This window comes from Salminus brasiliensis, chromosome 6, assembly GCF_030463535.1.
Source record: "Salminus brasiliensis chromosome 6, fSalBra1.hap2, whole genome shotgun sequence".
In the NCBI taxonomy this organism is placed as follows: domain Eukaryota; kingdom Metazoa; phylum Chordata; class Actinopteri; order Characiformes; family Bryconidae; genus Salminus; species Salminus brasiliensis.
The window spans coordinates 14,045,745-14,147,167 of NC_132883.1; the positions used below are offsets into that span (position 1 = coordinate 14,045,745).

Consider the following 101,423-nt stretch of genomic DNA (forward strand, 5'->3'; position numbering starts at 1 on the left):
TCGGTTAGCTGTGCTGTCTGGTCTTATAAATCGGATTACTTTATCAAAAATAATAAGCAGGATACTTAATTACCAATAAAATGGATGGTGAGGGTTCTACAAAGACGGGCTACACGGTAGGTCATTTATTGGACACCTGTTTTACTCAGTTTAGCACTGATTGCTAACATGATTTTAATATTTTAAATTCTATCTCAGAATAATAATACTGCTAATAATAATCCCCCACCCAGACAGCTCAGACGCGCATAAAGCACATTCACATTCAGCCAAGAGCACGAAGTTACTGCTCTCACCCCCCCCTCCTTTCTCAGAGCCCACTCCCCCCTTACTTTCCCTCTGCTGCAGCCTCCTCCGCCCCCTCCTCCTTCTCCTACTCCTCCTCCTCCTCCTCCTCTCTGCTCAGTCCAGTTGAGGAGGCGCAGAGGTAAAAGCTCGTTTGCCCCCACTGCAGATTTCACCCCCCACCGTTTCCATTTCTATTGGCTTCCAACAGCGCACGAGCCCCACACTTCGAGTCATGCCTGCCCCTCACCGCGCCCTGTCCCACACCCACAGCCGGTCTCAAGCCCAGCCGCAGTCATGGTGAAGGAATCGGCTAACGGCGAGGTCTACCCGCCTCCCGCGGGGGAACGGAAGCTGAAGGTGGGCTTCGTGGGGCTGGAGCCGGGCGCTGCGGACACTGGGCGGGACGGGACGCTGCTGATCGGCGCGGCGGAGAGCTCGAAGCGCGTCGGGATCCTGAGCAGAAAGCGCTCGGTCGGCGGCGGCAGTAGAGCGCACAAGAGGAACGCCGGTTACCGGAGACTGCAGAATTTCCTCTATAACGCACTCGAGAGGCCGCGCGGCTGGGCGTTCGTGTACCATGCTTACGTGTGAGTATTCCGGGGGGCTATATTCACTGCACGAGACTTTTACCCAGCATAGGAAAGAGAGATACGGTCTGTTTTACCAGTGAAACTTTAAAAGTGGTGTGTGTGTGTGTGTGTGTGTGGAGAGGCGCTCTATTCAGCAGGTTGTAGCAGTATTACCAACAAACGTGTTTTATCAGGAAATGAATGATATCTATTGGGAAACATAACTGTCTGCCTCTCCACCTATCTGTCTATCTATCTATCTGTCTATCTATCTATCTGTCTATCTATCTATCTATCTATCTATCTATCTATCTATCTATCTATCTATCTATCCATCTATCTATCTATCTATCTATCAATCTATCTATCTATCTATCCATCTGTCTATCTATCTATCTATCTATCTATCTATCTATCTATCTATCTATCTATCCATTTATCTATCTATCTATCTATCTATCTATCCATCTGTCTATCTATCTATCTATCTATCTATCCATCTGTCTATCTATCTATCTATCTATCTATCTATCTATCTATCTATCTGTCTATCTGTCTATCTATCTATCTATCTATCCATCTGTCTATCTATCTATCTATCTGTCTATCTATCTATCTATCTATCTATCTATCCATCTATCTATCTATCTATCTATCTGTCTATCTATCTATCTATCTATCTATCTATCTATCTATCTATCTATCTATCTATCCATCTGTCTATCTATCTATCTATCTATCTATCTATCTGTCTATCTATCTATCTATCTATCCATCTGTCTATCTATCTATCTATCCATCTGTCTATCTATCTGTCTATCTATCTATCTATCCATCTGTCTATCTGTTTATCTATCTGTCTGTCTATCTATCTATCTATCCATCTGTCTATCTATCTATCTGTCTATCTATCTATCTGTCTATCTATCTATCTGTCTATCTATCTATCTATCCATCTGTCTATCTATCTGTCTGTCTATCTATCTATCCATCTGTCTATCTGTCTATCTATCTGTATATCTATCTATCTATCTGTATGTCTATCTATCTATCTGTCTGTCTATCTGTATATCTATCTGTATGTCTATCTGTCTGTCTATCTATCTATCTATCTATCTGTATGTCTATCTATTTCTCTCTCTCTGTCTATCTATCTATATGTCTGTCTATCTATCTGTATGTCTATCTATCTATCTATCTATCTGTATGTCTATCTATCTCTCTGTCTATCTATCTATCTGTATGTCTATCTATATATCTATCTATCTGTCTATATATCTATCTATCTGTATGTCTATCTATCTATCTATTTGTATATCTATCTATCTGTCTATCTATTTCTCTCTCTGTCTATCTATCTATCTATTTCTCTGTCTGTCTATCTATTGGTCTGTCTATCTATCTATCTCTATCTATCTATCTATCTCTCTGTCTATCTGTCTGTCTTGTACAGTTTCGGTTTTAGGCTTGTTCTAGCACCTGTAGTCTAGTTAGGGTCCAGTGTGGGATAGAAGTTGATGCTTTGGGAGGTGTCCAGGTGTCTTCGTGCTTGACTGTCGTTAGCAACTAAGGCACGTCAAGGAAACGCAGCGTAGAAAGAGCAGGTCGATGACACAGCTTCTCTTTTGCAAACAAATGCAGAACGCATTGTCAGCATCTGTTCAGACCCATTTCTACCAGTGTGCGCGCGGCGTGTGTGTGTGTGTGTGTGTGTGTGTGTGTGTGTGTATGTGTGTGTGTATGTGTGTGTGTATGGTCTGACCGAGCATCGCGACACTGCGTTTCGCTCTCTTTTGCGTCCCCTCGTCTCTGTACGTCTGTGTGGGGAAGGTGTGTTTCAGCACGCTGGACAGCTCTCGCGCTGCGGCACTCCGCCCGCCTTCACTTCCAAACACACCGAAATCAGACGGATCTCTCTCAATCGCCTCTCCAACACTGCAGATGCCTGGTCTGCCTCGCTTCCCAAACACACCTGATCCACTGCATGTAATGAGGTAGTTTTGCTAGACTGCCATGGGCTGCATGGTGTTTGAGTCACGATACAGGTTGTGCCTCAGAAACATTTAAGACATTTAAGCTGTGTCTAAAAGTGGTCATAAAGTTTTGTCCTCTGAGGTACAACTATCTGTTTTGTTTCCAATAAAAATAATGTCTAATATAGACTACCCAATTCATTGTTTGAGATGGGTCAGTGGGTCTTAAATGGCTCCAGACTCTGTATAGACTCGCTATAAACACTCACAGAGCCTTATCTTTCTGTATGTAGCTGGATACAGAAATGGAAATGTGGTCATCCGCTTTGGTAGCTTATCTTCTTTAAGGTGCATTCTGTTCACTACACAAGATGTAGAGCTAATTGATAGAAAACATGCATATTAAAAATCACATTTTTGTGTCAGTATTTTGTGACCCATTTGGTGTTTAGACAATGTGTACACACATCCAATAAACAAGCTTAATGTAATCGTGAACGGCGGTTTCACACAACTGAATTGTGTTTTTCCAACATGAAAATATCTTTGTGAAACTATTCAAACCTCTCCTGTGACAAAAACACGAGTACATTTGGCCAATCCAACTCAATGTAGGAATGTTTGCCTAAACTAGTTAAATTACAGTGAATTACAGTAACATAGAAATTGGGCTCTCTTGGCATTTTTATATTGACCTTGGTTTATGGACTCAACTAATTGCAAATAAACTAACCCAGTTAATCACAGACATTAAATAATTATCACTTTAACAACTACTATCCTCACAAATAGCAACAGCAGTTGCTATAATATTTAATCAACCTACACCCACATTCAGCAGCAAGGAAACTTATAACTTACTTTTAAGACCTTGAACACTGAAGATGGGCAACCAACCATAATGTGAAGCTACATACCTAAGAAAAGATAGCCTTAGGGGGAATGACTACACACTGATGGTGAGTGAGAGGGGAAAGACACGCCCAGTATGCAAATACATGGCACCATGAGCAAATAGGAAAGGTGAGGGTTTTACTAATCAAGGTTGCACTGGCCATAAGGCACAAAAACTCATCACCAAGCCGAAACATGCACTCTCAAGCCCGAAACTCTCAGTGTGAGGTGTTCCTGTTCTACTTTAAAAAGCAAAAGCAAGGCAGCCAGGAGTTACTGGTGGTACAAATCTTTTTTTTTTTTTTTTGTTGAAGACGACCAGGAATAACTCTCAAACCAATCAAAACGGAAAGCTTTATCCTTTACCTCAGATACATTTCTGTTTGTTTATCAGCTTTAGTACAGCCTGGACAGCTGTCAAAAGAGAACGGTCAAAGCAGCTCTAAAGACAGGTAGTACGGTCATATGAAAACCTTTGTCTGAACAATATTAAGAGATGGAGGTGACATAACTAAATACATAAAACTGAAGAAATGTCTTTTAAAATGAAATTAGTACAAATGTAGTTTTCTGGTGAAAACAGCCAACAGCTGGTATTTTCCCCCTTGGCTGAAATAATGTCAGTTAGACATTTCTTATAATGATCTACCTGTTTCTGACACCAACTGGGATTTCTTTCAGCTGTGTGACATATCAGTTCTAGTTTTTGGACTGATGGTCTCACATTTTCTCCTCAGGCACCCTCTGAATTTCTAGTGGATTCTAAAAGCAGCCACAAACCATGGCATTCTCACCTTCAAACGCTGTGTCTGGTTTATGCCGAACATGTCCTTTGTTGCTGTGTCCAAATAATTCCACATTGTATTCATTTGTCCAGAGCACATTGTTCCAGATGTCCTGGTCTTGGTCTATGTGTTCTCTGGAAAACTACAGTCTTGCTCTGATGTAACAGGGCTTCCTCCTTGCACACCTCTAATGACAATACTATGTTTGTGGTAGATCTACCTGTAACTCCCATGATGGCATTTTAGGATTGTTGGAGACTTCTTTATGCACTTGATGGTCTGCTGTTGGACTGAACTTGCTGACCACATGGGCAGTTGTTGCACTTGTAAACTATTTTACAGACAGTGAAACCAACCATTCTGAAATGTCTGCTTAAAACAAAAGGACTGTTCTTTTCCAACCAGTGACCTGCCTCATGTAACCAAGTTTATGCCTGTACCCCAAAACTGTACTGCAGTTTTCATCACACTTACCCACAAGCAAAGCAACAATTTGCTCTTACAGGCAACACTACTACAGCCAGGCAGTCAAATCAGATATTTAATGCAAGCAACTACCCAAAAGAAGGTAGCCTGGGGGGACGATTACATACTGATGGTGTCTGGGGGGAGGACACCCCCAATCTGCAAACTAATAATGCCAGGAGGCAATTGGAAGGAGTTTTCTTAAAGAATTTGAACTGCACAAAAGAGACCATTGTATTGTAGTGTTATTGAAAGACTACACCTGACCTAGACGGACCTGTTGAGAAACATCTGTATAAAAGAAACGATTAAATCCAACATCAGTACATTTTGCTTTTCTAAGCTAAACTCAATTACTAAACTCGATTATTATTCAACTCAACAATGTACAGAGATGAGTAATTAGCTTTTACATAACATTTTGTGATTACTTAAAAAAGATACATGCAAATTGTTACATAATTATTGTATGTAAATGGTACCTACCCCATAAAACATTACAGTGTGAAACAGATAAGGAAGATGCACTGTAAACCTGGATATCTTACAAATGAATAACTTAAAAATGCAAATATATTAAGTGACACTTTGTTAAACAAATGAGAAAAACAAATCAAGTGAATGTAATTAAAACACTGGACATTGATTGACAGAATAACTCAAACAGATGTGGTTTGAGCAACTGATATTTGACTTACTCTGCTTTTAAGTTAACTTACCCCAAAACCTCAACTAAAAGCAAATAACCCTTCCTCATAATCATTCAGGAAACTATATAAACAATGCTTCAATACCTGACTATTCACAACCAGTAATGTCAACTGACCCTAACATAAATTCACAAGTGACTAGTTACAAGAAGAAAGCTTGGGGGGAATGACTGCACAATGATGGTGAGAAAGACACACCCAGTATGCAAATAGATGGTGCCAGGAGACAATTTTTCTCAAATAGGCTGTATTACACACAAACCCACTGTACATTATTGAACCAGCAAAGCTGACTCAGTTACTGGACTTGTAGAGAAACATCGATATGAGAGAAATGATTAAGTCATCACAATCAGTATGATCAAGTCATCAGTTTCAGTAACATCAATGCAGTGTGTTCTGTGTGTGTGCCGTTTTTAAGCTTGAGGGGGTAATTATCTAATTGCTAATGGCAAATAACTAAACTCAATTATTATAAGGTGGTTCAATTTAAAGATCTGGGAATTAGAACTAGAATTGGGATTGGAGTGTCAAGGTTATGTTAAAAATGTTGGCATATTCCTTTAAACGATGTAAGCATGTCAAAAATTAAAACAGATAACATTGTAAAAAAAAAAAGATCTAAAGAAATGAGAGCTAAGAAAAATGAGAGATAGTATTACATTTTATATCAATATCCTCATCTTCTATAATATTAGAAGTATGAGAGATGGATCCCTCCATATGGAGAGCTCCATAAATAAAGCATAGTCTCCTCCAAGCATGCAGAGCCCTTATAAAACCATGGGAAAAAGGTGAAAGGTACAGGAAGATGCCATCTAGAGCTTTCCATTAGCTCCAGTCTCCATTAGCTCTGCTGTGAGGAGACACTCAAGCAGCCTGAAATGATAGAACAGCATGGACCTCATCAAAACTGAAATGTAAGACCTTTTATTAGGTCTGGACCAGTTCCAGACTGCTCTCAGAGTATTTCTCCACCCCGGTCTTCATGTTCTGAACATACTGTCTGTCGACTTCCTGTGTGTGTATTTGTGTGCGTGTGCGTGTGTGTGTGTGTGTGTGTGAGTGTGCTGGATGTATTATTTATACGTTTGCCAAGCTTCGCTTAATCTCTTTAGGGCCTCGCTCCCTTCCATTCAGTGAAGTATGCTGACTTTGGCCTCTCACTTTTCTGAGTGTTTTATGTTTTTTGACCTCACTCTTAAACACCCAATGCTGTGAAAGCACTCTGCATACACCACTGTTGCGTGTAAGTTTACAATAAAAGAAAATGCTGGCTAAAGAGAGAGCTGTTTTGGTGCAGTAAGCTCTAGTTTCTTTGATAAGCTATTTCACATAGACAGTTTTGTGTGTGAGCTAATATCTCAGAACACAAATGCAGTGACTAAGGGAAATACAGATGATCCACAACACATAACACTATTCTACACTTAAAGTAAGCCAACCTATTACATAGCAGTTTCTGAGTTGCTCAGCTCAAGGACACTAGAGTTCAACCCAACTCCAACTTGAGTTTAGTCAAAACGTCCATTACTAACAATTCTTATTACCATGTCTCAGTTCTGTTGGCAATATTTAGCAGGATTTTCACTTAACATCTCAACTAGGTATGAAAAGTTCTATTACACTAAGCATTTCTTTATCCTAGGCCGGCTGGTTATGGCATCACACTATAAAAAAAAGAAACTGTTGAGAAAACATAAGTAAGGGAAGTGTTTAGTATGTTAGTGAACATATTTGTTTTAATCACAACCCTAAAACGTACTACACTAGGTTAAAACAACATATAATCTTAATAGCTAACCTTTTGAAACATATTTTCTAATAAAAGGCTTATAGACACCAGGAGCCAATGGGACAAGAGTTTTACTAAACAAAATACTGAACCAGCACAGTTGAATTAGGTACTAGACTTGCTAAACAACACTGATATGAGAAATTATTATAGCACTTTCTGTTTTTGTGCATGGCAATTATCATAAATTATCCCATAAGTATCCCAGTTGAATCTGACAACTGACAACTGATTACAGTGTAGCGTTAGCTAGCAAGCTAACTCTCAATCAAACACAAAGACAGCCTGTAAAGTAACACTAGTAACCATAGTTTTTTTATGGAATACAAGCATTGTCCTTAAAAGACTTTTACATTCTTACCTATGAAGATAGTCTGAAGTCTGAATGAGTTCTTGTCTAGTGATGTAACAGGTGTTACATGGTGTTTCACTTTTTTTCAGTGCACGAAAGTGGCTGAAAATGTCAGATTCAGTGTGTTTTCTGTCGTTCCCACTGCCACACAGATAACACAGCTGTGTCACATATGACGAAAAAGGTCAGATCAGGCCACTTTAACCTGCTATGTGAGCATAGCCTTAAAGGTAAAGGTGCATGTATTTGTCACTGTACAGTGAACACTGTACAGCGAAATGTGTCCTTAGTCTATTGCGCACAGTGTGGAGCAAACAGTGACCAAGTACAGAAAAATGAGTTGAACCCCATCTTAACCCAAACCTGTGCTATTTGTTTTTGGGAAATGTTCCAACCTAGAGCTGGAGATTTGGTTGGTTAGGCCACCAAATCTGCCTGTTGCTTCACCTCCAGCTGTAATGGAGCTGTTGACAGGTCAGGCAGATAAGTCTAAATGATGTTTAACCCCTAGATGATGGAGATTATTGATTGGTTAGGCCACTGGGTTGGCTGTCTTAAAGAGGTGACAAGTTGAAGTAACATTTTAAGTTTTAGGAATGTTCCTGAGAGCACCAAAAGCGGTTCCTCTATGGCATCACTAGGAACTCATTTTATGGCAGCTTTATTTTTAAGGGTAGAGTTTAGATTAGAACGTAGGGAGTGTTTTAAGTGTTGTCATGATGAAAGCTGCACAATACATGGTGTTGTAGGGCACCTAAACAAAGCGTTTAGTCACAAATAGTTCCAGCTCTTTAGGTCATCTGTCTGTGTTTAGACCTAATTCAGACAGCTCTTGCTGACTGGGTTGGACAAGGCAAATCAATTAGTTGTTATTTGCTGCTGAGTCACGAACATGTCTATGCCGTCGCTCTGCTTGACAGACTCCTTTTTTTTCCGCTTTACAATTTCCAGATTGGTTTGTGTCCCCTGCCAACATCAAAGGCGGCCAATAAGCCAAAAATGAAAAGAGTCAAATGCAAAAGATACTTGCCTTATAGAGGCTTATATAATTGAGCCAATTTTTGATTTAGGTCTCTTTTCAGCTAGGTTTAAAAAAACACTATTTGAAGTGTACTGACAACTGCCAATGCACTCAGAAAATACATTGCATTAACTTCATTTATTTAATTATGTCACTCATTTCTATTAAGTGAAGTAGAGTGAACAGATACACACTTTGCTATCTTGACATAAAATGCCACTGTAATTAATGTTAATGCACACATTAAAGAACACAATTGTATAAAGATTTCCATACATTTGTAGGCATAGGGAAAATAGTGGTAAAAGAAGTGAGTCAGCATCTGATTGTGGATGTGTTAAAACCCAAAACTGACTGGGTTCTTTTGACTAACTATTTCTGGTTCTGCCCCCTACTGCCCCAAGGCAGCACTGTGCTACTGATGACCTCATGCTGCAAGACTGTGGGCATAGTTAGGCCTCAAAGTGACCCGTTCCCCTAAAATAGAACATTTCAACACTACTTTAACTAATTTCTTTAAGCTGATGGTTAAGCTGAGTGTTCAGAAGTTACAAGTAATCATATTTAATTTGTATGGTGAAACTACAGACTACATATTTGCTTGCATATAGCATACACATGAGCATTCTAACTGCGGGCAGGCAGGCAAAACCTTGTCTGCAATGACTATATAGCCATGCCATATGTTGACTCAAATAACCTGTGAGTTTCACATGTAACTTAAAAAATGTAACTGTGGGGAATATTTTGCCTTACTACACCCTGCATGTACCTCCTTACAATTAATACATGAAAAGGGTCATTATCTTTAAGCCTAAAACAACACTTTAGGCATCATAGCATTAAACACTTCAAGTGTCTGGTTTCTTCCAGCACTGCTGTGAGCAAGTCTAATGCAGTCAGGCTTCTTCAAAAACTCCACCCCCCCTGATCTTTGTGGCCATAAAAACCTTTGCAAATGTTGGACAATCTAATGCTATGATATAATGTTAGAGAGAGCAACATCATGACAAGTAATTGGCTTTAGCTAGATTAGCATTAGCTAGGTTGTGGCTTAGCAAACTGTTGCTACAATTGCTGCTGCTAAGTAAACCAGTTGTCCATCACAAACATTTGCAAACATGACAAAACTACACACCAATTTCTGTGAAACAGCAAATGTAAATCATGCAACCTACCTATCGAGCAGGACTAGGGCTGCATCCTCATCCATTTTCATGTCTTTCAACTTTTCTGAGGTCTCTCCATTGTACGGACACTTCTTGTCCAACTTTTGTTCGACAGATCTTTTCTTATCTCTCCTTGACTTCCTCCGTGTGTGTTATTCAACACATAGCTAGCAAGTGACAGATACACAGTCTCTCCACTTTCCCCATCCTGTGATCCCCCATCATGAAGGCCCCCTATTGCTCACTGGCTAAAATAGTGTAGTGTTTTTTGATCCAAGACACTTTGTTTCCTGTTTAGTCAGCTTACTTTTTCCAGTGCACAAACAGACTGGAGAGCTAGTGAACCCTGAGGAAATATTTACTTAATATTTATTTAAAGAGTGCATTGGATTAAAATCACATGCAGTGCCTTTAACCTTATTAATTTTCAAAAACTGCAATGACTGTTATCAGCCAACAATTATCATGCTTTATTTCACAACAGTGCTGCACTTCTTATCACTTGCAACGTACAAAGAATATTAGATAGTAGTACAGGCTGACCTGGTCAGAAGGTCATGTTGGCTAGCAGGCTAACAGACTTAGATTTGAAATTTTTACTTTGTGCTAAAAAAAAAGTTAATTCCTCACTGCCTCTGAAAGGCATTTGAAAGGTAATCAGGGAGTCTCTTGAGGATAACATCTTATGGTCTGTGTGTTTTCTGCCCACTTACTCCACTTGAGAAACCTAAAGAAGTCTCATTAGACTTTGGCTCCATCCTCCTCATGGCTGAGAGCTCACAGGTCACTGAGTGCCAGCTCTTTCTCTCTTGGGCCGATGCTTGAGAGCTGGTCCCTGGTCAGTTCTGGATATTATTCTGTGGGCAGGAGATGTTTTTAAATAGCCAGGCTAGTTTTACTTGGATTCTATAAGAATGGACACTGCATAGCTAAAATAGTAGTATATATGTAACAAAAGACATAAATGTGACAAAAGACATGCAGTTTGCACAATGCTAACTGATGTACTCAGATTATATGTCCAAATGTTTGTGGACATCCCTTTTAATAAATCCATTAAGCTCGTTTCAGTTGCACCCATTGCTGACACAGCTTGTCTAGTCCCTGTAGAGCCGTACTGCATAGAGAATAGGACTCTCCAGAGCAGTTATACATGAACCTTTTGGCACCATGCCTAATGCCAGATGTGGGCTAAAGGAGTTATAATCCCTCAGCATTGAGCTGTGGAGCAGTGCAACTGCGTTCTCTGGAATGATGGTGCTCCATCCAAATACTTTTGGGATGACTTGGGGAGTTGGGGATGACCTCACAAATGCTTTTTCCACTCAGTGCAATCAAATTCTCACAGCAGTGCTTCAGAATCTGCCTTCCTTGGGCAGTAGAGACAGACCTTTTTTAATACCCTTGATTTTAGATGTATTGCCTGATCGACTACATGCAGGGTAAGGGGGGGCGTATAGTTCTTTTTTCTGCAGGGCTACTGTTTTTAGTTGAACTCAGCTAAACTTGCTAGAGAAAGACAGCAAACCCCAGGTGTGTACTTGCCTCTCATACAATCATAAATCATTTGCCAGTGCAGAGTTGGTCCAGTTAGTGAGTTTTTTAAGTACGTAGTGATATTATAGGTCTTCACTGTCGTGTGTGGTGGTTTAAAGATGTTGTAGATGCTCTCCCTCTCTCTCAGCCACCCCACACCTCTTTCTGAGAAATGAAGTATCAGCCCTCATGAAGTGCTGCCAAGTTCCTGTACGCTATGAGTACTTCATCACATCAGCCTCCCGCTCTCTGGTTTCTCAAAGCCACGGAACACACACACACACACACACACACACACACACACACACACACACCAAAAATATTGTGTCTTACATACAGTGTGGTATGTCTGCACCTACATCAGCCAGAATTATGTAGAAATTGTCCCCTAAAGAAAAGAATTGCCCCCTAAGGTTAATAACAGAGGCGGACTTGCTCTTGTACTTCATATCTATATTATCTATATGTACTAATATATCCACTGAACCCCTGTTTACACCTGACCACTTAATGTGACTAGTACCTGGATTGTATCCTGATAAGACTTCAGCCATATGCATTTAAACTCATTAGTCAAATGAGTCTTAGGTCAGTCAGACTTGCTTTGCTCATTGTGTGGCAATTATTACTGGTGTTTCGTTTGTGCTGAGAGTGGTTTTGGCTGTCGAATGCATCTTGTAGGGACGGATGCGTTTACACTGCTCTAACATGTGGCTCAAATCTGTCTCAGACCACCTCCTGAAGTGGTTTGAGTGATTGAATTTGTGTGTGGTTTACGCTTGCATATCTTGCTTATCCAGATATGTCCTGATACCCAAGATGCATTAATTGACTCAGTGTAGACCGGATCTAAAGGTACTTACCCACAAGTAACTATTAGGGATGACAATTCACATAATTCATAGTGCAGTTTAATATGATACGGTCTTGATATGTTTTATTTCTCAATACATCCAAAGTAAAGAGTGTTATTATGTTAATGCTTCCAGTTTTGAATTATGAGATAATTCAACATCATAAAAGTAATAGTTGATAGTAGTGCACAAACCACAGGCTAATATAACAATCTGAGCTAATTATAAGGAGTGTGCTTTTCATCCCTTTTCCTAATGTTTTTTTTCCAAGAAGAGCTAAGAGGAGCTATGTCTGTCCTCACTGTGGGCCTACCTACTTTTATTATACTTTAGTTTTGTGTCTGTCAGTATTTAAGATCAGTATTTCCTCTAGCCTGTTCAATATATAGTTTGATATAGGTAATTATATAACATTGAACAATACAATAAAATACATTGCGTGATTGCACTCCCTGACACTGTAAATAACCCTATGTCCTAAACAGCCAACGCCAAGCATACCTTTGTAAGCACAAAGAATGGTTTTACTTTTAAAAATGAACTATGTAGATTTTGTGAAATGCACTTCACTGCAAAAAATAATCTTTTTTTTCCAAAGTCAAGATATTTGTACAGATTTGTGCAAATGTTCTGAAAATGTACAAAAACAAACAGACTCAAACACACACACACACACACACACACACACACACACTGAGGGCAGCTCATTCAGTGAAGATTTGATTACTTGGGCTATATGAACATCACAATCAGTTTTTATCACTCGCCCCTAGTCACCCGCCACAACTCATTCCAGCAGCCTTTCTGCCTCACACGGCATATTCCATTTCTCAAAGGTTAATTTCATTTGTGACAGCAGATATGAATACTCGGGACAGCTGAGGACTAAGAAACGCAAAGTGTACCTCGCGGGGGTTTGTACTATCATCCTGACAACTCCTCAATAATTGAACAGCAATCCTCACCAAGGATTAGCTGTTATGAGAAGGGAGATTTTAGAGGTCTATAGTAGTACAATAGTCTCAGAAGTATTATACAGCAGAGGTGCACATTCACGTTTGCTGGAACGTTCTCAAGCTTTCCTTTGCGAGAATAAATTCTGCAGGGGACAGATGGAGGATAGACTTAGATTTATGAGACGGATGCAGCACAGTGCTTTGGCCAGAAACTGCAGATTTGCACAAACGCAAGGCTGGAGACTGTCTAATCAATACAATAGATTGTAGTCTTGCACAAAGAACCATGGCAGTGGAAGAATGTTACACATGTGTGAAAGCCCAGGTTTGGCAATAAAGTGAAAGTCAATGGGGTGAAATACATGCTTGAAATGATAAATCCTGTACAAGAAATGCCACTAGTGGTATATTATCCTGTGCTTCCTGTAAGGTTTGATTATATATGAAAGTTATACATTCACCAGGTGAGAAAATGGTGAGAGCAAGCACTGTGGTAATGCACAAGTTAAGCTTAATCTTTTTTTAAATAAAATAATACAAGTATAGTTAACACAAAAGTGTACTGTTCACACTCAAATACACACTTCTGTACCTAGACCATATTTTGACATTGACGGTAAAGTTAATCCATCAGTCATTGCGTGTATCGTTTGGATAAACAGAAAACATGTCACAAACCTGTTATATGTCCATAAAAGCACTTTTATTCTCATATAACATACACAATATGGTACATGGCTGCTGTTTATCAGTTTGCTAGTTCCTTTAGGAAGCAAAGGAGCAGTCACAAATTGCTGTCAACGCGCCATGCTGTCTTTTACGTTTTGACGTTGCAGGGCATTCCGAATTCAGGGGTTTAACCGACAGATGTTTCCGTGGCCAACAACCCGGGAATTGTGTGTACACTCAAAATAAATGTGAAAAAACATGAAAATATCTTTTTGTAACTACACAATACCCTTGTGTGATGAAAACTATGACAACTAAACACAAACTCAATCTAACTCAAAGTAGCAATGTTTGCATAAATCAATGAAATTACATTAAATAACAAAGTAATATGAATTGCGCTCCATGAACGTATACATATTAACCTTGCTGACTTAGATATAACCAGATAATAACAGGCTCTTAATAACTGGTGAAAAATACTACCTTCACAAATACAGACAGCACATTACAGCACTTTCTGCTTACTAATGTTTTAGTCAACATACAATCACACTCAGCAGTGAAAGTAGTAATTTGCTGTTATAGCTATCTACACTGAGAGCAGATAGTAAAACATTGTAAAAATGTAGCCTGTGTTAAATGACTACACATTGACAGTGCGTGAGGAGGAAAGGCACAGTATGCAAATAGATGTCTCAGGAGCCAATGTGGAAGTTGTGATTTTGACTAATCAAGGTTGCATTGCTCGAACATAAAGGCACGGAAATTCATCACTAAGCTGGAAATCATTCTCCAGCCTCAAACTTTCAGTGGATTCCTGCATTCATGTTTGGATGCACATTGTCATTTACATGTGTCATAAGAGCATATTTTCTTTATGTTAAACCAACAGCCAATCAGAACTGTTTTTTTTTTTGCATGTAGACATACAAGGGCACTGCTTGAAGCCTGAAGCGCATCCCAGACCATCAATTTCAGGAGGACCAGTGATTGGTTCTCTGCGCCACTCCCAGGCTTAAAAACAGCCTTTACACTTGACCAAATACACCAAATTCTCAGGGCAAGCGTTCCTGGGCCTGGAAAAAACTCTAGTGTAAAAACGCACAGTGTGACAATGTACAGAACTGACACATGACTGCCATTTACTTTTTCTTTAATGTGTGAACCTTGGTGCTTTTTTCTGAGAATTTCATCCATCCAAGTAATATAATTAATACCAGTGATACAGTCCCATTGGCAGCCATGCTTTGAATAACTTGACTATACAAGTCCTAAAACATGAGCGTTTGGTTTGAAAACGTGTGAAACCTGATGCTAAGCACTGAGAAGGTTCAACCAGCACAGCTCTATAGCTGCAATTTAGCCTTGGAACACTGTGAGCTGTTACTGAGCACAGGCTCACTTAGAATCACATAGATTTGGTGTCTGATTTGGTCTCTGTGCACTCCAGGCACTGTGTAGAGCTTTAATGCTCCCATATCACAGAAAAAAAACTTACTTTTTTAAAAAGCAAGAGTTTGGTGTAGTATAAAAACATTATTTCAAAACACACATTTAACTTGCCAGTGTATGTGTGTATAAATATATAGATTTAATAACAGGCCAAGAAGAGAAGAAGTACAAGTGGGGAAAACCCCTGTGATATGGACACCCACACAAGGGAAGCACCTATATTAATAAGACAGCTATAACTTGCTCTTACAACTTTGGACATTACAGCTCTGCAATCAAACATTCCACAACACACAACCACTTATCTAAGAGAGGGTACCCAGGCAGGAATGTTTACATGCTGATGGTGATGGAGGACAGGCCACTCCCAATATGCAAATAGATGATACCAGGAGCCAATTGGAAAAGTGTTACTAAACAAATACTGATGTTGACTCAGCTGACTCAGTTACTGGACGTGTTGAGAAACATCAATATAAGAGAAATGAGTCATTCCAACATCAGCAGATTCTATTTTTGTATTTTTAATTATTGCTTGTACATTTTCTTTAAGGTAAATGTTATTTACTTAAAAAAAAAAAAAACAAGTTTGCACTGGAAATCATGTTTTTCAATTAGATCAATACAAAAATACACTTTTAAGGAATTACATGGACGTTTCACTTTTTTCAGTGCAGAACAAGCTGGAAACTTATGTTACAGAAACAAATACTACAAACTATCCATAAGGATTTTATCAGCGATTTAAAATATGTTTTTGAATCTTTAGTTTCCAGTTTTTTTGTCTATCCCCACTTAGAGAAATAGGAGCAAATGTTACTGGCTAAAAAAAGTACAAGAAAGATGTAGGATATGAGCCTATAAATGTAAATATTGTAAATACTGGGCTCTGCCCAAGCAGACAAACCATTTCCTTAAATATCTATAACAATTTTGCACAGTACTTCATGCAAAACTGTGTGTGCTGGGTTGCTATGGTCAAGTGAAATAAATACTGTATTGATAATACAGCAGCAAATAATAGTAGAACAAAATATCCAGTAGAAATTCAAACCTCAGCATGATTACTGCAGTAACAAACACCACATTTCTACTAGATAGAATGCTGAACAGCATTATTATATGGAACACTGTTCACTCCAGCTGTCCTATCTGAAAAAACGGTTTAGGGCCCTGGTAGGTCACTGTGCTCTTAATGCAAATCAGCCATTCAACCGCCTCCCAACTGCTCCTTCAGCACACACTTCACTACAGTCTCTCACTCTTTCTGTCTCCCTCCATCCCCCTCTTAAGACTTGGCTCTTTTTTTCCACTGAAGATTCTAGTTGGATCTCTCTATAGTATGATTTCTTTCAACCTGACTGCCTCTTTACTGCACAGTGCCAAGCATGTCCTTTTAGAACACCTGTCCAGAGTTCAATAATGGGTCTAAAAGCAGCACAGCTCATTACATCCCCCACACTGCAACATTACATTATGCACAGTGGGGTATCAATGACTGTGCCGATTGTGCCGGGATAAATGCATATATACAGTATTGTGCAAAAGTGAACACTTATATATAAGACTTTAGTAAGTTAAACCAGATATGCTGATGGTTAAAATGTAAGCAGTGGCTGGGAGGCATGAGGAGTTTCTGGTTTAAGTTTTAAATTTTATTTGTTTCTGTATTTTTACTCTGTTAGATTGCTTATGATAGAGAGGTGTCTCTAAGAGAAATCTGGGCTGACACCGATATCAGCTGTGTTTTATGTACATATGCTGTCTATGTACTTGACATGCTCGATATGAAGTCACACATTTTAATACATATGAAATATTTTATACCCACAGACAAAAATATCATTTATCAGAATATCAGAAAGAAAATGATTTATAAAAAATCTAAATTATTGATATTCTTCTCAGATTAATGTGCTGATTCAAAAACACTACTAAAGGTCTGTGAACAAAGGGCATACTATAATACTCAAGAAGCATGTAGTCTCACTCAGCAAAACAAAGACAAATAACTTGCTCTGACTGTATTTACCACTGAGACCAGACATCATAAGTACCAGTCTTAATCTAAAAGAAAGGTACCCTGGGGGAAATGATTACACGCTGGTTGTGACAAGCCACTCCCAATATGTAAATAGATAATACCAGGAGCCAATTGGAAAACTGTGATTTTTACTCAACAAAATACTGAACCAGCACAGCTGACTTAATTACTGGACGTGTTGAGAAACATCATTATAAGAAATAAATAAATCCAACACCAGTGCAGATTCTATTTTTATGTGTTTTGTATGTAAGTGTGTGTGTGTGGGGGGGGGAGGGTGGTGCAGGGTGCGATCCTTCTCCCAAAATTCAGTTATGTCATAACTTCACTAAGATGTAAAAAAGCCAGAATGTTTCGGTACAAAACTTCAGGCGAATTCAAACATCTGTCTGACACGGCTTAAAGAGCAACTACATGACGCTGTATCCTATATCATCATGCATCCATCTTCTAATCAGTGTAGTCTTATTCTGAGCCGCATTAGCGCATGTCAGCCCACCATAGCTTACTCCTCAACTACTCTGAGCATCTTCTGGTTAACAGAACTCCTTAACCTATTGCTGAAGGTATGGATGTAGATCAGCTAATAAATCCCAAGCTTTACTTTATGGCTCAGCTCTGTGTTCATCACTGGTATTGGGACTGCATCAATATAGCATCATGTATCCCTAATTTATATTAAAAGTAGACTAACTGCCTAGATTTTCATACTAAGCCTGCACTGCTTATAGGACAGAATGGTGCATATAAAAAAAGTTAAATACTAAACATTGAGGGAAAAAAGCAAAAACCTGTCAAAAAAAGATCAAAGAGGAAAGCACACTCAGAACATTAAACTGAGTTTCTCAAAAGTGCCTTAGGTTCATAAATACTGATAAAATTCATTAGTCTGTCAAGAATAATCATTGCAACACTCAACAACAAAAGAAACAACAATTCAGCCTTTACAACCTCCAACACAAAGAAAATACAAAGAACTACACGGTGGAAGGTAGTTTGGGGCCAGTGACTTCACACTGATGGTGAGTGAAGGGGGCGGGGAGACACTCCCACTATGCAAATAAGTGGTGCCAGGAGCCAATGGGAAAGCTGTGTGTTTTACTTACATAGGTTTTATTCTACACACAAATCCTACTGTATATTACTGTCCCAGCACAGCTGACTCTGGACTGAACTCTAAACAGTTGAGTAATATGTGGAAAATATCCAGTAAATGAACAGACCTTCTTTATTTGGGTAGAAATAACGTTTTGGATGTTACAGTATATTAACATAATTTTATGTGACATTTAAAGTTGTGCTTTAAGTCAGTTACAGAAGTAGTTGTTTTAAAAAGCTACAAAAGTCTATTTGAAAACAAGTATTTAGGAAATACATTCAATTAAAATGATATATTCAAACAGAATAAATAGAAAAAGTCTATACTATAATACTGTGATCAAAGTTTACTTGCAAATAATTGAGGAAAATTAATAATTTATAATATTAATGTTTTATTTGTTAGTATATATATTTGCTAGCATATTTACAACAACTCATGTTTTAAATAGAACTACGGGCACTTTTATCCACTGGGGTGGACAGCTTTTCGCTGGACTGGTTTTTTTATATGCAATGTTTTTGATGAACGAGCTTTTTGTAACATCAGAGTGTAACAGTTACCCAATTTTGCCATCCAACGTCGAATAGACTGAAAGGAAACTCGCATTTCTGATGCAATGGAGACCGCAGGAGAGCAGCACCTTAATCTGCATTATTTTTGAGTTTATCCCAAATCCAGTAGAGACAGGCCATTCCTGGCTATGCGGAGCTAGTGCACCCCTGCACTGCTTCTGTTGCCGTTGCCCGCGCGCACAGTGACTCAATTCAAATTCAAAACTTAACGGAAACTCTCCGGTGATCAACGGTAATAAGCCCGACCCCGCGCCCTCTTCAGCTAGATGAGGAAGAACTTATTATTGGTTGACTTATCTATATAATTACATATTTAATGTGGCCACGTATCGTATTGTAATTAGCTAAGTAATGTTCATTAACAGTTTCAGGTCATGTCAATTTCTCGCGGTCTGTTTGGGATAATTTAGCTAGCTAGCTAGTGCTAGCTTGGTTAATGTAACCAGCTACCCTAGCATAGTTTTGTCGTGAGGCAGGGTAATGTTGACAGTAGTGCTGGCTAGCTAACTCATAGCGCTAGCATTTGTCTTTAGGTGTTTGAGACACAGAGGCATGATAGCCAGCGTGTGGATTTTAGATAATGAGTGGTAAGTTCTGGTTAATAACAGCTAGCTAGTGCTAGCTAGCTAAATTCTGATGAAACCCAGTTTCAGACTACAAACTTTATCTACTGAGATACAAAGGGATTTGTGGCCTGTAGTGCTGCCTAGCCATGTTAGCTAGCTAGCTAGCTAGTTATCTTTTTCCATAGGTCATTACACTAATGTTTCAAACATTGTACCCAGTGACGTGAGGTCAAATAGCTTTTTAATGGAACCTTCAGGACATAACTGATATGGGTAGCACTAAGTACATGAAAGTAAGTCCATTCAGATCCATCTGACAGAGCAGGTAAAAATGTGTGTGGATAATATTTCTGAGAGGAAACCACTGTAGGTTCAGTCCCACACAAAAGCCATCAAATTGTAACTCTAAACATCTTAGAAGAGTTGTGTAAGAGTTCACCTGTGAAGTGAATGCAAATACAATGCATGAAAGTATTCATTGTAATGTAAATTACATGCTAATCATCCTGTACACACTAGAGTATATACTTGCACTGCATTTTTTTTTGTTTATCAGTTCACCAGTTATAGCCATACCTAATAAGAGTTAATCAGTAAAAGATAATTGGGTTTGTATTTTCTGTAATGAGTAAAGCTTTGTGTGCTGTAGGTGACCTGCTTTTGCAGTAGTGGACCATGAGTTAAATATGGAGTCTCTTGGACATAGGGTCAGCTCAGCTCTTTACTTACAGTGTAGTCCATGTTTGTTCACTTACTCAAATAATCTAGTAGTTGTACACACAGCTGTACACGGTACTGTGTATACAAATGTATATGCAACAATATTGTCATTGGAAACCTCTTTATCACTGATTACACAGCATTTCATTCCATTGCTCTTTTCAGAAGGCAGTGGACATGTTTGGGTGACATTTTTGTTTATGTCTATTAGTTAGGTATACTAGAAAATTGAAAAAACAATGTGTAAAACTGAGCTGAGTCAGCAGCACATTTTGCCTTTGAGATTTATTGGAGATCTTTTATATATTAATAAACTTAGACGTGGACCAGGCAACCCATCAGGACCTTGTCTATATGCGACTAATATACACTGTAATAAAAATGACTTGTTTTTTGTTTCAGCTTTCTGCTGGTGTTCTCCTGCCTTGTTCTCTCCGTGTTTGCTACAATAAAAGAATTCAAAAAAAGCTCAGAGAGTGCCTTGTACATTCTGGTAAGTATCTAAAAATAGGCCTTATGATGTGTTTTCTTTTCTGATGGGGCCGTGAAGTATTAAATTGTAGTAGAGCTTGTACTTTCACATATTGAATACGTGATTATAATTTTACACCCATTGATTGGAAGCAGATACATTGTAACAAGTGGTGACAGCTAGGATATTGCATTCTAGCTGGTGTTAAATGCTGTGAACATGACACGGTATGGATCCGTTTGGGTCTCTGCTGGCATTACTGTCCGTCATAGACTTACACTCTAAACCACTTCACAGAGCTTTTGTCAGTGTACAAAAGAATATTACAGAAGAAAATACATTTAGAAAAATGTTGTTTATTCCGCAACATTGAATTGGAATGGGTGGAAAAGAAGAAATAGATGATGATAATGATGATACTTAGAGTTGTGAACTACTAGTAGTCTAAACTGTAATGCACATATTACCTTTGGGGACACCTGCACACCATTGGCTGGCCAATGAGCACAACCTACATCATATGTCCACTATATAGGTGTACAGAAACTGACATTAGCCTGTCTGTTGACATGTACAAATGGTAAGCCATCCTGTACACATTCCTCAGTGCTCAGATTCTGATTGCTGTGGACCCAATATTGTGTAAGCAGTAGACACATTGCAACATAGCAATGACACAAGGATGGCAGTGTGTGTGTCACTGAATGTATGAATATATGAGGCATGAAGATATGAGGCACTGCCTATGCTGAAGCTTTAACAGACTGGGCTTTCATTCCCTACCTGGGCAAGTACACCATGCTATAATAAAAATGCTTGATCGTTTCTGCCTTTATGTTCATGTACTTTTCTTTACTTCTTGTGTACTTCTTATATAGCTGACACTAAAAGGACCACAGTGTTTTTCATAATCATGTATTCCTTCTTTTTCCTCAGGAAATAGTCACCATTGTGGTGTTTGGAGTGGAGTATATAGTACGAATCTGGGCTGCTGGTTGTTGCTGTCGCTATAGAGGATGGAGAGGGAGGCTGAAATTCGCTCGCAAGCCCTTCTGTGTTATAGGTAAGGCCAACTGCTGCTGTGTTCCTTTGTGATATTGTTGTTCTAACAGCTTCTCTCTTATGACCCATCTCTGTCTTCTTGCTCTACGTCCCCCTCATGCTCCTCCTCTTTTCTCCTATGCTTTTCCCTCCTGAGAGAAGAGAAATGTGCATTGTCTGCATTTTTTGGTGTAATAAATGAGCTAAGTGGTTTGGCATGCTCCAAATTGAGACACTTGAGCTGTCAATTCTGTAAAAAGCGCAGCAGAATCAGGCATGTCGTTTGTCATCTATCTCTAAGCGGTTATATTCTGCACTCTGAATAACTGCAGTGGCTATCATACAGGTCTCAATCACAAGCTGATTTCTGTTCTTCACTCACTGGCATGAATGCACTCTATCTTTCATGAAATTAAAAAATATTATGTAAAGACACTGTAAATTGCTCACACACTAAATATTTATGGTACTTTTTTATTAGTATGCTTTCTGACCTACAGTTACTGCTAATGCACATTTGTATTTACTGTATATGCACCTTTTCATTGTTATCTGTTTCTATTTCATCTGTATAAATATTTGTGCAATCCTGTATTGGCATTAATTTAATAAAATTGACTTTAATTGAATGCAAATTAGGAAGTATACAAATTAGACCAAGGAATTGAGGAACCTTAAAGTGTTTTAAAGAGGGATCTTATTGCCAAATGTTCTTTAACACTGCCATTGCAAAATGGAATGTAAACAAACAAACAAAGATAAACAAAGTATTGATTAAGTCAATGATAAACTACATAAGGAGAATGGAAAAGCAGGAGTATCTTAATAGAATGCATGCAGAGCCATTAGGTTCTTCAGCTCTTTCTAGCAGGAACAGGGGGACTGTCTCTTAGTTAGAAATATAGCCATGTAGTTCATTTTGTGAATTTTAAATGTAAGTATGTAGTTCACTGGCTAAATTAGCCCTGATCATTTTGCAGATTAGGTAGTTACAAGTAAATACATGTGTATGTATGTGCTAGGTGTGTAAGAAAATCTTGATATATAAAATGCAATATTGTGTTTTTTTTGTAGTCTCAAAAACACATTATTATAATAGTTTACATGCAAAGACTTGTATTAGACAGTGATTCATTTTATGTTGTGTTTAAACCCCGAACACTAGATACTCTGTCTATAGATCCTACTGTTCTGATTGTATAAATATATTTTTCTTAGTATGATAGCTATCATAGGTGTGTTTTCTTACACTATGACAGTTTTCCTGTCATAGTATTGCAATACATGGCAATGTAACTCGTGTCATGATATGTATCGTAATGCCAGGTTCTTGCCCAAGCACTGGTCAATTGTCTAATCATAACATATATGATTTGCTGGCTATATTAATTTGCCTGATGTACTTTGCATATCAAGTCACTTCATTTACTTTCTACTGTAATTGCATCCCTTTACACATTCATCATTTACACATTCCTGTATTCTGCATCAACGTGTGTCATATTTATAGGTCCTTGTAGATTTTTGTGTTTTATAACAGGTAACATATATTTAACTACTGTTGTAACATTCTAGTGGCTGCCAAAATTTCTTTTGGGATCAATAAAGTATGTATGTATAATAATACTGTAATAATAAGCGAAAGAGAATGTTTTCTCATATCATCTGTGAGGTGTGGTTTATATGTGATAGATGCTGGTCATGCAACCCCTCTCCTGCTATAGTAATTGACCCCTTCTCCTTTTTTGCAGATATCATGGTGCTTGTTGCTTCTGTGTCCGTGTTGGCGGCTGGCTCACAGGGCAACGTGTTTGCCACCTCAGCCATACGCAGCTTGAGGTTTCTCCAGATCCTGCGTATGCTGCGTATGGATCGCCGCGCAGGAACATGGAAATTACTGGGATCTGTGGTGTATGCACATAGCAAGGTGTGTGTGTGTATGTGTGAGAGATAGTCTAAACAGAAAATGTGCTTCTAACCAGTAGAAGCAGAAAATGTGTCTGTACAGCTTATTTACTAAATATGCACATTTTCTGATTATAGTAAAAAGGGGGATATGGTAATATTTTAACAGTAAAGTGGTATGAGTGAAGGTTTTACAGGCTCCTCCTCACAGGACCAACCTCATAAGAATAGCTTTGGTAAGACAGTTATTACATAATCATTTGAAATGTTTATTTAAAAAAGTGTACTAAATGCCCAATTGATATGATACAGATTCATTTACAGTTAGGTTGTAAACACTGTGAGTTTCCTTTGTGTGTAAGCATCATTTTAATCATCTGATTCATTATCCATTTTTAGAATGGTTCTAAACTGTATCTGTATCTTTCTATTCCAAAACATAGGAGCTCATTACCGCATGGTACATTGGTTTCCTCTGTCTCATCCTGGCCTCTTTTTTGGTGTACTCAGTGGAAAAGGATGATAATGCTGAGATGTTTGAGACCTATGCTGATGCTCTTTGGTGGGGGCTGGTGAGTAATGTGGTCAGAAACATCAGATCTTTCTCAGGGCTGCTGCTCTAGCCTCTAGCACTAGACAACTACTGCAGACTAATAATATAACAGACTCTCATGTAGAGGCTTCATCGTAAAATATATTTTACAGAAGTGGCTAAATTTCCTTTTGACATGAAAATAGGTAAATATTCGAGTTAAAATGCGAATCTCTGATCCTTAGATCACTTTGACCACCATCGGCTATGGGGACAAATTTCCTATCACATGGAATGGACGTCTGATTGCTGCAACCTTCAGTTTGATTGGAGTGGCCTTCTTTGCACTTCCAGCAGTAAGTTTACAACATAGGACTGCAAGAGTAGGTTTATGTTCTCTGGGACTGTATTGTTATTTTAACCTTAAGGTTCTTTGTGTGTATATGTTGTGTCATTGTCTGTTCAGTAATAAAACAAAATAATTAAATTAAGATTAAGTTGATGAGTGCCTGTGGTGGACCTGGCAGTGGGTCAGTGAATGTTAGAGGGTTAAAAAGTGTCCCTGCTCTCTCTCTCTCTCTTTCTCTCTCTCTCTCTCTCTCTCTCTCTCTCTCTCTCTCTCTCTCTCTCTCTATGTCTCTCTGTCTCTCTCTCTCTTAGGGTATCCTGGGTTCAGGCTTTGCTCTGAAGGTCCAAGAGCAACACAGACAGAAGCACTTTGAAAAGCGACGGAATCCTGCAGCATCATTTATTCAGGTCACTAACATCACACTGCAAACAGGAAATGAGGGCTGAGCAAATGGAAGCTGTTAAGGTTTTCTAGGTTGTCAACTGTACTGCTGCATTTCACTGCTGTACAGTGAAATGCGTAATAAAGATACATTTATCAATTATATGCAAATGTATGTTTGTAATTAAGATGAAGTTGTTAATGTTTAGGCATATAACCATTAGGGCTGTGTATTGGAAAGAATGTAGTGATAAAATATGTATCACATTACAGGGGTTAATAGATGATAGATATTGCGATTTTATGACAAATTACATTTGTTACTATCACTAAAAATAGTGGGCTCTGAAGGCAGGGTGCAACACTGCTATGCAACACTACTACGGTTGGGGTTCAAACACAACACAAAATGAACCACTGTCTGCCAACAATCTTTGCATGTAAACAATTCATAAAAATCTATGCTGTTTTTGAGAATCATTGCAATATTGCAAAACATACTATAGTGATACTTATATATATATATATATATATATATATATATACATATATATATATATATATATATATATATATTCTTACACCCCTAATAAACATTTGAGTATACCTTATATTAAAGTATAATATAATGTAATTATGACACATTTAGTAACCACATGATAATGTCACTTAATGACTGTAGGGTTGAGGGGCCGTGCAGTATTGTAAAGTGTTGCTCACATTTGAGACTAAAAACAAGGAAACACCCAAACACCAGCTTATCTGCTAATTAACAAATCCACTGATGAGTTGATGTTCGGGATGGTTAGAGCAGTGTAGTGTGTAGTCCAGGGTTATAGCTCCATGGCCTTGAAAATTATTATTTTTAATGAATCAAGATATGTATGTGCTTCATCTTTAGTGTTCCTGGAGGTTTTATGCGACAAACCTCACACGAACCGACCTGCTGGCAACTTGGGACTTTTATGAACAAACTGTGTCAGTCCCAATGTACAGGTACAGTGCAGCTCTGGTTATTCCTTTTTACAGTGTGCCGCATCTCAGTCTTCAATGTGTGCCACATTTAGTAGTTCAACTACCCGCAGAGATCTCTTAACTCATTGCTGGAATTTTATATTATGCCACAATTTAGAACTAACCTCTCAAGCCCTTAAAAGCATCTGTTTCTTTCAAATTAAGAAAAGTATTTATTTATTGGTGCCATCCTACTGCATCTCAGTCGAGATATGACACATAACCATTACCCCCCACCACCACCACTGTATATGAACAGTGAGAAACACTTTATTAAAGCAACCCCATGTAGCTTAAAACAGCCAAGAAATGTCACATTCTGGCAAATTCTTAGTGCTATTCTTCCCCACTCAAAATCATAAACTCAAAAGATCAAAAGTCAGTTTGAGTGGATATCATTATGCAGTTTGTACAGTTAGTCTGAATAAATAAAAAAAATCTTTTGTGAAATCTCTAAAATATTAATAATATTATATTATAAAAATAACTGTTTTGATTGTTATTTGTTCTGTATTGAGTGTATATTCTATGTACATTTTTTCTCAGGCTGATTCCTCCTCTGAATCAGCTGGACCTCTTGCGCAGTCTGAAGGGAAAATCTGGATTCAGGTTAATTTGTTATATTCAAATTGGAACTGGTTTGGCTCAATTTGTACAGCAGTAGTCAGTGTACTAGAGTCATATCTGTTAATCTGACAGCGTTTTTTTTAATCATGTTGGATTTGATATGGATGCGGTTCTTGATAATGTAATGTTTTAATTGTTTAATAATGTCAATTGTCTCACAGCAAAGGTGTCTGTGTCCCTCTCTTTTCCTCTTTTCTGGAACTAAAGAAAGGACTCCCAGCCTGAAACTTCTCTCAGGTTGGTTAAATCACTCGTTTTTGCATATGTTCATGGACCACAGCACTCGGCAGCCCAGCATTTCAAAAGTTCATTCATGTGGTCACAGATTTTGTGCAGTTTGCAATTTGAGTTGCTCCAAATGCAGACGAAGTCTGTAATTTTTTTGTACTTTTTATACAGGCTGTTTGGTAGCACTTATTATTACAGTACTGTTTCCAGTAAAATCAGTAAAAAAAACAGTAAAATCAGTTTTTTTTATCTCACCATATATATATATATCTCACAAAACTACTGGTGACCAAGTGATACCAAACAGTTAAGGCATGTTACACTCAAATTTTCTTCGATTGACAAGAGAGTACCCTGTAAAATACATAGTGTTCTCTGTACTTTAATATCAAATTAATTATTAATTACACCTAATTAATTATGAATTCTCAGTTTTCATCAATTTCTAGAGCCCTTTGTATCAAAGTATATATTTTACCTTTTAAAGGCCTTCTCCATTTTGACTATTCCTCTTATAATCTTTTGTCTCTCTCAACACCCACCCATCCACACTTGCAGTAGTGAGATTTCACACAAAGACACTCTCTGTTGGTGTTGTCCAAGAAGCCATAGGTACCGTTGCTCACAGATACTAACATCTGCACGTCCACATTTCTCTCCAGCATTTGGATCTATGCCTTTCCCCTATCTATTATTTCTCATTTGTGACTCTGTTTCTGAATATGTTTATTCAAATTTCCTTTAAACAGTGTATCAGTGTCAAGTGCTACTGTTTTTAGCTAAATTTAGAAGACTAGTTTGACTCACTTCATTGATTGTGTTCTTGTCAATCATGTCTGAGTGTATATACACTGTGAAGACTAGACATCTGTTTAAGAATGAGAGATAATGATTGTAGTTTTTATCCATTAGGACAGATAAAGGTAAAGGTGCACGTATTTGTCACTGTACAGTGTACAGCGAAATGTGTCCTCCGCATTTAACCCATCTGGTAGTGAACACACACACACACACACACACACACACACACACACACACACATGTGTTAGGGGCAGTGAGTACACACCCAGAGCGGTGGGCAGCCAACTCCAGCGCCCGGGGAGCAGAGAGGGTAAAGGGCCTTGCTCAAGGGCCCAACAGTGGCAGCTTGCCGAGCCCGGGAATCGAACCCACAACCCTGTTATCGACAGCCCGGAGCTCTAACCGCTGAGCCACCACTGCCCCAGATTGTAGTTGTCTTAGTTTTACATTTACAGTTAAACATTCAACAGAGTCTTTTCAGTTAAAAACACCTTCGGTACAAAAGCCTTTTCCTGTGCTCTCTTGTCCATTTGAAAATTCCCAAAGCTGTAGAAGAACTACGTAGTATGTTTGCAGGCGTTAGTTACACACCTGATTAATAAGCAGCGCCTCAAAAAATTTAAATTGGAGCATTAAAAGTGGGAAATCCCTAATCTCATGCACATTAACTACAATATATATATATATATATATATATATATATATATATATATATATATATATATACACTGCTCAAAAAATAATGGGAACACTCAAATAACACATGCTAGATCTGAATGAATGAATACTTGAATCTCATTGAATACTTTGTTCTGTACAAAGTTGAATGTGCTGACAACAAAAATCATCAATGGAAATCAAATTTATTAACCAATGGAGGCCTGGATTTGGAGTCACACACAAAATTAAAGTGGAAAAACACACTACAGGCTGATCCAACTTTGATGTAATGTCCTTAAAACAAGTCAAAATGAGGCTCAGTATTGTGTGTGGCTGTGCGGCCCTCCAAAGAAATGCCACCCCACACCATTACTGACCCACTGCCAAACCGGTCATGCTAAAAGATGTTGCAGGCAGCAGATCGCTCTCCACGGCGTCTCCAGACTCTGTCACGTCTGTCACATGTGCTCAATGTGAACCTGCTTTCATCTGTGAAGAGCACAGGGCACCAGTGGCGAATTTGCCAATCCTGGTGTTCTCTGGCAAAAGTCGGTCACTAACCATTTGTGCAGACACATGCACATTTGTGGTCTGCTGGAGATCATTTTTCAGTGCTCTGGCAGTGCTCCTCCTGTTCCTCCTTGCACAAAGGCAGAGGTAGCGGACCTGCTGCTGGGTTGTTGCCCTCCTACGGCCTCCTCCACATCTCCTGGTGTACTGGCCTGTCTCCTGGTAGTGCCTCCAGCCTCTGGACAGTACGCTGATAGACACAGCAAACCTTCTTGCCACAGCTCGCATTGATGTGCCATCCTGGTTGAGCTGCACTACCTGAGCCACTTGTGTGGGTTGTAGAGTCAGTCTCATGCTACCACGAGTGTGAAAGCACCACCAAAATTCAGAAGTGATCAAAACATCAGCCAGAAAGCATAGGTACTGAGAAGTGGTCTGTGGTCCCCACCTGCAAAACCACTTCTTTATTGAGTGTGTCTTGCTAATTGCCAATAATTTTCACCTGTTGTCTATTCCATTTGCACAACAGCATGTGAAATTGATTGTCAATCAGTGTTGCTTCCTAAGTGGACAGTTTGATTTCACAGAAGTTTGATTAACTTTGAGTTATATTGTGTTGTTCAAGTGTTCCCTTTATTTTTTTAAACAGTGTATATAATTTCTGTAACTGCATATTTGTATGTTAACTTATTACTATACATACACACATTATACACACTATACATACTCTCTATTTACAATATTGCACTGGTTTAAAACAGTTAAATTGTACAGGTTTGATGTAATCTGAATGTTTTTATATTATTTACAAAAGACACTGGATGGATGTGAATTTAGGTGTAGTGTGGGTGGGGAAAAGTCTTTGTGGGTGCTGTGCGACTGTGTATAGGGGTTCTAGTAGTAAGTGCAGGGTGCAGAGTGTATTTGTAGGGGGAGGTGATGATACAGATGAGGTCCACAGTCCACAAGCTATTGTTCATTCAGCAGCCTAATTTCTTGAGAATAGAGGCTGTCTCTGAAACGACTGGTTCTGGTCTTCAAGCTTCTGCACCTCCTACCACTGGGCAGCTGTGAGAACAGGCAGTTGCTTGGGTGGGAGGGGTCCTTAATAATCCTCCTTGACTTCCACTAACAACAGCTTGTGTATAAATTGAGAAAGCTTGGAAGCTGAACCCTGATAATGCGCTGGGCTGTGTGCACCACTCTCTGCAGAAAGGTTGTTTTTCTGGCACCAGTTTGACAGGAAGCTAACCTCTCTGTAGGCTGTCTCATCATAGTTGGAGATCAGGCTCACGATTGTTGTGACATCAGCAAATTTAATGATGACATTGGAGTCATCAGAAGTGTTACATAGGACACTTTAAGATTTTGTACTGTTGTCAACTATTCAACTTGTTTATACTATTTATACTATAAAACTATTGTTTTATTCACTATTCAACTATTCAATGTTTATATAAATGAAAGATATTCAATCATTAAAAAGGTTCACTTTTCCCATACCATATGCAAAACTATAAGAACCTTGCAGCAAACCTTCCATTGCGGAAAAAGGAGGTTCTTCTTCAAGGAAGCACTTGCAATACCTGATTATGAATAAAGGAATTTAGAATTTGCACCAAGATCATACTTATTCACATTATAAATGCTGACTGGAACGATCTGTAAGCTTAATTTGTAAATCGGACAAATCTAATGACATTGGCAGATCAGAACTTGTTTCTGTGTCAGCATCTGTGCTTGTAGGCTCTGCACAAACCTTTTTTTCCTTTTTTCACACTTAGTGTAGGGACTCAGCACATATGTTTTCACAGGGTGTTGCTTTTCACTTGCAAGAATTCAACACATCCTGCCTGTGAAAGCTTTCAGTCATTCAGACCATCAAGTCTAGATGTAGTAAATCAACATTTAAAGTCGGCGGTTAAATGCCAGGATATGTTTCTACCACTCATTTGAACTAATAAAATGTCTTCAATATTACAATACAATTCATCTTGACTTGCTACTGGGATAATTTCACATAAACTCAGTTAGGGCCTGCCAGGTAACATAATTGATTTCTGGAACACAATTGAAGAAAAGCTTTTGTGTAATTTGTGTAGCTAGGGAACACTTTGTAACATAAGACAAGTACATGGTAACAAGGTATGTTAATTGTTTACATTTTACTGCTTAATACATTAATACAGGGTGTATCAACTACCTCAGGGAGACAATACAACACTAGGTGAAACAAACAGGACCTGTTAGAAATAGCATCTCTTGCAGAGTCACTCACCAAAAATGCATTTTTTCTGTTGTATAAATCTCTTATAAACAATTTAAAAAATGCATACAGTTATTGTGAAATGTGATCTTACATTTCAGAGTGAGACTTATTTCAGGCCCTACTGCTAGTTAACAGATTATTTAGACCAGCTTGACAGTCTTGCACCTTATCATATCAGTATTGTTTTAAAAGCTGTCTCTCATATGTTATGATACAAATTGATTGTACAATGTGCATTTCCTTTTTTAAAGATCAAATTAAAATCTGTGTTCCGTTTGTACACTTAGCATGCTGTACAACATGCATGCATTCTGTAGCTCTGTTGTTCATGTGCATCTTTCATGGCTTTGATAGCATGAACTTCTACTGTTTCATCAAGGGATTGTGGATTGCATGGCATGATTGTTGCGGAGCATCATTATACACTTCTCTTTCCTTTGTAAGTTTGTGTAGTCTTTCATTTGAAACTGGAAAATAGGATTTAGGATAGAAACAACTACAAAAAGCATGCAAATAATAAAAGTAGGTATAAATTTGAGATACATTTTAATCAGACTTCCTTTCCACATGTTGAAATTGTGTCTCAATCAAATGACTTGAAATGTAACATACAATTGGGAAAATAGGGAAAAAAGGGCTAAGTAGTCCAGCGGACTCAGGTGCTGGCTCTATGATCTGAGGATCGCTGATGATTCTTGGTCATTCTGCTTGCCATCAGCAGTCAGAAATAGCACAATTGGCCTTGCTCTCTCAGGGGCGGGTTGATGACACTTCCTCACCAAATCACTCGTATTGTGATGTTTGTTAGCACAGGCATCTGTTAGCTGTGTACCATGTTACCTGGCAGGCCCTAGCTGGGGAGCCATGGTTTCCTTAGAGCGTTTGAAAAAAGGCGGTGGCTGGCTTCACATGTGTCAGAGGAGACATGTGCTAGTCTTCACCCTCCTAGTGTTGGGGACATTGCTAGAGATAAGGGAAGATCTCATGAACAGGGATTGAGTAGGGAAGTGGGTAGAAAATGGGCAAAAATTTGAAATGCTTGTGTGCTTCTTTTTTTAATGGAAAAAAAAAGGTATTGTTTCATAGTTTGTGGAAGTGGGTGAAAATGACACATGGCCGTATTCTGCGTGGGTATATTTTAAATACAATGACACCTGTGTGTATCAAAGAAGCATAGACTGAAACTCTACGCCTAACTGAACAGAGTACTGGCCTTTTGTTATTTTTACCCACTAAGTAACGAAAAACAAGTTCTATACAAATATATCTGTACACTGAAAAAACAAGTTCATGATTTACTTGTGTAGAGTGTTAGCACACAAAATCTACTACACCAGAACAGTATTTTGAAGGTATTTTTAAGTTGTCAATTCCGGCAAGGATTGATGCTTGTACTGATGTGCAGATGTTTATTCACTTGCAACCACTTGACACGTTTTAATCATGTAAATTCAAAGCAAAGTCGTTAACAGTGTACAGAATGTTACATACTCTCATGTACTCATGTAGCAGTCTTTCAGGAAACGCCATCGACTGTCTGTTCCACTGTAAGGTACCAGCATGTAATGCTTTTATTATGCCTTTGCTTCTGCTTGCTTTGTGTACCCCCAACCGGTTTCCACACAGTCGAAAGGCAAGCCTAAAAGAGAAGATATTCCCCAGTCCATCTAAGAGTGCAGCGGGAAAGGAGACTGGACCAGAAGAAGAAGCAGAGGAGAGTCCTAGTAAACTGCAAAAAAGCTGGAGCTTTACTGAACGAAACAGATACAAACACAACAACAAGATAAAAGAAGGAACTCGGAACACCACAGAAGGTCAGAAAATATTACTGTTTTACTGAATACACATACTATTTTGTAACATACATATAAAATGCAACCATGCATAAATACCCCATGTAAACTGTTGTGTCAAAAAAAACAAGGCAAGGACCATTGTTTTCTCCTGACATTGTAGGTTACTCAGTCTCTGAAAATGTGTAAAACACACACACACACATTTGAACCCCAGCATGATCACATTAAATACAGCAGCCCACAGTAAGACACTCATACAGAAAACCAGACAAATTGCATGCCCACCATCTTGTACTTTTTACTTCTGTTTCAGAGTTTTGGCCTTTAATCAGGGGTTGTGCATTTAACAAGTACAAGTTACATTCACAGTCACAGTGGAGTTCAGAAGAGGGTACTTATTGTGCACTCCACTCAGTAGTCTTCAAAATGTACATGTTTTTTTGTTTTTTTTTACTGTACTGGGTGACATTCATAGATATAGCCTTTTTAACTGATATTCATGGTTAAGTGCACATGGGTGGCCATAAATCAAACTAGCTACCCCTACTGGTTAGAGCTTTGCATTGTCATGCCATGCTGTGATCAGCTTAAAAGATATCTTTCATTTCTCCCTGCTCACTCCCATCGCTTCCTTACTCATTCCTCTTGACGGAAAAAAGTGCTGATTGAGATGCAGGATGAAGACACCGGATTGAAGAGGTCTCCAGGTTAGGCTGTAATCCAGAAATATGATCCCAGAAGCATGGGAATGACACTGCAGTTTCCCGTAAAATATTAATAATCAGTACCTATAATCTTTTTGTAAAAGCTACCTATGCCTATAGTGCAAATTTAGATTTTACTCAAGGCAATACATTTGCTCGTTTATAGCAAAACACCATTATATATATAATGGCAGCATATATATTTATATATTTATATATATATATATATCATGGCACCATTTGATCATGAAATGCTAGAATATTTGTCATAAAGAACAATTAGATCCAGTATTGTCAACAACTAGTGAGTGACATAGTCTGCATTGTTCTTTAAACCATTTTCATCTGAAATCTTTAATCATTTCTTTTCCATGTCTTTCTCTCCACATTATGGCAGCAATTGAGGGGTTGATCAGTAAGGAAAATCACATTTTTAGGGTTTGATGCGTTGATTTCAAGCCACAATAACACTCTTTGAATCTGAGGCAGCTGATGAAGGAAACAGTGCATGTCTAAAATTGGCATTTTAATTACTGAGTTGCAGCTTGCCTTAACAAGATTTCACTCCACGCAACACTCTCTGTCATAAAGTCTGTTGACGGATGTCCCACTAAAAAAAGATTGCTGAAGTTCCAACATAGAAGTCAAACTGTGAATAATGCTGTTTGCATTGTAACTACGTTTATCCCACAATCAATTTATATACATATATTATATACATATTTTTTGTGACAATTGACAATTGTTGTACTGTCTTTTTGACAGAATGTGTTACAAATATATTTGGTCTTTTTGCTCTTTGTACCCTAAATACTTTGCATTAACCTGCATGAGGATATCCCTCTGCTTTCAGAGACATAGTTGTTTCCAGTATCCAGTGTTTTCGGCAAGGACTCACTGGCTATTATGTCATTTGAATAGAATCTGTGAAGATTTGAATTCATATGACACAACCCGAACATGATAATCTTATTACATGCACTGCCATCTCCACATGCTAACCATTGTTAGCGTAGCAGTTGCTGTAGTACAAATATGCTTGATTGTGAGTCATTTTAGGTACACAGTGAAGTTTACTATGCAGTATGTCAGGTAAGAGCTTTGTGCATGGTTAACATTGCCGTTAACATTAACATTTTGTCTTAGAGAGTAAAATTAAGCATGTCCAGAGCTTTTGCCAGGAAACATGCTAACACATTGCTAATGCAATTGTGAAGTATATACAGTTGTGCTTGGATGTTCACATGCCCTCATCATTGACATAAATGTCATGGCAATATTGGGATTTCAGTAATTGTGAGTGCACTGATCACTGTCAACAATATACTTATAAGATTGCCAATTTGGCAAGTTCCAAAAATATGTATTAACTTTCCATGGTCAAGGTCTCTTAAGTTCCTGTGATCGAGATTAACTACAGCTAGTTGCTGGTTTGTCTGACAGCACAAATTAAATTGACCAACACACACACAATGGAAAATTGCAAGGAGCTCACTGCAGATCTGAGAAGAATTGAACAATTGTAGATGACCAGTTTAAACATAAGTTGCAAATATAAGTATAAATAATTGCACAAAATAATTGCCATTGTTTGAAATAAAGACCCAAATCTTCACCCTTAGCTGAGTGGAAATTGATTTAGATAGTCAGAAACAAACACAAAGAACAACCAAGGCACAAGTCTGTCATGAACTGGAAGCTATGAACCAATGTCACGGTTTTATGTTGTCATAGACTGTCATAGAGTGTCTGCCATCGAAGAATCGGCACATGCACAAAGAAAAAGCCTAATGGAGGAAAGTTTTATGGCCAGATAATATGTTAGGAGTAGTAAAGATGTTAGGAGGAGTAAATGTGAACACCAACAACTGTACCAACCTTTATAAACATGGGGATGGTAGCAATGTGCACTGGGACCAAAAAGGATGGAATACTGAAGAAGGATGACTACCACAGAATTATTTAGCATAACTTCAAACATTCAGCTGGATGGAAATTCAAAAATCTACGGAAGCCCAATATTGCCATGACATTCATGTTTATCTTGATTGTACGTAAACTTAAGATCACAACTGTATGAAGTATAACCTACTCATGTGGATTTTTTAGAAACTGTAGAATCTCTCTTCCGCTTAGTTTTTTTTTTTAGCATCTGTTCAGTTGAGTAAGAAACCTGTAAGATTGTTCTCTAGAATTTGCAAGTTAATTATCTTAACCTACTTACCTAGGCCTACTCCAGCACTTGATTAGACTCATCTTGTAAAATGATTATATAGATCTAATTCAAACTAAGGTGTCCCTTCTTTATAATAATTAGAATACTGAAAGTATGTGTGGCTGTGTGTCTTGTAGAGGCAAGTCTCCCTGATGACTTTGGAGATGATAGGACTTGCAATTGTGATTTTATGCAAGACCTGTCTCCTACACTGAAGGCCACCATAAGGGCAATCTGGTAGGAAACAGTATGAGCACTACACAGTATGACATTACACCATTTTAACACAGCTTCCAGACTTAGTCTTTCAATCTGAAATCACATGAAATTATTTGATGGACTTAATAATGAACTAATAAAATATTAATTTGATATCTTAAACAGGTACTGAATTTGGCACATTTAGTTTGAATGAAAATATAATGCTTGTGGGGCTGTATTGTTCGTCTCACATCTTACAAAAGCTCTAAGTGAAAATACTTATTATAGTTAAATTCTTTAGCAAGAATTTCACAGTAAAATACAAAATAACTGTTTGCAAACATTTGTTTAATTGCAAACAATTGTTCAAGAAACAATTTCCAGTCATAACGCTGTTTCACTTGTTTGTTTCAGCGTCATGCGTTTCCTGGTGTCAAAGAGGAGGTTTAAAGAGAGCTTGCGACCCTATGATGTGATGGATGTGATTGAGCAGTATTCAGCAGGCCATCTGGACATGCTCTCCCGCATCAAGAACTTGCAGTCCAGGCAAGATCTCCACCCATCCACTGCTGCACTGCCTTCCTCTGTGCTACATCAACCATGTTACTACACTTGTCAACTGGGTTTACTTCCTGTTGTGCTGTCAATTACACATGCTCTATTTGAACAGAACACTTCCCTTTCTTAACTTCCTGTTGTAAGTTCTGTAACTGGACACAATGCCCTCTGGTGGTTACCTGCTGTTAACATCATGTCACAGCTATCAGTTAAACACTCCAAAGAGAAAATATTGGCTCAAGACTAAGTCATTCCCATGACACATTCAGTCATCTCTGAAGGGATCAAAGTTTCACTTTTCCCCAATGTTTGCTTTTATTTTTCTCTCACATTCCAAAGTTCTGATGTGAGTTAAAATTTCACAGTCATGTCTTCCCTCAAATAAGATCCATATATGTTGTGAAATCAAATCACTGTTCCACACATATAAAATATATTCCAACAGCAAATAGCCATTGCCCGAGTGTCACAACAGATGTATGTATGGAATATATTCTCACTTATTTGTCCTTGGTTCTCAGTGGAGGACTGGGATTGGTATCCATTGGTGTTGCTTCATGATGCTTTGCCCCATGTCTTCTCTATGTACTTTGCCAGGATAGATTTGATTGTGAGCCCCCCACCCCCTTCGACCCCTCGCCATAAGAAGTACGTAATCAAAAGACACAAAACAGTTGACCAAAACTAAATGGGTCTGTTATTGAACAGCATTGCAGCCTACAGCATAATCCAGCTATTTTCTTTGTCATTTACCACAAGTTTGTACGTTTGGTTATCTTTGATGATCAGTTATCACCATACTGCAGTTCGCCATTCATCTAATGTTAAAGATTCGCTGCAAAAATTAGTTTAAATGCTGTCCAATAATTCTGTATACTCTGCAACAGAGCTGTACCCTGACCAGTGGGGGTCTAATAAATTTGTGCATGCCATTTTTGCATTTAAAAAGAATGCCATCTGAAAAAAAGCCAATCATTTCCCAGTAAAAGCAGTGAAGCATGAAGCATCATAAGGCATGGTACCAGGTAATACTTTAGACCATTCATTGGTTGTTCCCAATTTGTTGGGGTTTTTGTTTTTGTTTTTGTTTTTTTTACACAAAAGTGTGTAAAAGGCCATTTTAATTTTTTGTGTCACATGGTCACGTGTGTGTGACCATACCTTGCATCACCACCTGAATGAGTGGCTTAGTGTTCTGTCATTCCCCTGCTTTGTTATGGTTTCATGTTGCATGGGGCAGTACCCTTTAGGGTACTGTGGGAGACCTAGAGAACTCATAGTGCATGATGTTAACGAACACCTTGGTGCCATATTGCATGTTCAGATTTTATTTAGGGAAAAACAGAAATAATGAAACTGCCTAGATACTACCGTTGGCTTCCATGTGTTAGTTTGTAACATTTACGTCATGCATCATGTCCAGAACCTTTCTCTGTTGTTAATGTAACTCCACTGTATTTTCTGTGGCACATAAATCAGTGCTGGATGAGTTAGATACACTGCACTGGCTCTGTATGGAAGAGATTGTTTCCTGAATTGTCAGGGTAGACCAGATAGTGGGGAAGGGAGCCTCAACAGGAGACAAGGACAAACCCAAGAGTGAAACCGAGCAGTCAGATGATCCCAGTATGATGGGACGCTTGGTCAAGATGGAGAAACAGGTGAGGGACCTTTTATTAATTAAAGGTGTCAAGTTGTGGAAACCCCCTGTGTTCATTTTAATGTATTGTTCTTATTACTTACTTATAACTTTTTAATCTTATGTATTTATATTTATTTGTACTTATTGCAATGTTATACAGTTTTTACTGGTAAGAACACACACACAGTACATATGACTGCTTATTCAGCCCACAGCAGCTTCCTTATCCTTGTGAGTGTCTTTACTGCAGACAGTCTGCTAAACATTTACTAAAGCAGAGGATGTGAGGAGAACTGATTAAATGTTGTACTGATCCTGGCTAAAGCATACACATTGCTGCATTCTAAAGGATCCAGATCCAAAGAAGAGACTGAAGTTTATTTTTTACTGTGTCCCTGAGGATTTTAGTCTGAACCCTACTGTTTGTTCCATATTTCAGCCCCACGCTTTTTGATGCAAAATACAGGGCAGCCAGTTACAGTAAAGCTAATGTAGATGCATGAGTCCTAAAGGCACAGAAATAAATACAGCTTTCATTAATCTAAGCAACAAACAGAAGTCAGAAAATGCTCATGTAAAAAGTAATTGGGGCCATTTAATTGAGCAGATTTTCTATCTTTTTTTCACGTGATATCAGTGACACTTCATTGGGTCATTTTCTAAATATGACTGCAATGAAAGTGCTCAGAATTTCGTTTGGCCCACAGGTGGGAGCGATGGACCGCAAACTGGACTTCCTGGTGAACATATATACCACTCGTTTAGGCATCCCACGATCTGAAACAGAGGCCATTCTGGGCTTTAAAATGCCTGAGCCGGCACCACCTTACCACAGCCCAGAGGACAAGAGTGAGAAAGCAAAGGACGAGAATGAAGAGAAGAAGAGCAGGAATGGTTTGGCTCAGGAGCCTGGTCCAGGCAGTGTTGCTGCTGATGGTCAGCAGCAGAGTGATCTGCCTTTGAACGTGCCGCTGTGGAACAGCAGTCGAGGGGTGTCGCCAGTGGGCACAGATGACCCCTCTTTGTACCGCATCCCACCCCCACCGGTCCATGATAATGGGGAGAACGGGCGGCAGCGTAGGTCCCGGCGGTCCAGGGCTCAGGCTGGCATGGAGAGTGACACATCCCTTTCCATACCCTCAGTGGACCATGAGGAGCTGGAGCGCTCCTTCAGCGGCTTCAGCATCTCCCAGGCCAGAGAATTGGATTACTTACCTCCAGCCAGTCTTGTTCTGTTTGGGGCAGGCGGGAGAGGGGCCAAGTCCCCCAGCGTCAGGCCGTACCTGGCCGAAGGAGAGTCAGATACAGACTCTGACCTTTACACACCTGGCGGCCCTTCTCCTCTGTCTTTTACTGGGGAGACAGTGGCCTTTGGAGACCGGGGCTGGCCAGGACTCAAGTAGACTTAAATAAGAACCGTTAGATCCTCATAGATGTTTATAACAGGAAACAGTGTAAACATGGATCTACTGATCAGAACTTTGGAATCATCATTCACATATTTGGAACAATCACTTTTTTCAATAATGTAAAATCAAAAAAGGATTTTGTTAAATTTTTGTTCATTTTATAAAATTACAAACAGAGCTATGTAAGTTTTCTTTACCATTTCAATTATTAATATGAAAAACATTTCATTCTGTAACTACAATACTATTATTTAACAATTACAATGAAACTAGTCTAAGGAACTGAGGTGTGGAGCCATTTATTGTCTCATAGGGGTAACAGCTGCCTAAATAGTGAAAGAGCCTCTGAGGATGCCTTCTGATATGTAATGTATATTACAGTGATTCCAAACTTTTGAACAGTAGTATATGTGGTCATTACTGTCAATAACAGAATGCAGGAAGTGGCGTAGTCAGTGGACACTCGTGTTTGGCATGATCATATGATGGTGGTAGTACTTAATACTGGGAGAGTAATTACATACATTGGAGCTTCCCAATTTAGGGTGGCCATCTTTGCACGCTGAAAAAGTGGAGTCTGTGAGTATGCAGGTACTGGCATGAATCCCCTACACTTAAAGTGGAGTGAATCACTTGTTTGTATTCTTTAGAATAGTTACCAGCGCTTATACAATATTAAAAGCACCTTACTTAGCTTATGATTGTACATACAAAAGGATTGTGTGCTTGCTACACCTCTTTAGACCTCTTTCGGTTGCCCATTCCCTTTTATTGCTTTTGTTTGTTAAAGGACTGTTAACAATGATCACAAATGAGGGTAAGGCACAGATTTGTGTGAGATATTTAATATGAACTCAATTGCCTTTTTAAGACATTACCCCAACCAAAGATTTAGAGAGAGAGCACTTGAAAACTTTAGCATGCCTTACACAAACACATTTTTCACATATGATTGCTGCTTGTCATTTATTTTTAGTGGTACATTTAAGGGGCAAGACACAATCATTTAGTACTCATTAACAACATCCTAACGAGTCAGTAGTCATCACCAGTCACTAAATTTGTCTTTTTATGCTAATATGGCACATTCATTCAAACGAGTCTATTTGTGTTTCATTGTCGCAAATGCTGCAAGCCTATTTTGAGCCTGCTTATTAGAAACAAACAGCTTGTGTTGCAAACAAAACCTCTGCAAGCAAAATCATCATTGCTTGTTTAATTCTATGCATCATTCTCTGAAGAAGGCAAAGCACTGACCCATAGAGAAGGATTAAGCAGAATTTACCGAATGTGAGAAAATCTTCACATGCGATGCATTTTAGGTGAACAGAAATGGTAGCAGCGTGCAGCCAGTCTCTGTACTTCACACTTAAGTAACAACAAGGTGCCTCAGAATATTAAGTCCCTCCTGATTACACTAACTGCATGGCATGTTTAGAGGAATTGGATTTAACTGATGATGGTAAAACAAGATTATGTACCTGTAGAGAAGAAAGAAAAGTCATAAAAACATCCTGGCTTTCAAGAAGATTGTTTTCCTTCATGCAAACACTGATGATGAACCATAGTCACATAAAGCAAGTACATTATGGTGAGACCAAACCTTTTTTCACCATTAAAAAAAGACTGTTTTATAGCATGTGAGAAGGTTGTAATCTGCAAGGAAATAAAATTGGCTTAATCTCAACTGACTCATCAGCTGTCTGTTTTATAAGGATCACTATGTCACTGAGATATAAAAGCTTTTCTCTTTGCAGAAGGAAAATCAGAGAACATACCATGCCCCTTTTCCTACATTTACACCTACACCAAAAGGCAGGAATGTCTTATTTCAAGTAGGATATTGATTCTTCCAGCCTACTTTGTTTTTTCAGAGCACAGGCAGGAACATTAAGGTGTTGATTCAGTGAATCCAGTCCAGATTGTCTGTTGCCCACCAGAATGACACCATGCCAATCACTGTCACCAGGCCCAGTGCTAAAACTGACTTCAGCCCAGCAAGACACTGCAATGAACCAGAGAAAGAGAAGCATTAGAACAGTCAGTACATGTGAAATAATGATATACAAATCAGGATTTCTCTAGTTAACAGCCCATCAAGTTAAAGTCTATTTAAAATACTAAGAATATGCAAGATCAAGTTTTGCCCTGGAGTTGCTGAGCTAATGTAGCTAATGAAGACTTTAAGGAGGTTTATAGCAAATAGTTTTGAATAATGTAAAGTCTATGCTAACTGTTCACTTGCCTTAAATAGGGTGACACATCCTCTCTTTCTCACCAATCTTTCTCAATCTCACCCATTGATTTGCTCTACTTAGTTTCTCTGGTTCATCATACAATCTGAGCTTGCTGTAAATATTAGTTAGGAAAGTGTAACTTGCGATTAAAATAAAAAAACATTACCCAAATGGCCGTAATATGGTGATTTATGCTATTCAAATAACTTCTGCTGGGAGCATTCTCTGCTATACTGCTTTTAGCTTATTCAAATGTTTTTAGGCAGCTTTACCTATAAATGTACACTATGGTAGCATGCTTTGATTTCTGAATTGTGTAAAATGTCTGGGATTTCTCCCTGATTTTACGTCATGCTAGCGCCACTATTGGTCTACCTCTAGCTGCAGCTACATGCAGCCATTGGTCAAACTGCTTCCCACCACAGTCAATCGACCTAAAAAAAAAACTGAACGTAAATGTAAATAAAGTTTGACTTTAACTGATTTTTTAATGAATGTGCTTATTTTTGAAGTTGAAATGAGAGGAGGTGATTTATGTATGAATGTTCATGTTCAATGTTCTACAAAATACTCGATGCCCCCAGCCACAACATCTTAAACACAGCAGACACCAGTGTGTCCACAGTGTCCTATTTTTTAAAAACCAAAATATGGTCACCCCACTTTAAAAAACCCTTGAAGAACCATTTCTGTTGCTTGAAGATGGGCATGCAGTTTGCATGGAGCTAATTGGTGGCTAAAAGCTTCCTTTACTGGTTAGCTACATTAGCCTTGTAACTTCATTGCAAAACCATGTCATTGCTAATGGACTACATTTAAGATAACAAATTTATTGCTAACTAAATCTATCATCCTGGACAACCTGGCAAATGTATTCATAGGCATCGTTTTATGTTATGGGGTAGCTGAGAGTTTTAGACATGCTAGTTTTAGACATAGATGGTGCAACAGTGACAGAACCCCAAGAGGACTGCATTGACTTACCTTGCTACTTGTAGGGCGTGCATTCGGAGCTGGGCCCACATGTTGCTGCTCCTTTGGTCTAATCTTTGGCTTCTCAGGAAGGAAAAGCTTCTCCTGCGTTTCGTCATCTGACTCACTGTGGTACTGTAACATACACAGTAGTCTAAACCTCTGGTACTATGCTAGAGTTACTGCATATTACTCTTTGACTAGATACTGTATGTTATTGCTCTCACCTCAGGCTTCACTGCACTTATAGGTGTGTCTGGGACCTTGTCCAGTTCTGGGTCACTGCTATGAGGATAGAGGTGTGGTGAGTGTGGAATAAGCAACCACTAGATAACCAAACAAATAGGAATAATAGTAATCTGAGATGCTTACCTGTCAGAATCCTCTTCATATTCAGAAGATCCACGATCCAAGCAAAAGGTGACCTTATGATTCCTCTCTGTGTGAGTAGAAGGGGGGGGGGGGGGGGGACTACTGAGATTACTCAAAACTGAGCGGTATACCAAAGTGTTGGTTACTTTAAATTAAGTGATTGGTGAAATATGGAGAACTGCTGCACTTACCTGATTTGTCTTCTGTGTCAACCTGGTCACCATAGAATTTGTTAAACGCATCAATTCTTGTCTTCTCCTGCTCCCAGTCCCGCTCCTTCTCTTCCACATCTTCATCACTGTCTAACTCCTCCACGTCTTCTGTGCCCTCTTGATTTTTTCCTTCATCTAAATTTATACCAACAGACTCCTCACCTGGCAAGCTCCAGTCATCTAGAAGCAGGTTGCCTTCATTCATCATTACATCTAAGGACCACAGTCCCTCAGGGATTAAGGTGTTGGTTTCTCTTACACTGTTTAAACGTTCTGAAGGGGACTGGTCTTCTTCTTTGATGGATGGGTCTAGTTGGGCAGATTCTAATGTTGAGCAGAACTCAGTGGATTGTTCATCAGGTTCTTCATGGCAGTATTCTTCATATAAGATAGCACTCTCATTTAGGTAGTCTCTGTCTAGCTCAAGGTAGCTACTATCTCCGTCCTCTGTATCTATCCCGATGTAATCAATTTCATGATCAGCCCTCCCCAAGTCATGCTGTATGTCTCTTTTCCATTCCTCTTCATGCCGCACAGATGAGGAGAAGCTAGTTTCCTCTTGACTTGTGCTGTGGTCGCTACTGATGTCACTGTCATAGTCTGGTTGGTCATTACTGTTGTTTGTATCCCTTTCATCTCCAATGCCCTGATAATCGGTTTCTTCCTCTATGCTGCTATCATTTGTTAGAGAGTCTTGAGGGTCATCCTCATCAGCCTTCTCTTCCTGGAAGGATGCATCTATATCTGTTTTTTCTGATATCGTCTGATCGTCTTCCAGTTCCTTAATCTCATCACTGTCAGCTGCAGTAAAATCCTTTGGTCTGACTTCCTGTTGCATGTCGTCTTTTTCTACACAGGACAAATTCTTCATCTCATTTGTTGAGTAATCATTGCCAAAACTGCTGTCTGTGAGTGTGGACGGCTGGTCCCTAGCACTTTTAGCATGCTCTTCACCTTCACTTTGGAACAAATCTGATGGATAATCTGCCAGGCTTTCCTTAACCCCTTCTTGGTCCTCCTCAGTAAACTCCCTAAGATCATCTCCGTCACTGTACCCTACAGGCGTACTTGGCTTCATGGCAATAAAAAGCTTGTCCATGTTGCCTTCAGAGTCACACTGAGGTGTTTGCTCTCCTATGTTGTAGTCGCACGGCTCTTCTTCATCTGACCCTGATGACTTTTCTTCTGGTGTCTGATTCTCATTAAACACTAGGACTGATGATATTAGCTGATGATCCTCGCTCTCCATTGCTTGATTCTCAGCAGACCCGAAGGAAAGTTTAATGGTTTCCTCCTGACTGAGATCATGTTCTTCTTCTGAGACACCAGCAACATCACCAACTAATTCATGCATAGAAACATCACTTTCTTCATCACTGTGCATGCATTCTTCCTCGACCATGCCCTCAACACATAGCTGCTTTTCTTTTTGCGCTTCAGATGTAACCTGATCATCATAGTTCATTTCTTGAGGTGGACAATTTGCAGATTCTGCTTCAACACGGGGTGAATTACTGAATGCATTACTTAGCTCCTCACTGCTATCACTACTGCCATCAGTATCAGCATCTTCATTCTCTTCGGATTTGTAAACGTTAGTAATTGTCTGGACGGAATCTTGGTCAGATGTTGTCCAGAGTTCGCTGGCATCTTTCAGATCAATATCTGCATCCATGGTTGGCTTTGTTTGAGGCGCATTAGCACCCTCATCGAACTGTAGATGCTCAAAGTCTAAATCAACTTCTGAAGAAGGCACAGGAATGCACATAAGTACTTAGGTAAAATAGTCAGCGTAGGTAAAAACGTCACAAGAAAACCAGACAAGGGTAAAGGCTTCTTCAAGAACTATTATCTTACCTGAGAATGCATCCTTCAGCATATCAGCAAAGTTTTGTTCCATCTTTGTTAAGAACTGCAGGTGGTGTCAAAAAAGGCTTTTTAGTTCCATTTGAGGATAATAAAAAGAAACGACAAGCAGGTGTTTGATGAGTGAAAAAAAGAGCGCGTACGATGCTTACCTCTTTGTTTCACAGTGACTTCCTGCCAAAATCAGACCATGAAAAAGTTTCCTCCTTACCTCTTATGAAAATTTTAACAGAATGAAACACCCATGGAAGGAAAGGCTGTAGACTTCAGAAAATATCAGAAAATTAAAATTGTTTTATCCATTTCGGATAAAAATCAGCCAAATGTTTTGTTTTTGTTGCCCCAGTAACAGTGTGTCTGAACTGTGGTTTCAAACACATGCACACACACGCACACACACATACACACACAGTCCCCCGAAAAGGTACATCCTCTTCTAGTACCAGAAACAAGTTTATTTACATGCGGCTACAAAGCCTGTCTGCATACGCATTAGGCCCCTCAGCTCTAAACCAGCCAGCAGTTTGTTATGTGAATGTATTTAGTAATCTGCTGCCCGTTTTGACCTAGCAGCGCTGAAACTCACCTTTATTAAACGAAATGATGATACCATAAATTGACTATTTTATTTTTATTTAAAATGGATATAATATAATAAAGTGGAAAAATAGCACACTGGACACTGAAGTGTAGTTTTGCAGTTTGTTGTCCTGTCAAAGCTCATGGCGAAGAAGGTAGTGATGGCTTGGCTTCAGCTCAACCTCTACTGGATAATGGTCACTGACTTCCAAAGCCTAAGCAAACAAAAACCAACAACATGTGTGTCCCACTGTAGTGATCAGTTCCCTCAATGTGTATTGTTTGCTTAATAAGGATACCTCTTGTTCCGTTAAACCAAACTCCCTTTTGAAATTGAAAGGTTGAGCAGACTCCGGCACAATCCCAGAAAAAAGTTCTTTGCCATGTACAATTATCCTGTAGTAAAACAAGAGGAATATTGGGATGAGTTCAGGAGTGGTGGATGAGGTGTAGTGGTAACCATCCAGCATCCTGACCTCACGTAGAAGGTGGAGGTGTAGTATTTAATGCGGACCTGTCATAAGCACAGTGCGTTTTGTCCCGGACTGTAGTGTCCTGTTCATCCATAATTAGCCAGTGGAACTTTGGGTCGTTCCTCAGCCTGAGGTTCTTCAAGCCCTTAATGGTCACGTATCCACAGTCAGCATTCAGATCTCCCAAAAGCATTACATTCTAGATAGGGAAAACACAGTACACACATTCTTTTGAAATCTGAAAAGAGAAATGGAAGAAGGAAGTATTTTTGAATGATGAAGTGACTGACCTCTGTTTTCCACTTCTTTTTGACAGACTGGAAGACTCCAAATAGTTCCTCCATCTCTTTCATGGCTTTCGTAGGACATGTGTGATGACCAATCATGACAAAGTTTTTCACAACTATAAGAGGAAGGTAGTAAAGTTACACATGCTTACACTAGATACACTAAATATCTAAATCTCAAAGTGGTATAATATACACTATTTTAAACCAAAATGTCTACATTTTTTTTGTAAATAAAAGGCTTTGATGTAGGCCTATTATGTAAACATTGTAAACAATACAAGTTTCACTTTTCACCTCCCAGTCCATGCAGTCCATATATGGAAAATAAGCTGCAGAAATTGTGTTTTAAACAAAAAACAATTGATGTATTGTGACAAAAAATATAAAATTTCTATAGATCCACCCAGGTTACAGAAAATCAGATTTTATCAGTAATCTGATCAACATGTTTACATGCACTTGAGCAATCAGATAATGGCACACTCCCAGAGTTCTGCTTTGCAACCAGCCAACAATCTCACAGACCATAAGACTTGCCATAATATACACATACATAATCTAGAAGATGAGGAATACTTAAATCCTTCATTTTCTGTCATTTTGTTGATTTCAGCGTCTATCCTAAAGTGTTTTGTCGCCGGCTCATGGATGCTGTGGTAAACGGTGCTTGCTTATTTACAGTACCATGGCCTGTTTTCACGTATGCATAGACTGCGAAATCCTAGAGAACCCCTGGTTAAAGAGTATAAATGCACTGAGAAATCTGATCACTGATCTAAAATCCAGTGTACAGGTATGAACAGGGTACAATGCATCTCGAAGACACACTGTAATCCAGTTACTTAAACCACATTTCAAGGTGGTCAGAGGTGCTTATGTCATTTTTCTTGTAGTGTGCATGTCAAGGCGCCCCTATGTGTCCCCAACAGCAAAGCATTGCCCACATCAACCACGTCACTGCCAGTGATGAATAACCACGAGACCACATCGTCCACCTTCCACACGAGTTAGCTGAGCACGCTAAAATAACAAACTTAGGTATGCAGGCGATACCCGTGGCTGGTGCAACAGCTACAAGAAACTAGGTGCCTCATCTCAATGAAGGAATGAATTATTCATGTGCTCCATGCCTCTCCTCCAAAGTAACTGTAGTGAGAAATCCAATCACAAGCGATCACAAGAGATGCATTTAAAATGCCAGGTGTGAACAGCTAGACGCTTTGGCAGTCCTTTATGATCGGATCACCCATTGCAGTTCCCTTTCTTCTGATAATGTAGGATAAACATTTTAACTGACTAAAACATAAGGCGTTAACAGCATTAGGAGGAGCTTGAATTTTTCAGCCTCAAAGTAGTGCAGATTCTTTTCTAGAGGCCTAATAAAAAGATGGAAAGGAATGGAAGGAAATGCTACTTTTGTACTGGGCCTACTGTGGTTGCTTCCTGTGGCTTAGTTTCATGAGCATCAGCTGTTTTTTCATATATATAGAGTGCTCTGGTCTATTAATGAACAAGCACATAGGAAAGACCATAAGTTTAGGTGTGAACGCACCCTTACTGTACAAAAGGATGTTTGGTAAGCTATGGTTCTATTTGAGGACATTATGTGATTATGTAATATGCATTATGTAAATATGCAAATAATATACATAATAAGTAATATGTAAATTCATGTAATATTTAGAAGAAGGCACCTTGAAAAAAAAATCTCTTGCACTTACGAGTGGTGGGTGAGTGGATGCGTATGATGAAGGGCTCTCTGGAGAAAACTTGTGTGTCATTAGACTCTTGCTGGTTCAGTTCCGGATAATAGAATTGATCTTGCACCTGCAGCATGTCTTTCCTGAGGCCACAGCACAGTCACAGTTTCGAGTTTGATAAAACTTGCTATGTAAATGAGCCATTTAGTGCACTGTAGTGCCATTTAGTCATCATTAGCCCTTGACAAATTTCAAATTACCTGTAAATGTACACATACTGCTCTTTGTACGTTTTCTTTCCCAGTCGCTTGCTCTCTAAATGAGAGTATGCCAGAGATTTGTCAAACCTAGGGGGAGGAGTGGACATAACCTGAAAAGGATACCAGGCTCAACATGGGAAATGTATGTAGAAACAACACACAGTAGCACTTGTACCTGCTCAGGGTCTTCAGCAGCGCAGGGACGGCTTTGCCTTTGGAGTCTCGCACCTCCTGAATCAAACTCAGGTCGCAGCGGGAAATGATCTGAAAACAGTCATCATTTCATTTAATGGATGCTTGAATGCTACAAGTAACAGCCTTAGTGGACATGTGGAGAGAAATGTGTCTCAAGATGTGTCACAAGAAGACGCTTGTGCCTTTTAAACATATTATTGACCTCTTAAACTGCAAGCCTCCATATTTAGTGCCACTATTCTCATAACTGTTTTTATATACACTGTTAAAAATGTAAAGGCAGACCGACCTTGTATGTTGAAGGTGGTAGTAACTTCAGGCTCCTGCTGATGGCTTTAAATACCGAGCTGTAAATACTAGCAGGATGACAGGATCCATAGATTGAGAAGAGGTGCTACACAGTGCAGTAAATATCTTGTTGGATGTGTAGAGAAAGGGTCGCAAAGCAGATGTTAATGATTGGCAAAAAGGCGTGATTGTGTTGGAACGTGCTAAAAGTCATAGCGTAAAAGAAGGAGCTGAATTTGCAGGCGTACCAAAGCGTAGAGTCATACAGGTCTACCAGCAGGGGCAGAAATCCCAGGCTACGGGAAATTCTCATCGGACTGGGGCCGCCAGTCAGTTTCACAGCTTGTAAATAAAGATGCAGTTCCCTGAAGAGTGTTCTTTCAGAAGTTAATGGTGAAGGACCTGCGTTGACTAGAAGCAACTCTTACCTGGAAGTGAAGCAATTTACATTTACAAGCTGTTAAACCCGCTTGCCCATCAGTCTTGTCTTTCAGCCACAATGCCTGTGGATGTCTGTCACTGCTGGTAGAGCCATATGACAATATGCTTCGACACACCTGAAGATTCAGCTACTTCCTTTACACCATAGTCTTTGGCATGTCCAAATGCGATCCCTACTTTTTACCAATCAATAACATCTTCTCAATCTGTGAATCCCATCACACCCCCCACACATAACCATAACCATAGCCCAATTGTCCTTGTGCAGTGCAATTTTTTTGTCTGTGATCTCTGTTTGGTCATCAATACATACTGAAAACATTTTGTGAGATTTTTAGATTGTTTATTTCTATGTGTAAGCACTTACCCCATCACATTGATATCCCCAGCATGGGGGGTGGCGTTTGATAATAGAGCGCTGAGCCCTTGCTGGGGTTTGAACTTATGATCTCCTCACACTTGATGAGCAGACAGTTGTACCGCTGTGCCACATTAGAGCTGTATGTCAATGTTTATTAATATATGTATATTAATATAAATGTTTATTAATATAGCTGCATGGTTTAAGTGGTGTTAAACTCTATTCTACCCTCACACACACACACACAGTCACAGTCTTACAATTTAGGCCGACGTGAAGCCCCTCCAGCTAAAACATTCTAACCCGGTTTGTCAACCCCCAAAATATCACTCTATGTTACGATTGTAAAACTTGATACAGTATTGCAAAACTTTGTAGTCAAAACTTTCCACATTTGCCACAGCCTCTTTTCACTGATCCGGGTATTTGGTTATAATTGTATGCATTTAGGTTGGAAAGCTCATCAGCATAGACTTGTCCTGCTTATGTTATGTTTGCATCAATTTACGAGACTAGTTACTGAATAATGCATGATACTGACAGAACTATTGATCGTAGTTACTGAATAATAGGTCTTCAGATTAATAACTGAACAATAAATCTTATTACCATGTCCATCAAATCTATTTTTACCTTGACCAAAATCCCCATAACTTTTTTGTTGTTGGATTTTGCTTCTCCAAAGCTCTGGACATTAAAAGCACAGATCTTCAGGGAAAGTGCTGTTGATAACAGACAAATTCCCAAAAAACACCTCAGCAAAACAGCAGGCCTCATTTTCCACAGCACCTAAAAGTACACAAAAAATCCTTAACCATATTGACCAGGGATGTATTGAGTACAATATGTACTGTAGTTATAGCAAAGTAATTAGCGCTGGTCTCTAGCTTGGTCTGCCGCTTATGTAAAAGCAACTAAGAGCTTTGTAACCACTGTAACCACTGTATTACAGCACTGTTGAGTTGTACTGTTGCACTTCCAGGTTTACGTTATGCTGTTATTAAACAGAAGAGCTATTTCCACAAATGTAGTTACAGGCTATGATGGCCATGTTGGCATATAAGGCAAATTCATAACTCACCCTAAGTGACTGGTCTCCATAAGTGACTGGTATTGTAATGGCTGTCCAGTTTACTCCATGTCTTTAATGGGCTCTGGTTGTCTTTAGATCACACAGGAAATATGGTGAAAGGCAGAAAGGCCTGTGGGAGGGGCAATGTGTGTGTATGTGCCTTTTAAAATGAGCTGTGTCAGTGGTCCACCACTGTGCAGGTCAATCTGGAAGGCCAAAGAGAGTGACCTGCAGTGACACAATGGCCATTCAGCACTATCAGGTGCATATTGTCTCTTTTACTGAATGAGATGATTCAGTTAAGTTCATACCTTTGAAATCTCTTTAAAAATCCCCAAAAACAATAAATGGAGATGGCATTTATATACGTTAAATTATTCAAATTATTCTATACACATTAATTATTACATATACTGACAACGTAGAACTATATATGTCGTCAATACCACACGTATATGGATGTACACATTAAAATGGAACGATGACATTTTGATAATGGGTTTATTATCATGTCAAACACTTTTAGGTGGAGCAGACATAGAAACCTTGGTGTACAAAAAAAAATAACATATGTAAAAAAAACAAAGTTGTAAAAGGTAAGCATAGAGAGTAAACTTCATTATGTAGGAGGTATAACTTCAGAAACTCACTGTTCTAAAACATATGTTTTGTTTTGTTGCTAGTCTGATGTACAATACTTGTTACTGATAGGCCTATATCGAAATAAATAAATGACATTATTTATGACAATAAATATGGGCCAAACCGACTGTAAAGGCACTTGTGGATGTAATAATGTCTCCCTATGTTAATCACGGTGGCTGTCAGATGGGTCTGAAACAGACTGAATGTTGTGCAGAGGCTGCTTGCATTAGATAGTCTTCCACTCTCTCCTCCACGAAAGAGTAAAAGTCCCACAGCTGATCCCTGATGGGGGGATGGTAGATCCAGACAGCAGCCATTACAGCAACCAGCATCAGCAATAAGAACAGAGTCAGACAGATAAAGGTGCCACAGCAGCGTCTCTGTGAGTGGAGGGAGAAATGCATTGTCATTGATCGAGCAAAGTACACACATGCTGCATCTGTCAGGTAATATAAATAATACCTTGACCTCTCGCCCTCTCTTAAAATGAAACACTGTGTATGGAGTAAAGTATTGGGAGACCTGCTCATTTGTTAAGAGTAATAAAAAGGGGTTCATCCTGCTTTCGTTGGATTAACTGTCTCTACTGTCAAGGCAAGGCTTTCTAGAGTTTACTAGAAGATTTTGGAGCACTGCTGTAAGGATTTGAGTGTCAGGATTTTGAATGATCACCACCCCATCTCATCCCCAACTTCCCAGCTCATTCCAAAAGTACTGGATGGAGCATCATCATTCCAGAGAACACAGTTCCACTGCTCCGCAGCTCAATGCTTTATACCCTTTTAGCCCACCTGACATTGACATGGGTTCCATATGTGCATGTTTATCTGCTCCAGAGAGTCCTATTCTGTTGGCAGCACTTCTCCACAGGGACTAAACAAGCTGTGTGTGTGCATTTGCACATCTATGTCAGCAATGGGTGCAACTTAAAATAGCTGAATGCATTCGTTAAAAGGGGTGTCCACAAACATTTGGAATGAACGAATGCTTTTTTTTAGTTTAGTCGCTATATATGGAGGGAATGGGCCAGAGAACAAACACCAAAGTTTTGAAACTTTGACAATGTTTATATTAAATCAAACTACTATCGTGGTATGTGTATGATGTGGGCTCTCTAAGCAGTTAAATCAAAATAGTTTTCTTGAAATAATCTCAAACCGTGATGTAAAGTGTAAAGAGATGCACTGAATTTATTTAAGATTTAATTAAAATGTTTACATTTTACACAATTAACTAAATATTTTACATCTCTAAGATTTTGTCATTTAGTTGTTGTGTTGATGTAATATACTTTATTAATGTGGAGGACATACTTGAATTAAATTCTAATGAATATAAAGTATATTTATTTCTGTTCAAAAACAACTGTTTATCTCAGCTGTATGTTCTTTTTTTATTTCCCCCTGTCACTTACACTTCTGATACAAGGGAGGACAATCACATGCCTCCTTCGATACACATGAAGTCAGCCACCGCCTCTTTATAAACTAGGCAGCCAACAAATTCAAAGGAAATCGCTGGATACCCAGCTCTGATACATCAGCCAGCAGATGCCTGTGCCAGCCAGCATCACAATGGGAGTGATGAGAAGAGAGAGCGCCATCTACCCACCCAGAGAGAGTATGGCCAATTCTTACCTTGGTTCTTCTACTGCTCTTCTGAGCTGTTAGTGTGTTCAGTTCTTCTCGAAACTGGGCCAGACGACTCTGGTAACTATAACACTCCTGCTCCAGGGCTTCCAGCTCAGCCTTCAGCTCCATGCACTGCCATGGCAACCAGGTTACAAAGACAACAGGCCTGTCACTGAGTGTCATTTTAAGTTGGTGAACTGACTCACAGCACCATAATGAGCACCAGAATAGATTCCTCAACTAAACAAGCCTGTCAATGGTTTGGACACATCTAGTCATTAGAGGTAGCATGTCAGTATGGATGGTGTGGATGGTGTCAGGCTGACTTCAGCAGAAAATGCTGTATCGGATGTTGGGAAAACGTAGAATTTTTAGCCAAAAGATGTTCAGTTAGATGTCCAAACTTTTGTTCATACTGTTACCAAACATTAATTTGAAATAATGCATTAGAATATACAGTGGAGTGTGTAAGACGGGTTTACAGTTATGTTATATACACACACAAGCCTTTATAAGGGCCTTCCATACCTCTTTCTCCTTTAAGCTGAGTCTTAGTTCAGCCTGACGAAGCTGTTCACCTAAGCTGTTATCTGTCCTGAGAAGCTGGTCCAACACTTGTCCCTGCTTGTGCCCTTCTGTGATATTATTCCATGATCCATGACTGTGCTCTGTGAAGATTAACCAAAACCACAAACAAATATAGTTCCATATTTCACTGGTTTGAAAAATTATATTTGAATACATAGTATGCATCTAAATTCAAAAGAACCAGGCCAAAAGCAGGCAATGCTTTCTGTATTGTGAAGTGCAGAACTGAAGTGACTTGAATTCATTAAGACATAAATCCACTCAAACTGTACCTGCAAGTTCCTCTAGTTGTTCTCTCAGAATCTGGTTATCCTCCTCTAGAAGAGAAATATTGGAGTGTAACTTAAGCCCATTCTGCTGCAGGGTCTCACACTGCACCCTCAATGACTCCTCCTGCTGTCTGGAACGCTGCACATCAAGAACAAAAGACACATGTTTGATTTGCATCCTTTACCTCTGTGGTCTAGGGTAGTATTACACTGTGACAAGTACAGCTCCATAGTCAAACGTGGCTGAATGTCAGGTTAGTAACACTGGGTAAAAGTTTACTGTGAAAGGTTATTGTTTATCCTCACACTACCTTCTGTGTTGTCTTAAGTACATTTAGGACCAAATTCCATTCCATTTCATTAAACCCTGTGCAAAGCTAGACTGCAAGTAATACACCTGCTAAAATACACATATACATAATACATAATATACAATATACAAAAGCAGAAATACAAATTCACAAATAGTAGGCCAATTGTCAAACGTCCAAGGCCTCATCAATTTCTGTAATGGTGCTTGATCCCTGTAATTGCTGATTAGAATTCATCTCGCCTGTAACTCACCTCCAGCTGGTTCTGTAGCTGAAGAAGCTGTTCAGTACACTGGTCCTGACTGTTTCTCAGCAGGCTGGAACTTTGCCTTAGCTCCTCACACAGCTTCTGCCACCGCAATGACTCTTCTTGTGCTGCCTGGAGTGCCTCCTGGTGGTCAGGAGAGATTGCAAGTTGACAAAACTATCCACAGATTATAAATTCCTAGTTCTCAAGAAACCTACAAGTAAAAAAAAAATTCTTAATGACTTGCCTGGTTAAATTAAAAGTTAAATAAAAAAAATATGTGTCCAGTGACCAGCATAGTGATGATATGCACTGAAGTCATTCAAAGATGCATTATGTGCCTAGTAGTTTGATATTGTGTCTGTATTAGTTCTATGAAACTGCATGGCAACAGCACTGCTTTTAACCAGGGACTTACTTGCAGGGACTGCATCTTGCTCTGGGCCTCAGTCTTTTCCTCTGTGGCTCTCTGAATGGCTTCCAAGGCCTTCTGCTCATACTCCTCCCTCTGCTTCTCCATTTGTAGCACCACCTTTTTCACTCCATCCTGGGGAACCCTCTGAGGGAGTTATGATAAGCACAAGCAGAGTCAGGACAACACAAAACCGTTTTTAGATGACCACTGGATATGCTATGTTTTGACCCTGAAAATACTTAATGTCAGTCTGTTTTGTCGTCTATTTCTGTATTTAAGTTTCTGAGCTTTTAACCTGACCTTCTAAACACTATAGCCCTCCTGTTTCTACTAACTTAATCTGAAGTTCTTACCTTCATGCAGAGCTGCAGCTGAGCCTCCAGTGCTTTGATCTTGCTTTTCAGCACATCTTCATCACAGCGAGTCTGTGGGAGGAAAAGGAAATGTGGTGTGACACAGACATGGGTAGAGCGGAAGCAGTTTCCTCTGAAAGCCAGTGTGAAAGCAGTCAAGCATATTTCTTTAGCTTTATCACAGCACGATGGTACAGGAGATTAAATAAATGAATGAACAGATAACTAGTCCATGTAGAGATATCCTGAAACCAAAAACTTCAGCAGTGATTATAAAAACCTACTGTCTGTTGACATTTAATGAAAAATGTCAAATATCTGACGTTGTAACAAATTATGGTGGTTACAATTCTAATCGTTTGTGCCAGCACCACACAAGGACTGTGGTCTAAAGAGAAAAACATACATGCAGAGAAAGTCAGCAAAACACATATGCAGAGAAAAACAGCAAAACACAAAGTGTGTCATGCCTTGTCCGCCTAAAGCTCACACTCTTTCCGGAGTGAGTGAGTGTCTTTCTCTTTTTTCTGCCTAAACAGCAAACAGCAGCCGGATACTTGCAACCACAGACCCGCCCCTAAGCCCATTTATATTTATGACACAAACCAGGAAAGATGGCAAAATGCTGTAACTAGATTCTAGTGCAAGTGAAAAGATGTTAGACCTCAGATATGTTGAAAAGCTACTTCAACTTTTTAGGTGAAAATTTTCAGTTTGACATTCCTGTGTTTGTTAACTGAAAGTAATGATGCAGTATCATCTGTATTTTGTGGGTTCTCCCTTGTTTGTTTTCCTTTGGACAATATCATTAGATATATATGTAATATGTGTATATTATTTATTAGCACAGAGCTTCCAGTGGCTGCTGACATTTATCTGGCTGTAATTTACAACAGTGGTGACCAACCTTACTCCTGTCTTCCAACAGACTTCAGCTCAAACCCTACTCAACCTGATTTGGATTAGAGGTGATGCAGGATAGTAAATCTTAAAAAAAAGGGTTGGTTACCACAGATTCAGAATGACATGCTTTTTTTCAAACTGAGCTCAGTGAAACACAAATCATACTAGACCCTTGCTGCTTTTACTCAAATCATAAAAATTATATATATATATATATATATATATATATATATATATATTATAAAAACTAACTCTCTAAAAACTATTTTAGAAATTTGAAATTATTATTTGTATATTTTAGATATGTTATTTGTATAACATGGAATGTATGCAAACATTTAAAATCTATTTACGTTTTGATAAGCTTGTTTTTCTATTCTGTTTTTGTATTTCATTAGCATTCCTGTTTCATTATAGATAATAATTTTATTTGCTGTATGTGTGTGGAATAGATTTAATGGATATAATAATTGTATTTAAGTCAATTATTGAGAACATGGTTCCTTTTAGAGAACTGCATTTAAAATATAGATCATCATAGATTCATAATAGGTTCATAAATCAATATTTACTCTTAAATAATAAACGAAGAAATTCTAAATGGAAACACATTTCAAACTGGAGACATTGCGACTAAATTTAATGTTGATTACTGAAGTGAATCAGAAGTGAAGTAATGTTGATTACTGAAGTGAAGCAATACAGTGAAGTCACATTTTCAATGAGAAACTTGGCAAAAAGTATTTGAAAAAAGTGGACGATGTATGTGACAAACCAGTGTGAGAAACATCAGCTAAACGTACCTTCCACAGTAACTCAGTGGAGCGCAGTAATGTTGAGGCACTCCTCTGTAGGGCGGATAGCTTCTTTTTCAGTGCCTCCTCTCTGCACAATGCCTCCTGTACAATCAGAGAAAAACATAATATCATCTTATCTTCACCACACTAAGTCTTCTGTCATACTCTAGAACCAGAACACAGCTACAGTCACTGTTCACCAAGAAGTAGCCCAAATTTAGTTAGTTTTAACACCTACACTATAAGGACAAAAGTATTGGGACACCTGCTCATTCATCGTTTCTTCCAAAATCAGGTATTTTGCTTTTGTTGAAGCAACTGTCTCTACTGTCCAGGGAAGGCTTTCTACTAGATTCTGGAGCATTGCTGTGAGAATTTGATAGCACTTAGTGACAAAAGTATTAGTGAGATCAGGATGTTGGATGATCACCACCTCACCTCATCCCCAACTCCCCAACTCATCCTAAAAGTATTGAATGGAGCATTATCATTCCAGAGGACATAGTTCCACTGCTCCACAGCTCAATGCTGGCGGGGGGCTTTATACACCCTAGCCCGAGTCTGGTATTAGTGCCCATATGATGCCAACAGGTTCATTTATCTATCTGCTCCAGGAAGTCCAAGTCTATTGTCAATACTTCTCTATAAGCACTAGACAAGCTGTGTATGTGCATTTGGACATCTGTGTCAGCAATGGGGGCAACGTGTTTCAAATAGAATTTTTGAATTTCTTAGGACAGTGATGTAATGCTACAAAATGACCAAAATGCAAAATAACAATAATGCATATTTTACATGTACATATACTCACCTCCAAATAGTCTGCTAACTGGCGAACATCCTGCAAGTGAGAACAACACATGCTGAATAGAACGAAAAGGAATGTGTGCAGCTGTAACACAGATAAAGGCAACAGCACAAATAAACTAGTACTTGCTTATGTCTAAGCAGTTGTTGTTTAATAATTATTAGCTCAGCACATTTATTCAGTCTGCAGCCTAAACTGCGAGCACTGACAACATCATAGCGGACCCTTACCGCCTCTTTGACAGCGGCGATGCCCGACCTGCGAGAAAAGAACAAGCAAAGTCACTAAGCTGGTACTGGAAAGACTGACACAGAATATATTCATAGCACTGTGGGTGAGGGCTACTCACTCTGTCTGCACACTAGCAGTGTATAGTGTCCTCTGGATGTTTGTGAGTTGAGTAATGTCTTTGAGAAGAGCTGTAGAAACCAAAACACACAAGGTGAGTAATCATGTGGTAGAAATGTAAAAAGTCCTAAATTAGGAGGTCTGCTTACCTCGTTCTTTCTTTGCCTTCCCTCTCTGCCGGAGTGAATCGAGGACACCTGCAACACCCTGTGGTTTCAGTCCTGGGCTGTTCTCGTCATTCATTGGAGCAGCATACGCAGACTATAGGGTGTAGATATTGCATGCCATTGTAATTGTGTGTATGTATCACATGCAAAGATTCATAAGAGGAGCCCTATACTTTAAAGTAAAGGTTTCCTGAAAAATTACATTCACACAACTTTCTCCTTACCTTAAATAGAGTCAATCAGCCAACACATGTAGAGCATTTAACGTTTGCCCTCCCTTTTTAAGTTTTGCATTGGAGCTATGAGGCTAATGCTGCTAACAGGTCATAGAAGCCTATAGTCACCCAAAATCTCTTCAGGTATCACAGACATTCAATATATTGCTCCTGTAGCTACAGTTTAAAACTAAAAAGGCAAGCTTTGAATACTAAACTGTCTAGAAGAGAAAACTGTGTAAATGTCCATTTTTCAGCAAATTACAGTAGGATAATAACAGTGTTATTAATGTATTCAAGGTTATAGTTCTTTGATCAAATCCCTCAAAGTCATAAACCAAGTGAGAAATGACGGTAAGACATTTGTTTACTCTTAATCACCTGCTTAATGGAGTTGGTGCTTCGACATGCTGTGAAATGCCGGCTGGATGACGCGGACGTTTGCGTCATATACTCCTCCTCACGTAAAAAATTGCGCCTTGTTCGTGTAGATAACAGCGCGCTAAAGCCACAGTCAGCTGGTCTTCTCTTTGAAAACTCCTGCTGCCTTTTGCGGTGCAATTCATTTTTAACCCATCTGGTATCCAGGTCTCTGGTTGGACTTCTGCAAGTGGTCAAATTGTTTCTGTCCCAAAGCTTTCTGTGCCTTACAGCACGCTCTTCCAGCTTTTGCTCATAGTCAATAGGCTGAAACTGATGGCATGTGTTGCCATCATGAGTGGCCATTGTGTTTTCTCTGATGGAGTCTGATATTTTGCCTTATGCTTCGGGGTGGATGGATGCAGTTGAAAGCAGTCAGTCCCTCTCAGCCTTATGCCCCGAATTTTACAGGTGTGGCCTATTCCTGTGATTTAAAACAACACACAGTTATTGATCAATGATAGGTGTGCAGATTGCCCATAATTGGCAATGCTACCTGCATTAATGAAGACTGAATTTACCATGAGATTAGCAAAGGTGGTCTGTGTCCAATCATTGACCTATATGGTCATTCTGGTTGAACAGCAGGTGGTTGCTGATTCTCCTACAGCTGCAAACACAGAACAGAAACTTTCAAGCTTGATCGGATATGCAGATCAACTCAACTCAATTCAATGTGAATACATCCAGACAGTAATGGCAATGGTAATTGACAACAGTGGTGTTAAAAATAAAATATTAATAAATACAGGGCTTTTTAATGGAGTGCCACTCCTCACACCCATTCATTCTCAAGAGGTCAGAACAATTTAGAATATGTAGCCTTTAAATATGCTACTCAAGTCCAGTTTCTCATTTCAGAGAATGCATCAACTTCTCAGGCAACAAAGCAGATATCCTGCATCTGCCCACGCTCAACCGTTAGCACTGAAAATTGACATCAGGTAGTTAGGGACACAAGCAGAAAAGAAAGCAAACTGAAACAGTTCCTGTAAGAAACCTGTAACGTCATAACCTTTAAACAAAAATACCTGTGTTCATGGGAGTCCTGGAAGACAAACTACCCTCCGAAAAGAGCCTGTGAAAACACTGCAGCTAAAAAAAAGCAGGGATGACAGTGAGTTCAAGCCACGCACAGCGATCTACTTCTTCAGCCTTGCTAGTATTACAGGAAGTAAGAGGAACCACACAGCTTGCATGAGCTGCTCTATCTCTGTAGCCACCCGTAGTGAAACTTGTGCTGCAGACGCATGGGCCTTTAGATTAGAAATGGCTGGTGCCTTCACATAGCACTGGCTGCTCAGATGAACTGGTGGTGCTGGGGAGGGGTGGCATGTCAGGGTGGGAGTGATCTTAACCTGAGAAGTCCTTTGGTTTGTCTTTGTGTTTTAATGGCATGGCTTTAGGTAGCAGGACTGGTCAGGACATACAGTTAATGGCTGATAAATAATATAATTAATACATGAAATTCTCTCTCTCTCTCTCTCTCTCTCTCTCTATATATATATATATATATATATATATTCATATATTTTTGTGATTTTATTGGACTTAACTGGCCAACATCCTACATTTATGTTTGAATGTTTTTTTTTTTTTTTCTGTTTTATGTAAATTAACTCTTCTCTGATAGGCTGCTAGCATTCAACCGCACCCAACTTCAACATGATTGGGTGGGGCTAAACTGTAGGCTGATACACACTATACTATACACACTCCACACTTGTGGAGCACTCTTGTGAGGATTTGATTGCATTGAACAAGAGTGTCACCACCCCACCTTCAAGGGGCGGCGGGGGGTTCTTTACACCCCTCTAGCCCACGTCCTCAAGTCCTATTCTATTGGCAATACGTCTCTACAGAAACTAAACAAACCGTGTGTGTGCATTTGCACGTGTGTCAGTAATGGGTGTAACTTAAAGTAGCCGAATGCATTCATTAGAAGAGGTGTCCACAAACATTTGGACACATAGTGTATGTTAGCTAACTAGCTAGCGCTAACGTTTTTTTGTGACATCGCAAATTGATGAAAATAAAAAAATGGCTCTTTTGCAGCTTAATTGATTGACCATACTGGACTGAAAGGGGGCTAAAATGTATGTTTTATAGTATTAACAGTGTTTTAAAAATGTCATTATTTTATTAAGTTCAGTTTTTTTAGATAAGGGTCATTTAACTTAATTCATGTTAGCTAGCTGCTAGCTAGTTAGCTAACGGTCCTGAAGCGAATTGCTGGGCCCTTTCAGCCTACCTTTTTTTCTGTGTTTTGGGGGAAAGAAGCAAACTGAGTGCTGTAGTAGTTTTTACATGAATATTTAAAAGAGCCCGTAGCTACAGTCTACAGTCAATGTAACACTGAGGCTGACCTCTCCTCCAACAGAACAAGAAACACAGCCCGACTGCGCCGACTGACGCCATCTTCTGGCTCAGACGGAATTGTGTTAAAACGACCCGGATGACAAGTCTCGCGATATGACGGGCGGTGTTCCTCCATCCTAGCTCCTTGCAGAAGGGCACAGCGAGGCCGGGAGCGTCAGCAGAGTCCGCTCTAATAAGAGACATTTCGGCCTAAGTATTCGCACTTCCCTCCTTCAGACATGCTGTCGAGGCTTGTGGTAGTTTCAGGTTGGTGCATTTGTACTGCATTTTGGTGACTGTTTTGATGTAGGCGTGTTTTTGTGAGCTGCAGATCAGAGTGAATGTGAAGTTGAAGGGTAAAAGTGCAGGCCTGGCTCCTGCTCCTGCTGCTGCTGCTGCTGCTGCTGCTGCTGCTGCTGCGCGCTAGCTGTTAGCTAGCAGAGTATAGCACAGAGAAATCACAGTAGCTAAACGCGCTTGGCTTTAATTTGATGGCCATGTCGAGTTTATAATACGTGGGGCTGATTTCTCACGCTGTTTGTGTGTTTTTGCTGAGTAACGTGACGGTTTAACCACGCAGCTAAAGCTAAAGCTAAAGCTTCAGGCTAGCTGTCTGGCTAAACGTCCTTCCATGAGTGAACAGTGTCACTAGCTAGCTTAGTGCTACATTAAGATTTCGGGTAAAATGGCTAGCTAGTGCCTCAAAAACAGTCGTCTTATGCTGTCTGTTTTTCTTGAAGGTTGTGATCAGTCAAGTCTCATTTGTCGTTTAGAGACAAAAACTATTACTGAATGAAAAATAGCTCGTTTTAGGAGGAGAGGATTGAGTGTTTTGACTTCAGCCTGTCATGATAAATAGTAAAAAGGTTAGCTAGCTAGCTAAATTACTACAGGGCACTCGTTTAGCAAATGTCTCCCAACATCTGTTAATGCACATACAAGGTGACTTCAGCAATATAAGGGTACATCTTAAACGGTTTAACGTTGAGGGCTTAATGTGAGCTATAGGCTGAGTGTATGTGAGCTAATGTGAGCAGTCCTCAGTCTTACTGAAGATGACATTGTGAGTCTGACCCTTAACAGTGCTGGTATCTCTCTGCAGGCTCTGCCCTGAAAAACGGTGGACTCCTCAGAGCCTGGTAAGCAAACTATATTATCATAATTTACAATGAAAAAGTTGTTGATGTGAAGTAAGTCATAGTGTGTAGGCCTAGAGCTGGGCCACATGGCAAAAACTGTGACATCTGAAAGATTTTAATTAATTATTAGCACAGATTCTTAAAAACTACTGTTCAAATACACTCCTGTACGCATTACAATGATTATTATTGAAAACATGACACTTCATCTAATGCAACCGCACTAATCACACTCCTAAAACAGGCAGTTGATCAGTGATATCCTCAGTATGCTTAGAAAAGCATATTGCGTATCACAATAACAAAATGTATCACGATGTGATAAAATATCGTCATATTGCCCAGCCATATGTTGGAGAAAGTGAGAAGAAAAATAATAAATGACCTTCACTTATTTGTTCTGCATTTAGATATAACCTCTTGCATTCAGTCTAAACTCTAAAATACATTTTATGTAATAATTGTTTGGCTGTGTCCTATTCTTATTTTATTCTGATCTAGAGCATGATTAGCAGCTCTGTTTGTTGCTCTGATTGTGATTGCTGATCACTGCTCAGCTTCAATGCCGTGATTCGTCCCTCCCGTTGTCGTTCGCACTCACGCATAGCTGTCCCAAAGGCCACATGGATAACACAGAAGAAGTTTGGAAGCAGTGTGGTACAGAAGAGAACTGGCTGCCAGTCTTTCTTGTAACCTGTAGTTTGAAAACCACTTGTGTGGAGAATGTTTTGCTGATGTATGACTGATGTAAATGTGGTTGATCGTGCACTGTTTTCTGCGTGCTGTCCTCATCTCTTTTTCCTCTGTCTCTTTTTCAGTGCGGTTCAGGCCTCTCGCTCCCTCCACTCATCCCCTCAGAGCCAGGCACCCGTGTCCCCTCTGCCTGAACATGGAGGAAAAGTCCGTCATGGAATCATCCCTGAAGAGTTCTTCACACTCTTGTACCCCAAAACTGGTGTCACAGGTGGGTTAGTTGTGTTTTTTTTTTTTGTTTTGTTTTTTTGTTTTTTTTAAATAAATAAAAAGCTAAGATTTCCTAAAAAGCTCAAGTTTTTTTTTTTTTTTTTTGCAAGTCTGTGCCAATTTCTCTCTCACACACACTCTCTCTGTCTCTCTCTGTCTCAATTCTCAGGACCCTACATGCTGGGCACTGGATTAGCGCTGTACCTGCTCTCCAAGGAGATCTATGTCATCAACCATGAGACCATTGCTGCGATCTCCATTGGTTCAGTATTAATTTATATTGTCAAGAAGTTTGGTCCAAGTGTGGCAGCTTTTGCTGACAAACTAAATGCGGTAGGTCCCCCCCTCCCTTTCCAATATTTAAACCCCTTATATTTAGCTACACAGTGAATAATGGCATTTAAACAGAAACTGTCTTTGAGAGCACATGACACAACTTTAGCATCCTTGGTCCTTTTGAAATTCACCAGAAATTATGACCCTGCTTACGTTTTCTGTAGTAACATCATATGCATGTGCCTGTTCAGTGTGACATCAGTGTCAAAATAAATCATACCTCATATTTGAACATTCTGTCAACACTGTGACTTACTCTGTCTGCAGGAAAAATTGGCACAGGCCCAGGACGCGAAAGACTCTGCCGTATCCAGCCTGACTCAAGCCATAGAAGACGAGAAGAGGGAGCAGTGGAGAGTAGATGGGAGACAGATGCTCTTTGATGCTAAGAGGGTAAGAATATAAAGGGGTTAAATAAAATGGATTGAAAACACCCTCACATGCTTTTGTCTTGTTTAATGCAGTCTAAGCAATTCTTTTAGTTTTAGAGCGTTTCTCTGCTCCACCCACTCACACACACTTTTACTCCTACAGAACAATGTGGCTATGTTGCTGGAGACCAACTACAGGGAACGGCTTCAAATGGTCACCCGTGAGGTGAAGAAGAGACTGGACTACCAGGTGGAGCTTCAGAACCTGCAGCGGCGTATGGAGCAGGAGCACATGGTCAACTGGGTTGAACAGAATGTCATCAAGAGTATCACACCACAACAGGTATTTCTGCCTCTATGAATGATATACCTGTACTAGTGCACATGTTTTGCTGGTTGTTTGTGTGTATGTTTTTAAGTCTACCGAACGGGATGTCTCATTTAGCAAACACAAAAGGTCAGAATTGTGGCAGAACCTCAGAGGATGTGTCCAGATGTGTAGCTTGGATCTTAGTGTAAAAGTGAATGTTCATAATCTGTGATTTTCATGCAGTTGTTGATCACACACTAAAGTACACTAAAGTAAAGTACTACTCAATTTATTGAGGTATAAGGTCAGGGTTTAGTTCATGTCACAGGTTGGATCTCATGGTTCAGTACAAGTTTCACCCACTTACTGTATAAAATTACTGTATGTACTTTAATACTGTGTACAGTGTATTCTCTGTGCCACTGCGTGCCCTGAATTGTCATCTGTACTATGACTGAATACACACACCATTTAGTGTGTACCACAGTGGCTAGTGTAGCAAACATGTTTGTCCATGCTACTATTCTCCATTTCTTTTTAAAGCTCCCCAGGCTTTTAGATTCCCATCATAGTTTAATCCACTTTCTCAATTCAATCAGTTACAACAAAACAATGATATTTGGTTAATTATTAGCTTAGTTCACATACCTTTGATTGTGGACAGGTTTACTATGTAATGTGGTGGTTCAGTTGAAACTGCAGTTGCAAAGCTGGTGTTTAACTGGGTAAATCAATTCACTGCTGCGCCCCCCTGTGGTGGAGCATTGCTACAGCTTTACTAACACAAATGACAGAAATCTGCCATTTCGAAAGTAGTTTATGTAGCTCCAACATTTTCCTAATTACATAGTTAAAGTCTGTGTGATGGATAAATAGATAAAATAATAATGCCATGATGGTTTTGATGTTTGTTTGAAGCCCTAGATTTCAGATTGTCTTTCAAAGAGACCTAGGGGGTTATTAGGTGGTCTCTTTGTATTTTGCATCTTGAGGAAATCTTTTACATTTTTATTGAAAGAATTTTTCATTGCTGTTCGATTTCATTCTGGTGGAGACAGCAGAATTGTGTGAACAGGCATGTCTCCACATGCTTATTCAGTCTGTTATCTCTTAAAAAAGCCTTTCCGCGATGCGTTTGAGTTTTTTGGAGCATTTATGTGCAGAGTTTTTTGTTTGTTTATGTTTTGAGGGGGGTGTGGATGAAACTTGGTGCACAGTACATAGAGTTGGGGAAGAGTTGAAAGCTTCTCCACTAGGTGGGGACATTGCATTGCTACTTCATCCAGTTACAGTGATGTGTGGTCCCAATATGTATAGTCTGAACACTGTCTTTAGATTGTGAGGTTTAGAAACCTTGAGCAAGTTCACCCTGAAGAGTTTCACCTTGAATGGCTTTAAATTCTTCTTCTCACTTTCTGATTTTTCTCTGTTTTCAGGAGAAGCAGAGCATTGCCAAGTGCATTGCAGATTTAAAGGTGCTGGCTAAAGCCCAATCCAGAGCAACAGTGTAATGTTTCCATTAATGGGCCCTTGTGTCTACAATTGGAGCCGACTGCTTTCCATCATAAATAAACTATTTCCTCGTGAAGTTGGTCTTACCGTGTTGACAAGTGTACATACACCTATTAAATAAAATATTTGGTTACTCACTAAATGGCTCCTGTGCATTTGTTATTGAGGCTAAGCTTTTGTCTGGTTCTTTACATCAGTGGTATGAATGATGGTGTCTGTATTATCCTGAATAAATGTTTACAGCATCATGACCACCCTCAGGTAGGAATTCGCCACACCTAAGATGGTCATAAATGGGTCATAAAAGCTATTGCTGGCAACCTCTCCCAAGAGGACAAAGTTTAGCCGTATGTGACATGCGTCATCTTTGGCTTGTCCAACCTGTTTCCAACCTTTGAACTGGGGATGTAACCCAGAGGTGTTCTCAAGTCTAGTTCCTGGTGACCCACAGCAGCTCAACAGCTTTATTTTTGATCAAGCAGGAACATTGAGTGCTTGTGCTTGGACTGCCCCAGCCTGTGCACTTCTAATCTTTAAGGATGGAATAGGATTTTCTATTACACCGGGTCAATCAGTGACTTAAAACCGCCTTCAGCGTCTTCCTATCTGCTCTTACAGGTGCATCTGGACTTTGCACCAGGTTTTACTAAGCAGGAAGTTTGGGGTATTTCTGCATTTTCTCTGAAATGGGTCTGTAATGGTGGATTACCGGAGTTTGAGAATGGAGCACTAAGGAAGAACTTACAAGACTGGGTCTCAGGTAATGTGCCTTATTGTGCCATGTTCAACATTTCCACTGGAGACAAGATGTAAATCTAAGGATGTGCTTTATTTTTTGGTGAATGTGAGGGAACATATGTTTTTTTTTTTAAATAGAAGGATAATTCATTTAGGAGGGTGTTACAGACTCTGGGGTATTTTTGATGCTAAAAGAACTGTTTTGTTCTTAAATTATCCATAGACCTTTATAGAGTTCAATAAAGACACTTGTCCTCTTTCAGATAAACGTTTCTACACATGTAGTAACTCCGCAGTAGTACTATTAATGCTTTCCCCACTGAACAATTCAACATTTGAACCTAATACATTTTAACCAGATGGGTTTTGCCTTTGTGTAACTGGAGAATTATGGGAGAAATTATGCCCTTTAATCATAAAAATGAACTATATTAGTATTATATAAACTAAATTAGTAGTGTTGTAATTTCTTTGTTGGATCATAGGGTGTTGGCTGGTCTTTGTATTACTACATTTATCATCCTGATATCGTGACTTCATCTTCTGGCACAGGGTGCCATTTCTTTTGCTGTTAATAGGTGTGTGACTTTACTGGAGAAAAATGTACGGGAACTACGGGAACAGCAGCATCCCTGATTTCCAGCCGAGGTACACTAATACTCCTGCTCAGATAGTGAGGTACAGCACAGTACATGCTGGGAACACTGCTTTTTTGGGAGGCTCACAACTGCTGAGCAGGGTTGCCAGATTGCTCCAGTGGTTTCCAGCCAAAATGTGTTTCAAAATCTGCCAAGATGCATAAAAACAGCCCATAATCGATATATTAACAATGTTAAACCATTTAAACCAATAGAACCCAATAATAAACTGCTGAAATCCTAAAATGTATAGATCAGTAATTACAAATGATGTAGGGCATTTGATTATTAGTTGATGATTAGTGTGATTAGTATTAGATAATTTTGTTGCACAAACTCAAATGTTTCCATTTCAGTTTTGTATTATATTTAAATGACAGAACACATAAATATATATTAAAAAATAAGAATAAATGTATTTAATTTTAATAAAAGCTGTGAAATAACTATAACTATTTGTGCATTTATAGACAGTCTGCTTATATATGCTGAGCTTTCTTAACCAATTCTGGCTGATCTGTGGCAAAAAGCACCAGGCAAGCACATATCTACATTTGTAGTGTTTGAATTATTGGTATGCTGATTAACATCTGTATGCCACACCAGCATTTCATATTACATAATATCATGTATTAATACAAAAATAAAGAGAACAGGAACTATGACGTATCATCCACTTTGATGAACTCCAGTGTATTATAGAGGTTTCTGACCAGAGTTGTCTCCCCACAGGCTTGATATGTCTCGGCCCAGTGCAAAATCCGTCTATAGTGAGTAGACCCTCAGTTTCTCAAAATGAACATTTTCTGAAGCCCTGAGTGAAGCTGAATTGACCCCCACCCTCATATTTCTCTTACTACACAGTGCAAAGGAAGGAATATTCCGAATCCATGAACAAGCAACCTGATACTTTTCAGTACAGAGTGGAGGTAAAGATCACACCACTGTTATAAGGTTACATGCCCCTGCCTGACTCCAGACACTGATGGAATAAAGCTGTTTTCTGCTAATTATGGGTGAAGTCTAGGTCATTTACTCTCTCGTTCTAAATGTACCGGCTGTCTTTTTCATATTTTATATAAGGAGACCACATTAGTTGTTATAATAAGGGATTATAGTCAATGCATTTCGAGCAGTCAGTGCCAGAGTAGAACAGCTTTTCTGCGTCTGGTTCAGCTGCCAATGACTGGCAAGTGTTTGCCCTCTTCCTCAGCACCTGTTCACATGCGAGTTGGACAGGAGGGAGCTGAACAGCATTGACGACTGTGTGGCCAAGCTGAAGAGTCTGGAGAGTCGAGGGAAAGTATGGGGTCAGGACATGATCCTGCAGGTGCGGGGCAGCAGCCTGCAGCTGTGTGACATCGAAACAAAGGTCAGCCACCTTACAGCACCGCTCTGTTCCTGGAGACCTGCCACTCTACAGAATTTAGCTCTAACCCTAATTTACCACATTTCTATACATGAAGATTATATACAAAGTATAAGCAGTGACCAGCCATAACATTAAAAACACTGACAGGTGAAGTTACACTGATAATCTAGTTACAATGGCAACTGTGAAAGACGTCAAAGGGTGGGATATACCGTACATATTGGGCAGCAAGTCAGTTCAAACCGTCAGTTCTTGAAGGTGATGTGTTCAAAGCCGGACAAATGGGCGAGCGTAAAGATCTGAGCATCTTCAAAACCTCAAGCAGGTCGTGTGAGGTGTTCCGGACATGCAGTGTTGAGTACTTACCAAAAGGGGCTTAAGGAAGGCCAACAGGGTCATGGGCGCACAGGATTCATTAATGTTCATGTCCTAAAGGATCTGCTGCTAATGTCTTTGTGCCAGATACCACAGAACCCCTTCAGAGGTCTTGTGGAGTGCATGCTTTGATGGCTCAGATCTGTTTTAGTGGCTTGAGAAGGACCCAATACACAATATTGGGCAGGTGGTTTTAATCTGTGAACCTTGTAATTCCAGTGTTGTGTTTTCATTCTTCTTGTATAACATGCTGACTCTGCAGGAAGTGCTGGAATCAATCAACCTTGACAGCATCAAGCAAACTAAGGCAATCCTGGACAGCTGCACGTATGACTCCCTCCTGACCGTCATGGTTCAGGAGAATGAACGGGGAGCTCCAAACATTTTCCTCTTCCAGTGTGAGGAAACTGGGGTTAGGAACTCTCTTATATGAAATATTGCAGGATTTAGTAATTATGTATTACTGTTCAGGGTTTGCTTTTAGATTTTATTCTGAGGTTCAGGTTAGTAGATTGATTCAAACTCAGTTCAATAGTGCAAGCAAATTAAAAATGAATAGGTCAGGGCCCGAAGTCAACCGAATCTCTGTGCCTGAGGCTTTGCAATTCATTTATTATTGTTATTACTGTTCAGCATTGGTGCTGGGTTATTTGGTAAGCTATAAGAAACTAATAATTGAGAATGAGGCACTAAAATGTGGGAATACATACAACCCCCTAATGAACGTAATAAAGGACTAAAATGGCTCATCTTTGATGTCCTTTGATGAAAACTGCAAAGACTGCCTGTAAGATGGAGATTAGCAATAACTGAAGAAATCTGCCATCACTGCATGTAGTTGTATTTCATCGGTTTCACTCCCATGGTCCTTCTGTGCTGAATATTCCAGGCAGAGGAGGTGAGGGGAGATTTGGACAGAGCAATAGAGCACAGAGGTGGTCCAGGATTTCAACCAAACGAACCTCTGTTTGATATCAGGTGAGTGGCAACATGGACCACAGGCCATGGCTTAACCTACTGTTAACCCATCCATGTCCATCAGCATCATTAAGAACAGTGATCTGTTCTGATTGGTCTGAAGTTGCTATAATCTGGTTGAATGTCTAACAGATGTCATTTTTTTGGATTGTATAATCAAATTAGGAGTTTCTGTTGTTTTCTCAAATGCCAGAATTTCACATAACGAATTTAGAACTTGTGCTCAAGCAAGCTCAGAAAATGTATTTATAGTGTCATATATATGAAAATGAATGGGTGGATAAAACTGTGCTTCTACAACAATCAGTGCAATAAACTGAATACACCTTCCCATTGGTTCTTAAAGCAACATTCGATACAATTTTACCTTAAAATAGCAGCTTTAGAGAGTAATTTTGATATTCCACTGAAAGCAGCATGTCTGTCATTGCCACTCGGGGCCAGAACACTGCTACTGCACTATGTAACCTCTGAGGAGTCTCTCAGTCCTTTCACCTCCACTTGTCAACAAACGCATGGGTAAAAGTGTCCATCAGTGGGGGGCTCAGAGTGTGATTTGTACTGTAGGGGCAACACTGTTGCAAAAAAAAAAAATAAATCCAGTACGTGTATAAAACTGCTTTAACTTGTTTGCATAGTTGTCACTGATGATTAGGAATGGGGCACAGTTGATTTCTCACCTATGATAAATATAAATGATATATATTGTTATCATTTTTTCGGTTCCTGAGCTTCTTAAAGCTTCTGCTGAACTATTTCTTTTCCCAGACAAGCACAATCAGCCAGTCCTGATGTCTGTCTATTAAAATTTAGGATCTAAGCTTTACATTTTCCTACATTCTTTCTTTATATGTCGTGTGACATGGTCTACAGTGGCATGCTGTTTCTTCTGCAGGACTAATCTGGAGAATATAATAGGCCAAGGGTATTCTGGGGGTTTCCGCAGACCTGGCTTGTCTCCAATATCACCTGCATCCCCTCCACCTGAATACCCTCCTCCTCAACTCAATACTTACCAGCAGTATGGTAAGGACTGTTTAAGCACTTCCAGGATAGTTTCAGTACTGGACTCAGTATTGTGTCCAGTGATGATTCAGCAATGTCCACAGTTCACAACCAGCGTAGCATTTGGAGATTTATTGGTAGAATCAGGCAGGGGTTTTATATCTGCTTCTAATAAAAGAGTAAAACCCCTGCATGCCTTTGACAGTAGTCATTTTTGCAGTGTCCTCTGCAGTCTAAACATGCTTCACATGGGGGCACTATTAATCCTCAAATAGCTTCCAGTGCTTCACCTGAATGCCACTGTTTGTTCTTGTTTGGTTGTAATTCAGCTTCTCTGGTTTGTGCATCCAGAGGATTCTGTGTCTGTAAATAGGGATGAAGTCCGTTATAGCCCAGAGATGCATGAACCACCAAACCGCTCAGTGCAACCGTCTCCTCTTCCTCCTCCTCCTCCTTCGTCGTCTCCTCCTCCATACTCAGACATTGAGAGAAATTCGGTCAGTTCTAATATACTATTATTATTTTTATTACATACAATCCTTCATAAACACCTTTGCTTTGCTAAAGCGAATACAATCTTCTATCTATGTACATTACATGGGCAAAAGTATTGGGACACCTACACATTACACCTACAGATGCTTTTTTGACATCCCATTCTACATCCAAATAGGCATAGGGCTATATCCTGCAGCTCTGACAGCAGGTTTGGAACTGCCATTATATGGCTCAGATATTGTGTTTCCTAAATGCTTTCACTTTTCAATAATAACACTTCCAGCTGGCTGTGGCACATCTAGGAGAGAAGAAAGTTCACCAACTGTTACAACCATGGCATCATAATACATTAACACGCTGGACCTCAGTAAGCTTATTAGAAGGACCCATTCTTTCACTGATGTTTGTAAAGGGAGGCTGCATAGCTTTGAGCTTGACTTTATACACTTTATACACAAATGTGGCAATAGGGCTGTATGAAGGTGTGTTCCAAAACTTTTGTCCATATTGTGTCTTTATAGGTCAGTCTTTCTCTGATTTAGCTGTATATCAATCTAAAAAACTGTCTGCGTTTTCTCTTTTCTCTAGGAAATCTTCAATCATGTGGTGGGTGACATTGAGATCTTTCTAGATAAAGTTGAAGCAGCTTTAGCACAAGAGGGGAGAGGCAAGAAAAAGAAAAAGAAAGACAAAAATCAGAGGAGATACGGTGAGTAATGACAGTATACGTTTTACTGAGATCACATTTGTGAAGAAGTATGCATTCGTTATTGTTCTGCATTTTATCTTCTGTGCAGGTGAGAACTTTCCCTCCATACAGGAATATATCGGCTGTCTTCAGAAATTCAAATATGCCTTCAATCTTCTTGTGAGTCAAAAATGTTCCAGTCCTAGAGTAGATGGGAGCTAAATATACTGAACATTAAGCTTTTCGTAGTTTCTTCAGTTTTGCTTTGGTTAATAAAGGGTTAATTGTGATTAACATTCAAAAGCTTCAACTCCAACCACTTGAACATATGACATCTTTGTTGATTGTGGTGTGTGACAGTTAGCTCTCAGCTAGTTCTTAGATAGCAAGGAATTGGGCTACTTGTTTTTATAGACATGAGGTCCCAATGTATATAGGTCCACTCTGGATGCTTGCACCTTATTCCATGCTAATATGTCATGAATATCTGTTAAAAATTCAACTGTCAGCTTGGTGGTCCAATGCACTACCTCTGTAGCCTGGGGGTCGCAAGTTCAAATCCCGAGCCATGCCTCTTTGCCGTCAGCAGCAAGAGTCTGAGAGAGCACAATTGGCCGTGCTCTCTCCCTCATCACTCGTAAGCGATGTTTGCTGGCCAAGGAGTCTGTTGGCTGATGCTGGGGACTTGGTGCTTTCCTTTGAGTGTGTCAACTGCCCAGCAATGCCCTCCTAGATACCCTCATAGTGCCTGGAAGATTGCTAGTGCTAGTTTTTCTTTAATAAATAAACAATAAATTCAACTCTGCTCCAAATTTTTAGATAGGACATTTATTGACATGGCGCTAAATCCTCTTAATGTATGCAGTGCCTCATTCTTTATCTGAATTGTTGTATTCTTGATTATGGTAGGCAAAACTTAATGGACATCTCCAAGACCCTGGAGCTCCTGATTATGTCCACATTCTCTTCACCTCACTTGTCTTTGTGAGTATCTACCAGTTCTGTTTGCTGTAAATGAGCTATAAAAGTATTAAGTACATTTTGCATAATCTCAGCGGCTCAGTGGCCGTCACATGGCTGACCACATGGCTGACCACATGGCTTATCATGGAGTAGGAACAGATATGTTATCATTGGTGTGGCGCAACAGATAACACCACTACCTGCCAGTGAGCTACAACACCATGTGGGAGACTTCGATTCCCGGTCTGGGTGACTATGCTGCGCTACACCAATAAGAGTCCTTGGGCAAGACTCCTAACACTACATTGGCCCATCTCTGTAATGGATAAGAGAGTCAGATAAATGCCATAAATGTAATGTAAATGAATGAACTGCTGCAATTACATCATTTGCATCTTGTCTAAAACGCTGTAAGCGCTGTACATTAACTGCACATGCACTTGCTCTTTTAGCTGGTGACAAAGTTTCCTCCTGAGGTGCCACAATCAGTTCTGAGCCCTTTTCTCACAGAGGCCGCTCTGCAGCTCCTCAGCCAGGTCGTCACACCAGAGGAGGAAGCGCTGTGGAGCAGTTTTGGAGATACCTGGCACGTTCCCAGGTCAACCTCTTAATTCTTCTGTAATGAACATGATAAAGACAGTAACAGCTAATTAGAAATTAGTACTACAATTAAATATCTCTGCTTCAGTAAAATAATAATTCAAGTATAAGCAGCAGAAGTTGACTAGAAGTATTAAAACAAAAAAATCAGGTCCAGGTATCAGGTTTAAAAACTCCTCAAATGCTGTGTTCTCTATAAACTGCAGTGACACTTCCACCTGTTCATCCAACATCTATGAGGAGAGGAACTGAAGTTTGTTACTCTCTTAAATTTTGTTTTTGTTGGACCCTTTTGCTCTAAAGAGGGCAGTGGGGCTACTGTTTAGCACTCTGTTTCACTGATCCCAGGGTTGTGGGTTCAATACCCAGCTCCACTAAGCTGCCACTTGTAATGCTCTGTTACCCAGAGTTAGAAACAGCTGCTGGACTGAGTGGAGCTAGCTGGGAACACATGGGTAACATGTGATAGCTCATATCTCATTTGTTTACTACATAGACCATACTAAGCCGGGTCCCCGGCAACTAAATACTTAATTTGTACATAAAGACATAAACATGAGCTAACCATGTCTTAAAGGCACTGTTAAACACTGTTGGGCCCTTAAGCAATATCCTTTTGATGTCATTCTGTTACGGTGTGTGTTCTTGCTGTTTAATAGTGATTTATAAAGTATTCCTCCACTACAACATAATATAATACAGGAATGTTTCTTCCTGTACCATTCTTAGATCTAAGTGGCCGAACGGAGAGAAGATGGCACCTTATGTCCCTGTCTTTTATGATGGCTGGGAGCCCCCGATGCCAACCCCTCCACAGTACACATCCGTAAACCAACCGCCATCACGGAGCGGTAGTCAACGCTTCCCAGACAGAAACGGCCCTCAGCAACCCCCTCCTCAGGTAAGACCTGAAACAACATCTTAACTTTAGGAAGATCCAGGATTTACAGCATTTGACTTAAATGTAACACCTTAAATTAACACCTGCACACTCAACACAGAGAGCGCTACAGTAACTCCATCTGAACGCAGGCCTTTTACATCGTCCCCTACATGAGCTGTAACTATCAGTGTTGGTTTGTTTGACAATAAGATAGGAAAGTGTATTTTAATTACGTGACGTTGTTGACATTTGCTGTTTCATTTCCAGGATAACCAGCCTTTTGGTGCCCCACCAACACGGTAAGTGACAGCATCTGACCTGCATGCCATGCGATACAAATACTGCTGTAACAGACAGATATAAGTAAAGCATACAGTAGAGAGGTCTAGCAGGAGTGATTTCAGTTAAAGCAAAAATAGCTCACTGGTATATATGAGCTAAATAACAAGGGCTCAATACTCAGTGTTGTCAACAACATGAACCCAGTTTTGCAAAAAGCTTTGAAAAAGTTGAGGTTAAAAAGGTTAAAAACACATTTTGTTGATGCCATTCATATGGAGAGAACCCACTTCTGCACATGTCAATACACAATTACTGTTTATTCACTTAATGTTTACATATTGGAGGAGAAAAAAGCCACCATTTATAAAGGATTTGTTCACTTATACTTTAAGAACAAAAGTATTGGGACACCTGCTCATTCATCGTTTCATCTAAAATCAAGAGTATAAAAAAGGTTTATCCTGCATTTGTTGGAGTAACTGTTTCTACTGTCCAGGAAAGGCTTTCTAGATTCTGGAGCATTGGTGTGAGGATTTGATTGCATTTAGCAACAAGAGTGTTAGTGAGGTCAGGATGTTAGATGGTCAACACCCCACATCACCCCAAAGTCTTCCCAAAAGTATTGGATGGAGTGGAACACAGTTCCACTGCTCCACAACTCAACACTGGAGGCCTTTATATCCCTCTAGGCCATACCTGGCATTAGGCATGAGGCCAAGATGTTCATGCTTAACCACCTCACTTCTATCTACACAATACATCTCAATAGGAACTAGACAAGCTGTGTGTGTGTGTGCATTTGAACATCTGTGTCAGCAATGGGTGCAACCTAAAATAGCTGAATGCATTCATTAGAAGAGGTGAAGGAGTGTCCACAAACATTTGCACATATAGTGAATCATGTAAATAAACTATTCATATTTTCAGTGGTAATTTGTCCGCTGTGTGTGTAATCTTTGTGCTGTAGTTCAGACGGGCCGCCTCTCTACATGCGAGTGATCTATGACTTCACAGCCAGGAATCGACAGGAGCTGAGTGTGCTCAAAGGCGAAGTGGTGCAGGTAAGTTAGGGAACTACAGTCAATCTACACATATTAAGCCTCTCAGGGCTGAATCCAGTAAAACAGCTCCACAGTGACCATGCAAACCTGAGCTGAATGAGTAGCATTAATTAAATACACATGTATGTGAGTGTATGTTTGCCTTGGCTTGCCTTGGCTTGTATTGTATCCCACATAAAATATTCTTTTCATATGCTGGTAGGCTCAGCTTAACTGCAAAAAACTCCCTCACACACACCCTGTATTCAGAAAGTGGTTTGTATATATATTTCTGCAGGTAGTAGACAAGTCCAGGCAGTGGTGGATAGTGCGAAACAACCGTGAGGAGGAGGGGCACGTACCACAAAATGTTCTGGAACCTGTGGGTGGAGAGGAGCCTGCAGTAAGTTTTCCACTGCTTTAGCCCTATTCATTTTAGACTGATACCATGAAGTAAGGGATACTTCCTGCATCACCTGACATATCTGTAGCATGCAGTCAGTTACCACAGACAGTAATTTCAGTGCTGTACTTGGTAAAAGCACATAAAACCTGTTGACTTGAAATCTTCCTATAATAGCAACTGCCCATTGTATTGCAGTTGTGATGCTGGAGAGGTTCTTTTAAAAGAATAAAGGGGGCCACCCGAGCGCCCTGTCACCAGTTTGTTCCCAGGACATGCCACAGCAGCCATCTGTAGCTGAGAGTCAAGGAAAGCATAATTGGCCTCACTCTCTCTGGGTGGTTAGGCTTGCCTTCCATCTCCCCAATCACTTTGCACGATGCGAGCAAATGCGAGGGGGGGTCTGTTAACAGAACTGGCAGTTAGTGTTCCCCTACGGCAACAAATGATAAAATATTAAGGAAAATAAAGAATGAAATAGGTAAAGGTATAAAGTGTTGCACTGAACTGAGAATGATGTGCTAATTAACTTTTTTGTTTGTGTCATATCTCTGCACCAGAGAACGAACAGAGCTCCAAATCTGGACATGAGATCCAGTCCAGAGGACGTCAGGACTTGGCTACAGTACAAGGGCTTTTCTAAAGCGTAAGACACTACATCAAGCCACATCAGGGCAGTTAGGCACATTATTACCAACCTGTTTGATTCATACAGATGAAGTTATGACATAACAGATGAGTTTTATGAGGTGCAAAGGTTTAGCATCTGACCTTTGCAGCGCATTGTAATTGTAAAGCTTGCAGTTTTTAGGAGAATGGTTGCAATTGGTTTTGATCACTGGAGCCTCCACTGGAGCCATAAACAGTCTTTTTAGATCTGGCCACTCATCCTAACTGCAGCACCAGTGCAGCAGCACTCCACCAGTCGGATCTCAGTCCGCTAAGGACTGCTAACTCTCTAAACCTGAGAAGTAACACAATGAAGAAAAAGATTCTGATGAAACCAAGATTCATCTATTTGGCCACAGTTCCCAATGGCGTATGTGGAGGAAACCAGGCCCTGAGGATCTCCTCATTAATACCATCCCTACAGTCAAAAACGAAGGTGGCAGCATCATGTTGTGGGGATGTTTTTCTGTGACCTGAACCCAATAGTGCACTAACGCTCCACTAACTATCTTACCTTGTTAAGCTTGAAGCATTCTGTCAAGAAGAATGAGAGAAATTCAAAGGAAAGGTGTGCCAAGCTTTTAAACTATCAGAAAACCTGTTTTTGCTTTGTCATTGTGGAGTAGTTTGTGTGGCCTGGAAAAAAACACAAATTTAATCCATTTCAACGAATGTATAAAATATAGCAAAATGTGGAAAAACGGGAAAAAAAAGTGTCTGAAGTGGTTCGGAATTACACTACTTTATCGTCAATACTGAACTGTTAGGCACAATACTTTCTGTTCTGGTCCTGTTTTTTTGTTATTTTTTTATTGAATTGATTGATACAATCAGATACATTCTCTATAGCACAAAAGTTAGAAAAAGGCAGTTAAACAATATATATATATATATATATATATATATATATATATATATATATATATATATATATATATATATATTTTTTTTTTCCCAGCATATGCAGAATGCCAGTGTTTACATAACATATTAAAAGGCATCAGTCCAAAAGTGTATCTTTGCTGCTAGGCATTGGGAGTGTCCTCTTATATCAGCAACTTGCTTTGAAATGCACAGCTGTGAAATCCGATATCATACATGCTCACCCCACAGCTCCACCCACCCTGTGCTCTTAAATGCTCTGCTGAGTTTGAGCAACTCAGCCTGCTTATAGAAAGGCAAAGAAAACACACTCTTTAGGGGTTTGTAAAAGCCGACCATGCCTTTAACCTTGGCACACATATTATTAGCTCAGTGTTGTACTCAGTTAGTTGACTTAAAACTTGTCCAAGACTATGCAGATATTGTCAGTGGCCTCTTTCAGGAATAATCTATCCTGAGAATTTGGCAGGGTCTGTATGCATATATCTCTAAAATGGCGGCTTTATAGGAGGAGGAAAAAAAAAATCTCTCAATGGAAGTCTATGTAAAGATTTTATTCAAGTAATTTTTGAGCATTTCTGAAATTTGGACACAATGTATACCTGCAGGATTTGCATTATGTCAAAAAGAACAGGACAGCCTTGATATAATATAAGTTTTCGCTGGAAATTCGTACTTATGTATAATGCTAGCATACATACAGTGGGAAAAAAAAAGTATTTAGTCAGTCACCAATTGTGCAAGTTCTCCCACTTAAAAAGATGAGAGGCCTGTAATTGACATCATAGGTAGACCTCAACTATGAGACACAAAATGAGAAAAAAAAAATAAAAAAAATAAAATCAGAAAAACACATTGTCTGATTTTTAAAGAATTTATTTGCAAATAATGGTGGAAAATAAGTATTTGGTCAATAACAAAAGTTCATCTCAATACAAACGTCAAAGTCAAACGTTTTCTGTAAGTCTTCACAAGGTTGGCACATACCGTTGCTGGTATGTTGGCCCATTCCTCCATGCAGATCTCCTCTAGAGCAGTGACGTTTTGGGGCTGTCGGCGGGCAACACAGACTTTCAACTCCCTCCAAAGGTTTTCTATGGGGTTGAGATCTGGAGACACTCCTTTGTTGCCCTGGCAGTGTGCTTGGGATCATTGTCATGCTGAAAGACCCAGCAACGTTTCATCTTCAATGCCCTTGCTGATGGAAGGAGGTTTGCACTCAAAATCTCACAATACATGGCCCCATTCATTCTTTCATGTACACGGACCAGTCGTCCTAGTCCCTTTGCAGAGAAACAGCCCCAAAGCATGATGTTGCCACCCCCATGCTTCACAGTATGGTGTTCTTTGGATGCAACTCAGCATTCACTCTCCTCCAAACACAATGAGTTGTGTTTGTACCAAACAGCTCTACTTTGGTTTCATCTGACCAAAAGGACTTTCTCCCAATACTCTTCCGGAACATCCAAATGCTCTCTAGCAAACTTCAGACGCGCCCGGATATGTACTGGCTTAAGCAGGGGAACACGTCTGGCACTGCAAGATCTGAGTCCCTGGCGGCGTAGTGTTACTGACTGTAGCCTTTGTAACGTTGGTCCCAGCTTTCTGCAGGTCATTCACTAGGTCTCCCTGTGTGGTTCTGGGATTTTTGCTCACCGTTCTTGTGATCATTTTGACCCCGCGGGCTGAGATCTTGCGTGGAGCCCCTGATCGAGGGAGATTAGCAGTGGTCTCCCATTTTCTGATTTTTGCTCCCACAGCAGATTTCTTCACACCAAGCTGCTTGCCTATTGCAGATTCAGTCTTCCCAGCCTGGTGCAGGTCTACAATTTTGTTTCTGGTGTCCTTCGACAGCTCTTTGGTCTTCACCCTAGTGGAGTTCGGAGTGTGACTGTTTGAGGTTGTGGGCAGGTGTCTTTTATACTGTTAACAAGTTCAAACAGGTGCCATTAATACTGGTAATGAGTGGAGGACAGAGAAGCCTCTTAAAGAAGAAGTTACAGGTCTGTGACAGCCAGAAATCTTGTTTGTAGGTGACCAAATACTTATTTTCTCATTTTGTCTCTCATAGTTGAGGTCTACCTATGATGTCAATTACAGGCCTCTCTCATTTTTTTAAGTAGGAGAACTTGCACAATTGGTGACTGACTAAATACTTTTTTTCCCCACTGTAAGTATCTCCTTGGTCAAAACTAGAGCGCTACAGAGACCTACTCTGTAAAAAGTGGTTCGTTTATTCAACTGAAATAAATACTGTGGTTAAAATGATGGTTCATTCAAAGTATTTATTAGCTGAGTTGAATAAACCAAGTTTAATTGCATGTTACCACATTAAGTACATTTTTTAGATCGAATGGATGAACCAGGTTTTACAGTGAAGGTCTCTGTAGCACTCTAGGTTTGACCAGTTCAGTTAAAGGCTGATGTGGAAAGGTGTGCACATGCTTAACATGTGGAATCTTCTTCTTATGCAGCTGGTTTTGCAGGGAGCAAAGTACACAACTGTCAAGAGAGGGACTGAATGGCTTTACAGCTGGGTTTGGCTCCATGTTCTGCCATAGTGCTGTTTAAAAATAGTATCGCAAGTAATGACCACTGAGATTGTGACTTTGATTCCTGATTATGTCATCTGTGGCTGGGAGTTTAAGGAAGGCCTAACTCTCTCTGGATGGGCTGGTGGTGCTATGTTTGCTGACATAACAGAATTGGCAGTTCTTCTCCAAGTATGTTAAGATGGGAAAGGTGTGGTGGTACATAACATGTCATTGATGATGCATGAGCTAGCCTTCATCCTTCCATTGGTAACAGAATGTGAGCAGGGAGAAATTAGGTTTAAAAAAAAAAGAAAGAATGAAGACATTTGCCTGGGTTTGAGGTGTGTGTACTAAATGGGTTGTAGGACGGTGCGTAACCTGGGCATGATGAACGGAGCGCTGCTGTTGGGGATGAAGCGTGATGATATACGAGCTGTGTGCCCGGAGGAAGGAGGCCGTGTTTTCTTCCAGCTGCAGGGCGTCAAATCAGCTGTGGCAGTATGTAACCATTCTCTCTCATACACACACAAACACACGCACACACATATATATATATACTCTCCAATCAGAACTTCCTGCTGATGAGAACATCCCTTATATAATATGCGATATTTGAACAATAAATGTATTTCAGCTCAAGAAATGAAAACCAAACTAGGTTCTTGTTATTAGGTTAACACTTTACCAAAAAGCAGTGCTTATAAAGCTAATTAAACCTGTGTATTATTACCCTTGAGGTCATTGTACCTCTTGGAGGGGTACATTTACCTCTTAAAGCGATGTCATAGAAGAACCCCTTTTGGTACCATTAAGAACCATGTATATAAAAGAAATGTGGGTGTGAAGAACCTTTTAAAAGAGAACCTTACTTTGATATAGATGCTTACTTTAATGATTTGTCACACACACTTCTTTTATATTCCTGGTTCTTTAAGGAAGCAGTAGTGGTTCTTCAATGGCATCGTTCTAAGACACCATTTGTAAGAGTGTGATGTTGTGGTCACTAACATTTGCTGGAATAAATCTTAATAAATGTAATGTAGGTTTGCTTTCCTTGAGTTTTAATTAATTTATTTATTTTTTATTTATGGTTATGTGACCTTATGAACACTGCCCTTTAGTAAAGTGTTTCCACATCAAATAAAATATATATATAGAATGTTTGTGTGCAAAGTTGCACTTTTCATGAAAGTCATTAGGGGTTTTGTTTTGTGTCTTCTGCAGCTTGCCAGTGAGGGAGAGTATAACCAGTACGGCGGCCGTTAAACTTGACATATTGTACCTTGGAGAAAGAAGGATGTGATTTCATTAAGGAGAACTGCATCATGATTATGTGTATAATTCATATGATATGCGCTTGTATCGTAATCTAAAAAAATATCAAATTGCCAAATGAAAACAGACACATTGTATCTAAAAAAAAACAATCAATGCTTAAATATAGAAGAGAGAAATGATTTGTATGTGTATTTAGTCAGGTTTCACAATGCTACCACAAAATACTCTTACTCTTTAATCTGTGTCCTACTTTATCCTATTTATTATATTATAGTTTTACAGAACTTAATTACATGTAAATTGAACAGTATGGCTCTACATGATTGATGTGCTTACAAAGAGAAAATAAAGATGAAATCTTAAGTCTTATATGAATGAAGCCATTCTAAAGTTTCTGTTGTATTTACAGCCACATATTTATAGGATTCATGACCCTGCATAACCCCCCTCAGAAATGAAAAAATAAATGATAGAATGATAGAATTATGCTTTGATACGGCTTGTTTTTTCTGGGCAACCATGTTCAATCAAATGCTACATTCTTCTCTATACACCTATTTTCTCTTTAGGTGTGGGAAACAGTAGGGCACAAACTAATGTGGGGCAAAATATAGTGTATTTTAGTGTAATTAAACAGGTCATATTCTCATTGCAACTGCAAATGCGAAAGCAATGCATGCTTGTCATTAACCGAGTTGAGTATGTCACAGAATATGCATTTTAATCTTTTGGTGACAAATATAGCACTGTTTTAAAGCATGTAAATAACACACAGTGAGAGCCAACCAGGCTTAAGTACTTCCACCGCACTGTGGGGTTAGTTTTAGCAGCATTACAATTAAGCCTTGATAAGTTAACAATGAGAGAGGTCCAACTAAATTCAGGAAAATGTCTTTTAACTGTAGATGCCAGAAGTGGTGCAACTACACCCTTCATTAGTTTAGCTTCAAAATGCAAACTAGCACATCCTTGAAGACCTTGGGAGAATAAATACACATCTAGAAAGTGTCTAGAGGTGTTTTTCCCCCAACATAATTTCTTTCTTCTAATATCTCGGTTGAGTTTTGAGAAGATGATGAAGCTTAGACACTGAAGCTTTAGTAGAGAAAAGGCTTCAACATTTTTTTAAGAGATAGATGGATGATCAGTCATTGGGCTGGATTAAGCCAGCTAAGAGAGGAGCAGCTCTGTAAGTGTGTGTGATGAGGGAGGGGTAAGAGAATGAGAGTTAGTTATGGGATTTTATCCATATTTTAGCATAAATAAAGTGTAATTTACCCTCTGAGCTCAACAGTAGTGATGCTTTGTTTACATCACTAAATAAAACAGCTAATACATCACTAGGCTCTGTAAAGAGACCTTCTAGAGGAAATTGGGGCCAAACCTGATAAAATGGTTTAAAAAATGCTTAAAAGTTTGCAGATTAATCGTGTGTTTTCACATTAACATTGACAGCACTGGTAATAGATGTTCCTCAGTTATAATAATAAAAGTTCCTCAGTAAATGACAAAAAGCATTGGGTTGTACATAAATATGGTTACTACGATTTTACTGAATGTTCTGTACTGATCGATGGTTTAAACTGAACTTTTAAACTTTATGCCCTTTGGTAAAGAGAAATCACCAGTGCTTGTTCATCACTTTTTCCTGAAGTATACACCCTAAAGTTGCATTTTGTACTTTTGAAATGTGTGACATTTTGCAATGTCGGTGGCCACAAAGGAAACCTTCTAAATCACGAGCTTCTTACTGGCCTGCTTCTTCGCATGTTCTGTTCTTAATCCATTCTTTTTGAACAGATGAAACGGCAATGGATAAAATGGGGAAACTATTCCAGCTTTAATTGGATGAGAAGTGAACAGAGCCTATTGCTTTTCTTTGAGTGAAAAATCATAAAAATATCTAACAAAACAACACATGCTCCTCAGTCATTTCAAGACAAGTAAAATGCTTCCATTTTCCACTGTAAACAACGTAAATTCAAACATGTGCTCTGCTATTGTTTTTGCAGAGTATTGCATGTAAAGAACACCACTGGAATGAAGACTGATCACTATGAACTGCTTTGTTGCTTTACAGATACAGTTAAGGCACTTTATAGTTGTGTAACATTATCTGGTCAGAATTTGTTCACTACAGGCTAATAGCATCAGCATGGCCTCTAGTGAGTCACTTCATTCACTCCTTCTTGTTTCCCCACTTGGCCATCTTGTTGTTCACGGGCGTCTTCATGAATCTGCTTGACTTCATGTAAGCTGAGATCTTCTCAAGTGCCTTCAGTGGAGTAAAACAACAATTACTCTATCAGTTCTCAGCTTCTGTAACACATCCTGTATCCCGTAGAGATCACATGAGCCACTAAATGGTTAAAGAGACAGAAACTGTATCCAAACCTCAAATCGGTCCAGAAAATCCTTGAGGTTCTTGAAGTTATCCAGGCATTTTGGTTCAAACATGCGGTGCTGGTCCAACAGTTCGTACATGATGAAGTCCACAAAAGTTATCTACACGGACAGAGACGAGCACAATATAACCATGGTCTGCAAGTTTACACCTGGCTGTTCTGTCTTTTCCACAGATTGTTTAAAATGTCTGTGTAATTACATCCTAGTCTTTCAGAGTGGTCTGTTGTGAAATGTTCCATTCTAGAGAAATTCGGCAGTTCAGTGTTGCTCACAGTGGTGCTGAAAGTCAAAAAACATCTGTCTCGAAAAGCTCCCTAACACAAAAGTTAAATAAAGTAAAATAATATGAAATTGCTAAGAATACAACGCCTAATGTATGAGACCTTGTTTTATGGTAGATCTGAGATCAGGTTTTGGACTAAAACACATGATGGTCATGCTTCGGTCATTTCAAACAGTAAATCAGCCATAACATTAAATCCACTGACAGGTAGGAATAACATTGATTATCTGCTTTCAGTGGCGCCGGTCAAGGGGTGGGATATATTAGGCAGCGAGTGAACTATCACTTCCTGAAGTTCATGAGAAGAATCTGGGCCAGAGCATCTTGTGCAGCGTTCCAGGTATGCAGTCAAGGGTCAGTACCTACCAAAAGCGCTGCAAGTGAAGAGAACCGGTGAACCCGTGACCAGGACATGAGTGCTCAAGGCTCACTGATGCTTACGTAGGCCTCACTTCACAGCTTGCAGGACTTATAGGATCTCCTGCTAACATTTTGTTACCAGATACCACAGGACACCATGCATTGAGGTGTTTTCACAGCACAAGGGGCTCTAAACAATATTAGGCTATTATTGTGGTTTTATTGTTATGGCTGATCAGTGTGTATCAAAATCCCTGACTCCTATCCCAAGCACAGTAAAGAAAGCAGAATCTAAGTAATGAAACATTCTTACAAGCAAAGTCACAATAAAGCACTCTGAATTAAACAGAATTACACAGAATTTGTGGAATTCCTCTTTAATGACACTCATTTCCGTTTCTTCCGGTAACGCTTCCTTTACCTTGTCACCAGCAAACCACTTCCTCTCCCCCAAGAAGTCTGAAAACTGCTTAAGAACTCCTTGCAGTGTCTCCAGGTATGATTGCTTCTTGTCCTGGCAGACGTTAAACACATCATTCATCATTTAAACAGAACTGCCTTCAAGCAGTGAACAAGGACAAGTCAATAATATCACCGAAACAATGAACACTCACATAATTCATATAGCAGAGCATGACGAAACCATTGCGAAAGTCCATGGCCTGGTTCTCCAGGATGTCCACTCTGACCTTCTCATCTTCAGTCTCTCCACCTAGCAGCAGTTAAAGGATTCAGTGGAAGACGTGCTTTCATTTAGAGACAACTTGTAATGGAGACCTCAGTCTCCACATAAGGTGAGATTAATGCAGACTAGGGTTCAAGTGGGGAAACTTGAAAAGCTGAATGAAGGAAGGATCTGAATGGAGCGCTCACAAAGGTTGTGCTTGCGGGCGATGTATCTCATTATGGCGTTGCTCTGGGAAATCTTCATGTCACCATCCTCGAGGTAAGGCAACTACGAAAGATAATACAAAGTCTGTCAGTTCTTTCTTCTCGTGACAACCCAAACTACCCTGTCTTAGTCTAGTACACATCATAACTTACATTAGGGAAGTCCATTTTGAGTTTGTCCTTGTTATTGAACCAGCAGCTTTTGTCATAATCAGGTGCTGCAGAGGAAAGTAAAAAAAAAAAAAAAAAAAAAGCAAGACCACTGCATGAAGCTCTGATTCTGTCCTACATTTCGGTTTCAGCTCAGAAAAAAATGCTTAAGCTATTTCACAATAATAGGCTACAAAGTAGCAGCTCATTGTGCAAAACAGTAAAACATCCCTAACTTTCAACCATTTATTAACATCAGCATCTAACCAAAGTACAATAATATACATCACAGCTGTCCAATGAAAACCACATATCTCCATTTTTGGACCCTGTAGTTGCTATGTACGCTTTTTACATTGCTGTTTACTTCTGGATGAATAGACTAATAGAAAAGCTCTAAACTATCTGTAATAAAAAAAAATTTACATTGACTTACACATACACACATACTTAAATTCCACACATGTTCAGGGAATAGAGGTCCCTCAATGTAACAGTACAATGTGCAATACCCTCCCGCACACACACGTGCAATGAAAGGGGATCATTTGTAAATAATCATTTGTAAATAATCTGTAAATAATTTTTTTTTACCTCTATTATTTGTAGTGTTTATAATGGTAATTTATCTACATTTTGCATCTGAATGTCTTGCTATCCCTCTGCTGCTGTAACACTGTGGATTAGATAAAATAAAGGATTATTTTATCTTATTCAAAGTTAAGAACATTTTTACATTTTCACCATTTTGGAGATATGAATGTTTTTCATTGGACAGGGATGATATGCAAAATCTATGAACACCCCCCCCCCTAATCAGAAGGGCCATATTCCTTTAGTTTCACACTTATACGGTTAAAATGTAAGCCATCATATATGTGACAGCTTTTGCATCCGTTCCTTCACGAAGGGCCTCTCTGAAGGACTGACTGAGATTACCTTCACCGCAGGAGTAGAATTTATCCTCATACTCAGTGCTGGTGTATTCCAGCAGCAGGCGGATGGGCTGGGCGAGCTGTTGAACACATGACAAGTGAACAGATTAACCGCTGAACAATGCAAATTCTGAACCATATTGATTTGGTATTAAAACATTTACATAAAAAGTATTTGCGTAAAATTAGTGTGCAAATCGCTGCTGTCCTATATAAACCATGTATCTCCATTTCTGTCGGTGCTTAGTTTTCTCTATGGTTTGAACCCTGTAGCTGCTCTGTACTCTGTGTACATGAGTGTGGATGAATGGATTAATAGAAATGCTGTAAAATTACGTAAAAAAAAAAAAAAAAAAAAAAAAACATGTTTTACACTGACTTCTTCTGTAAAGTTTTTTTTTACCTTCTTCTGTAAAGTTTTTTTTTACCTTCTTCTGTAAAGTCGCCATTTTGGAGATACATGTTTTTACTAGACAGCGGCGATTCGCAGGCTGTTGTCTACTGATGTTGCTCACACCCTACTTGCCAAACCAAACTGCAAGCCTGGGCAACAGAAACCGTTAGGATTCAGGTTCAGGTTCAGTGGGGTCGAGTCCAGCCACTCACTAGTTCAGTGCAGCTGCAGCTGCAGCTACGCCACCGTCCACATTTGCCAAGCTCGTTCCTGCGGCACTGTGGGCTTTAGACAGCAGCTAAATGTCAGCCCCAAGTCAGACTTGAATAACGGGCTAGAATTTCCCCTTAACTAAACGCAGGCATACTAGCTATCCTACATCTTTCTGCTGCTGCTGCTGCACACTCAGTAACAGCGGGCTATTTCCACCATCTATTAAAGAGCTGAAGGAAAAACAGTGGCTGCCAAAAGTGTCAGAAGTCTGTAAATGAAGGTCCTGCGTTTGCCTCTTACCCCTCGAATATCCCAGTAATAAAGTTTCATCGGCATCTTGAAACAGACCAGACGTCCAACAACAAACACCCAGAGCTCAGTCAGCGAGGGATGCACGTTTAATACTAACTCCAGCGCAGCCGCGGCAGCCAATCACAGACAGGGGCGTGTTACTGCGCCCGGCGTCATTACGTAAGCGTTCATACGTGCAGCACATCCACGAACACGAGGAGCCAGAAAGGCCTTTTTTATATACAGTGGCTTGCAAAAGTATTTCACATTTTGTCACCTTACAACCACAAATGTATTTTTCTTAAGATTTAAGTGATAGACCAACACAAAGCAGCACATAATTATGAAGTGGGACGAAAATTAGAGATGGTTTTCAACATTTGATAATTAATCACATGTAATTAATAATCTGAAAAATATATATAAAATATATATAAAAATATTTCGGCCCCCTTTACTCTAAAACCCCTAATTAAAATCCACTGCAATTAACTGCCTTCAGAAGTCACTTAATTAGGTAATAGAGTCCAGCTGTGTGTAGTGTAGTCTCAGTAGAATTATAGTATAACAAAATGTGAAAAAGTTGAAGTCCACAAACATTATCTACACGGACAGAGACGAGCACAATATTACCATGGTCTGCGAATCTTCGCTGGAACATGATGTATGATGATTGTTTGCAATAGAAAGGTTCAGTTTTTTTTATTGTTTGCACAAAATATCTGTGTAATTCAGTCTTTCAAAGTGGGTTGTTGTGAAATGCTCCTTTCTGGAGAAACCAGCACAGCGTTGCTCACAGTGGTGTTAATATGAGTCAAAGACATCTGAAGAGTTTAACGCCTCTAAAAGTGCCATTACAATAGTTCTGAGATGATTTTTGACATTTTCAATATCCGTTTATGATGGAGTGGTAAATGGAGGGCGCTGTATGGCCAAATTACATCAAGAACACTAAAAATGTTGAGTATCAAATATAAAGGCTCTATTTCCATTGCAGATGCAGTATATGGACAAAAGGATTGAGACACCTGCTCATTTATTGTAGGTATTAAATTGTTATCATGCATTTTGTTGAAGTAACTGTCTTTACTATCCAGGCTTTTTACTACATTTTGGATTATTGAGTGTTAGTGCAGGCAGGATGTTGGATGATCACCACCCTATCTTATTCTCAATTGCCTATACAATTGCTATGTATTGGATGGAGAACCACCATTCCTTAGAACACAGTTCCACTGTTCCACATCTCAATGCTGAGGGGCTTTATACCCTTCTAGCCCACACCTGGCATTATACATGGTTCCAGTTTATCTGATTCATGTTTATCTGCTCCAGAGAACTATATATTTTATTAGAGATTACACAAGCTGTGTGTGGGCAACTTAAAGTAGCTAATTGTATTTATTAGAAGGGGTGTCATAATTTCCTGTCTTCCAGTAACACTTTCTTTACGTTGTCACCAGCAAACCACTTCCTCTCCCCCAAGAAGTCTGAAAACTGCTTAAGAACTCCTTGCAGTGTCTCCAGGTATGATTGCTTCTTGTCCTGGCAGACGTTAAACACATCATTCATCATTTAAACAGAACTGCCTTCAAGCAGTGAACAAGGACAAGTCAATAACATCACCAAAACGGTGAACACTCACATCATTCATATAGCAGAGCATGACGAAACCATTGCGAAAGTCCATGGCCTGGTTCTCCAGGATGTCCACTCTGACCTTCTCATCTTCAGTCTCTTCACCTAGCAGCAGTTAAAGGATTCAGTGGAAGACGTGCTTTCATTTAGAGACAACTTGTAATGGAGACCTCAGTCTCCACATAAGGTGAGTTTAATGCAGACTAGGGTTCAAGTGGGGAAACTTGAAAAGCTGAATGAAGGAAGGATCTGAATGGAGCGCTCACAAAGGTTGTGCTTGCGGGCGATGTATCTCATTATGGCGTTGCTCTGGGAAATCTTCCTGTCACCATCCTCGAAGTAAGGCAACTACGAAGGACAAGACAAAGTCTGTCAGTTCTTTCTTCTCGTGACAACCCAAACTACCTTGTCTTAGTCTAGTACACATCATAACTTACATTAGGGAAGTCCATTTTGAGTTAGCCCTTGTTATTGAACCAGCAGCTTTTTTTTATCGTAATCAGGTGCTGCAGAGGAAAGTAAAAAAGGTAAGACCCTGCATGACTCTGGATGAAAACACATTTAAGTCAAGGTTCAATTCTGAGGTCAGGATTTTAGTTTAAAAGACAATAAAAACAATATAGTTCAAAAGTAGCATGCCCATGTGAAAACAGGGATCTGAAACTGCAACTGCAAAGTGCCTCCATTTTCAAACTCCTTATAACATCAACAGTTAACCTGTAGGGTGCCACAATAAATGACTGTCAGAAGGGAGGGCCACATTCCCTGTGCAGTTTAAGGTTTCAATACACTGGTTTCTCTTATGGTTGTGTAATATATCTGACAGCTTGTGCCCCTCTATATTTCCACATGAAGAAGATTTCTGAAGGAATGAATTATCAGTGTGTGTTATTCATTGATTCTGACATTACCTTCGCCACAGGAGTAGAATTTATTCTCATATTTTGTACCAGTGTATTCCAGCAGCAGACGTATGTGCTGTCCAGTCTGTTAACAAGACACATGACCCAAAGAAAGAACATTTTAACTGCTGGACAGAAAAACTGGTACAATTTCAGGGGGATAAAGTGCATGAGTAGTAGTTTAAAGCAAATAGATGTGAGAAGGATCCTTGTTTAAGAGGATGGTGGTCTGTAGAAAGATATTGTGGAGGTCTTACAGCGAACGTCTGTTAAGACCTCCACAATATCTTTTTGCTTTAAACTACTACACATGCACTTTACTACACGCTGTAATGTAAATAACCACTGTATATAACATACCATAATCTTCTGCATAAGAGCCTCTTCTTCCACTTTCTGGTGTACTTTAGCAATGTGCATATTTAAAATTGTTTACATTCATATATTTATACAATTGATATATATGGCATATATGTACCTCAGTATTATCTCACAACATTCAGCAACAAACAGTAAAAAACAAAATGCGTTTAGGAAATTTAGAATTTCTAGACAGCATATGTAAAGGAAAGGTCCTTTACATAATAATAACCTAATAATCCTAATAATAATAATAATAATAATAATAATAATAATGCTTGTCTGTGTTGACAATCCATTTGTGTGCCTCATACAGATAAGTCAAACAATCAATTGTATTCCGACTGTACTGTCAAAAGGACATCCTGAGCTTTCCAGTGATGCCACAGTGGTGGGTTGTAACTAACAAAGCACTGACCGAGGCAGAAAAAAACTGTCCCTAGAACTGTGGAAGGGGAGTCAGAAGATGAAATGGAGAAGGACCAGACAGTAAAGCAGGAAGGTGAAAGCTCAAAAGAGGGTCTGAAGTTTATCTGTATAATTCACACACACACACACAGACGTACAGTACACAATCAGTTAAAAAGCTTGATTTGGCAAAACATTGACCTTGTTGATTAATGAAAAAAAAAATCATTTAGTTAAAGACTGCTGAGAATTGGTTTGCGGTTAGCTAGTCAGACGTCTATTGACTATAACTCATAACTTCTAACGTTATGCAGTAAAATACATCTGCTACCAGAGGTGTGTTTTGTTGGTCCTGATTTATGAATTTAGATGATGTTACCATCCAGATCAAAATCTGCTAGTTTTTCAGTTTTATTTTCTAAAGCTTATAACTGCCAGTGTTGAGCACTCAGATGGATGAAACCTGGTTCAAACTGAGCAGGCTGATTTGTGAAAAAAAACACATAACTTATAATATATATAACTCACTATAACTGATCATGTATGATGATAAAATCAGACAATAGTTTTGGCACTAAATGATTCTTATTGAGAAGGTAAAAGCTATTAAAACTAACAATATCGATCATATTTCACTAGTTTTAAGCATTATATCTGATTTGTGAAAACTTTACCAAAAAAACCCTTTCATATGTTTATACAGCTGTTTGCACATTTTCATGTGTAATAACACAGTGATTCAGTTTTGGGGGTAAATATAGAACATTACGCAAACACAAATTAATGTTCACATATCAGGACAATGAATCTGTCTGATTTTATTTAATTATATGATCAGTTATCAAATTTATATGCATTAATGTTCTTTATTTGCCACAAAACTATTAATCGTGGAATAGTAGAAGTGTATAAATTATTCAAATCGAGGCAGGATGTTGGATCCAAATCCAAATCCAGCTCTACGAAATCACACACATGGTCATAGATCTGGATGTCATTTGTATTGAAAATTACTGAAAATTAATAGAATGAAACTGAAATGAAGTGACACGTGGTAAATAAATAAAGGGCATTTCTGAAGCACTTTCAGCTGAGATCTAATATCAGTAAAAACTAGCTGAGAGGTGAACTACAATGCACTGTATGTAAGCTGTTATCTAGCTATCGCTGTGGGTCACACCCCTTCTGCTAGACCAAAGCTGCAACCCAGCCGGTACACCAACCAGCACATCCTAAAGCAGCCGGCACACCAACCAGCACCTCCTAAAGCAGCCGGCACACCAACTGATATATCTTAAAGCAGCCGGTACACCAACTAGCACATCCTAAAGCAGCCGGCACCAACTGATATATCTTAAGGCACCCGGTACACCAACTGATATATCTTAAGGCAGCAGGCACACCACTCATCACATCTTACAGAAGCTGGCTCTTCTAAAAATAGCCAGTACACCAACCAGCACATCCTAAAGCAGCCGGTACACCAACCAGCACATCCTAAAGCACCCGGTACACCAACTGATATATCTTAATGCACCCGGTACACCAACTGATATATCTTAAGGCAGCAGGCACACCACTCATCACATCTTACAGAAGCTGGCTCTTCTAAAAATAGCCAGCACACCATACAGCACATCTTAATGCAGCCGGTACACCAACAGGCATATCTTAAGGCAGCCAGCACACCATACAGCACATCCTAAAGCAGCCGGCACACCAACTGGCATATCTTAAGGCAGCCAGCACACCAACCAGCACATCCTAAAGCAGCCGGCACAAAAACTGGCATATCTTAAAGCAGCCGGTACACCAACCAGCACATCCTAAAGCAGCCGGTACACCTAAAGCACCCGGTATAAATTATTCAAATCGAGGCAGGATGTTGGATCCAAATCCAAATCCAGCTCTACGAAATCACACACATGGTCATAGATCTGGATGTCATTTGTATGGAAAATTACTGAAAATTAATAGAATGAAACGTGAACATAGATACAATACCAGTGATCACACAAGATCCAATTGCCACTACAAGTGACACGTGGTAAATAAATAAAGGGCATTTCTGAAGCACTTTCAGCTGAGATCTAATATCAGTAAAAACTAGCTGAGAGGTGAACTACAATGCACTGTATGTAAGCTGTTATCTAGCTATCGCTGTGGGTCACACCCCTTCTTCTAGACCAAAGCTGCAACCCAGCCGGTACACCAACCAGCACATCCTAAAGCACCCGGTACACCAACTGATATATCTTAAGGCACCCGGTACACCAACTGATATATCTTAAAGCAGCAGGCACACCACTCATCACATCTTACAGAAGCTGGCACTTCTAAGAACAGCCAGCACACCATACAGCACATCTTAATGCAGCCGGTACACCAACAGGCATATCTTAAGGCAGCCAGCACACCATACAGCACATCCTAAAGCAGCCGGCACACCAACTGGCATATCTTAAGGCAGCCAGCACACCATACAGCACATCTTAATGCAGCAGGCTTACCAACTGGCACTTCTAAAGGCAGCTGGTACCTCATACAGCACATCATAAAACAGCTGGCACATCAACCACAAAATGTTACTAATAAACTTCAACCTTGAGGGGATTGGGATACAACAGCAGAAGACCTCGTCAGGTTCCTCTTCTGTCAGGCAAGAACAAAAAGCTAAGGCTGCACAGGGTATATGCTCACCAGACTGAATAAAACCTAGCCTGGACTGGACTGAATCCCAGTTTCTGCTGAGTCACTCAGGAGGTCAAGATAGAGATTGACTCCAACCGCATGAATCACTGACCCAACCTGCCTTGTGTCAACAGTCCAGGCTGGTGGTGACGCCTCAAACATTTGAGGCTGTTTTGAGGATGCCCTGCTTAGTATTAGTGTAGTGATCTCAATATATGTATATTAGGATTTCTAGGATATAGCTAAATCACATAGTAGCGCCAATCTATTAAAACGTTCAATTGCATTTATCACAACAATATTCTGTGATTAATTATGATTAATGCTTGTTAAAATTTTGGGCAGGAGAACAAATAAATGTACCCAATAAACTGGCTAATGAACTTTAGCCTCAAGTATGACAAAACCCAGACAAAATAGAGTAAAGGCTTCAACAACTTTTTAAGAGATATATGGATAATCAGTCATTGGGCTGGATTAAGCCAGCTAAGAAAGGAGCAGCTGTGTGTGTGTGTGTGTGAGATCTAATATAAGTAAAAACTAGCTGAGAGGTGAACTACAATGCACTGTATGTAAGCTGTTATCTAGCTACCGCTGTGGGTCACACCCCTTCTGCTAGACCAAAGCTGCAACCCAGCCGGTACACCAACCAGCACATCCTAAAGCAGCCGGCACACCATATGTACCTCTATATGTACCTCTTTCTAGACAGCATATGTAAAGGAAAGTTCCTTTACATAATAATAATCTAATAATCCTAATAATAATAATAATAATAATAATAATAATAATAATAATAATAATAATGCTTGTCTGTGTTGACAATCCATTTGTGTGCCTCATACAGATAAGTCAAACAATCAATTGTATTCCGACTGTACTGTCAAAAGGACATCCTGAGCTTTCCAGTGATGCCACAGTGGTGGGTTGTAACTAACAAAGCACTGACCGAGGCAGAAAAAAACTGACCCTAGAACTGTGGAAGGGGAGTCAGAAGATGAGATGGAGAAGGACCAGACAGTAAAGCAGGAAGGTGAAAGCTCAAAAGAGGGTCTGAAGTTTATCTGTATAATTCACACACACACACACACACACACACACACACACACACACACACACACACACACACACACACACAGACGTACAGTACACAATCAGTTAAAAAGCTTGATTTGGCAAAACATTGACCTTGTTGATTAATGAAAAAAAAGAATCATTTAGTTAAAGACTGCTGAGAATTGGTTTGCGGTTAGCTAGTGAGACGTCTATTGACTATAACTCATAACTTCTAACGTTATGCAGTAAAATACATCTGCTACCAGAGGTGTGTTTTGTTGGTCCTGATTTATGAATTTAGATGATGTTACCATCCAGATCAAAATCTGCTAGTTTTTCAGTTTTATTTTCTAAAGCTTATAACTGCCAGTGTTGAGCACTCAGATGGATGAAACCTGGTTCAAACTGAGCAGGCTGATTTGTGAAAAAAAACACATAACTTATAATATATATAACTCACTATAACTGATCATGTATGATGATAAAATCAGACAATAGTTTTGGCACTAAATGATTCTTATTGAGAAGGTAAAAGCTATTAAAACTAACAATATCGATCATATTTCACTAGTTTTAAGCATTATATCTGATTTGTGAAAACTTTACCAAAAAAACCCTTTCATATGTTTATACAGCTGTTTGCACATTTTCATGTGTAATAACACAGTGATTCAGTTTTGGGGGTAAATATAGAACATTACGCAAACACAAATTAATGTTCACATATCAGGACAATGAATCTGTTTGATTTTATTTAATTATATGATCAGTTATCAAATTTATATGCATTAATGTTCTTTATTTGCCACAAAACTATTAATCGTGGAATAGTAGAAGTGTATAAATTATTCAAATCGAGGCAGGATGTTGGATCCAAATCCAAATCCAGCTCTACGAAATCACACACATGGTCATAGATCTGGATGTCATTTGTATGGAAAATTACTGAAAATTAATAGAATGAAACGTGAACATAGATACAATACCAGTGATCACACAAGACCCAATTGCCACTACAAGTGACACGTGGTAAATAAATAAAGGGCATTTCTGAAGCACTTTCAGCTGAGATCTAATATCAGTAAAAACTAGCTGAGAGGTGAACTACAATGCACTGTATGTAAGCTGTTATCTAGCTATCGCTGTGGGTCACACCCCTTCTGCTAGACCAAAGCTGCAACCCAGCTGGTACACCAACCAGCACATCCTAAAGCAGCCGGTACACCAACCAGCACATCCTAAAGCACCCGGCACACCAACTGATATATCTTAAAGCAGCCGGTACACCAACTAGCACATCCTAAAGCAGCCGGCACACCAACCAGCACATCCTAAAGCAGCCGGCACACCAACTGATATATCTTAAAGCAGCCGGCACACCAACCAGCACATCCTAAAGCAGCCGGCACACCAACTGATATATCTTAAAGCAGCCGGTACACCAACTAGCACATCCTAAAGCAGCCGGCACACCAACCAGCACATCCTAAAGCAGCCGGCACACCAACTGATATATCTTAAAGCAGCCGGTACACCAACTAGCACATCCTAAAGCAGCCAGTACACCAACCAGCACATCCTAAAGCAGCCGGTACACCAACCAGCACATCCTAAAGCACCCGGTACACCAACTGATATATCTTAAGGCACCCGGTACACCAACTGATATATCTTAAGGCAGCAGGCACACCACTCATCACATCTTGCAGAAGCTGGCTCTTCTAAAAACAGCCAGCACACCATACAGCACATCTTAATGCAGCCGGTACACCAACAGGCATATCTTAAGGCAGCCAGCACACCAACCAGCACATCCTAAAGCAGCCGGCACACCAACTGGCATATCTTAAAGCAGCCGGTACACCAACCAGCACATCCTAAAGCAGCTGGTACACCAACCAGCACATCCTAAAGCAGCCGGTACACCAACCAGCACATCCTAAAGCACCCGGTACACCAACTGAAATATCTTAATGCACCCGGTACACCAACTGATATATCTTAAGGCAGCAGGCACACCACTCATCACATCTTACAGAAGCTGGCACTTCTAAAAACAGCCAGCACACCATACAGCACATCTTAATGCAGCCGGTACACCAACAGGCATATCTTAAGGCAGCCAGCACACCATACAGCACATCCTAAAGCAGCCGGCACACCAACTGGCATATCTTAAGGCAGCCAGCACACCATACAGCACATCTTAATGCAGCAGGCTCACCAACTGGCACTTCTAAAGGCAGCTGGTACCTCATACAGCACATCATAAAACAGCTGGCACATCAACCACAAAATGTTACTAATAAACTTCAACCTTGAGGGGATTGGGATACAACAGCAGAAGACCTCGTCAGGTTCCTCTTCTGTCAGGCAAGAACAAAAAGCTAAGGCTGCACAGGGTATATGCTCACCAGACTGAATAAAACCTAGCCTGGACTGCTTCTGTGAACTACAATGCACTGTATGTAAGCTGTTATCTAGCTATCGCTGTGGGTCACACCCCTTCTGCTAGACCAAAGCTGCTAATCTATTAAAACGTTTAATTGCGTTTATCACAACAATATTCTGTGATTAATTATGATTAATGCTTGTTATTTTTTTTATGCAGGAGAACAAATAAATGTACCTAATAAACTGGCTAATGAACTTTAGCCTCAAGTATGATGAAACCCAGACAAAATAGAGTAAAGGCTTCAACAACTTTTTAAGAGATATATGGATAATCAGTCATTGGGCTGGATTAAGCCAGCTAAGAAAGGAGCAGCTGTGTGTGTGTGTGAGATCTAATATCAGTAAAAACTAGCTGAGAGGTGAACTACAATGCACTGTATGTAAGCTGTTATCTAGCTACCGCTGTGGGTCACACCCCTTCTGCTAGACCAAAGCTGCAACCCAGCCGGTACACCAACCAGCACATCCTAAAGCAGCCGGCACACCAACTGATATATCTTAAAGCAGCCGGTACACCAACCAGCACATCCTAAAGCAGCCGGCACACCAACCAGCACATCCTAAAGCAGCCGGCACACCAACTGATATATCTTAAAGCAGCCGGCACACCAACCAGCACATCCTAAAGCAGCCGGTACACCAACCAGCACATCCTAAAGCACCCGGTACACCAACTGATATATCTTAAGGCACCCGGTACACCAACTGATATATCTTAAGGCAGCAGGCACACCACTCATCACATCTTACAGAAGCTGGCACTTCTAAAAACAGCCAGCACACCATACAGCACATCTTAATGCAGCCGGTACACCAACAGGCATATCTTAAGGCAGCCAGCACACCATACAGCACATCTTAATGCAGCCGGTACACCAACAGGCATATCTTAAGGCAGCCAGCACACCATACAGCACATTCTAAAGCAGCCGGCACACCAACTGGCATATCTTAAGGCAGCCAGCACACCATACAGCACATCTTAATGCAGCAGGCTCACCAACTGGCACTTCTAAAGGCAGCTGGTACCTCATACAGCACATCATAAAACAGCCGGCACACCAACCAGCACATCCTAAAGCAGCCGGCACACCAACTGATATATCTTAAAGCAGCCGGCACACCAACCAGCACATCCTAAAGCAGCCGGCACACCAACTGATATATCTTAAAGCAGCCGGTACACCAACTAGCACATCCTAAAGCAGCCGGCACACCAACCAGCACATCCTAAAGCAGCCGGCACACCAACTGATATATCTTAAAGCAGCCGGTACACCAACTAGCACATCCTAAAGCAGCCAGTACACCAACCAGCACATCCTAAAGCAGCCGGTACACCAACCAGCACATCCTAAAGCACCCGGTACACCAACTGATATATCTTAAGGCACCCGGTACACCAACTGATATATCTTAAGGCAGCAGGCACACCACTCATCACATCTTGCAGAAGCTGGCTCTTCTAAAAACAGCCAGCACACCATACAGCACATCTTAATGCAGCCGGTACACCAACAGGCATATCTTAAGGCAGCCAGCACACCAACCAGCACATCCTAAAGCAGCCGGCACACCAACTGGCATATCTTAAAGCAGCCGGTACACCAACCAGCACATCCTAAAGCAGCTGGTACACCAACCAGCACATCCTAAAGCAGCCGGTACACCAACCAGCACATCCTAAAGCACCCGGTACACCAACTGATATATCTTAATGCACCCGGTACACCAACTGATATATCTTAAGGCAGCAGGCACACCACTCATCACATCTTACAGAAGCTGGCACTTCTAAAAACAGCCAGCACACCATACAGCACATCTTAATGCAGCCGGTACACCAACAGGCATATCTTAAGGCAGCCAGCACACCATACAGCACATCCTAAAGCAGCCGGCACACCAACTGGCATATCTTAAGGCAGCCAGCACACCATACAGCACATCTTAATGCAGCAGGCTCACCAACTGGCACTTCTAAAGGCAGCTGGTACCTCATACAGCACATCATAAAACAGCTGGCACATCAACCACAAAATGTTACTAATAAACTTCAACCTTGAGGGGATTGGGATACAACAGCAGAAGACCTCGTCAGGTTCCTCTTCTGTCAGGCAAGAACAAAAAGCTAAGGCTGCACAGGGTATATGCTCACCAGACTGAATAAAACCTAGCCTGGACTGTTGAATCCCAGTTTCTGCTGAGTCACTCAGGAGGTCAAGATAGAGATTGACTCCAACCGCATGAATCACTGACCCAACCTGCCTTGTGTCAACAGTCCAGGCTGGTGGTGACGCCTCAAACATTTGAGGCTGTTTTGAGGATGCCCTGCTTCTGTGAACTACAATGCACTGTATGTAAGCTGTTATCTAGCTATCGCTGTGGGTCACACCCCTTCTGCTAGACCAAAGCTGCTAATCTATTAAAACGTTAAATTGCGTTTATCACAACAATATTCTGTGATTAATTATGATTAATGCTTGTTAAAATTTTGGGCAGGAGAACAAATAAATGTACCTAATAAACTGGCTAATGAACTTTAGCCTCAAGTATGATGAAACCCAGACAAAATAGAGTAAAGGCTTCAACAACTTTTTAAGAGATATATGGATAATCAGTCATTGGGCTGGATTAAGCCAGCTAAGAAAGGAGCAGCTGTGTGTGTGTGTGAGATCTAATATCAGTAAAAACTAGCTGAGAGGTGAACTACAATGCACTGTATGTAAGCTGTTATCTAGCTACCGCTGTGGGTCACACCCCTTCTGCTAGACCAAAGCTGCAACCCAGCCGGTACACCAACCAGCACATCCTAAAGCAGCCGGCACACCAACTGATATATCTTAAAGCAGCCGGTACACCAACCAGCACATCCTAAAGCAGCCGGCACACCAACCAGCACATCCTAAAGCAGCCGGCACACCAACTGATATATCTTAAAGCAGCCGGCACACCAACCAGCACATCCTAAAGCAGCCGGTACACCAACCAGCACATCCTAAAGCACCCGGTACACCAACTGATATATCTTAAGGCACCCGGTACACCAACTGATATATCTTAAGGCAGCAGGCACACCACTCATCACATCTTACAGAAGCTGGCACTTCTAAAAACAGCCAGCACACCATACAGCACATCTTAATGCAGCCGGTACACCAACAGGCATATCTTAAGGCAGCCAGCACACCATACAGCACATCTTAATGCAGCCGGTACACCAACAGGCATATCTTAAGGCAGCCAGCACACCATACAGCACATTCTAAAGCAGCCGGCACACCAACTGGCATATCTTAAGGCAGCCAGCACACCATACAGCACATCTTAATGCAGCAGGCTCACCAACTGGCACTTCTAAAGGCAGCTGGTACCTCATACAGCACATCATAAAACAGCTGGCACATCAACCACAAAAAGTTACTAATAAACTCATGGAACCTCATTAGAAAGAATTGGATGATTGTGAATACACTTAGCTATTCTGACAGCAGCAAATCTTTACAAACTCTAACTGTTTATAGGTTCATAATTTAATTACCAAGAGGCTTAGAAGAAGTGTTACAGTGGGCTGCACTGAATTGCTGAAAAATGAATATTAGCCAATGGTGATTAGATGGCAGCAGTGCAAAGCATACAATCATGCAGATACAGGCCAGCAGCTTTGGGTATTTCACATCAGAACAGGGAAAAAATGTGATTGTGATCTCAATGATTTGGAGTGTGGCATGAAATTGCTGGTGCCAGTCAGACTGGTTTGAAGACTTACAGAACAGCTTCTTTCCGGGATCTGACAGTTTTCTCACAATGGAAAAAGAAACGGAAGGCCAGCGGCAGTTCTGCAGACAGAAGCGATTTGTTGATGACAGGGATCAACAGAGAATAGACAGACTGAGTCGCGCTGACAGAAAGGCTATGTTAACTTAAACAGT

The 101,423-nt window shown here is 39.8% G+C and overlaps 8 protein-coding genes across 17 annotated transcripts; 3 read left to right on the forward strand and 5 right to left on the reverse strand.

Annotated features, from left to right (window-relative positions):
- The first annotated feature begins 420 nt into the window (after positions 1–420).
- Positions 421–41,496, forward strand: kcnq2a (potassium voltage-gated channel, KQT-like subfamily, member 2a). Of its 4 annotated transcripts, XM_072681752.1 has the most exons (19): positions 421–875; positions 20,898–20,988; positions 21,904–22,030; positions 23,760–23,935; positions 24,357–24,485; positions 24,691–24,801; positions 25,106–25,201; positions 26,077–26,171; positions 26,736–26,798; positions 27,024–27,053; positions 27,603–27,656; positions 32,911–33,098; positions 33,740–33,787; positions 34,182–34,199; positions 36,137–36,236; positions 36,615–36,746; positions 37,356–37,406; positions 38,302–38,419; positions 39,108–41,496. In XM_072681752.1, the coding sequence occupies exons 1-19, from the start codon at positions 583–585 to the stop codon at positions 39,801–39,803; spliced, it is 2,616 nt and encodes an 871-aa protein (XP_072537853.1). In that variant the 5' UTR covers positions 421–582; the 3' UTR covers positions 39,804–41,496. The 4 variants fall into 4 exon arrangements, with proteins under 4 accessions (XP_072537853.1, XP_072537850.1, XP_072537851.1 ...); XM_072681749.1 differs by lacking the exons at positions 34,182–34,199; positions 39,108–41,496 and having other exon boundaries at positions 36,615–38,382; XM_072681750.1 differs by lacking the exons at positions 27,603–27,656; positions 39,108–41,496 and having other exon boundaries at positions 36,615–38,382.
- LOC140557369 (uncharacterized) lies at positions 40,639–46,055 on the reverse strand. 4 transcript variants are annotated; one of them, XM_072681743.1, is made up of 7 exons: positions 45,621–46,054; positions 45,460–45,514; positions 43,582–45,342; positions 43,391–43,457; positions 43,246–43,303; positions 43,031–43,153; positions 40,639–41,814 (listed from the first exon to the last, which is right to left on the reverse strand). In XM_072681743.1, the coding sequence occupies exons 2-7, from the start codon at positions 45,500–45,502 to the stop codon at positions 41,713–41,715; spliced, it is 2,154 nt and encodes a 717-aa protein (XP_072537844.1). In that variant the 5' UTR covers positions 45,503–45,514; positions 45,621–46,054; the 3' UTR covers positions 40,639–41,712. The 4 variants fall into 4 exon arrangements, with proteins under 4 accessions (XP_072537844.1, XP_072537843.1, XP_072537845.1 ...); XM_072681742.1 differs by having other exon boundaries at positions 43,582–45,345; positions 45,621–46,053; XM_072681744.1 differs by having other exon boundaries at positions 43,246–43,300; positions 43,582–45,345; positions 45,460–46,055.
- A 36-nt stretch (positions 46,056–46,091) lies between these two features.
- Positions 46,092–51,220, reverse strand: dnase1l1l (deoxyribonuclease I-like 1-like). Its single transcript, XM_072681755.1, has 9 exons — positions 51,137–51,220; positions 50,689–50,844; positions 48,946–49,034; positions 48,771–48,857; positions 48,532–48,653; positions 46,811–46,923; positions 46,562–46,719; positions 46,347–46,443; positions 46,092–46,262 (listed from the first exon to the last, which is right to left on the reverse strand). The coding sequence occupies exons 2-9, from the start codon at positions 50,830–50,832 to the stop codon at positions 46,182–46,184; spliced, it is 891 nt and encodes a 296-aa protein (XP_072537856.1). The 5' UTR covers positions 50,833–50,844; positions 51,137–51,220; the 3' UTR covers positions 46,092–46,181.
- A 412-nt stretch (positions 51,221–51,632) lies between these two features.
- Positions 51,633–60,442, reverse strand: traf3ip3 (TRAF3 interacting protein 3). The gene is made up of 15 exons (XM_072681754.1): positions 60,276–60,442; positions 59,766–59,854; positions 59,206–59,668; positions 58,592–58,703; positions 58,444–58,513; positions 58,325–58,352; positions 58,098–58,127; positions 57,293–57,388; positions 55,587–55,658; positions 55,237–55,377; positions 54,825–54,962; positions 54,264–54,399; positions 53,932–54,071; positions 53,410–53,535; positions 51,633–52,152 (listed from the first exon to the last, which is right to left on the reverse strand). The coding sequence occupies exons 3-15, from the start codon at positions 59,548–59,550 to the stop codon at positions 51,952–51,954; spliced, it is 1,635 nt and encodes a 544-aa protein (XP_072537855.1). The 5' UTR covers positions 59,551–59,668; positions 59,766–59,854; positions 60,276–60,442; the 3' UTR covers positions 51,633–51,951.
- Positions 60,443–61,728: 1,286 nt separating this feature from the next.
- atp5pb (ATP synthase peripheral stalk-membrane subunit b) lies at positions 61,729–66,375 on the forward strand. The gene is made up of 7 exons (XM_072680894.1): positions 61,729–61,869; positions 62,705–62,741; positions 63,560–63,705; positions 63,874–64,037; positions 64,308–64,433; positions 64,575–64,754; positions 66,158–66,375. The coding sequence occupies exons 1-7, from the start codon at positions 61,842–61,844 to the stop codon at positions 66,230–66,232; spliced, it is 756 nt and encodes a 251-aa protein (XP_072536995.1). The 5' UTR covers positions 61,729–61,841; the 3' UTR covers positions 66,233–66,375.
- Positions 66,376–66,702: 327 nt separating this feature from the next.
- On the forward strand, positions 66,703–82,542 carry eps8l3b (EPS8 signaling adaptor L3b). 4 transcript variants are annotated; one of them, XM_072681747.1, is made up of 21 exons: positions 66,975–66,993; positions 67,550–67,619; positions 68,080–68,145; positions 68,342–68,379; positions 68,474–68,538; positions 68,823–68,981; positions 69,619–69,768; positions 70,246–70,334; positions 71,230–71,360; positions 71,691–71,836; positions 72,426–72,546; positions 72,635–72,705; positions 73,435–73,509; positions 73,941–74,086; positions 74,818–74,989; positions 75,239–75,270; positions 76,221–76,314; positions 76,592–76,696; positions 77,257–77,342; positions 81,147–81,279; positions 82,006–82,542. In XM_072681747.1, exons 4-21 carry the CDS (start codon positions 68,349–68,351, stop codon positions 82,045–82,047), a joined length of 1,848 nt encoding a protein of 615 aa, XP_072537848.1. In that variant the 5' UTR covers positions 66,975–66,993; positions 67,550–67,619; positions 68,080–68,145; positions 68,342–68,348; the 3' UTR covers positions 82,048–82,542. The 4 variants fall into 4 exon arrangements, with proteins under 4 accessions (XP_072537846.1, XP_072537847.1, XP_072537848.1 ...); XM_072681745.1 differs by lacking the exon at positions 68,080–68,145 and having other exon boundaries at positions 66,703–66,993; positions 67,524–67,619; XM_072681746.1 differs by lacking the exon at positions 68,080–68,145 and having other exon boundaries at positions 66,703–66,993.
- Positions 82,543–83,875: 1,333 nt separating this feature from the next.
- LOC140557375 (glutathione S-transferase Mu 3-like) lies at positions 83,876–88,097 on the reverse strand. The gene is made up of 8 exons (XM_072681756.1): positions 87,992–88,097; positions 87,089–87,164; positions 86,153–86,217; positions 85,982–86,063; positions 85,723–85,820; positions 85,530–85,622; positions 84,454–84,564; positions 83,876–84,334 (listed from the first exon to the last, which is right to left on the reverse strand). The coding sequence occupies exons 1-8, from the start codon at positions 88,025–88,027 to the stop codon at positions 84,239–84,241; spliced, it is 657 nt and encodes a 218-aa protein (XP_072537857.1). The 5' UTR covers positions 88,028–88,097; the 3' UTR covers positions 83,876–84,238.
- A 1,301-nt stretch (positions 88,098–89,398) lies between these two features.
- On the reverse strand, positions 89,399–90,573 carry LOC140557077 (glutathione S-transferase Mu 3-like). The gene is made up of 5 exons (XM_072681212.1): positions 90,532–90,573; positions 90,058–90,126; positions 89,887–89,968; positions 89,628–89,725; positions 89,399–89,527 (listed from the first exon to the last, which is right to left on the reverse strand). Exons 2-5 carry the CDS (start codon positions 90,070–90,072, stop codon positions 89,399–89,401), a joined length of 324 nt encoding a protein of 107 aa, XP_072537313.1. The 5' UTR covers positions 90,073–90,126; positions 90,532–90,573.
- Positions 90,574–101,423: the final 10,850 nt, after the last annotated feature.

What these genes read in the sequence shown, in the direction of transcription:
- kcnq2a (XM_072681752.1), top strand. Translation starts at nt 583, where the DNA reads ATGGTGAAGGAATCGGCTAACGGCGAGGTCTACCCGCCTCCCGCGGGG. An exon ending in CAAGCCCTTCTGTGTTATAG is followed by an intron (nt 22,031 to 23,759) that starts GTAAGGCCAACT and finishes CCTTTTTTGCAG; the next exon opens with ATATCATGGTGCTTGTTGCT. An exon ending in CAGCCTGAAACTTCTCTCAG is followed by an intron (nt 27,054 to 27,602) that starts GTTGGTTAAATC and finishes CCACACTTGCAG; the next exon opens with TAGTGAGATTTCACACAAAG.
- traf3ip3 (XM_072681754.1), bottom strand. Translation starts at nt 59,550, where the DNA reads ATGGCCACTCATGATGGCAACACATGCCATCAGTTTCAGCCTATTGAC. An exon ending in CCACTGAGTTACTGTGGAAG is followed by an intron (nt 55,659 to 57,292) that starts GTACGTTTAGCT and finishes TTCCTCCCACAG; the next exon opens with ACTCGCTGTGATGAAGATGT. An exon ending in AGCTGCAGCTCTGCATGAAG is followed by an intron (nt 55,378 to 55,586) that starts GTAAGAACTTCA and finishes TAACTCCCTCAG; the next exon opens with AGGGTTCCCCAGGATGGAGT.
- atp5pb (XM_072680894.1), top strand. Translation starts at nt 61,842, where the DNA reads ATGCTGTCGAGGCTTGTGGTAGTTTCAG. An exon ending in GAGGCTTGTGGTAGTTTCAG is followed by an intron (nt 61,870 to 62,704) that starts GTTGGTGCATTT and finishes ATCTCTCTGCAG; the next exon opens with GCTCTGCCCTGAAAAACGGT. An exon ending in CCCCAAAACTGGTGTCACAG is followed by an intron (nt 63,706 to 63,873) that starts GTGGGTTAGTTG and finishes CTCAATTCTCAG; the next exon opens with GACCCTACATGCTGGGCACT.
- eps8l3b (XM_072681745.1), top strand. Translation starts at nt 67,573, where the DNA reads ATGTACGGGAACTACGGGAACAGCAGCATCCCTGATTTCCAGCCGAG. An exon ending in CAGACATTGAGAGAAATTCG is followed by an intron (nt 71,837 to 72,425) that starts GTCAGTTCTAAT and finishes TCTTTTCTCTAG; the next exon opens with GAAATCTTCAATCATGTGGT. An exon ending in GCGTCAAATCAGCTGTGGCA is followed by an intron (nt 81,280 to 82,005) that starts GTATGTAACCAT and finishes TGTCTTCTGCAG; the next exon opens with CTTGCCAGTGAGGGAGAGTA.
- LOC140557375 (XM_072681756.1), bottom strand. Translation starts at nt 88,027, where the DNA reads ATGCCGATGAAACTTTATTACTGGGATATTCGAGGG. An exon ending in TGCTCTGCTATATGAATTAT is followed by an intron (nt 85,623 to 85,722) that starts GTGAGTGTTCAT and finishes AACGTCTGCCAG; the next exon opens with GACAAGAAGCAATCATACCT. An exon ending in AGTGGTTTGCTGGTGACAAG is followed by an intron (nt 84,565 to 85,529) that starts GTAAAGGAAGCG and finishes CTGTCCGTGTAG; the next exon opens with ATAACTTTTGTGGACTTCAT.
- dnase1l1l (XM_072681755.1), bottom strand. Translation starts at nt 50,832, where the DNA reads ATGAGGCCTGCTGTTTTGCTGAGGTGTTTTTTGGGAATTTGTCTGTTA. An exon ending in CAGTATGTGTACATTTACAG is followed by an intron (nt 48,654 to 48,770) that starts GTAATTTGAAAT and finishes CTGTGGCCTCAG; the next exon opens with GAAAGACATGCTGCAGGTGC. An exon ending in ACGCACTGTGCTTATGACAG is followed by an intron (nt 46,444 to 46,561) that starts GTCCGCATTAAA and finishes GTTTTACTACAG; the next exon opens with GATAATTGTACATGGCAAAG.
- LOC140557077 (XM_072681212.1), bottom strand. An exon ending in CGCCCGCAAGCACAACCTTT is followed by an intron (nt 89,726 to 89,886) that starts GTGAGCGCTCCA and finishes AACTGCTGCTAG; the next exon opens with GTGAAGAGACTGAAGATGAG. An exon ending in TGCTCTGCTATATGAATGAT is followed by an intron (nt 89,528 to 89,627) that starts GTGAGTGTTCAC and finishes AACGTCTGCCAG; the next exon opens with GACAAGAAGCAATCATACCT.
- LOC140557369 (XM_072681742.1), bottom strand. Translation starts at nt 45,502, where the DNA reads ATGGAACAAAACTTTGCTGATATGCTGAAGGATGCATTCTCAG. An exon ending in GCTGAAGGATGCATTCTCAG is followed by an intron (nt 45,346 to 45,459) that starts GTAAGATAATAG and finishes TGCCTTCTTCAG; the next exon opens with AAGTTGATTTAGACTTTGAG. An exon ending in TAAGTGCAGTGAAGCCTGAG is followed by an intron (nt 43,154 to 43,245) that starts GTGAGAGCAATA and finishes TGTATGTTACAG; the next exon opens with TACCACAGTGAGTCAGATGA.